Below are 141363 nucleotides of genomic sequence, written 5' to 3' on the forward strand. Positions count from 1 at the left end.
GGAGCCTGCCGGTACTCGGGGTTCTTGCACGGAATAGGGTGCCCAGGCGAGATCCTAGGTGTCTTGAAAAGCGTAGTAACGTTAAAAGAAAGGAGAACTGCAACTCATGTCTCAAGGAAACTTCTCCACGTGCCGCTTCAGCAGGGCTCTTCAAGGCTTTACCTTGAGGAAAGGACTCACGTCAAGTTTCCTTGTAGCTCTAGAGCGTCTCAGGAGGAGCTCCCACCCAGGCTATGAAAGCACCCTGTTGATTTACAGAAAACTCGTTCCCTTCCCAGAGCCCTGCCTACAGTGACTAGAAACTCGTCCAAAACACTGGTATTTAGGTAGGTTCAAGGCGGCATGAATGGAGCTTTCAAAATGGGAAAGCAAGCCTTGTGCCATCAGGTCCCCGTTTCCAGTGAACACGCAGCCTACCTCCTTGTGATTTCTACCAAGTTAATATACACTCTAGCGACACACTGGTCCCTTCCCTGAATAACGTGTTCTTGGCACGGAGTTATGCATGTAGCGAACTGCCTCTCCCAAGGAATGCTCTAGGTACGCTATAGGGGCTTAGCCTCTTCTAAAACCCTGCAGTGTAAGAGGAAGAATTGTGCTTTGGTTATAGCAGGAACGCAAGGCAACTTTCTCCTGTAAGTATGGGGTCTTAAGGTATGACTTTGTAGAAGGAATGTGAAACAGTATTGGTTTCTCAGTGCCGCTCAGCCTAGGGCATTGAGGCAGATATGCATGACATGTAGACGTGAGACAACAGATTGCCTGGAGCTGCTGGAGTGCTGAGGAAATCTAGCTCTCCCAAGGAGGCATGCAGTGTGTTGCCCTACCCTTAGCATATTGAGAGTGACTGGGAAAGGTTTCCGGGCCTGGATGTTTCTGAGCTTCCCAGTCGAGCATGCCGGTCCTCGGTGTTCTTGCAGGGAAAAGGGTGCCCACGGGAGTTACTAGGTGTCTTCATAAGCGTACTAACGTTCAAAGAAAGCAGAACTGCAACTCATGTCTCCAGGAAACTGCTCCACGCTTCGGCTTCAGCAGGGCTCTTCAAGGCTTTACCTTGAGGAAACGACTCACGTCAAGTTTCCTTTGTGCTCTAGAGCGTCTCAGGTGGAGCTCCCACCCAGGCTACGAGAGCACCCTGTTGATTTAGAGAAAACTCGTTCCCTTCCCAGAGCCCTGCCTACAGTGACTAGAGACCCGTCCAAAACACTGGTATTAGGTAGCTTCAAGGCAGCATGAATGGAGCTTTCAAAATGGGAAAGCAAGCCTTGTGCCATCAGGTCTCCGTTTCCAGTGAGCACGCAGCCTACCCCCTTGTGATGTCTACCAAGTAAATATTCCCTCAAACTACACAATGGTCCCTTCCCTGAAGAATGTTTTCTTGGCACGGAGTTCTGCATGTAGCGAACTGCCTCTCCCAAGGAACGCTTTGGTAATGCTATCGGGGCTTAGGCTCTTCTAAAACCCTGCAGTGTAAGAGGAAGAACTGTGCTTTGGTTACAGCAGGAACGCAAGGCAACTTTCTCCTGTAAGTATGGGTCTTAAGGTATGACTTTGTAGAAGGAATGTGAAAGAGTATTGGTTTCTCAGTGCCGCTCAGCCTAGGGCACTGAGGCAGATATGCATGACATGTAGACGTGAGACAACAGATTGCCTGGAGCTGTTGGAGTGCTGAGGAAATCTAGCTCTCCCAAGGAGGCGTGCAGTGTGTTGCCCTACCCTTAGCATATTGAGAGTGACTGGGAAAGGTTTCCGGGCCTGGATGTTTCTGAGCTTCCCAGTCGAGCATGCCAGTCCTCGGTGTTCGTGCAGGGAATAGGGTGCCCACGAGAGTTACTAGGTGTCTTCATAAGCGTACTAACGTTCAAAGAAAGCAGAACTACAACTCATGTCTCCAGGAAGCTGCTCCACGCTTCGGCTTCAGCAGGGCTCTTAAGGCTTTACCTTGAGGAAACGACTCACGTCAAGTTTCCTTTGAGCTCTAGAGCGTCTCAGGTGGAGCTCCCACCCAGGCTACGAAAGCACCCTGTTGATTTAGAGAAAACTCGTTCCCTTCCTAGAGCCCTGCCTACAGTGACTAGAGACCCGTCCAAAACACTGGTATTTAGGTAGCTTCAAGGCAGCATGAATGGAGATTTCAAAATGGGAAAGCAAGCCTTGTGCCATCAGGTCTCCGTTTCCAGTGAGCACGCAGCCTACCCCCTTGTGATGTCTACCAAGTAAATATTCCCTCAAACTACACAATGGTCCCTTCCCTGAAGAATGTTTTCTTGGCACGGAGTTCTGCATGTAGCGAACTGCCTCTCCCAAGGAACGCTTTGGTAACGCTATCGGGGCTTAGGCTCTTCTAAAACCCTGCAGTGTAAGAGGAAGAACTGTGCTTTGGTTACAGGAGGAACGCAAGCCGAGTTTCTCCTGTAAGTATGGGGTCTTAAGGTATGACTTTGTAGAAGGAATGCGAAGCAGTTTTGATTTCTCAGTGCCGCTCATCCTAGGGCATTGAGGCAATTTGCATGACATGTAGGACATGAGAGAACAGATTACTTGGAGCTGTTGGAGTGCTGAGGAAATGTAGCTCTCCCAAGGAAGAGTGCAGTGTGTTGCCCTACACTTAGCATACACAGAGTGACTGGGAAAGGTATCCGGGCCTGGATGTTTCTTAGCAACCCAGTGGAGCCTGCCGGTACTCGGTGTTCTTGCACGGAATAGGGTGCCCAGGCGAGATCCTAGGTGTCTTGAAAAGCGTAGTAACGTTAAAAGAAAGGAGAACTGCAACTCATGTCTCAAGGAAACTTCTCCACGTGCCGCTTCAGCAGGGCTCTTCAAGGCTTTACCTTGAGGAAAGGACTCACGTCAAGTTACCTTGTAGCTCTAGAGCGTCTCAGGAGGAGCTCCCACCCAGGCTACGAAAGCACCCTGTTGATTTCGAGAAAACTCGTTCCCTTCCCAGAGCCCTGCCTACAGTGACTAGAAACTCGTCCAAAACACTGGTATTTAGGTAGGTTCAAGGCGGCATGAATGGAGCTTTCAAAATGGGAAAGCAAGCCTTGTGCCATCAGGTCCCCGTTTCCAGTGAACACGCAGCCTACCTCCCTGTGATTTCTACCAAGTTAATATACATTCTAGCGACACACTGGTCCCTTCCCTGAATAACGTGTTCTTGGCACGGAGTCCTGCATGTAGCGAACTGCCTCTCCCAAGGAACGCTTTGGTAACGCTTTCGGTGCTTAGGCTCTTCTAAAACCCTGCAGTGTAAGAGGAAGAACTGTGCTTTGGTTACAGGAGGAATGCAAGCCAACTTTCTCCTGTAAGTATGGGGTCTTAAGGTATGACATTGTAGAAGGAATGTGAAACAGTATTGGTTACTCAGTGCCGCTCAGCCTAGGGCATTGAGGCAGATATGCATGACATGTAGACGTGAGACAACAGATTGCCTGGAGCTGTTGGAGTGCTGAGGAAATCCAGCTCTCCCAAGGAGGCGTGCAGTGTGTTGCCCTACCCTTAGCATATTGAGAGTGACTGGGAAAGGTTTCCGGGCCTGGATGTTTCTGAGCTTCCCAGTCGAGCATGCCGGTCCTCGGTGTTCTTGCAGGGAATAGGGTGCCCACGAGAGTTACTAGGTGTCTTCATAAGCGTACTAACGTTCAAAGAAAGCAGAACTGCAACTCATGTCTCCAGGAAACTGCTCCACGCTTCGGCTTCAGCAGGGCCCTTCAAGGCTTTACCTTGAGGAAACGATTCACGTCAAGTTTCCTTTGAGCTCTAGAGCGTCTCAGTTGGAGCTCCCACCCAGGCTACGAAAGCACCCTGTTGATTTAGAGAAAACTCGTTCCCTTCCCACAGCCCTGCCTACAGTGACTAGAGACCCGTCCAAAACACTGGTATTTAGGTAGCTTCAAGGCAGCATGAATGGAGCTTTCAAAATGGGAAAGCAAGCCTTGTGCCATCAGGTCTCCGTTTCCAGGGAACACGCAGCCTACCCCCTTGTGATGTCTACCAAGTAAATATTCCCTCAAACTACACAATGGTCCCTTCCCTGAAGAATGTTTTCTTGGCACGGAGTTCTGCATGTAGCGAACTGCCTCTCCCAAGGAACGCTTTGGTAACGCTATCGGGGCTTAGGCTCTTCTAAAACCCTGCAGTGTAAGAGGAAGAACTGTGCTTTGGTTACAGGAGGAACGCAAGCCGAGTTTCTCCTGTAAGTATGGGGTCTTAAGGTATGACTTTGTAGAAGGAATGCAAAGCAGTTTTGATTTCTCAGTGCCGCTCAGCCTAGGGCATTGAGGCAATTTGCATGACATGTAGGACGTGAGAGAACAGATTACCTGGAGCTGTTGGAGTGCTGAGGAAATGTAGCTCTCCCAAGGAAGAGTGCAGTGTGTTGCCCTACACTTAGCATACACAGAGTGACTGGGAAAGGTATCCGGGCCTGGATGTTTCTTAGCAACCCAGTGGAGCCTGCCGGTACTCGGTGTTCTTGCACGGAATAGGGTGCCCAGGCGAGATCCTAGGTGTCTTGAAAAGCGTAGTAACGTTAAAAGAAAGGAGAACTGCAACTCCTGTCTCAAGGAAACTTCTCCACGTGCCGCTTCAGCAGGGCTCTTCAAGGCTTTACCTTGAGGAAAGGACTCACGTCAAGTTTCCTTGTAGCACTAGAGCGTCTCAGGAGGAGCTCCCACCCAGGCTATGAAAGCACCCTGTTGATTTACAGAAAACTCGTTCCCTTCCCAGTGCCCTGCCTACAGTGACTAGAAACTCGTCCAAAACACTGGTATTTAGGTAGGTTCAAGGCGGCATGAATGGAGCTTTCAAAATGGGAAAGCAAGCCTTGTGCCATCAGGTCCCCGTTTCCAGTGAACACGCAGCCTACCTCCTTGTGATTTCTACCAAGTTAATATAAACTCTAGCGACACACTGGTCCCTTCCCTGAATAACGTGTTCTTGGCACGGAGTTCTGCATGTAGCGAACTGCCTCTCCCAAGGAATGCTCTAGGTACGCTATAGGGGCTTAGCCTCTTCTAAAACCCTGCAGTGTAAGAGGAAGAACTGTGCTTTGGTTACAGCAGGAACGCAAGGCAACTTTCTCCTGTAAGTATGGGGTCTTAAGGTATGACTTTGTAGAAGGAATGTGAAAGAGTATTGGTTTCTCAGTGCGGCTCAGCCTAGGGCATTGAGGCAGATATGCATGACATGTAGACGTGAGACAACAGATTGCCTGGAGCTGTTGGAGTGCTGAGGAAATCTAGCTCTCCCAAGGAGGCGTGCAGTGTGTTGCCTTACCCTTAGCATATTGAGAGTGACTGGGAAAGGTTTCCGGGCCTGGATGTTTCTGAGCTTCCCAGTCGAGCATGCCGGTCCTCGGTGTTCTTGCAGGGAATAGGGTGCCCACGAGAGTTACTAGGTGTCTTCATAAGCGTACTAACGTTCAAAGAAAGCAGAACTGCAACTCATGTCTCCAGGAAACTGCTCCACGCTTCGGCTTCAGCAGGGCCCTTCAAGGCTTTACCTTGAGGAAACGACTCACGTCAAGTTTCCTTTGAGCTCTAGAGCGTCTCAGTTGGAGCTCCCACCCAGGCTACGAAAGAACCCTGTAGATTTAGAGAAAACTCGTTCCCTTCCCAGAGCCCTGCCTACAGTGACTAGAGACCCGTCCAAAACACTGGTATTTAGGTAGCTTCAAGGCAGCATGAATGGAGCTTTCAAAATGGGAAAGCAAGCCTTGTGCCATCAGGTCTCCGTTTCCAGGGAACACGCAGCCTACCCCCTTGTGATGTCTACCAAGTAAATATTCCCTCAAACTACACAATGGTCCCTTCCCTGAAGAATGTTTTCTTGGCACGGAGTTCTGCATGTAGCGAACTGCCTCTCCCAAGGAACGCTTTGGTAACGCTATCGGGGCTTAGGCTCTTCTAAAACCCTGCAGTGTAAGAGGAAGAACTGTGCTTTGGTTACAGGAGGAACGCAAGCCGAGTTTCTCCTGTAAGTATGGGGTCTTAAGGTATGACTTTGTAGAAGGAATGCAAAGCAGTTTAGATTTCTCAGTGCCGCTCAGCCTAGGGCATTGAGGCAATTTGCATGACATGTAGGACGTGAGAGAACAGATTACCTGGAGCTGTTGGAGTGCTGAGGAAATGTAGCTCTCCCAAGGAAGAGTGCAGTGTGTTGCCCTACACTTAGCATACACAGAGTGACTGGGAAAGGTATCCGGGCCTGGATGTTTCTTAGCAACCCAGTGGAGCCTGCCGGTACTCGGGGTTCTTGCACGGAATAGGGTGCCCAGGCGAGATCCTAGGTGTCTTGAAAAGCGTAGTAACGTTAAAAGAAAGGAGAACTGCAACTCATGTCTCAAGGAAACTTCTCCACGTGCCGCTTCAGCAGGGCTCTTCAAGGCTTTACCTTGAGGAAAGGACTCACGTCAAGTTTCCTTGTAGCTCTAGAGCGTCTCAGGAGGAGCTCCCACCCAGGCTATGAAAGCACCCTGTTGATTTACAGAAAACTCGTTCCCTTCCCAGAGCCCTGCCTACAGTGACTAGAAACTCGTCCAAAACACTGGTATTTAGGTAGGTTCAAGGCGGCATGAATGGAGCTTTCAAAATGGGAAAGCAAGCCTTGTGCCATCAGGTCCCCGTTTCCAGTGAACACGCAGCCTACCTCCTTGTGATTTCTACCAAGTTAATATACACTCTAGCGACACACTGGTCCCTTCCCTGAATAACGTGTTCTTGGCACGGAGTTATGCATGTAGCGAACTGCCTCTCCCAAGGAATGCTCTAGGTACGCTATAGGGGCTTAGCCTCTTCTAAAACCCTGCAGTGTAAGAGGAAGAATTGTGCTTTGGTTATAGCAGGAACGCAAGGCAACTTTCTCCTGTAAGTATGGGGTCTTAAGGTATGACTTTGTAGAAGGAATGTGAAACAGTATTGGTTTCTCAGTGCCGCTCAGCCTAGGGCATTGAGGCAGATATGCATGACATGTAGACGTGAGACAACAGATTGCCTGGAGCTGCTGGAGTGCTGAGGAAATCTAGCTCTCCCAAGGAGGCATGCAGTGTGTTGCCCTACCCTTAGCATATTGAGAGTGACTGGGAAAGGTTTCCGGGCCTGGATGTTTCTGAGCTTCCCAGTCGAGCATGCCGGTCCTCGGTGTTCTTGCAGGGAAAAGGGTGCCCACGGGAGTTACTAGGTGTCTTCATAAGCGTACTAACGTTCAAAGAAAGCAGAACTGCAACTCATGTCTCCAGGAAACTGCTCCACGCTTCGGCTTCAGCAGGGCTCTTCAAGGCTTTACCTTGAGGAAACGACTCACGTCAAGTTTCCTTTGTGCTCTAGAGCGTCTCAGGTGGAGCTCCCACCCAGGCTACGAGAGCACCCTGTTGATTTAGAGAAAACTCGTTCCCTTCCCAGAGCCCTGCCTACAGTGACTAGAGACCCGTCCAAACACTGGTATTAGGTAGCTTCAAGGCAGCATGAATGGAGCTTTCAAAATGGGAAAGCAAGCCTTGTGCCATCAGGTCTCCGTTTCCAGTGAGCACGCAGCCTACCCCCTTGTGATGTCTACCAAGTAAATATTCCCTCAAACTACACAATGGTCCCTTCCCTGAAGAATGTTTTCTTGGCACGGAGTTCTGCATGTAGCGAACTGCCTCTCCCAAGGAACGCTTTGGTAATGCTATCGGGGCTTAGGCTCTTCTAAAACCCTGCAGTGTAAGAGGAAGAACTGTGCTTTGGTTACAGCAGGAACGCAAGGCAACTTTCTCCTGTAAGTATGGGTCTTAAGGTATGACTTTGTAGAAGGAATGTGAAAGAGTATTGGTTTCTCAGTGCCGCTCAGCCTAGGGCACTGAGGCAGATATGCATGACATGTAGACGTGAGACAACAGATTGCCTGGAGCTGTTGGAGTGCTGAGGAAATCTAGCTCTCCCAAGGAGGCGTGCAGTGTGTTGCCCTACCCTTAGCATATTGAGAGTGACTGGGAAAGGTTTCCGGGCCTGGATGTTTCTGAGCTTCCCAGTCGAGCATGCCAGTCCTCGGTGTTCGTGCAGGGAATAGGGTGCCCACGAGAGTTACTAGGTGTCTTCATAAGCGTACTAACGTTCAAAGAAAGCAGAACTACAACTCATGTCTCCAGGAAGCTGCTCCACGCTTCGGCTTCAGCAGGGCTCTTAAGGCTTTACCTTGAGGAAACGACTCACGTCAAGTTTCCTTTGAGCTCTAGAGCGTCTCAGGTGGAGCTCCCACCCAGGCTACGAAAGCACCCTGTTGATTTAGAGAAAACTCGTTCCCTTCCTAGAGCCCTGCCTACAGTGACTAGAGACCCGTCCAAAACACTGGTATTTAGGTAGCTTCAAGGCAGCATGAATGGAGATTTCAAAATGGGAAAGCAAGCCTTGTGCCATCAGGTCTCCGTTTCCAGTGAGCACGCAGCCTACCCCCTTGTGATGTCTACCAAGTAAATATTCCCTCAAACTACACAATGGTCCCTTCCCTGAAGAATGTTTTCTTGGCACGGAGTTCTGCATGTAGCGAACTGCCTCTCCCAAGGAACGCTTTGGTAACGCTATCGGGGCTTAGGCTCTTCTAAAACCCTGCAGTGTAAGAGGAAGAACTGTGCTTTGGTTACAGGAGGAACGCAAGCCGAGTTTCTCCTGTAAGTATGGGGTCTTAAGGTATGACTTTGTAGAAGGAATGCGAAGCAGTTTTGATTTCTCAGTGCCGCTCATCCTAGGGCATTGAGGCAATTTGCATGACATGTAGGACATGAGAGAACAGATTACTTGGAGCTGTTGGAGTGCTGAGGAAATGTAGCTCTCCCAAGGAAGAGTGCAGTGTGTTGCCCTACACTTAGCATACACAGAGTGACTGGGAAAGGTATCCGGGCCTGGATGTTTCTTAGCAACCCAGTGGAGCCTGCCGGTACTCGGTGTTCTTGCACGGAATAGGGTGCCCAGGCGAGATCCTAGGTGTCTTGAAAAGCGTAGTAACGTTAAAAGAAAGGAGAACTGCAACTCATGTCTCAAGGAAACTTCTCCACGTGCCGCTTCAGCAGGGCTCTTCAAGGCTTTACCTTGAGGAAAGGACTCACGTCAAGTTACCTTGTAGCTCTAGAGCGTCTCAGGAGGAGCTCCCACCCAGGCTACGAAAGCACCCTGTTGATTTCGAGAAAACTCGTTCCCTTCCCAGAGCCCTGCCTACAGTGACTAGAAACTCGTCCAAAACACTGGTATTTAGGTAGGTTCAAGGCGGCATGAATGGAGCTTTCAAAATGGGAAAGCAAGCCTTGTGCCATCAGGTCCCCGTTTCCAGTGAACACGCAGCCTACCTCCCTGTGATTTCTACCAAGTTAATATACATTCTAGCGACACACTGGTCCCTTCCCTGAATAACGTGTTCTTGGCACGGAGTCCTGCATGTAGCGAACTGCCTCTCCCAAGGAACGCTTTGGTAACGCTTTCGGTGCTTAGGCTCTTCTAAAACCCTGCAGTGTAAGAGGAAGAACTGTGCTTTGGTTACAGGAGGAATGCAAGCCAACTTTCTCCTGTAAGTATGGGGTCTTAAGGTATGACATTGTAGAAGGAATGTGAAACAGTATTGGTTACTCAGTGCCGCTCAGCCTAGGGCATTGAGGCAGATATGCATGACATGTAGACGTGAGACAACAGATTGCCTGGAGCTGTTGGAGTGCTGAGGAAATCCAGCTCTCCCAAGGAGGCGTGCAGTGTGTTGCCCTACCCTTAGCATATTGAGAGTGACTGGGAAAGGTTTCCGGGCCTGGATGTTTCTGAGCTTCCCAGTCGAGCATGCCGGTCCTCGGTGTTCTTGCAGGGAATAGGGTGCCCACGAGAGTTACTAGGTGTCTTCATAAGCGTACTAACGTTCAAAGAAAGCAGAACTGCAACTCATGTCTCCAGGAAACTGCTCCACGCTTCGGCTTCAGCAGGGCCCTTCAAGGCTTTACCTTGAGGAAACGATTCACGTCAAGTTTCCTTTGAGCTCTAGAGCGTCTCAGTTGGAGCTCCCACCCAGGCTACGAAAGCACCCTGTTGATTTAGAGAAAACTCGTTCCCTTCCCACAGCCCTGCCTACAGTGACTAGAGACCCGTCCAAAACACTGGTATTTAGGTAGCTTCAAGGCAGCATGAATGGAGCTTTCAAAATGGGAAAGCAAGCCTTGTGCCATCAGGTCTCCGTTTCCAGGGAACACGCAGCCTACCCCCTTGTGATGTCTACCAAGTAAATATTCCCTCAAACTACACAATGGTCCCTTCCCTGAAGAATGTTTTCTTGGCACGGAGTTCTGCATGTAGCGAACTGCCTCTCCCAAGGAACGCTTTGGTAACGCTATCGGGGCTTAGGCTCTTCTAAAACCCTGCAGTGTAAGAGGAAGAACTGTGCTTTGGTTACAGGAGGAACGCAAGCCGAGTTTCTCCTGTAAGTATGGGGTCTTAAGGTATGACTTTGTAGAAGGAATGCAAAGCAGTTTTGATTTCTCAGTGCCGCTCAGCCTAGGGCATTGAGGCAATTTGCATGACATGTAGGACGTGAGAGAACAGATTACCTGGAGCTGTTGGAGTGCTGAGGAAATGTAGCTCTCCCAAGGAAGAGTGCAGTGTGTTGCCCTACACTTAGCATACACAGAGTGACTGGGAAAGGTATCCGGGCCTGGATGTTTCTTAGCAACCCAGTGGAGCCTGCCGGTACTCGGTGTTCTTGCACGGAATAGGGTGCCCAGGCGAGATCCTAGGTGTCTTGAAAAGCGTACTAACGTTAAAAGAAAGGAGAACTGCAACTCCTGTCTCAAGGAAACTTCTCCACGTGCCGCTTCAGCAGGGCTCTTCAAGGCTTTACCTTGAGGAAAGGACTCACGTCAAGTTTCCTTGTAGCACTAGAGCGTCTCAGGAGGAGCTCCCACCCAGGCTATGAAAGCACCCTGTTGATTTACAGAAAACTCGTTCCCTTCCCAGTGCCCTGCCTACAGTGACTAGAAACTCGTCCAAAACACTGGTATTTAGGTAGGTTCAAGGCGGCATGAATGGAGCTTTCAAAATGGGAAAGCAAGCCTTGTGCCATCAGGTCCCCGTTTCCAGTGAACACGCAGCCTACCTCCTTGTGATTTCTACCAAGTTAATATAAACTCTAGCGACACACTGGTCCCTTCCCTGAATAACGTGTTCTTGGCACGGAGTTCTGCATGTAGCGAACTGCCTCTCCCAAGGAATGCTCTAGGTACGCTATAGGGGCTTAGCCTCTTCTAAAACCCTGCAGTGTAAGAGGAAGAACTGTGCTTTGGTTACAGCAGGAACGCAAGGCAACTTTCTCCTGTAAGTATGGGGTCTTAAGGTATGACTTTGTAGAAGGAATGTGAAAGAGTATTGGTTTCTCAGTGCGGCTCAGCCTAGGGCATTGAGGCAGATATGCATGACATGTAGACGTGAGACAACAGATTGCCTGGAGCTGTTGGAGTGCTGAGGAAATCTAGCTCTCCCAAGGAGGCGTGCAGTGTGTTGCCTTACCCTTAGCATATTGAGAGTGACTGGGAAAGGTTTCCGGGCCTGGATGTTTCTGAGCTTCCCAGTCGAGCATGCCGGTCCTCGGTGTTCTTGCAGGGAATAGGGTGCCCACGAGAGTTACTAGGTGTCTTCATAAGCGTACTAACGTTCAAAGAAAGCAGAACTGCAACTCATGTCTCCAGGAAACTGCTCCACGCTTCGGCTTCAGCAGGGCCCTTCAAGTCTTTACCTTGAGGAAACGACTCACGTCAAGTTTCCTTTGAGCTCTAGAGCGTCTCAGTTGGAGCTCCCACCCAGGCTACGAAAGAACCCTGTAGATTTAGAGAAAACTCGTTCCCTTCCCAGAGCCCTGCCTACAGTGACTAGAGACCCGTCCAAAACACTGGTATTTAGGTAGCTTCAAGGCAGCATGAATGGAGCTTTCAAAATGGGAAAGCAAGCCTTGTGCCATCAGGTCTCCGTTTCCAGGGAACACGCAGCCTACCCCCTTGTGATGTCTACCAAGTAAATATTCCCTCAAACTACACAATGGTCCCTTCCCTGAAGAATGTTTTCTTGGCACGGAGTTCTGCATGTAGCGAACTGCCTCTCCCAAGGAACGCTTTGGTAACGCTATCGGGGCTTAGGCTCTTCTAAAACCCTGCAGTGTAAGAGGAAGAACTGTGCTTTGGTTACAGGAGGAACGCAAGCCGAGTTTCTCCTGTAAGTATGGGGTCTTAAGTTATGACTTTGTAGAAGGAATGTGAAAGAGTATTGGTTTCTCAGTGCAGCTCAGCCTAGGGCATTGAGGCAGATATGCATGACATGTAGACGTGAGACAACAGATTGCCTGGAGCTGTTGGAGTGCTGAGGAAATCCAGCTCTCCCAAGGAGGCGTGCAGTGTGTTGCCCTACCCTTAGCATATTGAGAGTGACTGGGAAAGGTTTCCGGGCCTGGATGTTTCTGAGCTTCCCAGTCGAGCATGCCGGTCCTCGGTGTTCTTGCAGGGAATAGGGTGCCCACGAGAGTTACTAGGTGTCTTCATAAGCGTACTAACGTTCAAAGAAAGCAGAACTGCAACTCGTGTCTCCAGGAAACTGCTCCACGCTTTGGCTTCAGCAGGGCCCTTCAAGGCTTTACCTTGAGGAAACGACTCACGTCAAGTTTCCTTTGAGCTCTAGAGCGTCTCAGTTGGAGCTCCCACCCAGGCTACGAAAGCACCCTGTTGATTTAGAGAAAACTCGTTCCCTTCCCAGAGCCCTGCCTACAGTGACTAGAGACCCGTCCAAAACACTGGTATTTAGGTAGCTTCAAGGCAGCATGAATGGAGCTTTCAAAATGGGAAAGCAAGCCTTGTGCCATCAGGTCTCCGTTTCCAGTGAGCACGCAGCCTACCCCCTTGTGATGTCTACCAAGTAAATATTCCCTCAAACTACACAATGGTCCCTTCCCTGAAGAATGTTTTCTTGGCACGGAGTTCTGCATGTAGCGAACTGCCTCTCTCAAGGAACTCTTTGGAAACGCTTTCGGTGCTTAGGCTCTTCTAAAACCCTGCAGTGTAAGAGGAAGAACTGTGCTTTGGTTACAGGAGGAATGCAAGCCAACTTTCTCCTGTAAGTATGGGGTCTTAAGGTATGACTTTGTAGAAGGAATGTGAAACAGTATTGGTTTCTCAGTGCCGCTCAGCCTAGGGCATTGAGGCCGATATGCATGACATGTAGACGTGAGACAACAGATTGCCTGGAGCTGTTGGAGTGCTCAGGAAATCCAGCTCTCCCAAGGAGGCGTGCAGTGTGTTGCCCTACCCTTAGCATATTGAGAGTGACTGGGAAAGGTTTCCGGGCCTGGATGTTTCTGAGCTTCCCAGTCGAGCATGCCGGTCCTCGGTGTTCGTGCAGGGAATAGGGTGCCCACGAGAGTTACTAGGTGTCTTCATAAGCGTACTAACGTTCAAAGAAAGCAGAACTGCAACTCGTGTCTCCAGGAAACTGCTCCACGCTTTGGCTTCAACAGGGCTCTTCAAGGCTTTACCTTGAGGAAACGACTCACGTCAAGTTTCCTTTCAGCTCTAGAGCGTCTCAGGTGGAGCTCCCACCCAGTTTACGAAAGCACCCTGTTGATTTAGAGAAAACTCGTTCCCTTCCCAGAGCCCTGCCTACAGTGACTAGAGACCCGTCCAGAACACTGGTATTTAGGTAGCTTCAAGGCAGCATGAATGGAGCTTTCAAAATGGGAAAGCAAGCCTTGTGCCATCAGGTCTCCGTTTCCAGGGAACACGCAGCCTACCCCCTTGTGATGTCTACCAAGTAAATATTCCCTCAAACTACACAATGGTCCCTTCCCTGAAGAATGTTTTCTTGGCACGGAGTTCTGCATGTAGCGAACTGCCTCTCCCAAGGAACGCTTTGGTAACGCTATCGGGGCTTAGGCTCTTCTAAAACCCTGCAGTGTAAGAGGAAGAACTGTGCTTTGGTTACAGGAGGAACGCAAGCCGAGTTTCTCCTGTAAGTATGGGGTCTTAAGGTATGACTTTGTAGAAGGAATGCAAAGCAGTTTAGATTTCTCAGTGCCGCTCAGCCTAGGGCATTGAGGCAATTTGCATGACATGTAGGACGTGAGAGAACAGATTACCTGGAGCTGTTGGAGTGCTGAGGAAATGTAGCTCTCCCAAGGAAGAGTGCAGTGTGTTGCCCTACACTTAGCATACACAGAGTGACTGGGAAAGGTATCCGGGCCTGGATGTTTCTTAGCAACCCAGTGGAGCCTGCCGGTACTCGGGGTTCTTGCACGGAATAGGGTGCCCAGGCGAGATCCTAGGTGTCTTGAAAAGCGTAGTAACGTTAAAAGAAAGGAGAACTGCAACTCATGTCTCAAGGAAACTTCTCCACGTGCCGCTTCAGCAGGGCTCTTCAAGGCTTTACCTTGAGGAAAGGACTCACGTCAAGTTTCCTTGTAGCTCTAGAGCGTCTCAGGAGGAGCTCCCACCCAGGCTATGAAAGCACCCTGTTGATTTACAGAAAACTCGTTCCCTTCCCAGAGCCCTGCCTACAGTGACTAGAAACTCGTCCAAAACACTGGTATTTAGGTAGGTTCAAGGCGGCATGAATGGAGCTTTCAAAATGGGAAAGCAAGCCTTGTGCCATCAGGTCCCCGTTTCCAGTGAACACGCAGCCTACCTCCTTGTGATTTCTACCAAGTTAATATACACTCTAGCGACACACTGGTCCCTTCCCTGAATAACGTGTTCTTGGCACGGAGTTATGCATGTAGCGAACTGCCTCTCCCAAGGAATGCTCTAGGTACGCTATAGGGGCTTAGCCTCTTCTAAAACCCTGCAGTGTAAGAGGAAGAATTGTGCTTTGGTTATAGCAGGAACGCAAGGCAACTTTCTCCTGTAAGTATGGGGTCTTAAGGTATGACTTTGTAGAAGGAATGTGAAACAGTATTGGTTTCTCAGTGCCGCTCAGCCTAGGGCATTGAGGCAGATATGCATGACATGTAGACGTGAGACAACAGATTGCCTGGAGCTGCTGGAGTGCTGAGGAAATCTAGCTCTCCCAAGGAGGCGTGCAGTGTGTTGCCCTACCCTTAGCATATTGAGAGTGACTGGGAAAGGTTTCCGGGCCTGGATGTTTCTGAGCTTCCCAGTCGAGCATGCCGGTCCTCGGTGTTCTTGCAGGGAATAGGGTGCCCACGAGATTTACTAGGTGTCTTCATAAGCGTACTAACGTTCAAAGAAAGCAGAACTGCAACTCGTGTCTCCAGGAAACTGCTCCACGCTTTGGCTTCAGCAGGGCCCTTCAAGGCTTTACCTTGAGGAAACGACTCACGTCAAGTTTCCTTTGAGCTCTAGAGCGTCTCAGTTGGAGCTCCCACCCAGGCTACGAAAGCACCCTGTTGATTTAGAGAAAACTCGTTCCCTTCCCAGAGCCCTGCCTACAGTGACTAGAGACCCGTCCAAAACACTGGTATTTAGGTAGCTTCAAGGCAGCATGAATGGAGCTTTCAAAATGGGAAAGCAAGCCTTGTGCCATCAGGTCTCCGTTTCCAGTGAGCACGCAGCCTACCCCCTTGTGATGTCTACCAAGTAAATATTCCCTCAAACTACACAATGGTCCCTTCCCTGAAGAATGTTTTCTTGGCACGGAGTTCTGCATGTAGCGAACTGCCTCTCTCAAGGAACTCTTTGGAAACGCTTTCGGTGCTTAGGCTCTTCTAAAACCCTGCAGTGTAAGAGGAAGAACTGTGCTTTGGTTACAGGAGGAATGCAAGCCAACTTTCTCCTGTAAGTATGGGGTCTTAAGGTATGACTTTGTAGAAGGAATGTGAAACAGTATTGGTTTCTCAGTGCCGCTCAGCCTAGGGCATTGAGGCCGATATGCATGACATGTAGACGTGAGACAACAGATTGCCTGGAGCTGTTGGAGTGCTCAGGAAATCCAGCTCTCCCAAGGAGGCGTGCAGTGTGTTGCCCTACCCTTAGCATATTGAGAGTGACTGGGAAAGGTTTCCGGGCCTGGATGTTTCTGAGCTTCCCAGTCGAGCATGCCGGTCCTCGGTGTTCGTGCAGGGAATAGGGTGCCCACGAGAGTTACTAGGTGTCTTCATAAGCGTACTAACGTTCAAAGAAAGCAGAACTGCAACTCGTGTCTCCAGGAAACTGCTCCACGCTTTGGCTTCAACAGGGCTCTTCAAGGCTTTACCTTGAGGAAACGACTCACGTCAAGTTTCCTTTCAGCTCTAGAGCGTCTCAGGTGGAGCTCCCACCCAGTTTACGAAAGCACCCTGTTGATTTAGAGAAAACTCGTTCCCTTCCCAGAGCCCTGCCTACAGTGACTAGAGACCCGTCCAGAACACTGGTATTTAGGTAGCTTCAAGGCAGCATGAATGGAGCTTTCAAAATGGGAAAGCAAGCCTTGTGCCATCAGGTCTCCGTTTCCAGGGAACACGCAGCCTACCCCCTTGTGATGTCTACCAAGTAAATATTCCCTCAAACTACACAATGGTCCCTTCCCTGAAGAATGTTTTCTTGGCACGGAGTTCTGCATGTAGCGAACTGCCTCTCCCAAGGAACGCTTTGGTAACGCTATCGGGGCTTAGGCTCTTCTAAAACCCTGCAGTGTAAGAGGAAGAACTGTGCTTTGGTTACAGGAGGAACGCAAGCCGAGTTTCTCCTGTAAGTATGGGGTCTTAAGGTATGACTTTGTAGAAGGAATGCAAAGCAGTTTAGATTTCTCAGTGCCGCTCAGCCTAGGGCATTGAGGCAATTTGCATGACATGTAGGACGTGAGAGAACAGATTACCTGGAGCTGTTGGAGTGCTGAGGAAATGTAGCTCTCCCAAGGAAGAGTGCAGTGTGTTGCCCTACACTTAGCATACACAGAGTGACTGGGAAAGGTATCCGGGCCTGGATGTTTCTTAGCAACCCAGTGGAGCCTGCCGGTACTCGGGGTTCTTGCACGGAATAGGGTGCCCAGGCGAGATCCTAGGTGTCTTGAAAAGCGTAGTAACGTTAAAAGAAAGGAGAACTGCAACTCATGTCTCAAGGAAACTTCTCCACGTGCCGCTTCAGCAGGGCTCTTCAAGGCTTTACCTTGAGGAAAGGACTCACGTCAAGTTTCCTTGTAGCTCTAGAGCGTCTCAGGAGGAGCTCCCACCCAGGCTATGAAAGCACCCTGTTGATTTACAGAAAACTCGTTCCCTTCCCAGAGCCCTGCCTACAGTGACTAGAAACTCGTCCAAAACACTGGTATTTAGGTAGGTTCAAGGCGGCATGAATGGAGCTTTCAAAATGGGAAAGCAAGCCTTGTGCCATCAGGTCCCCGTTTCCAGTGAACACGCAGCCTACCTCCTTGTGATTTCTACCAAGTTAATATACACTCTAGCGACACACTGGTCCCTTCCCTGAATAACGTGTTCTTGGCACGGAGTTATGCATGTAGCGAACTGCCTCTCCCAAGGAATGCTCTAGGTACGCTATAGGGGCTTAGCCTCTTCTAAAACCCTGCAGTGTAAGAGGAAGAATTGTGCTTTGGTTATAGCAGGAACGCAAGGCAACTTTCTCCTGTAAGTATGGGGTCTTAAGGTATGACTTTGTAGAAGGAATGTGAAACAGTATTGGTTTCTCAGTGCCGCTCAGCCTAGGGCATTGAGGCAGATATGCATGACATGTAGACGTGAGACAACAGATTGCCTGGAGCTGCTGGAGTGCTGAGGAAATCTAGCTCTCCCAAGGAGGCATGCAGTGTGTTGCCCTACCCTTAGCATATTGAGAGTGACTGGGAAAGGTTTCCGGGCCTGGATGTTTCTGAGCTTCCCAGTCGAGCATGCCGGTCCTCGGTGTTCTTGCAGGGAAAAGGGTGCCCACGGGAGTTACTAGGTGTCTTCATAAGCGTACTAACGTTCAAAGAAAGCAGAACTGCAACTCATGTCTCCAGGAAACTGCTCCACGCTTCGGCTTCAGCAGGGCTCTTCAAGGCTTTACCTTGAGGAAACGACTCACGTCAAGTTTCCTTTGTGCTCTAGAGCGTCTCAGGTGGAGCTCCCACCCAGGCTACGAGAGCACCCTGTTGATTTAGAGAAAACTCGTTCCCTTCCCAGAGCCCTGCCTACAGTGACTAGAGACCCGTCCAAAACACTGGTATTAGGTAGCTTCAAGGCAGCATGAATGGAGCTTTCAAAATGGGAAAGCAAGCCTTGTGCCATCAGTTCTCCGTTTCCAGTGAGCACGCAGCCTACCCCCTTGTGATGTCTACCAAGTAAATATTCCCTCAAACTACACAATGGTCCCTTCCCTGAAGAATGTTTTCTTGGCACGGAGTTCTGCATGTAGCGAACTGCCTCTCCCAAGGAACGCTTTGGTAATGCTATCGGGGCTTAGGCTCTTCTAAAACCCTGCAGTGTAAGAGGAAGAACTGTGCTTTGGTTACAGCAGGAACGCAAGGCAACTTTCTCCTGTAAGTATGGGTCTTAAGGTATGACTTTGTAGAAGGAATGTGAAAGAGTATTGGTTTCTCAGTGCCGCTCAGCCTAGGGCACTGAGGCAGATATGCATGACATGTAGACGTGAGACAACAGATTGCCTGGAGCTGTTGGAGTGCTGAGGAAATCTAGCTCTCCCAAGGAGGCGTGCAGTGTGTTGCCTTACACTTAGCATATTGAGAGTGACTGGGAAAGGTTTCCGGGCCTGGATGTTTCTGAGCTTCCCAGTCGAGCATGCCAGTCCTCGGTGTTCGTGCAGGGAATAGGGTGCCCACGAGAGTTACTAGGTGTCTTCATAAGCGTACTAACGTTCAAAGAAAGCAGAACTACAACTCATGTCTCCAGGAAGCTGCTCCACGCTTCGGCTTCAGCAGGGCTCTTAAGGCTTTACCTTGAGGAAACGACTCACGTCAAGTTTCCTTTGAGCTCTAGAGCGTCTCAGGTGGAGCTCCCACCCAGGCTACGAAAGCACCCTGTTGATTTAGAGAAAACTCGTTCCCTTCCTAGAGCCCTGCCTACAGTGACTAGAGACCCGTCCAAAACACTGGTATTTAGGTAGCTTCAAGGCAGCATGAATGGAGATTTCAAAATGGGAAAGCAAGCCTTGTGCCATCAGGTCTCCGTTTCCAGTGAGCACGCAGCCTACCCCCTTGTGATGTCTACCAAGTAAATATTCCCTCAAACTACACAATGGTCCCTTCCCTGAAGAATGTTTTCTTGGCACGGAGTTCTGCATGTAGCGAACTGCCTCTCCCAAGGAACGCTTTGGTAACGCTATCGGGGCTTAGGCTCTTCTAAAACCCTGCAGTGTAAGAGGAAGAACTGTGCTTTGGTTACAGGAGGAACGCAAGCCGAGTTTCTCCTGTAAGTATGGGGTCTTAAGGTATGACTTTGTAGAAGGAATGCGAAGCAGTTTTGATTTCTCAGTGCCGCTCATCCTAGGGCATTGAGGCAATTTGCATGACATGTAGGACATGAGAGAACAGATTACTTGGAGCTGTTGGAGTGCTGAGGAAATGTAGCTCTCCCAAGGAAGAGTGCAGTGTGTTGCCCTACACTTAGCATACACAGAGTGACTGGGAAAGGTATCCGGGCCTGGATGTTTCTTAGCAACCCAGTGGAGCCTGCCGGTACTCGGTGTTCTTGCACGGAATAGGGTGCCCAGGCGAGATCCTAGGTGTCTTGAAAAGCGTAGTAACGTTAAAAGAAAGGAGAACTGCAACTCATGTCTCAAGGAAACTTCTCCACGTGCCGCTTCAGCAGGGCTCTTCAAGGCTTTACCTTGAGGAAAGGACTCACGTCAAGTTACCTTGTAGCTCTAGAGCGTCTCAGGAGGAGCTCCCACCCAGGCTACGAAAGCACCCTGTTGATTTAGAGAAAACTCGTTCCCTTCCCAGAGCCCTGCCTACAGTGACTAGAAACTCGTCCAAAACACTGGTATTTAGGTAGGTTCAAGGCGGCATGAATGGAGCTTTCAAAATGGGAAAGCAAGCCTTGTGCCATCAGGTCCCCGTTTCCAGTGAACACGCAGCCTACCTCCTTGTGATTTCTACCAAGTTAATATACATTCTAGCAACACACTGGTCCCTTCCCTGAATAACGTGTTCTTGGCACGGAGTTCTGCATGTAGCGAACTGCCTCTCCCAAGGAATGCTCTAGGTACGCTATAGGGGCTTAGCCTCTTCTAAAACCCTGCAGTGTAAGAGGAAGAACTGTGCTTTGGTTACAGGAGGAACGCAAGCCGAGTTTCTCCTGTAAGTATGGGGTCTTAAGGTATGACTTTGTAGAAGGAATGAGAAGCAGTTTTGATTTTTCAGTGCCGCTCAGCCTAGGGCGCTGAGGCAATTTGCATGACATGTAGGACGTGAGAGAACAGATTACCTGGAGCTGTTGGAGTGCTGAGGAAATGTAGCTCTCCCAAGGAAGAGTGCAGTGTGTTGCCCTACACTTAGCATACACAGAGTGACTGGGAAAGGTATCCGGGCCTGGATGTTTCTTAGCAACCCAGTGGAGCCTGCCGGTACTCGGTGTTCTTGCACGGAATAGGGTGCCCAGGCGAGATCCTAGGTGTCTTGAAAAGTATAGTAACGTTAAAAGAAAGGAGAACTGCAACTCATGTCTCAAGGAAACTTCTCCACGTGCCGCTTCAGCAGGGCTCTTCAAGGCTTTACCTTGAGGAAAGGACTCACGTCAAGTTTCCTTGTAGCTCTAGAGCGTCTCAGGAGGAGCTCCCACCCAGGCTACGAAAGCACCCTGTTGATTTAGAGTAAACTCGTTCCCTTCCCAGAGCCCTGCCTACAGTGACTAGAAACTCGTCCAAAACACTGGTATTTAGGTAGGTTCAAGGCGGCATGAATGGAGCTTTCAAAATGGGAAAGCAAGCCTTGTGCCATCAGGTCCCCGTTTCCAGTGAACACGCAGCCTACCTCCTTGTGATTTCTACCAAGTTAATATACACTCTAGTGACACACTGGTCCCTTCCCTGAATAACGTGTTCTTGGCACGGAGTTCTGCATGTAGCGAACTGCCTCTCCCAAGGAATGCTCTAGGTACGCTATAGGGGCTTAGCCTCTTCTAAAACCCTGCAGTGTAAGAGGAAGAACTGTGCTTTGGTTACAGCAGGAACGCAAGCCAACTTTCTCCTGTAAGTATGGGGTCGTAAGGTATGACTTTGTAGAAGGAATGTGAAACAGTATTGGTTACTCAGTGCCGCTCAGCCTAGGGCATTGAGGCCGATATGCAAGACATATAGACGTGAGACAACAGATTGCCTGGAGCTGTTGGAGTGCTCAGGAAATCCAGCTCTCCCAAGGAGGCGTGCAGTGTGTTGCCCTACCTTTAGCATATTGAGAGTGACTGGGAAAGGTTTCCGGGCCTGGATGTTTCTGAGCTTCCCAGTCGAGCATGCCGGTCCTCGGTGTTCGTGCAGGGAATAGGGTGCCCACGAGAGTTACTAGGTGTCTTCATAAGCATACTAACGTTCAAAGAAAGCAGAACTGCAACTCGTGTCTCCAGGAAACTGCTCCACGCTTTGGCTTCAGCAGGGCTCTTCAAGGCTTTACCTTGAGGAAACGACTCAGGTCAAGTTTCCTTTCAGCTCTAGAGCGTCTCAGGTGGAGCTCCCACCCAGTTTACGAAAGCACCCTGTTGATTTAGAGAAAACTCGTTCCCTTCCCAGAGCCCTGCCTACAGTGACTAGAGACCCGTCCAGAACACTGGTATTTAGGTAGCTTCAAGGCAGCATGAATGGAGCTTTCAAAATGGGAAAGCAAGCCTTGTGCCATCAGGTCTCCGTTTCCAGGGAACACGCAGCCTACCCCCTTGTGATTTCTACCAAGTAAATATTCCCTCAAACTACACAATGGTCCCTTCCCTGAAGAATGTTTTCTTGGCACGGAGTTCTGCATGTAGCGAACTGCCTCTCCCAAGGAACGCTGTGGTAACGCTATCGGGGCTTAGGCTCTTCTAAAACCCTGCAGTGTAAGAGGAAGAACTGTGCTTTGGTTACAGGAGGAACGCAAGCCGAGTTTCTCCTGTAAGTATGGGGTCTTAAGGTATGATTTGTAGAAGGAATGCAAAGCAGTTTTGATTTCTCAGTGCCGCTCAGCCTAGGTCATTGAGGCAATTTGCATGACATGTAGGACGTGAGAGAACAGATTACCTGGAGCTGTTGGAGTGCTGAGGAAATGTAGCTCTCCCAAGGAAGAGTGCAGTGTGTTGCCCTACACTTAGCATACACAGAGTGACTGGGAAAGGTATCCGGGCCTGGATGTTTCTTAGCAACCCAGTGGAGCCTGCCGGTACTCGGTGTTCTTGCACGGAATAGGGTGCCCAGGCGAGATCCTAGGTGTCTTGAAAAGCGTAGTAACGTTAAAAGAAAGGAGAACTGCAACTCCTGTCTCAAGGAAACTTCTCCCCGTGCCGCTTCAGCAGGGCTCTTCAAGGCTTTACCTTGAGGAAAGGACTCACGTCAAGTTTCCTTGTAGCTCTAGAGCGTCTCAGGAGGAGCTCCCACCCAGGCTATGAAAGCACCCTGTTGATTTAGAGAAAACTCGTTCCCTTCCCAGAGCCCTGCCTACAGTGACTAGAAACTCGTCCAAAACACTGGTATTTAGGTATGTTCAAGGCGGCATGAATGAAGCTTTCAAAATGGGAAAGCAAGCCTTGTGCCATCAGGTCCCCGTTTCCAGTGAACACGCAGCCTACCTCCTTGTGATTTCTACCAAGTTAATATACACTCTAGTGACACACTGGTCCCTTCCCTGAATAACGTGTTCTTGGCACGGAGTTCTGCATGTAGCGAACTGCCTCTCCCAAGGAATGCTCTAGGTACGCTATAGGGGCTTAGCCTCTTCTAAAACCCTGCAGTGTAAGAGGAAGAACTGTGCTTTGGTTACAGCAGGAACGCAAGGCAACTTTCTCCTGTAAGTATGGGGTCTTAAGGTATGACTTTGTAGAAGGAATGTGAAACAGTATTGGTTTCTCAGTGCCGCTCAGCCTAGGGCATTGAGGCAGATATGCATGACATGTAGACGTGAGACAACAGATTGCCTGGAGCTGTTGGAGTGCTGAGGAAATCTAGCTCTCCCAAGGAGGCGTGCAGTGTGTTGCCCTACCCTTAGCATATTGAGAGTGACTGGGAAAGGTTTCCGGGCCTGGATGTTTCTGAGCTTCCCAGTCGAGCATGCCGGTCCTCGGTGTTCTTGCAGGGAATAGTTTGCCCACGAGAGTTACTAGGTGTCTTCATAAGCGTACTAACGTTCAAAGAAAGCAGAACTGCAACTCATGTCTCCAGGAAACTGCTCCACGCTTCGGCTTCAGCAGGGCTCTTCAAGGCTTTACCTTGAGGAAACGACTCACGTCAAGTTTCCTTTGAGCTCTAGAGCGTCTCAGGTGGAGCTCCCACCCAGGCTACGAGAGCACCCTGTTGATTTAGAGAAAACTCGTTCCCTTCCCAGAGCCCTGCCTACAGTGACTAGAGACCCGTCCAAAACACTGGTATTAGGTAGCTTCAAGGCAGCATGAATGGAGCTTTCAAAATGGGAAAGCAAGCCTTGTGCCATCAGGTCTCCGTTTCCAGGGAACACGCAGCCTACCCCCTTGTGATGTCTACCAAGTAAATATTCCCTCAAACTACACAATGGTCCCCTCCCTGAAGAATGTTTTCTTGGCACGGAGTTCTGCATATAGCGAACTGCCTCTCCCAAGGAACGCTTTGGTAACGCTATCGGGGCGTAGGCTCTGCTAAAACCCTGCAGTGTAAGAGGAAGAACTGTGCTTTGGTTACAGGAGGAACGCAAGCCGAGTTTCTCCTGTAAGTATGGGGTCTTAAGGTAAGACTTTGTAGAAGGAATGCGAAGCAGTTTTGATTTCTCAGTGCCGCTCAGCCTAGGGCATTGAGGCAATTTGCATGAAATGTAGGACATGAGAGAACAGATTACTTGGAGCTGTTGGAGTGCTGAGGAAATGTAGCTCTCCCAAGGAAGAGTGCAGTGTGTTGCCCTACACTTAGCATACACAGAGTGACTGGGAAAGGTATCCGGGCCTGGATGTTTCTTAGCAACCCAGTGGAGCCTGCCGGTACTCGGTGTTCTTGCACGGAATAGGGTGCCCAGGCGAGATCCTAGGTGTCTTGAAAAGCGTAGTAACGTTAAAAGAAAGGAGAACTGCAACTCCTGTCTCAAGGAAACTTCTCCACGTGCCGCTTCAGCAGGGCTCTTCAAGGCTTTACCTTGAGGAAAGGACTCACGTCAAGTTTCCTTGTAGCTCTAGAGCGTCTCAGGAGGAGCTCCCACCCAGGCTATGAAAGCACCCTGTTGATTTAGAGAAAACTCGTTCCCTTCCCAGAGCCCTGCCTACAGTGACTAGAAACTCGTCCAAAACACTGGTATTTAGGTAGGTTCAAGGCGGCATGAATGGAGCTTTCAAAATGGGAAAGCAAGCCTTGTGCCATCAGGTCCCCGTTTCCAGTGAACACGCAGCCTAGCTACTTGTGATTTCTACCAAGTTAATATACACTCTAGCGACACACTGGTCCCTTCCCTGAATAACTTGTTCTTGGCACGGAGTTCTGCATGTAGCGAACTGCCTCTCCCAAGGAATGCTCTAGGTACGCTATAGGGGCTTAGCCTCTTCTAAAACCCTGCAGTGTAAGAGGAAGAACTGTGCTTTGGTTACAGCAGGAACGCAAGGCAACTTTCTCCTGTAAGTATGGGGTCTTAAGGTATGACTTTGTAGAAGGAATGTGAAACAGTATTGGTTTCTCAGTGCCGCTCAGCCTAGGGCATTGAGGCAGATATGCATGACATGTAGACGTGAGACAACAGATTGCCTGGAGCTGTTGGAGTGCTCAGGAAATCCAGCTCTCCCAGGGAGGCGTGCAGTGTGTTGCCCTACCCTTAGCATATTGAGAGTGACTGGGAAAGGTTTCCGGGCCTGGATGTTTCTGAGCTTCCCAGTCGAGCATGCCGGTCCTCGGTGTTCGTGCAGGGAATAGGGTGCCCACGAGAGTTACTAGGTGTCTTCATAAGCGTACTAACGTTCAAAGAAAGCAGAACTGCAACTCGTGTCTCCAGGAAACTGCTCCACGCTTTGGCTTCAACAGGGCTCTTCAAGGCTTTACCTTGAGGAAACGACTCACGTCAAGTTTCCTTTGAGCTCTAGAGCGTCTCAGTTGGAGCTCCCACCCAGGCTACGAAAGCACCCTGTTGATTTAGAGAAAACTCGTTCCCTTCCCAGAGCCCTGCCTACAGTGACTAGAGACCCGTACAAAACACTGGTATTTAGGTAGCTTCAAGGCAGCATGAATGGAGCTTTCAAAATGGGAAAGCAAGCCTTGTGCCATCAGGTCTCCGTTTCCAGTGAGCACGCAGCCTACCCCCTTGTGATGTCTACCAAGTAAATATTCCCTCAAACTACACAATGGTCCCTTCCCTGAAGAATGTTTTCTTGGCACGGAGTTCTGCATGTAGCGAACTGCCTCTCTCAAGGAACGCTTTGGAAACGCTTTCGGTGCTTAGGCTCTTCTAAAACCCTGCAGTGTAAGAGGAAGAACTGTGCTTTGGTTACAACAGGAATGCAAGCCAACTTTCTCCTGTAAGTATGGGGTCTTAAGGTATGACTTTGTAGAAGGAATGTGAAACAGTATTGGTTTCTCAGTGCCGCTCAGCCTAGGGCATTGAGGCAGATATGCATGACATGTAGACGTGAGACAACAGATTGCCTGGAGCTGTTGGAGTGCTCAGGAAATCCAGCTCTCCCAAGGAGGCGTGCAGTGTGTTGCCCTACCCTTAGCATATTGAGAGTGACTGGGAAAGGTTTCCGGGCCTGGATGTTTCTGAGCTTCCCAGTCGAGCATGCCGGTCCTCGGTGTTCGTGCAGGGAATAGGGTGCCCACGAGAGTTACTAGGTGTCTTCATAAGCGTACTAACGTTCAAAGAAAGCAGAACTGCAACTCGTGTCTCCAGGAAACTGCTCCACGCTTTGGCTTCAACAGGGCTCTTCAAGGCTTTACCTTGAGGAAACGACTCACGTCAAGTTTCCTTTGAGCTCTAGAGCGTCTCAGGTGGAGCTCCCACCCAGTTTACGAAAGCACCCTGTTGATTTAGAGAAAACTCGTTCCCTTCCCAGAGCCCTGCCTATAGTGACTAGAGACCGTCCAGAACACTGGTATTTAGGTAGCTTCAAGGCAGCGTGAATGGAGCTTTCAAAATGGGAAAGCAAGCCTTGTGCCATCAGGTCTCCGTTTCCAGAGAACACGCAGCCTACCCCCTTGTGATGTCTACCAAGTAAATATTCCCTCAAACTACACAATGGTCCCTTCCCTGAAGAATGTTTTCTTGGCACGGAGTTCTGCATGTAGCGAACTGCCTGTCCCAAGGAACGCTTTGGTAACGCTATCGGGGCTTAGGCTCTTCTAAAACCCTGCAGTGTAAGAGGAAGAATTGTGCTTTGGTTACAGCAGGAACGCAAGGCAACTTTCCCCTGTAAGTATGGGGTCTTAAGGTAAGACTTTGTAGAAGGAATGTGAAACAGTATTGGTTTCTCAGTGCGGCTCAGCCTAGGGCATTGAGGCAGATATGCATGACATGTAGACGTGAGACAACAGATTGCCTGGAGCTGCTGGAGTGCTGAGGAAATCTAGCTCTCCCAAGGAGGCGTGCAGTGTGTTGCCCTACACTTAACATATTGAGAGTGACTGGGAAAGGTTTCCGGGCCTAGATGTTTCTGAGCTTCCCAGTCGAGCATGCCGGTCCTCGGTGTTCTTGCAGGAAATAGTTTGCCCACGAAAGTTACTAGGTGTCTTCATAAGCGTACTAACGTTCAAAGAAAGCAGAACTGCAACTCATGTCTCCAGGAAACTGCTCCACGCTTCGGCTTCAGCAGGGCTCTTCAAGGCTTTACCTTGAGGAAACGACTCACGTCAAGTTTCCTTTGAGCTCTAGAGCGTCTCAGGTGGAGCTCCCACCCAGGCTACGAGAGCACCCTGTTGATTTAGAGAAAACTCGTTCCCTTCCCAGAGCCCTGCCTACAGTGACTAGAGACCCGTCCAAAACACTGGTATTAGGTAGCTTCAAGGCAGCATGAATGGAGCTTTCAAAATGGGAAAGCAAGCCTTGTGCCATCAGGTCTCCGTTTCCAGTGAGCACGCAGCCTACCCCCTTGTGATGTCTACCAAGTAAATATTCCCTCAAACTACACAATGGTCCCTTCCCTGAAGAATGTTTTCTTGGCACGGAGTTCTGCATGTAGCGAACTGCCTCTCCCAAGGAACGCTTTGGTAACGCTATCGGGGCTTAGGCTCTTCTAAAACCCTGCAGTGTAAGAGGAAGAACTGTGCTTTGGTTACAGCAGGAACGCAAGGCAACTTTCTCCTGTAAGTATGGGGTCTTAAGGTATGACTTTGTAGAAGGAATGTGAAAGAGTATTGGTTTCTCAGTGCCGCTCAGCCTAGGGCATTGAGGCAATTTGCATGACATGTAGGACGTGAGAGAACAGATTACCTGGAGCTGTTGGAGTGCAGAGGAAATGTAGCTCTCCCAAGGAAGAGTGCAGTGTGTTGCCCTACACTTAGCATACACAGAGTGACTGGGAAAGGTATCCGGGCCTGGATGTTTCTTAGCAACCCAGTGGAGCCTGCCGGTACTCGGGGTTCTTGCACGGAATAGGGTGCCCAGGCGAGATCCTAGGTGTCTTGAAAAGCGTAGTAACGTTAAAAGAAAGGAGAACTGCAACTCATGTCTCAAGGAAACTTCTCCACGTGCCGCTTCAGCAGGGCTCTTCAAGGCTTTACCTTGAGGAAAGGACTCACGTCAAGTTTCCTTGTAGCTCTAGAGCGTCTCAGGAGGAGCTCCCACCCAGGCTATGAAAGCACCCTGTTGATTTAGAGAAAACTCGTTCCCTTCCCAGAGCCCTGCCTACAGTGACTAGAAACTCGTCCAAAACACTGGTATTTAGGTAGGTTCAAGGCGGCATGAATGGAGCTTTCAAAATGGGAAAGCAAGCCTTGTGCCATCAGGTCCCCGTTTCCAGTGAACACGCAGCCTACCTCCTTGTGATTTCTACCAAGTTAATATACACTCTAGCGACACACTGGTCCCTTCCCTGAATAACGTGTTCTTGGCACGGAGTTATGCATGTAGCGAACTGCCTCTCCCAAGGAATGCTCTAGGTACGCTATAGGGGCTTAGCCTCTTCTAAAACCCTGCAGTGTAAGAGGAAGAACTGTGCTTTGGTTACAGCAGGAACGCAAGGCAACTTTCTCCTGTAAGTATGGGGTCTTAAGGTATGACTTTGTAGAAGCAATGTGAAACAGTATTGGTTTCTCAGTGCCGCTCAGCCTAGGGCATTGAGGCAGATATGCATGACATGTAGACGTGAGACAACAGATTGCCTGGAGCTGCTGGAGTGCTGAGGAAATCTAGCTCTCCCAAGGAGGCGTGCAGTGTGTTGCCCTACCCTTAGCATATTGAGAGTGACTGGGAAAGGTTTCCGGGCCTGGATGTTTCTGAGCTTCCCAGTCGAGCATGCCGGTCCTCGGTGTTCTTGCAGGGAATAGTTTGCCCACGAGAGTTACTAGGTGTCTTCATAAGCGTACTAACGTTCAAAGAAAGCAGAACTGCAACTCATGTCTCCAGGAAACTGCTCCACGCTTCGGCTTCAGCAGGGCTCTTCAAGGCTTTACCTTGAGGAAACGACTCACGTCAAGTTTCCTTTGTGCTCTAGAGCATCTCAGGTGGAGCTCCCACCCAGGCTACGAGAGCACCCTGTTGATTTAGAGAAAACTCGTTCCCTTCCCAGAGCCCTGCCTACAGTGACTAGAGACCCGTCCAAAACACTGGTATTAGGTAGCTTCAAGGCAGCATGAATGGAGCTTTCAAAATGGGAAAGCAAGCCTTGTGCCATCAGGTCTCCGTTTCCAGTGAGCACGCAGCCTACCCCCTTGTGATGTCTACCAAGTAAATATTCCCTCAAACTACACAATGGTCCCTTCCCTGAAGAATGTTTGCTTGGCACGGAGTTCTGCATGTAGCGAACTGCCTCTCCCAAGGAACGCTTTGGTAACGCTATCGGGGCTTAGGCTCTTCTAAAACCCTGCAGTGTAAGAGGAAGAACTGTGCTTTGGTTACAGCAGGAACGCAAGCCAACTTTCTCCTGTAAGTATGGGGTCTTAAGGTATGACTTTGTAGAAAGAATGTGAAAGAGTATTGGTTTCTCAGTGCCGCTCAGCCTAGGGCACTGAGGCAGATATGCATGACATGTAGACGTGAGACAACAGATTGCCTGGAGCTGTTGGAGTGCTGAGGAAATCTAGCTCTCCCAAGGAGGCGTGCAGTGTGTTGCCTTACACTTAGCATATTGAGAGTGACTGGGAAAGGTTTCCGGGCCTGGATGTTTCTGAGCTTCCCAGTTGAGCATGCCAGTCCTCGGTGTTCGTGCAGGGAATAGGGTGCCCACGAGAGTTACTAGGTGTCTTCATAAGCGTACTAACGTTCAAAGAAAGCAGAACTACAACTCATGTCTCCAGGAAGCTGCTCCACGCTTCGGCTTCAGCAGGGCTCTTAAGGCTTTACCTTGAGGAAACGACTCACGTCAAGTTTCCTTTGAGCTCTAGAGCGTCTCAGGTGGAGCTCCCACCCAGGCTACGAAAGCACCCTGTTGATTTAGAGAAAACTCGTTCCCTTCCTAGAGCCCTGCCTACAGTGACTAGAGACCCGTCCAAAACACTGGTATTTAGGTAGCTTCAAGGCAGCATGAATGGAGCTTTCAAAATGGGAAAGCAAGCCTTGTGCCATCAGGTCTCCGTTTCCAGTGAGCACGCAGCCTACCCCCTTGTGATGTCTACCAAGTAAATATTCCCTCAAACTACACAATGGTCCCTTCCCTGAAGAATGTTTTCTTGGCACGGAGTTCTGCATGTAGCGAACTGCCTCTCCCAAGGAACGCTTTGGTAACGCTATCGGGGCTTAGGCTCTTCTAAAACCCTGCAGTGTAAGAGGAAGAACTGTGCTTTGGTTACAGCAGGAACGCAAGGCAACTTTCTCCTGTAAGTATGGGGTCTTAAGGTATGACTTTGTAGAAGGAATGTGAAAGAGTATTGGTTTCTCAGTGCCGCTCAGCCTAGGGCACTGAGGCAGATATGCATGACATGTAGACGTGAGACAACAGATTGCCTGGAGCTGTTGGAGTGCTGAGGAAATCTAGCTCTCCCAAGGAGGCGTGCAGTGTGTTGCCTTACACTTAGCATATTGAGAGTGACTGGGAAAGGTTTCCGGGCCTGGATGTTTCTGAGATTCCCAGTCGAGCATGCCAGTCCTCGGTGTTCGTGCAGGGAATAGGGTGCCCACGAGAGTTACTAGGTGTCTTCATAAGCGTACTAACGTTCAAAGAAAGCAGAACTACAACTCATGTCTCCAGGAAGCTGCTCCACGCTTCGGCTTCAGCAGGGCTCTTAAGGCTTTACCTTGAGGAAACGACTCACGTCAAGTTTCCTTTGAGCTCTAGAGCGTCTCAGGTGGAGCTCCCACCCAGGCTACGAAAGCACCCTGTTGATTTAAAGAAAACTCGTTCCCTTCCTAGAGCCCTGCTTACAGTGACTAGAGACCCGTCCAAAACACTGGTATTTAGGTAGCTTCAAGGCAGCATGAATGGAGCTTTCAAAATGGGAAAGCAAGCCTTGTGCCATCAGGTCTCCGTTTCCAGTGAGCACGCAGCCTACCCCCTTGTGATGTCTACCAAGTAAATATTCCCTCAAACTACACAATGGTCCCTTCCCTGAAGAATGTTTCTTGGCACGGAGTTCTGCATGTAGCGAACTGCCTCTCCCAAGGAACGCTTTGGTAACGCTATCGGGGCTTAGGCTCTTCTAAAACCCTGCAGTGTAAGAGGAAGAACTGTGCTTTGGTTACAGCAGGAACGCAAGGCAACTTTCTCCTGTAAGTATGGGGTCTTAAGGTATGACTTTGTAGAAGGAATGTGAAAGAGTATTGGTTTCTCAGTGCCGCTCAGCCTAGGGCACTGAGGCAGATATGCATGACATGTAGACGTGAGACAACAGATTGCCTGGAGCTGTTGGAGTGCTGAGGAAATCTAGCTCTCCCAAGGAGGCGTGCAGTGTGTTGCCTTACACTTAGCATATTGAGAGTGACTGGGAAAGGTTTCCGGGCCTGGATGTTTCTGAGCTTCCCAGTCGAGCATGCCAGTCCTCGGTGTTCGTGCAGGGAATAGGGTGCCCACGAGAGTTACTAGGTGTCTTCATAAGCGTACTAACGTTCAAAGAAAGCAGAACTACAACTCATGTCTCCAGGAAGCTGCTCCACGCTTCGGCTTCAGCAGGGCTCTTAAGGCTTTACCTTGAGGAAACGACTCACGTCAAGTTTCCTTTGAGCTCCAGAGCGTCTCAGGTGGAGCTCCCACCCAGGCTACGAAAGCACCCTGTTGATTTAGAGAAAACTCGTTCCCTTCCTAGAGCCCTGCCTACAGTGACTAGAGACCCGTCCAAAACACTGGTATTTAGGTAGCTTCAAGGCAGCATGAATGGAGCTTTCAAAATGGGAAAGCAAGCCTTGTGCCATCAGGTCTCCGTTTCCAGTGAGCACGCAGCCTACCCCCTTGTGATATCTACCAAGTAAATATTCCCTCAAACTACACAATGGTCCCTTCCCTGAAGAATGTTTTCTTGGCACGGAGTTCTGCATGTAGCGAACTGCCTCTCCCAAGGAACGCTTTGGTAACGCTATCGGGGCTTAGGCTCTTCTAAAACCCTGCAGTGTAAGAGGAAGAACTGTGCTTTGGTTACAGGAGGAACGCAAGCCGAGTTTCTCCTGTAAGTATGGGGTCTTAAGGTATGACTTTGTAGAAGGAATGCGAAGCAGTTTTGATTTCTCAGTGCCGCTCAGCCTAGGGCATTGAGGCAATTTGCATGACATGTAGGACATGAGAGAACAGATTACTTGGAGCTGTTGGAGTGCTGAGGAAATGTAGCTCTCTCAAGGAAGAGTGCAGTGTGTTGCCCTACACTTAGCATACACAGAGTGACTGGGAAAGGTATCCGGGCCTGGATGTTTCTTAGCAACCCAGTGGAGCCTGCCGGTACTCGGTGTTCTTGCACGGAATAGGGTGCCCAGGCGAGATCCTAGGTGTCTTGAAAAGCGTAGTAACGTTAAAAGAAAGGAGAACTGCAACTCATGTCTCAAGGAAACTTCTCCACGTTCCGCTTCAGCAGGGCTCTTCAAGGCTTTACCTTGAGGAAAGGACTCACGTCAAGTTTCCTTGTAGCTCTAGAGCATCTCAGGAGGAGCTCCCACCCAGGCTACGAAAGCACCCTGTTGATTTAGAGAAAACTCGTTCCCTTCCCAGAGCCCTGCCTACAGTAACTAGAAACTCATCCAAAACACTGGTATTTAGGTAGGTTCAAGGCGGCATGAATGGAGCTTTCAAAATGGGAAAGCAAGCCTTGTGCCATCAGGTCCCCGTTTCCAGTGAACACGCAGCCTACCTCCTTGTGATTTCTACCAAGTTAATATACATTCTAGCAACACACTGGTCCCTCCCCTGAATAACGTGTTCTTTTCACGGAGTTCTGCATGTAGCGAACTGCCTCTCCCAAGGAATGCTCTAGGTACGCTATAGGGGCTTAGCCTCTTCTAAAACCCTGCAGTGTAAGAGGAAGAACTGTGCTTTGGTTACAGGAGGAACGCAAGCCGAGTTTCTCCTCTAAGTATGGGGTCTTAAGGTATGACTTTGTAGAAGGAATGAGAAGCAGTTTTGATTTCTCAGTGCCGCTCAGCCTAGGGCGCTGAGGCAATTTGCATGACATGTAGGACGTGAGAGAACAGATTTCCTGGAGCTGTTGGAGTGCTGAGGAAATGTAGCTCTCCCAAGGAAGAGTGCAGTGTGTTGCCCTACACTTAGCATACACAGAGTGACTGGGAAAGGTATCCGGGCCTGGATGTTTCTTAGCAACCCAGTGGAGCCTGCCGGTACTCGGTGTTCTTGCACGGAATAGGGTGCCCAGGCGAGATCCTAGGTGTCTTGAAAAGCGTAGTAACGTTAAAAGAAAGGAGAACTGCAACTCATGTCTCAAGGAAACTTCTCCACGTGCTGCTTCAGCAGGGCTCTTCAAGGCTTTACCTTGAGGAAAGGACTCACGTCAAGTTTCCTTGAGGCTCTAGAGCGTCTCAGGAGGAGCTCCCACCCAGGCTACGAAAGCACCCTGTTGATTTAGAGTAAACTCGTTCCCTTCCCAGAGCCCTGCCTACAGTGACTAGAAACTCGTCCAAAACACTGGTATTTAGGTAGGTTCAAGGCGGCATGAATGGAGCTTTCAAAATGGGAAAGCAAGCCTTGTGCCATCAGGTCCCCGTTTCCAGTGAACACGCAGCCTACCTCCTTGTGATTTCTACCAAGTTAATATACACTCTAGTGACACACTGGTCCCTTCCCTGAATAACGTGTTCTTGGCACGGAGTTCTGCATGTAGCGAACTGCCTCTCCCAAGGAATGCTCTAGGTACGCTATAGGGGCTTAGCCTCTTCTAAAACCCTGCAGTGTAAGAGGAAGAACTGTGCTTTCGTTACAGCAGGAACGCAAGCCAACTTTCTCCTGTAAGTATGGGGTCGTAAGGTATGACTTTGTAGAAGGAATGTGAAACAGTATTGGTTACTCAGTGCCGCTCAGCCTAGGGCATTGTGGCCGATATGCAAGACATATAGACGTGAGACAACAGATTGCCTGGAGCTGTTGGAGTGCTCAGGAAATCCAGCTCTCCCAAGGAGGCGTGCAGTGTGTTCCCCTACCTTTAGCATATTGAGAGTGACTGGGAAAGGTTTCCGGGCCTGGATGTTTCTGAGCTTCCCAGTCGAGCATGCCGGTCCTCGGTGTTCGTGCAGGGAATAGGGTGCCCACGAGAGTTACTAGGTGTATTCATAAGCATACTAACGTTCAAAGAAAGCAGAACTGCAACTCGTGTCTACAGGAAACTGCTCCACGCTTTGGCTTCAACAGGGCTCTTCAAGGCTTTACCTTGAGGAAACGACTCACGTCAAGTTTCCTTTCAGCTCTAGAGCGTCTCAGGTGGAGCTCCCACCCAGTTTACGAAAGCACCCTGTTGATTTAGAGAAAACTCGTTCCCTTCCCAGAGCCCTGCCTACAGTGACTAGAGACCCGTCCAGAACACTGGTATTTAGGTAGCTTCAAGGCAGCATGAATGGAGCTTTCAAAATGGGAAAGCAAGCCTTGTGCCATCAGGTTTCCGTTTCCAGGGAACACGCAGCCTACCCCCTTGTGATGTCTACCAAGTAAATATTCCCTCAAACTACACAATGGTCCCTTCCCTGAAGAATGTTTTCTTGGCACGGAGTTCTGCATGTAGCGAACTGCCTCTCTCAAGGAACGCTTTGGTAACGCTATCGGGGCTTAGGCTCTTCTAAAACCCTGCAGTGTAAGAGGAAGAACTGTGTTTTGGTTACAGGAGGAACGCAAGCCGAGTTTCTCCTGTAAGTATGGGGTCTTAAGGTATGATTTGTAGAAGGAATGCAAAGCAGTTTTGATTTCTCAGTGCCGCTCAGCCTAGGTCATTGAGGCAATTTGCATGACATGTAGGACGTGAGAGAACAGATTACCTGGAACTGTTGGAGTGCTGAGGAAATGTAGCTCTCCCAAGGAAGAGTGCAGTGTGTTGCCCTACACTTAGCATACACAGAGTGACTGGGAAAGGTATCCGGGCCTGGATGTTTCTTAGCAACCCAGTGGAGCCTGCCGGTACTCGGTGTTCTTGCACGGAATAGGGTGCCCAGGCGAGATCCTAGGTGTCTTGAAAAGCGTAGTAACGTTAAAAGAAAGGAGAACTGCAACTCATGTCTCAAGGAACCTTCTCCACGTGCCGCTTCAGCAGGGCTCTTCAAGGCTTTACCTTGAGGAAAGGACTCACGTCAAGTTTCCTTGTAGCTCTAGAGCGTCTCAGGAGGAGCTCCCACCCAGGCTATGAAAGCACCCTGTTGATTTAGAGAAAACTCGTTCCCTTCCCAGAGCCCTGCCTACAGTGACTACAAACTCGTCCAAAACACTGGTATTTAGGTATGTTCAAGGCGGCATGAATGGAGCTTTCAAAATGGGAAAGCAAGCCTTGTGCCATCAGGTCCCCGTTTCCAGTGAACACGCAGCCTACCTCCTTGTGATTTCTACCAAGTTAATATACACTCTAGCGACACACTGGTCCCTTCCCTGAATAACGTGTTCTTGGCACGGAGTTCTGCATGTAGCGAACTGCCTCTCCCAAGGAATGCTCTAGGTACGCTATAGGGGCTTAGCCTCTTCTAAAACCCTGCAGTGTAAGAGGAAGAACTGTGCTTTGGTTACAGCAGGAACGCAAGGCAACTTTCTCCTGTAAGTATGGGGTCTTAAGGTATGACTTTGTAGAAGGAATGTGAAACAGTATTGGTTTCTCAGTGCTGCTCAGCCTAGGGCATTGAGGCAGATATGCATGACATGTAGACGTGAGACAACAGATTGCCTGGAGCTGCTGCAGTGCTGAGGAAATCTAGCTCTCCCAAGGAGGCGTGCAGTGTGTTGCCCTACACTTAGCATATTGAGAGTGACTGGGAAAGGTTTCCGGGCCTGGATGTTTCTGAGCTTCCCAGTCGAGCATGCCGGTCCTCGGTGTTCTTGCAGGGAATAGTTTGCCCACGAGAGTTACTAGGTGTCTTCATAAGCGTACTAACGTTCAAAGAAAGCAGAACTGCAACTCATGTCTCCAGGAAACTGCTCCACGCTTCGGCTTCAGCAGGGCTCTTCAAGGCTTTACCTTGAGGAAACGACTCACGTCAAGTTTCCTTTGAGCTCTAGAGCGTCTCAGGTGGAGCTCCCACCCAGGCTACGAAAGCACCCTGTTGATTTAGAGAAAACTCGTTCCCTTCCCAGAGCCCTGCCTACAGTGACTAGAGACCCGTCCAAAACACTGGTATTAGGTAGCTTCAAGGCAGCATGAATGGAGCTTTCAAAATGGGAAAGCAAGCCTTGTGCCATCAGGTCTCCGTTTCCAGGGAACACGCAGCCTACCCCCTTGTGATGTCTACCAAGTAAATATTCCCTCAAACTACACAATGGTCCCCTCCCTGAAGAATGTTTTCTTGGCACGGAGTTCTGCATGTAGCGAACTGCCTCTCCCAAGGAACGCTTTGGTAACGCTATCGGGGTTTAGGCTCTGCTAAAACCCTGCAGTGTAAGAGGAAGAACTGTGCTTTGGTTACAGGAGGAACGCAAGCCGAGTTTCTCCTGTAAGTATGGGGTCTTAAGGTAAGACTTTGTAGAAGGAATGCGAAGCAGTTTTGATTTCTCAGTGCCGCTCAGCCTAGGGCATTGAGGCAGATATGCATGACATGTAGACGTGAGACAACAGATTGCCTGGAGCTGTTGGAGTGCTGAGGAAATGTAGCTCTCCCAAGGAAGAGTGCAGTGTGTTGCCCTACACTTAGCATACACAGAGTGACTGGGAAAGGTATCCGGGCCTGGATGTTTCTTAGCAACCCAGTGGAGCCTGCCGGTACTCGGTGTTCTTGCACGGAATAGGGTGCCCAGGCGAGATCCTAGGTGTCTTGAAAAGCGTAGTAACGTTAAAAGAAAGGAGAACTGCAACTCCTGTCTCAAGGAAACTTCTCCACGTGCCGCTTCAGCAGGGCTCTTCAAGGCTTTACCTTGAGGAAAGGACTCAGGTCAAGTTTCCTTGTAGCTCTAGAGCGTCTCAGGAGGAGCTCCCACCCAGGCTACGAAAGCACCCTGTTGATTTAGAGAAAACTCGTTCCCTTCCCAGAGCCCTGCCTACAGTGACTAGAGACCCGTACAAAACACTGGTATTTAGGTAGCTTCAAGGCAGCATGAATGGAGCTTTCAAAATGGGAAAGCAAGCCTTGTGCAATCAGGTCTCCGTTTCCAGTGAGCACGCAGCCTACCCCCTTGTGATGTCTACCAAGTAAATATTCCCTCAAACTACACAATGGTCCCTTCCCTGAAGAATGTTTTCTTGGCACGGAGTTCTGCATGTAGCGAACTGCCTCTCTCAAGGAACGCTTTGGAAACGCTTTCGGTGCTTAGGCTCTTCTAAAACCCTGCAGTGTAAGAGGAAGAACTGTGCTTTGGTTACAACAGGAATGCAAGCCAACTTTCTCCTGTAAGTATGGGGTCTTAAGGTATGACTTTGTAGAAGGAATGTGAAACAGTATTGGTTTCTCAGTGCCGCTCAGCCTAGGGCATTGAGGCAGATATGCATGACATGTAGACGTGAGACAACAGATTGCCTGGAGCTGTTGGAGTGCTCAGGAAATCCAGCTCTCCCAAGAAGGCGTGCAGTGTGTTGCCCTACCCTTAGCATATTGAGAGTGACTGGGAAAGGTTTCCGGGCCTGGATGTTTCTGAGCTTCCCAGTCGAGCATGCCGGTCCTCGGTGTTCGTGCAGGGAATAGGGTGCCCACGAGAGTTACTAGGTGTCTTCATAAGCGTACTAACGTTCAAAGAAAGCAGTACTGCAACTCGTGTCTCCAGGAAACTGCTCCACGCTTTGGCTTCAACAGGGCTCTTCAAGGCTTTACCTTGAGGAAACGACTCACGTCAAGTTTCCTTTCAGCTCTAGAGCGTCTCAGGTGGAGCTCCCACCCAGTTTACGAAAGCACCCTGTTGATTTAGAGAAAACTCGTTCCCTTCCCAGAGCCCTGCCTACAGTGACTAGAGACCGTCCAGAACACTGGTATTTAGGTAGCTTCAAGGCAGCATGAATGGAGCTTTCAAAATGGGAAAGCAAGCCTTGTGCCATCAGGTCTCCGTTTCCAGAGAACACGCAGCCTACCCCCTTGTGATGTCTACCAAGTAAATATTCCCTCAAACTACACAATGGTCCCTTCCCTGAAGAATGTTTTCTTGGCACGGAGTTCTGCATGTAGCGAACTGCCTGTCCCAAGGAACGCTTTGGTAACGCTATCGGGGCTTAGGCTCTTCTAAAACCCTGCAGTGTAAGAGGAAGAACTGTGCTTTGGTTACAGCAGGAACGCAAGGCAACTTTCCCCTGTAAGTATGGGGTCTTAAGGTATGACTTTGTAGAAGGAATGTGAAACAGTATTGGTTTCTCAGTGCGGCTCAGCCTAGGGCATTGAGGCAGATATGCATGACATGTAGACGTGAGACAACAGATTGCCTGGAGCTGCTGGAGTGCTGAGGAAATCTAGCTCTCCCAAGGAGGCGTGCAGTGTGTTGCCCTACACTTAACATATTGAGAGTGACTGGGAAAGGTTTCCGGGCCTGGATGTTTCTGAGCTTCCCAGTCGAGCATGCCGGTCCTCGGTGTTCTTGCAGGAAATAGTTTGCCCACGAAAGTTACTAGGTGTCTTCATAAGCGTACTAACGTTCAAAGAAAGCAGAACTGCAACTCATGTCTCCAGGAAACTGCTCCACGCTTCGGATTCAGCAGGGCTCTTCAAGGCTTTACCTTGAGGAAACGACTCACGTCAAGTTTCCTTTGAGCTCTAGAGCGTCTCAGGTGGAGCTCCCACCCAGGCTACGAGAGCACCCTGTTGATTTAGAGAAAACTCGTTCCCTTCCCAGAGCCCTGCCTACAGTGACTAGAGACCCGTCCAAAACACTGGTATTAGGTAGCTTCAAGGCAGCATGAATGGAGCTTTCAAAACGGGAAAGCAAGCCTTGTGCCATCAGGTCTCCGTTTCCAGTGAGCACGCAGCCTACCCCCTTGTGATGTCTACCAAGTAAATATTCCCTCAAACTACACAATGGTCCCTTCCCTGAATAACGTGTTCTTGGCACGGAGTTCTGCATGTAGCGAACTGCCTCTCCCAAGGAACGCTTTGGTAACGCTATCGGGGCTTAGGCTCTTCTAAAACCCTGCAGTGTAAGAGGAAGAACTGTGCTTTGGTTACAGGAGGAACGAAAGCCGAGTTTCTCCTGTAAGTATGGGGTCTTAAGGTATGACTTTGTAGAAGGAATGCGAAGCAGTTTTGATTTCTCAGTGCCGCTCATCCTAGGGCATTGAGGCAATTTGCATGACATGTAGGACATGAGAGAACAGATTACTTGGAGCTGTTGGAGTGCTGAGGAAATGTAGCTCTCCCAAGGAAGAGTGCAGTGTGTTGCCCTACACTTAGCATACACAGAGTGACTGGGAAAGGTATCCGGGCCTGGATGTTTCTTAGCAACCCAGTGGAGCCTGCCGGTACTCGGTGTTCTTGCACGGAATAGGGTGCCCAGGCGAGATGCTAGGTGTCTTGAAAAGCGTAGTAACGTTAAAAGAAAGGAGAACTGCAACTCCTGTCTCAAGGAAACTTCTCCACGTGCCGCTTCAGCAGGGCTCTTCAAGGCTTTACCTTGAGGAAAGGACTCACGTCAAGTTTCCTTGTAGCTCTAGAGCGTCTCAGGAGGAGCTCCCACCCAGGCTATGAAATCACCCTGTTGATTTAGAGAAAACTCGTTCCCTTCCCAGAGCCCTGCCTACAGTGACTAGAGACCCGTCCAAAACACTGGTATTTAGGTAGGTTCAAGGCGGCATGAATGGAGCTTTCAAAATGGGAAAGCAAGCCTTGTGCCATCAGGTCTCCATTTCCAGGGAACACGCAGCCTACCCCCTTGTGATGTCTACCAAGTAAATATTCCCTCAAACTACACAATGGTCCCTTCCCTGAAGAATGTTTTCTTGGCACGGAGTTCTGCATGTAGCGAACTGCCTCTCCCAAGGAACGCTTTGGTAACGCTTTCGGTGCTTAGGCTCTTCTAAAACCCTGCAGTGTAAGAGGAAGAACTGTGCTTTGGTTATAGGAGGAATGCAAGCCGAGTTTCTCCTGTAAGTATGGGGTCTTAAGGTATGACTTTGTAGAAGGAATGTGAAACAGTATTGGTTACTCAGTGCCGCTCAGCCTAGGGCATTGAGGCCGATATGCATGACATGTAGACGTGAGACAACAGATTGCCTGGAGCTGTTGGAGTGCTCAGGAAATCCAGCTCTCCCAGGGAGGCGTGCAGTGTGTTGCCCTACCCTTAGCATATTGAGAGTGACTGGGAAAGGTTTCCGGGCCTGGATGTTTCTGAGCTTCCCAGTCGAGCATGCCGGTCCTCGGTGTTCGTGCAGGGAATAGGGTGCCCACGAGAGTTACTAGGTGTCTAAATAAGCCTACTAACGTTCAAAGAAAGCAGAACTGCAACTCGTGTCTCCAGGAAACTGCTCCACGCTTTGGCTTCAACAGGGCTCTTCAAGGCTTTACCTTGAGGAAACGACTCACGTCAAGTTTCCTTTCAGCTCTAGAGCGTCTCAGGTGGAGCTCCCACCCAGTTTACGAAAGCACCCTGTTGATTTAGAGAAAACTCGTTCCCTTCCCAGAGCCCTGCCTACAGTGACTAGAGACCCGTCCAGAACACTGGTATTTAGGTAGCTTCAAGGCAGCATGAATGGAGCTTTCAAAATGGGAAAGCAAGCCTTGTGCCATCAGGTCTCCGTTTCCAGGGAACACGCAGCCTACCCCCTTGTGATGTCTACCAAGTAAATATTCCCTCAAACTACACAATGGTCCCTTCCCTGAAGAATGTTTTCTTGGCACGGAGTTCTGCATGTAGCGAACTGCCTCTCCCAAGGAATGCTTTGGTAACGCTATCGGGGCTTAGGCTCTTCTAAAACCCTGCAGTGTAAGAGGAAGAACTGTGCTTTGGTTACAGCAGGAACGCAAGGCAACTTTCTCCTGTAAGTATGGGGTCTTAAGGTATGACTTTGTAGAAGGAATGTGAAAGAGTATTGGTTTCTCAGTGCGGCTCAGCCTAGGGCATTGAGGCAGATATGCATGACATGTAGACGTGAGACAACAGATTGCCTGGAGCTGTTGGAGTGCTGAGGAAATCTAGCTCTCCCAAGGAGGCGTGCAGTGTGTTGCCCTACCCTTAGCATATTGAGAGTGACTGGGAAAGGTTTCCGGGCCTGGATGTTTCTGAGCTTCCCAGTCGAGCATGCCGGTCCTCGGTGTTCGTGCAGGGAATAGGGTGCCCACGAGAGTTACTAGGTGTCTAAATAAGCGTACTAACGTTCAAAGAAAGCAGAACTGCAACTCATGTCTCCAGGAAACTGCTCCACGCTTCGGCTTCAGCAGGGCTCTTCAAGGCTTTACCTTGAGGAAACGACTCACGTCAAGTTTCCTTTGAGCTCTAGAGCGTCTCAGGTGGAGCTCCCACCCAGGCTACGAGAGCACCCTGTTGATTTAGAGAAAACTCATTCCCTTCCCAGAGCCCTGCCTACAGTGACTAGAGACCCATCCAAAACACTGGTATTAGGTAGCTTCAAGGCAGCATGAATGGAGCTTTCAAAATGGGAAAGCAAGCCTTGTGCCATCAGGTCTCCGTTTCCAGTGAGCACGCAGCCTACCCCCTTGTGATGTCTACCAAGTAAATATTCCCTCAAACTACACAATGGTCCCTTCCCTGAAGAATGTTTTCTTGGCACGGAGTTCTGCATGTAGCGAACTGCCTCTCCCAAGGAACGCTTTGGTAACGCTATCGGGGCTTAGGCTCTTCTAAAACCCTGCAGTGTAAGAGGAAGAACTGTGCTTTGGTTACAGGAGGAACGCAAGCCGAGTTTCTCCTGTAAGTATGGGGTCTTAAGGTATGACTTTGTAGAAGGAATGCAAAGCAGTTTTGATTTCTCAGTGCCGCTCAGCCTAGGGCATTGAGGCAATTTGCATGACATGTAGGACGTGAGAGAACAGATTACCTGGAGCTGTTGGAGTGCTGAGGAAATGTAGCTCTCCCAAGGAAGAGTGCAGTGTGTTGCCCTACACTTAGCATACACAGAGTGACTGGGAAAGGTATCCGGGCCTGGATGTTTCTTAGCAACCCAGTGGAGCCTGCCGGTACTCGGTGTTCTTGCACGGAATAGGGTGCCCAGGCGAGATCCTAGGTGTCTTGAAAAGCGTAGTAACGTTAAAAGGAAGGAGAACTGCAACTCCTGTCTCAAGGAAACTTCTCCACGTGCCGCTTCAGCAGGGCTCTTCAAGGCTTTACCTTGAGGAAAGGACTCACGTCAAGTTTCCTTGTAGCTCTAGAGTGTCTCAGGAGGAGCTCCCACCCAGGCTTTGAAAGCACCCTGTTGATTTAGAGAAAACTCGTTCCCTTCCCAGAGCCCTGCCTACAGTGACTAGAAACTCGTCCAAAACACTGGTATTTAGGTAGGTTCAAGGCGGCATGAATGGAGCTTTCAAAATGGGAAAGCAAGCCTTGTGCCATCAGGTCCCCGTTTCCAGTGAACACGCAGCCTACCTCCTTGTGATTTCTACCAAGTTAATATACACTCTAGCGACACACTGGTCCCTTCCCTGAATAACGTGTTCTTGGCACGGAGTTCTGCATGTAGCGAACTGCCTCTCCCAAGGAATGCTCTAGGTACGCTATAGGGGCTTAGCCTCTTCTAAAACCCTGCAGTGTAAGAGGAAGGACTGTGCTTTGGTTACAGCGGGAACGCAAGGCAACTTTCTCCTGTAAGTATGGGGTCTTAAGGTATGACTTTGTAGAAGGAATGTGAAACAGTATTGGTTACTCAGTGCCGCTCAGCCTAGGGCATTGAGGCCGATATGCATGACATGTAGACGTGAGACAACAGATTGCCTGGAGCTGTTGGAGTGCTCAGGAAATCCAGCTCTCCCAGGGAGGCGTGCAGTGTGTTGCCCTACCCTTAGCATATTGAGAGTGACTGGGAAAGGTTTCTGGTCCTGGATGTTTCTGAGCTTCCCAGTCGAGCATGCCGGTCCTCGGTGTTCGTGCAGGGAATAGGGTGCCCACGAGAGTTACTAGGTGTCTAAATAAGCCTACTAACGTTCAAAGAAAGCAGAACTGCAACTCGTGTCTCCAGGAAACTGCTCCACGCTTTGGCTTCAACAGGGCTCTTCAAGGCTTTACCTTGAGGAAACGACTCACGTCAAGTTTCCTTTCAGCTCTAGAGCGTCTCAGGTGGAGCTCCCACCCAGTTTACGAAAGCACCCTGTTGATTTAGAGAAAACTCGTTCCCTTCCCAGAGCCCTGCCTACAGTGACTAGAGACCCGTCCAGAACACTGGTATTTAGGTAGCTTCAAGGCAGCATGAATGGAGCTTTCAAAATGGGAAAGCAAGCCTTGTGCCATCAGGTCTCCGTTTCCAGGGAACACGCAGCCTACCCCCTTGTGATGTCTACCAAGTAAATATTCCCTCAAACTACACAATGGTCCCTTCCCTGAAGAATGTTTTCTTGGCACGGAGTTCTGCATGTAGCGAACTGCCTCTCCCAAGGAATGCTTTGGTAACGCTATCGGGGCTTAGGCTCTTCTAAAACCCTGCAGTGTAAGAGGAAGAACTGTGCTTTGGTTACAGCAGGAACGCAAGGCAACTTTCTCCTGTAAGTATGGGGTCTTAAGGTATGACTTTGTAGAAGGAATGTGAAAGAGTATTGGTTTCTCAGTGCGGCTCAGCCTAGGGCATTGAGGCAGATATGCATGACATGTAGACGTGAGACAACAGATTGCCTGGAGCTGTTGGAGTGCTGAGGAAATCTAGCTCTCCCAAGGAGGCGTGCAGTGTGTTGCCCTACCCTTAGCATATTGAGAGTGACTGGGAAAGGTTTCCGGGCCTGGATGTTTCTGAGCTTCCCAGTCGAGCATGCCGGTCCTCGGTGTTCGTGCAGGGAATAGGGTGCCCACGAGAGTTACTAGGTGTCTAAATAAGCGTACTAACGTTCAAAGAAAGCAGAACTGCAACTCATGTCTCCAGGAAACTGCTCCACGCTTCGGCTTCAGCAGGGCTCTTCAAGGCTTTACCTTGAGGAAACGACTCACGTCAAGTTTCCTTTGAGCTCTAGAGCGTCTCAGGTGGAGCTCCCACCCAGGCTACGAGAGCACCCTGTTGATTTAGAGAAAACTCATTCCCTTCCCAGAGCCCTGCCTACAGTGACTAGAGACCCATCCAAAACACTGGTATTAGGTAGCTTCAAGGCAGCATGAATGGAGCTTTCAAAATGGGAAAGCAAGCCTTGTGCCATCAGGTCTCCGTTTCCAGTGAGCACGCAGCCTACCCCCTTGTGATGTCTACCAAGTAAATATTCCCTCAAACTACACAATGGTCCCTTCCCTGAAGAATGTTTTCTTGGCACGGAGTTCTGCATGTAGCGAACTGCCTCTCCCAAGGAACGCTTTGGTAACGCTATCGGGGCTTAGGCTCTTCTAAAACCCTGCAGTGTAAGAGGAAGAACTGTGCTTTGGTTACAGGAGGAACGCAAGCCGAGTTTCTCCTGTAAGTATGGGGTCTTAAGGTATGACTTTGTAGAAGGAATGCAAAGCAGTTTTGATTTCTCAGTGCCGCTCAGCCTAGGGCATTGAGGCAATTTGCATGACATGTAGGACGTGAGAGAACAGATTACCTGGAGCTGTTGGAGTGCTGAGGAAATGTAGCTCTCCCAAGGAAGAGTGCAGTGTGTTGCCCTACACTTAGCATACACAGAGTGACTGGGAAAGGTATCCGGGCCTGGATGTTTCTTAGCAACCCAGTGGAGCCTGCCGGTACTCGGTGTTCTTGCACGGAATAGGGTGCCCAGGCGAGATCCTAGGTGTCTTGAAAAGCGTAGTAACGTTAAAAGAAAGGAGAACTGCAACTCCTGTCTCAAGGAAACTTCTCCACGTGCCGCTTCAGCAGGGCTCTTCAAGGCTTTACCTTGAGGAAAGGACTCACGTCAAGTTTCCTTGTAGCTCTAGAGTGTCTCAGGAGGAGCTCCCACCCAGGCTTTGAAAGCACCCTGTTGATTTAGAGAAAACTCGTTCCCTTCCCAGAGCCCTGCCTACAGTGACTAGAAACTCGTCCAAAACACTGGTATTTAGGTAGGTTCAAGGCGGCATGAATGGAGCTTTCAAAATGGGAAAGCAAGCCTTGTGCCATCAGGTCCCCGTTTCCAGTGAACACGCAGCCTACCTCCTTGTGATTTCTACCAAGTTAATATACACTCTAGCGACACACTGGTCCCTTCCCTGAATAACGTGTTCTTGGCACGGAGTTCTGCATGTAGCGAACTGCCTCTCCCAAGGAATGCTCTAGGTACGCTATAGGGGCTTAGCCTCTTCTAAAACCCTGCAGTGTAAGAGGAAGGACTGTGCTTTGGTTACAGCGGGAACGCAAGGCAACTTTCTCCTGTAAGTATGGGGTCTTAAGGTATGACTTTGTAGAAGGAATGTGAAAGAGTATTGGTTTCTCAGTGCCGCTCAGCCTAGGGCATTGAGGCAGATATGCATGACATGTAGACGTGAGACAACAGATTGCCTGGAGCTGTTGGAGTGCTGAGGAAATCTAGCTCTCCCAAGGAGGCGTGCAGTGTGTTGCCCTACCCTTAGCATATTGAGAGTGACTGGGAAAGGTTTCCGGGCCTGGATGTTTCTGAGCTTCCCAGTCGAGCATGCCGGTCCTCGGTGTTCTTGCAGGGAATAGGGTGCCCACGAGAGTTACTAGGTGTCTTCATAAGCGTACTAACGTTCAAAGAAAGCAGAACTGCAACTCGTGTCTCCAGGAAACTGCTCCACGCTTTGGCTTCAACAGGGCTCTTCAAGGCTTTACCTTGAGGAAACGACTCACGTCAAGTTTCCTTTCAGCTCTAGAGCGTCTCAGGTGGAGCTCCCACCCAGGCTACGAAAGCACCCTGTTGATTTAGAGAAAACTCGTTCCCTTCCCACAGCCCTGCCTACAGTGACTAGAGACCGGTCCAAATCACTGGTATTTAGGTAGCTTCAAGGCAGCATGAATGGAGCTTTCAAAATGGGAAAGCAAGCCTTGTGCCATCAGGTCTCCGTTTCCAGGGAACATGCAGCCTACCCCCTTGTGTTGTCTACCAAGTAAATATTCCCTCAAACTACACAATGGTCCCTTCCCTGAAGAATGTTTTCTTGGCACGGAGTTCTGCATGTAGCGAACTGCCTCTCCCAAGGAACGCTTTGGTAACGCTATCGGGGCTTAGGCTCTTCTAAAACCCTGCAGTGTAAGAGGAAGAACTGTGCTTTGGTTACAGGAGGAACGCAAGCCGAGTTTCTCCTCTAAGTATGGGGTCTTAAGGTATGACTTTGTAGAAGGAATGCGAAGCAGTTTTGATTTCTCAGTGCCGCTCAGCCTAGGGCATTGAGGCAATTTGCATGACATGTAGGACATGAGAGAACAGATTACTTGGAGCTGTTGGAGTGCTGAGGAAATGTAGCTCTCCCAAGGAAGAGTGCAGTGTGTTGCCCTACACTTAGCATACACAGAGTGACTGGGAAAGGTATCCGGGCCTGGATGTTTCTTAGCAACCCAGTGGAGCCTGCCGGTACTCGGTGTTCTTGCACGGAATAGGGTGCCCAGGCGAGATCCTAGGTGTCTTGAAAAGCGAAGTAACGTTAAAAGAAAGGAGAACTGCAACTCATGTCTCAAGGAAACTTCTCCACGTGCCGCTTCAGCAGGGCTCTTCAAGGCTTTACCTTGAGGAAAGGACTCACGTCAAGTTTCCTTGTAGCTCTAGAGCGTCTCAGGAGGAGCTCCCACCCAGGCTATGAAAGCACCCTGTTGATTTAGAGAAAACTCGTTCCCTTCCCAGAGCCCTGCCTACAGTGACTAGAAACTCGTCCAAAACACTGGTATTTAGGTAGGTTCAAGGCGGCATGAATGGAGCTTTCAAAATGGGAAAGCAAGCCTTGTGCCATCAGGTCCCCGTTTCCAGTGAACACGCAGCCTACCTCCCTGTGATTTCTACCAAGTTAATATACATTCTAGCGACACACTGGTCCCTTCCCTGAATAACGTGTTCTTGGCACGGAGTTCTGCATGTAGCGAACTGCCTCTCCCAAGGAATGCTCTAGGTACGCTATAGGGGCTTAGCCTCTTCTAAAACCCTGCAGTGTAAGAGGAAGAACTGTGCTTTGGTTACAGCAGGAACGCAAGCCAACTTTCTCCTGTAAGTATGGGGTCTTAAGGTATGACTTTGTAGAAGGAATGTGAAAGAGTATTGGTTTCTCAGTGCCGCTCAGCCTAGGGCATTGAGGCAGATATGCATGACATGTAGACGTGAGACAACAGATTGCCTGGAGCTGTTGGAGTGCTGAGGAAATCTAGCTCTCCCAAGGAGGCGTGCAGTGTGTTGCCCTACCCTTAGCATATTGAGAGTGACTGGGAAAGGTTTCCGGGCCTGGATGTTTCTGAGCTTCCCAGTCGAGCATGCCGGTCCTCGGTGTTCGTGCAGGGAATAGGGTGCCCACGAGAGTTACTAGGTGTCTAAATAAGCCTACTAACGTTCAAAGAAAGCAGAACTGCAACTCGTGTCTCCAGGAAACTGCTCCACGCTTTGGCTTCAACAGGGCTCTTCAAGGCTTTACCTTGAGGAAACGACTCACGTCAAGTTTCCTTTCAGCTCTAGAGCGTCTCAGGTGGAGCTCCCACCCAGTTTACGAAAGCACCCTGTTGATTTAGAGAAAACTCGTTCCCTTCCCAGAGCCCTGCCTACAGTGACTAGAGACCCGTCCAGAACACTGGTATTTAGGTAGCTTCAAGGCAGCATGAATGGAGCTTTCAAAATGGGAAAGCAAGCCTTGTGCCATCAGGTCTCCGTTTCCAGGGAACACGCAGCCTACCCCCTTGTGATGTCTACCAAGTAAATATTCCCTCAAACTACACAATGGTCCCTTCCCTGAAGAATGTTTTCTTGGCACGGAGTTCTGCATGTAGCGAACTGCCTCTCCCAAGGAATGCTTTGGTAACGCTATCGGGGCTTAGGCTCTTCTAAAACCCTGCAGTGTAAGAGGAAGAACTGTGCTTTGGTTACAGCAGGAACGCAAGGCAACTTTCTCCTGTAAGTATGGGGTCTTAAGGTATGACTTTGTAGAAGGAATGTGAAAGAGTATTGGTTTCTCAGTGCGGCTCAGCCTAGGGCATTGAGGCAGATATGCATGACATGTAGACGTGAGACAACAGATTGCCTGGAGCTGTTGGAGTGCTGAGGAAATCTAGCTCTCCCAAGGAGGCGTGCAGTGTGTTGCCCTACCCTTAGCATATTGAGAGTGACTGGGAAAGGTTTCCGGGCCTGGATGTTTCTGAGCTTCCCAGTCGAGCATGCCGGTCCTCGGTGTTCGTGCAGGGAATAGGGTGCCCACGAGAGTTACTAGGTGTCTAAATAAGCGTACTAACGTTCAAAGAAAGCAGAACTGCAACTCATGTCTCCAGGAAACTGCTCCACGCTTCGGCTTCAGCAGGGCTCTTCAAGGCTTTACCTTGAGGAAACGACTCACGTCAAGTTTCCTTTGAGCTCTAGAGCGTCTCAGGTGGAGCTCCCACCCAGGCTACGAGAGCACCCTGTTGATTTAGAGAAAACTCATTCCCTTCCCAGAGCCCTGCCTACAGTGACTAGAGACCCATCCAAAACACTGGTATTAGGTAGCTTCAAGGCAGCATGAATGGAGCTTTCAAAATGGGAAAGCAAGTCTTGTGCCATCAGGTCTCCGTTTCCAGTGAGCACGCAGCCTACCCCCTTGTGATGTCTACCAAGTAAATATTCCCTCAAACTACACAATGGTCCCTTCCCTGAAGAATGTTTTCTTGGCACGGAGTTCTGCATGTAGCGAACTGCCTCTCCCAAGGAACGCTTTGGTAACGCTATCGGGGCTTAGGCTCTTCTAAAACCCTGCAGTGTAAGAGGAAGAACTGTGCTTTGGTTACAGGAGGAACGCAAGCCGAGTTTCTCCTGTAAGTATGGGGTCTTAAGGTATGACTTTGTAGAAGGAATGCAAAGCAGTTTTGATTTCTCAGTGCCGCTCAGCCTAGGGCATTGAGGCAATTTGCATGACATGTAGGACGTGAGAGAACAGATTACCTGGAGCTGTTGGAGTGCTGAGGAAATGTAGCTCTCCCAAGGAAGAGTGCAGTGTGTTGCCCTACACTTAGCATACACAGAGTGACTGGGAAAGGTATCCGGGCCTGGATGTTTCTTAGCAACCCAGTGGAGCCTGCCGGTACTCGGTGTTCTTGCACGGAATAGGGTGCCCAGGCGAGATCCTAGGTGTCTTGAAAAGCGTAGTAACGTTAAAAGAAAGGAGAACTGCAACTCCTGTCTCAAGGAAACTTCTCCACGTGCCGCTTCAGCAGGGCTCTTCAAGGCTTTACCTTGAGGAAAGGACTCACGTCAAGTTTCCTTGTAGCTCTAGAGTGTCTCAGGAGGAGCTCCCACCCAGGCTTTGAAAGCACCCTGTTGATTTAGAGAAAACTCGTTCCCTTCCCAGAGCCCTGCCTACAGTGACTAGAGACCCGTCCAGAACACTGGTATTTAGGTAGCTTCAAGGCAGCATGAATGGAGCTTTCAAAATGGGAAAGCAAGCCTTGTGCCATCAGGTCTCCGTTTCCAGGGAACACGCAGCCTACCCCCTTGTGATGTCTACCAAGTAAATATTCCCTCAAACTACACAATGGTCCCTTCCCTGAAGAATGTTTTCTTGGCACGGAGTTCTGCATGTAGCGAACTGCCTCTCCCAAGGAATGCTTTGGTAACGCTATCGGGGCTTAGGCTCTTCTAAAACCCTGCAGTGTAAGAGGAAGAACTGTGCTTTGGTTACAGCAGGAACGCAAGGCAACTTTCTCCTGTAAGTATGGGGTCTTAAGGTATGACTTTGTAGAAGGAATGTGAAAGAGTATTGGTTTCTCAGTGCGGCTCAGCCTAGGGCATTGAGGCAGATATGCATGACATGTAGACGTGAGACAACAGATTGCCTGGAGCTGTTGGAGTGCTGAGGAAATCTAGCTCTCCCAAGGAGGCGTGCAGTGTGTTGCCCTACCCTTAGCATATTGAGAGTGACTGGGAAAGGTTTCCGGGCCTGGATGTTTCTGAGCTTCCCAGTCGAGCATGCCGGTCCTCGGTGTTCGTGCAGGGAATAGGGTGCCCACGAGAGTTACTAGGTGTCTAAATAAGCGTACTAACGTTCAAAGAAAGCAGAACTGCAACTCATGTCTCCAGGAAACTGCTCCACGCTTCGGCTTCAGCAGGGCTCTTCAAGGCTTTACCTTGAGGAAACGACTCACGTCAAGTTTCCTTTGAGCTCTAGAGTGTCTCAGGTGGAGCTCCCACCCAGGCTACGAGAGCACCCTGTTGATTTAGAGAAAACTCATTCCCTTCCCAGAGCCCTGCCTACAGTGACTAGAGACCCATCCAAAACACTGGTATTAGGTAGCTTCAAGGCAGCATGAATGGAGCTTTCAAAATGGGAAAGCAAGCCTTGTGCCATCAGGTCTCCGTTTCCAGTGAGCACGCAGCCTACCCCCTTGTGATGTCTACCAAGTAAATATTCCCTCAAACTACACAATGGTCCCTTCCCTGAAGAATGTTTTCTTGGCACGGAGTTCTGCATGTAGCGAACTGCCTCTCCCAAGGAACGCTTTGGTAACGCTATCGGGGCTTAGGCTCTTCTAAAACCCTGCAGTGTAAGAGGAAGAACTGTGCTTTGGTTACAGGAGGAACGCAAGCCGAGTTTCTCCTGTAAGTATGGGGTCTTAAGGTATGACTTTGTAGAAGGAATGCAAAGCAGTTTTGATTTCTCAGTGCCGCTCAGCCTAGGGCATTGAGGCAATTTGCATGACATGTAGGACGTGAGAGAACAGATTACCTGGAGCTGTTGGAGTGCTGAGGAAATGTAGCTCTCCCAAGGAAGAGTGCAGTGTGTTGCCCTACACTTAGCATACACAGAGTGACTGGGAAAGGTATCCGGGCCTGGATGTTTCTTAGCAACCCAGTGGAGCCTGCCGGTACTCGGTGTTCTTGCACGGAATAGGGTGCCCAGGCGAGATCCTAGGTGTCTTGAAAAGCGTAGTAACGTTAAAAGAAAGGAGAACTGCAACTCCTGTCTCAAGGAAACTTCTCCACGTGCCGCTTCAGCAGGGCTCTTCAAGGCTTTACCTTGAGGAAAGGACTCACGTCAAGTTTCCTTGTAGCTCTAGAGTGTCTCAGGAGGAGCTCCCACCCAGGCTTTGAAAGCACCCTGTTGATTTAGAGAAAACTCGTTCCCTTCCCAGAGCCCTGCCTACAGTGACTAGAAACTCGTCCAAAACACTGGTATTTAGGTAGGTTCAAGGCGGCATGAATGGAGCTTTCAAAATGGGAAAGCAAGCCTTGTGCCATCAGGTCCCCGTTTCCAGTGAACACGCAGCCTACCTCCTTGTGATTTCTACCAAGTTAATATACACTCTAGCGACACACTGGTCCCTTCCCTGAATAACGTGTTCTTGGCACGGAGTTCTGCATGTAGCGAACTGCCTCTCCCAAGGAATGCTCTAGGTACGCTATAGGGGCTTAGCCTCTTCTAAAACCCTGCAGTGTAAGAGGAAGGACTGTGCTTTGGTTACAGCGGGAACGCAAGGCAACTTTCTCCTGTAAGTATGGGGTCTTAAGGTATGACTTTGTAGAAGGAATGTGAAACAGTATTGGTTACTCAGTGCCGCTCAGCCTAGGGCATTGAGGCCGATATGCATGACATGTAGACGTGAGACAACAGATTGCCTGGAGCTGTTGGAGTGCTCAGGAAATCCAGCTCTCCCAGGGAGGCGTGCAGTGTGTTGCCCTACCCTTAGCATATTGAGAGTGACTGGGAAAGGTTTCCGGGCCTGGATGTTTCTGAGCTTCCCAGTCGAGCATGCCGGTCCTCGGTGTTCGTGCAGGGAATAGGGTGCCCACGAGAGTTACTAGGTGTCTTCATAAGCGTACTAACGTTCAAAGAAAGCAGAACTGCAACTCGTGTCTCCAGGAAACTGCTCCACGCTTTGGCTTCAGCAGGGCTCTTCAAGGCTTTACCTTGAGGAAACGACTCACGTCAAGTTTCCTTTCAGCTCTAGAGCGTCTCAGGAGGAGCTCCCACCCAGGCTACGAAAGCACCCTGTTGATTTAGAGAAAACTCGTTCCCTTCCCACAGCCCTGCCTACAGTGACAAGAGACCGGTCCAAATCACTGGTATTTAGGTAGCTTCAAGGCAGCATGAATGGAGCTTTCAAAATGGGAAAGCAAGCCTTGTGCCATCAGGTCTCCGTTTCCAGGGAACACGCAGCCTACCCCCTTGTGTTGTCTACCAAGTAAATATTCCCTCAAACTACACAATGGTCCCTTCCCTGAAGAATGTTTTCTTGGCACGGAGTTCTGCATGTAGCGAACTGCCTCTCCCAAGGAACGCTTTGGTAACGCTATCGGGGCTTAGGCTCTTCTAAAACCCTGCAGTGTAAGAGGAAGAACTGTGCTTTGGTTACAGGAGGAACGCAAGCCGAGTTTCTCCTCTAAGTATGGGGTCTTAAGGTATGACTTTGTAGAAGGAATGCGAAGCAGTTTTGATTTCTCAGTGCCGCTCAGCCTAGGGCATTGAGGCAATTTGCATGACATGTAGGACATGAGAGAACAGATTACTTGGAGCTGTTGGAGTGCTGAGGAAATGTAGCTCTCCCAAGGAAGAGTGCAGTGTGTTGCCCTACACTTAGCATACACAGAGTGACTGGGAAAGGTATCCGGGCCTGGATGTTTCTTAGCAACCCAGTGGAGCCTGCCGGTACTCGGTGTTCTTGCACGGAATAGGGTGCCCAGGCGAGATCCTAGGTGTCTTGAAAAGCGTAGTAACGTTAAAAGAAAGGAGAACTGCAACTCATGTCTCAAGGAAACTTCTCCACGTGCCGCTTCAGCAGGGCTCTTCAAGGCTTTACCTTGAGGAAAGGACTCACGTCAAGTTTCCTTGTAGCTCTAGAGCGTCTCAGGAGGAGCTCCCACCCAGGCTATGAAAGCACCCTGTTGATTTCGAGAAAACTCGTTCCCTTCCCAGAGCCCTGCCTACAGTGACTAGAAACTCGTCCAAAACACTGGTATTTAGGTAGGTTCAAGGCGGCATGAATGGAGCTTTCAAAATGGGAAAGCAAGCCTTGTGCCATCAGGTCCCCGTTTCCAGTGAACACGCAGCCTACCTCCCTGTGATTTCTACCAAGTTAATATACATTCTAGCGACACACTGGTCCCTTCCCTGAATAACGTGTTCTTGGCACGGAGTTCTGCATGTAGCGAACTGCCTCTCCCAAGGAATGCTCTAGGTACGCTATAGGGGCTTAGCCTCTTCTAAAACCCTGCAGTGTAAGAGGAAGAACTGTGCTTTGGTTACAGCAGGAACGCAAGCCAACTTTCTCCTGTAAGTATGGGGTCTTAAGGTATGACTTTGTAGAAGGAATGTGAAAGAGTATTGGTTTCTCAGTGCCGCTCAGCCTAGGGCATTGAGGCAGATATGCATGACATGTAGACGTGAGACAACAGATTGCCTGGAGCTGTTGGAGTGCTGAGGAAATCTAGCTCTCCCAAGGAGGCGTGCAGTGTGTTGCCCTACCCTTAGCATATTGAGAGTGACTGGGAAAGGTTTCCGGGCCTGGATGTTTCTGAGCTTCCCAGTCGAGCATGCCGGTCCTCGGTGTTCGTGCAGGGAATAGGGTGCCCACGAGAGTTACTAGGTGTCTAAATAAGCGTACTAACGTTCAAAGAAAGCAGAACTGCAACTCATGTCTCCAGGAAACTGCTCCACGCTTCGGCTTCAGCAGGGCTCTTCAAGGCTTTACCTTGAGGAAACGACTCACGTCAAGTTTCCTTTGAGCTCTAGAGCGTCTCAGGTGGAGCTCCCACCCAGGCTACGAGAGCACCCTGTTGATTTAGAGAAAACTCGTTCCCTTCCCAGAGCCCTGCCTACAGTGACTAGAGACCCGTCCAAAACACTGGTATTAGGTAGCTTCAAGGCAGCATGAATGGAGCTTTCAAAATGGGAAAGCAAGCCTTGTGCCATCAGGTCTCCGTTTCCAGTGAGCACGCAGCCTACCCCCTTGTGATGTCTACCAAGTAAATATTCCCTCAAACTACACAATGGTCCCTTCCCTGAAGAATGTTTTCTTGGCACGGAGTTCTGCATGTAGCGAACTGCCTCTCCCAAGGAACGCTTTGGTAACGCTATCGGGGCTTAGGCTCTTCTAAAACCCTGCAGTGTAAGAGGAAGAACTGTGCTTTGGTTACAGGAGGAACGCAAGCCGAGTTTCTCCTGTAAGTATGGGGTCTTAAGGTATGACTTTGTAGAAGGAATGCAAAGCAGTTTTGATTTCTCAGTGCCGCTCAGCCTAGGGCATTGAGGCAATTTGCATGACATGTAGGACATGAGAGAACAGATTACCTGGAGCTGTTGGAGTGCTGAGGAAATGTAGCTCTCCCAAGGAAGAGTGCAGTGTGTTGCCCTACACTTAGCATACACAGAGTGACTGGGAAAGGTATCCGGGCCTGGATGTTTCTTAGCAACCCAGTGGAGCCTGCCGGTACTCGGTGTTCTTGCACGGAATAGGGTGCCCAGGCGAGATCCTAGGTGTCTTGAAAAGCGTAGTAACGTTAAAAGAAAGGAGAACTGCAACTCCTGTCTCAAGGAAACTTCTCCACGTGCCGCTTTAGCAGGGCTCTTCAAGGCTTTACCTTGAGGAAAGGACTCACGTCAAGTTTCCTTGTAGCTCTAGAGTGTCTCAGGAGGAGCTCCCACCCAGGCTATGAAAGCACCCTGTTGATTTAGAGAAAACTCGTTCCCTTCCCAGAGCCCTGCCTACAGTGACTAGAAACTCGTCCAAAACACTGGTATTTAGGTAGGTTCAAGGCGGCATGAATGCAGCTTTCAAAATGGGAAAGCAAGCCTTGTGCCATCAGGTCCCCGTTTCCAGTGAACACGCAGCCTACCTCCTTGTGATTTCTACCAAGTTAATATACACTCTAGCGACACACTGGTCCCTTCCCTGAATAACGTGTTCTTGGCACGGAGTTCTGCATGTAGCGAACTGCCTCTCCCAAGGAATGCTCTAGGTACGCTATAGGGGCTTAGCCTCTTCTAAAACCCTGCAGTGTAAGAGGAAGAACTGTGCTTTGGTTACAGCAGGAACGCAAGGCAACTTTCTCCTGTAAGTATGGGGTCTTAAGGTATTACTTTGTAGAAGGAATGTGAAACAGTATTGGTTTCTCAGTGCCGCTCAGCCTAGGGCATTGAGGCAGATATGCATGACATGTAGACGTGAGACAACAGATTGCCTGGAGCTGTTGGAGTGCTGAGGAAATCTAGCTCTCCCAAGGAGGCGTGCAGTGTGTTGCCCTACCCTTAGCATATTGAGAGTGACTGGGAAAGGTTTCCGGGCCTGGATGTTTCTGAGCTTCCCAGTCGAGCATGCCGGTCCTCGGTGTTCGTGCAGGGAATAGGGTGCCCACGAGAGTTACTAGGTGTCTAAATAAGCGTACTAACGTTCAAAGAAAGCAGAACTGCAACTCATGTCTCCAGGAAACTGCTCCACGCTTCGGCTTCAGCAGGGCTCTTCAAGGCTTTACCTTGAGGAAACGACTCACGTCAAGTTTCCTTTGAGCTCTAGAGCGTCTCAGGTGGAGCTCCCACCCAGGCTACGAGAGCACCCTGTTGATTTAGAGAAAACTCGTTCCCTTCCCAGAGCCCTGCCTACAGTGACTAGAGACCCGTCCAAAACACTGGTATTAGGTAGCTTCAAGGCAGCATGAATGGAGCTTTCAAAATGGGAAAGCAAGCCTTGTGCCATCAGGTCTCCGTTTCCAGTGAGCACGCAGCCTACCCCCTTGTGATGTCTACCAAGTAAATATTCCCTCAAACTACACAATGGTCCCTTCCCTGAAGAATGTTTTCTTGGCACGGAGTTCTGCATGTAGCGAACTGCCTCTCCCAAGGAACGCTTTAGTAACGCTATCGGGGCTTAGGCTCTTCTAAAACCCTGCAGTGTAAGAGGAAGAACTGTGCTTTGGTTACAGGAGGAACGCAAGCCGAGTTTCTCCTGTAAGTTTGGGGTCTTAAGGTATGACTTTGTAGAAGGAATGCGAAGCAGTTTTGATTTCTCAGTGCGGCTCAGCCTAGGGCATTGAGGCAATTTGCATGACATGTAGGACATGAGAGAACAGATTACTTGGAGCTGTTGGAGTGCTGAGGAAATGTAGCTCTCCCAAGGAAGAGTGCAGTGTGTTGCCCTACACTTAGCATACACAGAGTGACTGGGAAAGGTATCCGGGCCTGGATGTTTCTTAGCAACCCAGTGGAGCCTGCCGGTACTCGGTGTTCTTGCACGGAATAGGGTGCCCAGGCGAGATCCTAGGTGTCTTGAAAAGCGTAGTAACGTTAAAAGAAAGGAGAACTGCAACTCATGTCTCAAGGAAACTTCTCCACGTGCCGCTTCAGCAGGGCTCTTCAAGGCTTTACCTTGAGGAAAGGACTCACGTCAAGTTTCCTTGTAGCTCTAGAGCGTCTCAGGAGGAGCTCCCACCCAGGCTATGAAAGCACCCTGTTGATTTCGAGAAAACTCGTTCCCTTCCCAGAGCCCTGCCTACAGTGACTAGAAACTCGTCCAAAACACTGGTATTTAGGTAGGTTCAAGGCGGCATGAATGGAGCTTTCAAAATGGGAAAGCAAGCCTTGTGCCATCAGGTCCCCGTTTCCAGTGAACACACAGCCTACCTCCCTGTGATTTCTACCAAGTTAATATACATTCTAGCGACACACTGGTCCCTTCCCTGAATAACGTGTTCTTGGCACGGAGTTCTGCATGTAGCGAACTGCCTCTCCCAAGGAATGCTCTAGGTACGCTATAGGGGCTTAGCCTCTTCTAAAACCCTGCAGTGTAAGAGGAAGAACTGTGCTTTGGTTACAGCAGGAACGCAAGCCAACTTTCTCCTGTAAGTATGGGGTCTTAAGGTATGACTTTGTAGAAGGAATGTGAAAGAGTATTGGTTTCTCAGTGCCGCTCAGCCTAGGGCATTGAGGCAGATATGCATGACATGTAGACGTGAGACAACAGATTGCCTGGAGCTGTTGGAGTGCTGAGGAAATCTAGCTCTCCCAAGGAGGCGTGCAGTGTGTTGCCCTACCCTTAGCATATTGAGAGTGACTGGGAAAGGTTTCCGGTCCTGGATGTTTCTGAGCTTCCCAGTCGAGCATGCCGGTCCTCGGTGTTCGTGCAGGGAATAGGGTGCCCACGAGAGTTACTAGGTGTCTAAATAAGCGTACTAACGTTCAAAGAAAGCAGAACTGCAACTCGTGTCTCCAGGAAACTGCTCCACGCTTTGGCTTCAACAGGGCTCTTCAAGGCTTTACCTTGAGGAAACGACTCACGTCAAGTTTCCTTTGAGCTCTAGAGCGTCTCAGGTGGAGCTCCCACCCAGGCTACGAGAGCACCCTGTTGATTTAGAGAAAACTCGTTCCCTTCCCAGAGCCCTGCCTACAGTGACTAGAGACCCGTCCAAAACACTGGTATTAGGTAGCTTCAAGGCAGCATGAATGGAGCTTTCAAAATGGGAAAGCAAGCCTTGTGCCATCAGGTCTCCGTTTCCAGGGAGCACGCAGCCTACCCCCTTGTGATGTCTACCAAGTAAATATTCCCTCAAACTACACAATGGTCCCTTCCCTGAAGAATGTTTTCTTGGCACGGAGTTCTGCATGTAGCGAACTGCCTCTCCCAAGGAACGCTTTGGTAACGCTATCGGGGCTTAGGCTCTTCTAAAACCCTGCAGTGTAAGAGGAAGAACTGTGCTTTGGTTACAGGAGGAACGCAAGCCGAGTTTCTCCTGTAAGTATGGGGTCTTAAGGTATGACTTTGTAGAAGGAATGCGAAGCAGTTTTGATTTCTCAGTGCCGCTCAGCCTAGGGCATTGAGGCAATTTGCATGACATGTAGGACATGAGAGAACAGATTACTTGGAGCTGTTGGAGTGCTGAGGAAATGTAGCTCTCCCAAGGAAGAGTGCAGTGTGTTGCCCTACACTTAGCATACACAGAGTTACTGGGAAAGGTATCCGGGCCTGGATGTTTCTTAGCAACCCAGTGGAGCCTGCCGGTACTCGGTGTTCTTGCACGGAATAGGGTGCCCAGGCGAGATCCTAGGTGTCTTGAAAAGCGTAGTAACGTTAAAAGAAAGGAGAACTGCAACTCCTGTCTCAAGGAAACTTCTCCACGTGCCGCTTCAGCAGGGCTCTTCAAGGCTTTACCTTGAGGAAAGGACTCACGTCAAGTTTCCTTGTAGCTCTAGAGCGTCTCAGGAGGAGCTCCCACCCAGGCTATGAAAGCACCCTGTTGATTTCGAGAAAACTCGTTCCCTTCCCAGAGCCCTGCCTACAGTGACTAGAAACTCGTCCAAAACACTGGTATTTAGGTAGGTTCAAGGCGGCATGAATGGAGCTTTCAAAATTGGAAAGCAAGCCTTGTGCCATCAGGTCCCCGTTTCCAGTGAACACGCAGCCTACCTCCCTGTGATTTCTACCAAGTTAATATACATTCTAGCGACACACTGGTCCCTTCCCTGAATAACGTGTTCTTGGCACGGAGTTCTGCATGTAGCGAACTGCCTCTCCCAAGGAATGCTCTAGGTACGCTATAGGGGCTTAGCCTCTTCTAAAACCCTGCAGTGTAAGAGGAAGAACTGTGCTTTGGTTACAGCAGGAACGCAAGCCAACTTTCTCCTGTAAGTATGGGGTCTTAAGGTATGACTTTGTAGAAGGAATGTGAAAGAGTATTGGTTTCTCAGTGCCGCTCAGCCTAGGGCATTGAGGCAGATATGCATGACATGTAGACGTGAGACAACAGATTGCCTGGAGCTGTTGGAGTGCTGAGGAAATCTAGCTCTCCCAAGGAGGCGTGCAGTGTGTTGCCCTACCCTTAGCATATTGAGAGTGACTGGGAAAGGTTTCCGGGCCTGGATGTTTCTGAGCTTCCCAGTCGAGCATGCCGGTCCTCGGTGTTCGTGCAGGGAATAGGGTGCCCACGAGAGTTACTAGGTGTCTAAATAAGCGTACTAACGTTCAAAGAAAGCAGAACTGCAACTCATGTCTCCAGGAAACTGCTCCACGCTTCGGCTTCAGCAGGGCTCTTCAAGGCTTTACCTTGAGGAAACGACTCACGTCAAGTTTCCTTTGAGCTCTAGAGCGTCTCAGGTGGAGCTCCCACCCAGGCTACGAGAGCACCCTGTTGATTTAGAGAAAACTCGTTCCCTTCCCAGAGCCCTGCCTACAGTGACTAGAGACCCGTCCAAAACACTGGTATTAGGTAGCTTCAAGGCAGCATGAATGGAGCTTTCAAAATGGGAAAGCAAGCCTTGTGCCATCAGGTCTCCGTTTCCAGTGAGCACGCAGCCTACCCCCTTGTGATGTCTACCAAGTAAATATTCCCTCAAACTACACAATGGTCCCTTCCCTGAAGAATGTTTTCTTGGCACGGAGTTCTGCATGTAGCGAACTGCCTCTCCCAAGGAACGCTTTGGTAACGCTATCGGGGCTTAGGCTCTTCTAAAACCCTGCAGTGTAAGAGGAAGAACTGTGCTTTGGTTACAGGAGGAACGCAAGCCGAGTTTCTCCTGTAAGTATGGGGTCTTAAGGTATGACTTTGTAGAAGGAATGCGAAGCAGTTTTGATTTCTCAGTGCCGCTCAGCCTAGGGCATTGAGGCAATTTGCATGACATGTAGGACATGAGAGAACAGATTACTTGGAGCTGTTGGAGTGCTGAGGAAATGTAGCTCTCCCAAGGAAGAGTGCAGTGTGTTGCCCTACACTTAGCATACACAGAGTGACTGGGAAAGGTATCCGGGCCTGGATGTTTCTTAGCAACCCAGTGGAGCCTGCCGGTACTCGGTGTTCTTGCACGGAATAGGGTGCCCAGGCGAGATCCTAGGTGTCTTGAAAAGCGTAGTAACGTTAAAAGAAAGGAGAACTGCAACTCCTGTCTCAAGGAAACTTCTCCACGTGCCGCTTCAGCAGGGCTCTTCAAGGCTTTACCTTGAGGAAAGGACTCACGTCAAGTTTCCTTGTAGCTCTAGAGCGTCTCAGGAGGAGCTCCCACCCAGGCTATGAAAGCACCCTGTTGATTTCGAGAAAACTCGTTCCCTTCCCAGAGCCCTGCCTACAGTGACTAGAAACTCGTCCAAAACACTGGTATTTAGGTAGGTTCAAGGCGGCATGAATGGAGCTTTCAAAATGGGAAAGCAAGCCTTGTGCCATCAGGTCCCCGTTTCCAGTGAACACGCAGCCTACCTCCCTGTGATTTCTACCAAGTTAATATACATTCTAGCGACACACTGGTCCCTTCCCTGAATAACGTGTTCTTGGCACGGAGTTCTGCATGTAGCGAACTGCCTCTCCCAAGGAATGCTCTAGGTACGCTATAGGGGCTTAGCCTCTTCTAAAACCCTGCAGTGTAAGAGGAAGAACTGTGCTTTGGTTACAGCAGGAACGCAAGCCAACTTTCTCCTGTAAGTATGGGGTCTTAAGGTATGACTTTGTAGAAGGAATGTGAAAGAGTATTGGTTTCTCAGTGCCGCTCAGCCTAGGGCATTGAGGCAGATATGCATGACATGTAGACGTGAGACAACAGATTGCCTGGAGCTGTTGGAGTGCTGAGGAAATCTAGCTCTCCCAAGGAGGCGTGCAGTGTGTTGCCCTACCCTTAGCATATTGAGAGTGACTGGGAAAGGTTTCCGGGCCTGGATGTTTCTGAGCTTCCCAGTCGAGCATGCCGGTCCTCGGTGTTCGTGCAGGGAATAGGGTGCCCACGAGAGTTACTAGGTGTCTAAATAAGCGTACTAACGTTCAAAGAAAGCAGAACTGCAACTCATGTCTCCAGGAAACTGCTCCACGCTTCGGCTTCAGCAGGGCTCTTCAAGGCTTTACCTTGAGGAAACGACTCACGTCAAGTTTCCTTTGAGCTCTACAGCGTCTCAGGTGGAGCTCCCACCCAGGCTACGAGAGCACCCTGTTGATTTAGAGAAAACTCGTTCCCTTCCCACAGCCCTGCCTACAGTGACTAGAGACCCGTCCAAAACACTGGTATTAGGTAGCTTCAAGGCAGCATGAATGGAGCTTTCAAAATGGGAAAGCAAGCCTTGTGCCATCAGGTCTCCGTTTCCAGTGAGCACGCAGCCTACCCCCTTGTGATGTCTACCAAGTAAATATTCCCTCAAACTACACAATGGTCCCTTCCCTGAAGAATGTTTTCTTGGCACGGAGTTCTGCATGTAGCGAACTGCCTCTCCCAAGGAACGCTTTGGTAACGCTATCGGGGCTTAGGCTCTTCTAAAACCCTGCAGTGTAAGAGGAAGAACTGTGCTTTGGTTACAGGAGGAACGCAAGCCGAGTTTCTCCTGTAAGTATGGGGTCTTAAGGTATGACTTTGTAGAAGGAATGCGAAGCAGTTTTGATTTCTCAGTGCCGCTCAGCCTAGGGCATTGAGGCAATTTGCATGACATGTAGGACATGAGAGAACAGATTACTTGGAGCTGTTGGAGTGCTGAGGAAATGTAGCTCTCCCAAGGAAGAGTGCAGTGTGTTGCCCTACACTTAGCATACACAGAGTGACTGGGAAAGGTATCCGGGCCTGGATGTTTCTTAGCAACCCAGTGGAGCCTGCCGGTACTCGGTGTTCTTGCACGGAATAGGGTGCCCAGGCGAGATCCTAGGTGTCTTGAAAAGCGTAGTAACGTTAAAAGAAAGGAGAACTGCAACTCCTGTCTCAAGGAAACTTCTCCACGTGCCGCTTCAGCAGGGCTCTTCAAGGCTTTACCTTGAGGAAAGGACTCACGTCAAGTTTCCTTGTAGCTCTAGAGCGTCTCAGGAGGAGCTCCCACCCAGGCTATGAAAGCACCCTGTTGATTTCGAGAAAACTCGTTCCCTTCCCAGAGCCCTGCCTACAGTGACTAGAAACTCGTCCAAAACACTGGTATTTAGGTAGGTTCAAGGCGGCATGAATGGAGCTTTCAAAATGGGAAAGCAAGCCTTGTGCCATCAGGTCCCCGTTTCCAGTGAACACGCAGCCTACCTCCCTGTGATTTCTACCAAGTTAATATACATTCTAGCGACACACTGGACCCTTCCCTGAATAACGTGTTCTTGGCACGGAATTCTGCATGTAGCGAACTGCCTCTCCCAAGGAATGCTCTAGGTACGCTATAGGGGCTTAGCCTCTTCTAAAACCCTGCAGTGTAAGAGGAAGAACTGTGCTTTGGTTACAGCAGGAACGCAAGGCAACTTTCTCCTGTAAGTATGGGGTCTTAAGGTATGACTTTGTAGAAGGAATGTGAAAGAGTATTGGTTTCTCAGTGCGGCTCAGCCTAGGGCATTGGGGCAGATATGCATGACATGTAGACGTGAGACAACAGATTGCCTGGAGCTGTTGGAGTGCTGAGGAAATCTAGCTCTCCCAAGGAGGCGTGCAGTGTGTTGCCCTACCCTTAGCATATTGAGAGTGACTGGGAAAGGTTTCCGGGCCTGGATGTTTCTGAGCTTCCCAGTCGAGCATGCCGGTCCTCGGTGTTCGTGCAGGGAATAGGGTGCCCACGAGAGTTACTAGGTGTCTAAATAAGCGTACTAACGTTCAAAGAAAGCAGAACTGCAACTCATGTCTCCAGGAAACTGCTCCACGCTTCGGCTTCAGCAGGGCCCTTCAAGGCTTTACCTTGAGGAAACGACTCACGTCAAGTTTCCTTTGAGCTCTAGAGCGTCTCAGTTGGAGCTCCCACCCAGGCTACGAAAGCACCCTGTTGATTTAGAGAAAACTCGTTCCCTTCCCACAGCCCTGCCTACAGTGACTAGAGACCCGTCCAAAACACTGGTATTTAGGTAGCTTCAAGGCAGCATGAATGGAGCTTTCAAAATGGGAAAGCAAGCCTTGTGCCATCAGGTCTCCGTTTCCAGGGAACACGCAGCCTACCCCCTTGTGATGTCTACCAAGTAAATATTCCCTCAAACTACACAATGGTCCCTTCCCTGAAGAATGTTTTCTTGGCACGGAGTTCTGCATGTAGCGAACTGCCTCTCCCAAGGAACGCTTTGGTAACGCTATCAGGGCTTAGGCTCTTCTAAAACCCTGCAGTGTAAGAGGAAGAACTGTGCTTTGGTTACAGGAGGAACGCAAGCCGAGTTTCTCCTGTAAGTATGGGGTCTTAAGGTATGACTTTGTAGAAGGAATGCAAAGCAGTTTTGATTTCTCAGTGCCGCTCAGCCTAGGGCATTGAGGCAATTTGCATGACATGTAGGACGTGAGAGAAGAGATTACCTGGAGCTGTTGGAGTGCTGAGGAAATGTAGCTCTCCCAAGGAAGAGTGCAGTGTGTTGCCCTACACTTAGCATACACAGAGTGACTGGGAAAGGTATCCGGGACTGGATGTTTCTTAGCAACCCAGTGGAGCCTGCCGGTACTCGGTGTTCTTGCACGGAATAGGGTGCCCAGGCGAGATCCTAGGTGTCTTGAAAAGCGTAGTAACGTTAAAAGAAAGGAGAACTGCAACTCCTGTCTCAAGGAAACTTCTCCACGTGCCGCTTCAGCAGGGCTCTTCAAGGCTTTACCTTGAGGAAAGGACTCACGTCAAGTTTCCTTGTAGCTCTAGAGCGTCTCAGGAGGAGCTCCCACCCAGGCTATGAAAGCACCCTGTTGATTTAGAGAAAACTCATTCCATTCCCAGAGCCCTGCCTACAGTGACTAGAAACTCGTCCAAAACACTGGTATTTAGGTAGGTTCAAGGCGGCATGAATGGAGCTTTCAAAATGGGAAAGCAAGCCTTGTGCCATCAGGTCTCCGTTTCCAGTGAGCACGCAGCCTACCCCCTTGTGATGTCTACCAAGTAAATATTCCCTCAAACTACACAATGGTCCCTTCCCTGAAGAATGTTTTCTTGGCACGGAGTTCTGCATGTAGCGAACTGCCTCTCTCAAGGAACGCTTTGGAAACGCTTTCGGTGCTTAGGCTCTTCTAAAACCCTGCAGTGTAAGAGGAAGAACTGTGCTTTGGTTACAGGAGGAATGCAAGCCAACTTTCTCCTGTAAGTATGGGGTCTTAAGGTATGACTTTGTAGAAGGAATGTGAAACAGTATTGGTTTCTCATTGCCGCTCAGCCTAGGGCATTGAGGCAGATATGCATGACATGTAGACGTGAGACAACAGATTGCCTGGAGCTGTTGGAGTGCTCAGGAAATCCAGCTCTCCCAAGGAGGCGTGCAGTGTGTTGCCCTACCCTTAGCATATTGAGAGTGACTGGGAAAGGTTTCCGGGCCTGGATGTTTCTGAGCTTCCCAGTCGAGCATGCCGGTCCTCGGTGTTCGTGCAGGGAATAGGGTGCCCACGAGAGTTACTAGGTGTCTTCATAAGCGTACTAATGTTCAAAGAAAGCAGAACTGCAACTCGTGTCTCCAGGAAACTGCTCCACGCTTTGGTTTCAACAGGGCTCTTCAAGGCTTTACCTTGAGGAAACGACTCACGTCAAGTTTCCTTTCAGCTCTAGAGCGTCTCAGGTGGAGCTCCCACCCAGTTTACGAAAGCACCCTGTTGATTTAGAGAAAACTCGTTCCCTTCCCAGAGCCCTGCCTACAGTGACTAGAGACCCGTCCAGAACACTGGTATTTAGGTAGCTTCAAGGCAGTATGAATGGAGCTTTCAAAATGGGAAAGCAAGCCTTTTGCCATCAGGTCTCCGTTTCCAGGGAACACGCAGCCTACCCCCTTGTGATGTCTACCAAGTAAATATTCCCTCAAACTACACAATGGTCCCTTCCCTGAAGAATGTTTTCTTGGCACGGAGTTCTGCATGTAGCGAACTGCCTCTCCCAAGGAACGCTTTGGTAACGCTATCGGGGCTTAGGCTCTTCTAAAACCCTGCAGTGTAAGAGGAAGAACCGTGCTTTGGTTACAGGAGGAACGCAAGCCGAGTTTCTCCTGTAAGTATGGGGTCTTAAGGTATGACTTTGTAGAAGGAATGCAAAGCAGTTTTGATTTCTCAGTGCCGCTCAGCCTAGGGCATTGAGGCAATTTGCATGACATGTAGGACGTGAGAGAACAGATTACCTGGAGCTGTTGGAGTGCTGAGGAAATGTAGCTCTCCCAAGGAAGAGTGCAGTGTGTTGCCCTACACTTAGCATACACAGAGTGACTGGGAAAGGTATCCGGGCCTGGATGTTTCTTAGCAACCCAGTGGAGCCTGCCGGTACTCGGTGTTCTTGCACGGAATAGGGTGCCCAGGCGAGATCCTAGGTGTCTGGAAAAGCGTAGTAACGTTAAAAGAAAGGAGAACTGCAACTCATGTCTGAAGGAAACTTCTCCACGTGCCGCTTCAGCAGGGCTCTTCAAGGCTTTACCTTGAGGAAAGGACTCACGTCAAGTTTCCTTGTAGCTCTAGAGCGTCTCAGGAGGAGCTCCCACCCAGGCTATGAAAGCACCCTGTTGATTTAGAGAAAACTCGTTCCCTTCCCAGAGCCCTGCCTACAGTGACTAGAAACTCGTCCAAAACACTGGTATTTAGGTAGTTTCAAGGCGGCATGAATGGAGCTTTCAAAATGGGAAAGCAAGCCTTGTGCCATCAGGTCCCCGTTTCCAGTGAACACGCAGCCTACGTCCTTGTGATTTCTACCAAGTTAATATACACTCTAGCGACACACTGGTCCCTTCCCTGAATAACGTGTTCTTGGCACGGAGTTCTACATGTAGCGAACTGCCTCTCCCAAGGAATGCTCTAGGTACGCTATAGGGGCTTAGCCTCTTCTAAAACCCTGCAGTGTAAGAGGAAGAACTGTGCTTTGGTTACAGCAGGAACGCAAGGCAACTTTCTCCTGTAAGTATGGGGTCTTAAGGTATGACTTTGTAGAAGGAATGTGAAACAGTATTGGTTTCTCAGTGCCGCTCAGCCTAGGGCATTGAGGCAGATATGCATGACATGTAGACGTGAGACAACAGATTGCCTGGAGCTGTTGGAGTGCTGAGGAAATCTAGCTCTCCCAAGGAGGCGTGCAGTGTGTTGCCCTACCCTTAGCATATTGAGAGTGACTGGGAAAGGTTTCCGGGCCTGGATGTTTCTGAGCTTCCCAGTCGAGCATGCCGGTCCTCGGTGTTCGTGCAGGGAATAGGGTGCCCACGAGAGTTACTAGGTGTCTAAATAAGCGTACTAACGTTCAAAGAAAGCAGAACTGCAACTCATGTCTCCAGGAAACTGCTCCACGCTTCGGCTTCAGCAGGGCTCTTCAAGGCTTTACCTTGAGGAAACGACTCACGTCAAGTTTCCTTTGAGCTCTAGAGCGTCTCAGGTGGAGCTCCCACCCAGGCTACGAGAGCACCCTGTTGATTTAGAGAAAACTCGTTCCCTTCCCACAGCCCTGCCTACAGTGACTAGAGACCCGTCCAAAACACTGGTATTAGGTAGCTTCAAGGCAGCATGAATGGAGCTTTCAAAATGGGAAAGCAAGCCTTGTGCCATCAGGTCTCCGTTTCCAGTGAGCACGCAGCCTACCCCCTTGTGATGTCTACCAAGTAAATATTCCCTCAAACTACACAATGGTCCCTTCCCTGAAGAATGTTTTCTTGGCACGGAGTTCTGCATGTAGCGAACTGCCTCTCCCAAGGAACGCTTTGGTAACGCTATCGGGGCTTAGGCTCTTCTAAAACCCTGCAGTGTAAGAGGAAGAACTGTGCTTTGGTTACAGGAGGAACGCAAGCCGAGTTTCTCCTGTAAGTATGGGGTCTTAAGGTATGACTTTGTAGAAGGAATGCGAAGCAGTTTTGATTTCTCAGTGCCGCTCAGCCTAGGGCATTGAGGCAATTTGCATGACATGTAGGACATGAGAGAACAGATTACTTGGAGCTGTTTGAGTGCTGAGGAAATGTAGCTCTCCCAAGGAAGAGTGCAGTGTGTTGCCCTACACTTAGCATACACAGAGTGACTGGGAAAGGTATCCGGGCCTGGATGTTTCTTAGCAACCCAGTGGAGCCTGCCGGTACTCGGTGTTCTTGCACGGAATAGGGTGCCCAGGCGAGATCCTAGGTGTCTTGAAAAGCGTAGTAACGTTAAAAGAAAGGAGAACTGCAACTCATGTCTCAAGGAAACTTCTCCACGTGCCGCTTCAGCAGGGCTCTTCAAGGCTTTACCTTGAGGAAAGGACTCACGTCAAGTTTCCTTGTAGCTCTAGAGCGTCTCAGGAGGAGCTCCCACCCAGGCTATGAAAGCACCCTGTTGATTTAGAGAAAACTCGTTCCCTTCCCAGAGCCCTGCCTACAGTGACTAGAAACTCGTCCAAAACACTGGTATTTAGGTAGGTTCAAGGCGGCATGAATGGAGCTTTCAAAATGGGAAAGCAAGCCTTGTGCCATCAGGTCCCCGTTTCCAGTGAACACGCAGCCTACCTCCCTGTGATTTCTAGCAAGTTAATATACATTCTAGCGACACACTGGTCCCTTCCCTGAATAACGTGTTCTTGGCACGGAGTTCTGCATGTAGCGAACTGCCTCTCCCAAGGAATGCTCTAGGTACGCTATAGGGGCTTAGCCTCTTCTAAAACCCTGCAGTGTAAGAGGAAGAACTGTGCTTTGGTTACAGCAGGAACGCAAGCCAACTTTCTCCTGTAAGTATGGGGTCTTAAGGTATGACTTTGTAGAAGGAATGTGAAAGAGTATTGGTTTCTCAGTGCCGCTCAGCCTAGGGCATTGAGGCAGATATGCATGACATGTAGACGTGAGACAACAGATTGCCTGGAGCTGTTGGAGTGCTGAGGAAATCTAGCTCTCCCAAGGAGGCGTGCAGTGTGTTGCCCTACCCTTAGCATATTGAGAGTGACTGGGAAAGGTTTCCGGGCCTGGATGTTTCTGAGCTTCCCAGTCGAGCATGCCGGTCCTCGGTGTTCGTGCAGGGAATAGGGTGCCCACGAGAGTTACTAGGTGTCTAAATAAGCGTACTAACGTTCAAAGAAAGCAGAACTGCAAATCATGTCTCCAGGAAACTGCTCCACGCTTCGGCTTCAGCAGGGCTCTTCAAGGCTTTACCTTGAGGAAACGACTCACGTCAAGTTTCCTTTGAGCTCTAGAGCGTCTCAGGTGGAGCTCCCACCCAGGCTACGAGAGCACCCTGTTGATTTAGAGAAAACTCGTTCCCTTCCCAGAGCCCTGCCTACAGTGACTAGAGACCCGTCCAAAACACTGGTATTAGGTAGCTTCAAGGCAGCATGAATGGAGCTTTCAAAATGGGAAAGCAAGCCTTGTGCCATCAGGTCTCCGTTTCCAGTGAGCACGCAGCCTACCCCCTTGTGATGTCTACCAAGTAAATATTCCCTCAAACTACACAATGGTCCCTTCCCTGAAGAATGTTTTCTTGGCACGGAGTTCTGCATGTAGCGAACTGCCTCTCCCAAGGAACGCTTTGGTAACGCTATCGGGGCTTAGGCTCTTCTAAAACCCTGCAGTGTAAGAGGAAGAACTGTGCTTTGGTTACAGGAGGAAAGCAAGCCGAGTTTCTCCTGTAAGTATGGGGTCTTAAGGTATGACTTTGTAGAAGGAATGCAAAGCAGTTTTGATTTCTCAGTGCCGCTCAGCCTAGGGCATTGAGGCAATTTGCATGACATGTAGGACGTGAGAGAACAGATTACCTGGAGCTGTTGGAGTGCTGAGGAAATGTAGCTCTCCCAAGGAAGAGTGCAGTGTGTTGCCCTACACTTAGCATACACAGAGTGACTGGGAAAGGTATCCGGGCCTGGATGTTTCTTAGCAACCCAGTGGAGCCTGCCGGTACTCGGTGTTCTTGCACGGAATAGGGTGCCCAGGCGAGATCCTAGGTGTCTTGAAAAGCGTAGTAACGTTAAAAGAAAGGAGAACTGCAACTCCTGTCTCAAGGAAACTTCTCCACGTGCCGCTTCAGCAGGGCTCTTCAAGGCTTTACCTTGAGGAAAGGACTCACGTCAAGTTTCCTTGTAGCTCTAGAGCGTCTCAGGAGGAGCTCCCACCCAGGCTATGAAAGCACCCTGTTGATTTAGAGAAAACTCGTTCCCTTCCCAGAGCCCTGCCTACAGTGACTAGAGACCCGTCCAGAACACTGGTATTTAGGTAGCTTCAAGGCAGCATGAATGGAGCTTTCAAAATGGGAAAGCAAGCCTTGTGCCATCAGGTCTCCGTTTCCAGTGAGCACGCAGCCTACCCCCTTGTGATGTCTACCAAGTAAATATTCCCTCAAACTACACAATGGTCCCTTCCCTGAAGAATGTTTTCTTGGCACGGAGTTCTGCATGTAGCGAACTGCCTCTCCCAAGGAACGCTTTGGTAACGCTTTCGGTGCTTAGGCTCTTCTAAAACCCTGCAGTGTAAGAGGAAGAACTGTGCTTTGGTTACAGGAGGAACGCAAGCCGAGTTTCTCCTGTAAGTATGGGGTCTTAAGGTATGACTTTGTAGAAGGAATGCGAAGCAGTTTTGATTTCTCAGTGCCGCTCAGCCTAGGGCATTGAGGCAATTTGCATGACATGTAGGACGTGAGAGAAGAGATTACCTGGAGCTGTTGGAGTGCTGAGGAAATGTAGCTCTCCCAAGGAAGAGTGCAGTGTGTTGCCCTACACTTAGCATACACAGAGTGACTGGGAAAGGTATCCGGGCCTGGATGTTTCTTAGCAACCCAGTGGAGCCTGCCGGTACTCGGTGTTCTTGCACGGAATAGGGTGCCCAGGGGAGATCCTAGGTGTCTTGAAAAGCGTAGTAACCTTAAAAGAAAGGAGAACTGCAACTCATGTCTCAAGGAAACTTCTCCACGTGCCGCTTCAGCAGGGCTCTTCAAGGCTTTACCTTGAGGAAAGGACTCACGTCAAGTTTCCTTGTAGCTCTAGAGCGTCTCAGGAGGAGCTCCCACCCAGGCTATGAAAGCACCCTGTTGATTTAGAGAAAACTCGTTCCCTTCCCAGAGCCCTGCCTACAGTGACTAGAAACTCGTCCAAAACACTGGTATTTAGGTAGGTTCAAGGCGGCATGAATGGAGCTTTCAAAATGGGAAAGCAAGCCTTGTGCCATCAGGTCCCCGTTTCCAGTGAACACGCAGCCTACCTCCTTGTGATTTCTACCAAGTTAATATACACTCTAGCGACACACTGGTCCCTTCCCTGAATAACGTGTTCTTGGCACGGAGTTCTGCATGTAGCGAACTGCCTCTCCCAAGGAATGCTCTAGGTACGCTATAGGGGCTTAGCCTCTTCTAAAACCCTGCAGTGTAAGAGGAAGAACTGTGCTTTGGTTACAGCAGGAACGCAAGGCAACTTTCTCCTGTAAGTATGGGGTCTTAAGGTATGACTTTGTAGAAGGAATGTGAAAGAGTATTGGTTTCTCAGTGCCGCTCAGCCTAGGGCATTGAGGCAGATATGCATGACATGTAGACGTGAGACAACAGATTGCCTGGAGCTGTTGGAGTGCTGAGGAAATCTAGCTCTCCCAAGGAGGCGTGCAGTGTGTTGCCCTACCCTTAGCATATTGAGAGTGACTGGGAAAGGTTTCCGGGCCTGGATGTTTCTGAGCTTCCCAGTCGAGCATGCCGGTCCTCGGTGTTCTTGCAGGGAATAGGGTGCCCACGGGAGTTACTAGGTGTCTTCATAAGCGTACTAACGTTCAAAGAAAGCAGAACTGCAACTCATGTCTCCAGGAAACTGCTCCACGCTTCGGCTTCAGCAGGGCTCTTCAAGGCTTTACCTTGAGGAAACGACTCACGTCAAGTTTCCTTTGAGCTCTAGAGCGTCTCAGGTGGAGCTCCCACCCAGGCTACGAAAGCACCCTGTTGATTTAGAGAAAACTCGTTCCCTTCCCAGAGCCCTGCCTACAGTGACTAGAGACCCGTCCAAAACACTGGTATTTAGGTAGCTTCAAGGCAGCATGAATGGAGCTTTCAAAATGGGAAAGCAAGCCTTGTGCCATCAGGTCTCCGTTTCCAGTGAGCACGCAGCCTACCCCCTTGTGATGTCTACCAAGTAAATATTCCCTCAAACTACACAATGGTCCCTTCCCTGAAGAATGTTTTCTTGGCACGGAGTTCTGCATGTAGCGAACTGCCTCTCCCAAGGAACGCTTTGGTAACGCTATCGGGGCTTAGGCTCTTCTAAAACCCTGCAGTGTAAGAGGAAGAACTGTGCTTTGGTTACAGCAGGAACGCAAGGCAACTTTCTCCTGTAAGTATGGGGTCTTAAGGTATGACTTTGTAGAAGGAATGTGAAAGAGTATTGGTTTCTCAGTGCCGCTCAGCCTAGGGCATTGAGGCAGATATGCATGACATGTAGACGTGAGACAACAGATTGCCTGGAGCTGTTGGAGTGCTGAGGAAATCTAGCTCTTTCAAGGAGGCGTGCAGTGTGTTGCCTTACACTTAGGATATTGAGAGTGACTGGGAAAGGTTTCCGGGCCTAGATGTTTCTGAGCTTCCCAGTCGAGCATGCCGGTCCTCGGTGTTCTTGCAGGGAATAGGGTGCCCACGAGAGTTACTAGGTGTCTTCATAAGCGTACTAACAATCAAAGAAAGCAGAACTGCAACTCATGTCTCCAGCAAACTGCTCCACGCTTCGGCTTCAGCAGGGCCCTTCAAGGCTTTACCTTGAGGAAACGACTCACGTCAAGTTTCCTTTGAGCTCTAGAGCTTCTAGGTGGAGCTCCCACCAGGCTACGAAAGCACCCTGTTGATTTAGAGAAAACTCGTTCCCTTCCCACAGCCCTGCCTACAGTGACTAGAGACTCGTCCAAAATACTGGTATTTAGGTAGCTTCAAGGCAGCATGAATGGAGCTTTCAAAATGGGAAAGCAAGCCTTGTGCCATCAGGTCTCCATTTCCAGGGAACACGCAGCCTACCCCCTTGTGATGTCTACCAAGTAAATATTCCCTCAAACTACACAATGGTCCCTTCCCTGAAGAATGTTTTCTTGGCACGGAGTTCTGCATGTAGCGAACTGCCTCTCCCAAGGAACGCTTTGGTAACGCTATCGGGGCTTAGGCTCTTCTAAAACCCTGCAGTGTAAGAGGAAGAACTGTGCTTTGGTTACAGGAGGAACGCAAGCCGAGTTTCTCCTCTAACTATGCGGTCTTAAGGTATGACTTTGTAGAAGGAATGCGAAGCAGTTTTGATTTCTCAGTGCCGCTCAGCCTAGGGCATTGAGGCAATTTGCATGACATGTAGGACGTGAGAGAACAGATTACCTGGAGCTGTTGGAGTGCTGAGGAAATGTAGCTCTCCCAAGGAAGAGTGCAGTGTGTTGCCCTACACTTAGCATACACAGAGTGACTGGGAAAGGTATCCGGGCCTGGATGTTTCTTAGCAACCCAGTGGAGCCTGCCGGTACTCGGTGTTCTTGCACGGAATAGGGTGCCCAGGCGAGATCCTAGGTGTCTTGAAAAGCGTAGTAACGTTAAAAGAAAGGAGAACTGCAACTCCTGTCTCAAGGAAACTTCTCCACGTGCCGCTTCAGCAGGGCTCTTCAAGGCTTTACCTTGAGGAAAGGACTCACGTCAAGTTTCCTTGTAGCTCTAGAGCGTCTCAGGAGGAGCTCCCACCCAGGCTATGAAAGCACCCTGTTGATTTCGAGAAAACTCGTTCCCTTCCCAGAGCCCTGCCTACAGTGACTAGAAACTCGTCCAAAACACTGGTATTTAGGTAGGTTCAAGGCGGCATGAATGGAGCTTTCAAAATGGGAAAGCAAGCCTTGTGCCATCAGGTCCCCGTTTCCAGTGAACACGCAGCCTACCTCCTTGTGATTTCTACCAAGTTAATATACACTCTAGCGACACACTGGTCCCTTCCCTGAATAACGTGTTCTTGGCACGGAGTTCTGCATGTAGCGAACTGCCTCTCCAAAGGAATGCTCTAGGTACGCTATAGGGGCTTAGCCTCTTCTAAAACCCTGCAGTGTAAGAGGAAGAACTGTGCTTTGGTTACAGCAGGAACGCAAGGCAACTTTCTCCTGTAAGTATGGGGTCTTAAGGTATGACTTTGTAGAAGGAATGTGAAAGAGTATTGGTTACTCAGTGCCACTCAGCCTAGGGCATTGAGGCAGATATGCATGACATGTAGACGTGAGACAACAGATTGCCTGCAGCTGTTGGAGTGTTGAGGAAATCTAGCTCTCCCAAGGAGGCGTGCAGTGTGTTGCCCTACACTTAGCATATTGAGAGTGACTGGGAAAGGTTTCCGGGCCTGGATGTTTCTGAGCTTCCCAGTCGAGCATGCCGGTCCTCGGTGTTCTTGCAGGGAATAGGGTGCCCACGAGAGTTACTAGGTGTCTTCATAAGCGTACTAACGTTCAAAGAAAGCAGAACTGCAACTCATGTCTCCAGGAAACTGCTCCACGCTTCGGCTTCAGCAGGGCTCTTCAAGGCTTTACCTTGAGGAAACGACTCACGTCAAGTTTCCTTTGAGCTCTAGAGCTTCTAGGTGGAGCTCCCACCCAGGCTACGAAAGCACCCTGTTGATTTAGAGAAAACTCGTTCCCTTCCCAGAGCCCTGCCTACAGTGACTAGAGACCCGTCCAAAACACTGGTATTTAGGTAGCTTCAAGGCAGCATGAATGGCGCTTTCAAAATGGGAAAGCAAGCCTTGTGCCATCAGGTCTCCGTTTCCAGGGAACACGCAGCCTACCCCCTTGTGATGTCTACCAAGTAAATATTCCCTCAAACTACACAATGGTCCCTTCCCTGAAGAATGTTTTCTTGGCACGGAGTTCTGCATGTAGCGAACTGCCTCTCCCAAGGAACGCTTTGGTAACGCTATCGGGGCTTAGGCTCTTCTAAAACCCTGCAGTGTAAGAGGAAGAACTGTGCTTTGGTTACAGGAGGAACGCAAGCCGAGTTTCTCCTGTAAGTATGGGGTCTTAAGGTATGACTTTGTAGAAGGAATGCGAAGCAGTTTTGATTTCTCAGTGCCGCTCAGCCTAGGGCATTGAGGCAATTTGCATGACATGTAGGACGTGAGAGAACAGATTACCTGGAGCTGTTGGAGTGCTGAGGAAATGTAGCTCTCCCAAGGAAGAGTGCAGTGTGTTGCCCTACACTTAGCATACACAGAGTGACTGGGAAAGGTATCCGGGCCTGGATGTTTCTTAGCAACCCAGTGGAGCCTGCCGGTACTCGGTGTTCTTGCACGGAATAGGGTGCCCAGGCGAGATCCTAGGTGTCTTGAAAAGCGTAGTAACGTTAAAAGAAAGGAAAACTGCAACTCCTGTCTCAAGGAAACTTCTCCACGTGCCGCTTCAGCAGGGCTCTTCAAGGCTTTACCTTGAGGAAAGGACTCACGTCAAGTTTCCTTGTAGCTCTAGAGCGTCTCAGGAGGAGCTCCCACCCAGGCTACGAAAGCACCCTGTTGATTTCGAGAAAACTCGTTCCCTTCCCAGAGCCCTGCCTACAGTGACTAGAAACTCGTCCAAAACACTGGTATTTAGGTAGGTTCAAGGCGGCATGAATGGAGCTTTCAAAATGGGAAAGCAAGCCTTGTGCCATCAGGTCCCCGTTTCCAGTGAACACGCAGCCTACCTCCTTGTGATTTCTACCAAGTTAATATACACTCTAGAGACACACTGGTCCCTTCCCTGAATAACGTGTTCTTGGCACGGAGTTCTGCATGTAGCGAACTGCCTCTCTCAAGGAATGCTCTAGGTACGCTATAGGGGCTTAGCCTCTTCTAAAACCCTGCAGTGTAAGAGGAAGAACTGTGCTTTGGTTACAGCAGGAACGCAAGGCAACTTTCTCCTGTAAGTATGGGGTCTTAAGGTATGACTTTGTAGAAGGAATGTGAAAGAGTATTGGTTACTCAGTGCCACTCAGCCTAGGGCATTGAGGCAGATATGCATGACATGTAGACGTGAGACAACAGATTGCCTGGAGCTGTTGGAGTGCTGAGGAAATCTAGCTCTCCCAAGGAGGCGTGCAGTGTGTTGCCCTACCTTTAGCATATTGAGAGTCACTGGGAAAGGTTTCCGGGCCTGGATGTTTCTGAGCTTCCCAGTCGAGCATGCCGGTCCTCGGTGTTCTTGCAGGGAATAGGGTGCCCAGGAGAGTTACTAGGTGTCTTCATAAGCGTACTAACGTTCAAAGAAAGCAGAACTGCAACTCATGTCTCCAGGAAACTGCTCCACGCTTCGGCTTCAGCAGGGCTCTTCAAGGCTTTACCTTGAGGAAACGACTCACGTCAAGTTTCCTTTGAGCTCTAGAGCGTCTCAGGTGGAGCTCCCACCCAGGCTACGAAAGCACCCTGTTGATTTAGAGAAAACTCGTTCCCTTCCCAGAGCCCTGCCTACAGTGACTAGAGACCCGTCCAAAACACTGGTATTTAGGTAGCTTCAAGGCAGCATGAATGGCGCTTTCAAAATGGGAAAGCAAGCCTTGTGCCATCAGGTCTCCGTTTCCAGGGAACACGCAGCCTACCCCCTTGTGATGTCTACCAAGTAAATATTCCCTCAAACTACACAATGGTCCCTTCCCTGAAGAATGTTTTCTTGGCACGGAGTTCTGCATGTAGCGAACTGCCTCTCCCAAGGAACGCTTTGGTAACGCTATCGGGGCTTAGGCTCTTCTAAAACCCTGCAGTGTAAGAGGAAGAACTGTGCTTTGGTTACAGGAGGAACGCAAGCCGAGTTTCTCCTCTAACTATGCGGTCTTAAGGTATGACTTTGTAGAAGGAATGCGAAGCAGTTTTGATTTCTCAGTGCCGCTCAGCCTAGGGCATTGAGGCAATTTGCATGGCATGTAGGACGTGAGAGAACAGATTACCTGGAGCTGTTGGAGTGCTGAGGAAATGTAGCTCTCCCAAGGAAGAGTGCAGTGTGTTGCCCTACACTTAGCATACACAGAGTGACTGGGAAAGGTATCCGGGCCTGGATGTTTCTTAGCAACCCAGTGGAGCCTGCCGGTACTCTGTGTTCTTGCACGGAATAAGGTGCCCAGGCGAGATCCTAGGTGTCTTGAAAAGCGTACTAATGTTAAAAGAAAGGAGAACTGCAACTCATGTCTCAAGGAAACTTCTCCACGTTCCGCTTCAGCAGGGCTCTTCAAGGCTTTACCTTGAGGAAAGGACTCACGTCAAGTTTCCTTGAGGCTCTAGAGCGTCTCAGGAGGAGCTCCCACCCAGGCTATGAAAGCACCCTGTTGATTTAGAGAAAACTCGTTCCCTTCCCAGAGCCCTGCCTACAGTGACTAGAAACTCGTCCAAAACTCTGGTATTTAGGTAGGTTCAAGGCGGCATGAATGGAGCTTTCAAAATGGGAAAGCAAGACTTGTGCCATCAGGTCTCCGTTTCCAGTGAGCACGCAGCCTACCCCCTTGTGATGTCTACCAAGTAAATATTCCCTCAAACTACACAATGGTCCCTTCCCTGAAGAATGTTTTCTTGGCACGGAGTTCTGCATGTAGCGAACTGCCTCTCCCAAGGAACGCTTTGGTAACGCTTTCGGTGCTTAGGCTCTTCTAAAACCCTGCAGTGTAAGAGGAAGAACTGTGCTTTGGTTACAGGAGGAATGCAAGCCAACTTTCTCCTGTAAGTATGGGGTCTTAAGGTATGACTTTGTAGAAGGACTGTGAAACAGTATTGATTACTCAGTGCCGCTCAGCCTAGGGCATTGAGGCAGATATGCATGACATGTAGACGTGAGACAACAGATTGCCTGGAGCTGTTGGAGTGCTGAGGAAATCTAGCTCTCCCAAGGAGGCGTGCAGTGTGTTGCCCTACACTTAGCATACACAGAGTGACTGGGAAAGGTTTCCGGGCCTTGATGTTTCTGAGCTTCCCAGTCGAGCATGCCGGTCCTCGGTGTTCTTGCAGGGAATAGGGTGCCCACGGGAGTTACTAGGTGTCTTCATAAGCGTACTAACGTTCAAAGAAAGCAGAACTGCAACTCGTGTCTCCAGGAAACTGCTCCACGCTTTGGCTTCAGCAGGGCTCTTCAAGGCTTTACCTTGAGGAAACGACTCACGTCAAGTTTCCTTTGAGCTCTAGAGCTTCTAGGTGGAGCTCCCACCAGGCTACGAAAGAACCCTGTTGATTTAGAGAAAACTCGTTCCCTTCCCACAGCTCTGCCTACAGTAACTAGAGACCCGTCCAAAACACTGGTATTTAGGTAGCTTCAAGGCAGCATGAATGGAGCTTTCAAAATGGGAAAGCAAGCCTTGTGCCATCAGGTCTCCGTTTCCAGGTAACACGCAGCCTACCCCCTTGTGATGTCTACCAAGTAAATATTCCCTCAAACTACACAATGGTCCCTTCCCTGAAGAATGTTTTCTTGGCACGGAGTTCTGCATGTAGCGAACTGCCTCTCCCAAGGAACGCTTTGGTAACGCTATCGGGGCTTAGGCTCTTCTACAACCCTGCAGTGTAAGAGGAAGAACTGTGCTTTGGTTACAGGAGGAACGCAAGCCGAGTTTCTCCTCTAAGTATGGGGTCTTAAGGTATGACTTTGTAGAAGGAATGCAAAGCAGTTTTGATTTCTCAGTGCCGCTCAGCCTAGGGCATTGAGGCAATTTGCATGACATGTAGGACGTGAGAGAACAGATTACCTGGAGCTGTTGGAGTGCTGAGGAAATGTAGCTCTCCCAAGGAAGAGTGCAGTGTGTTGCCCTACACTTAGCATACACAGAGTGACTGGGAAAGGTATCCGGGCCTGGATGTTTCTTAGCAACCCAGTGGAGCCTGCCGGTACTCGGTGTTCTTGCACGGAATAGGGTGCCCAGGCGAGATCCTAGGTGTCTTGAAAAGCGTAGTAACGTTAAAAGAAAGGAAAACTGCAACTCATGTCTCAAGGAAACTTCTCCACGTGCCGCTTCAGCAGGGCTCTTCAAGGCTTTACCTTGAGGAAAGGACTCACGTCAAGTTTCCTTGTAGCTCTAGAGCGTCTCAGGAGGAGCTCCCACCCAGGCTACGAAAGCACCCTGTTGATTTCGAGAAAACTCGTTCCCTTCCCAGAGGCCTGCCTACAGTGACTAGAAACTCGTCCAAAACACTGGTATTTAGGTAGGTTCAAGGCGGCATGAATGGAGCTTTCAAAATGGGAAAGCAAGCCTTGTGCCATCAGGTCCCCGTTTCCAGTGAACACGCAGCCTACCTCCTTGTGATTTCTACCAAGTTAATATACACTCTAGAGACACACTGGTCCCTTCCCTGAATAACGTGTTCTTGGCACGGAGTTCTGCATGTAGCGAACTGCCTCTCCCAAGGAACGCTTTGGTAACGCTATCGGGGCTTAGGCTCTTCTAAAACCCTGCAGTGTAAGAGGAAGAACTGTGCTTTGGTTACAGGAGGAACGCAAGCCGAGTTTCTCCTGTAAGTATGGGGTCTTAAGGTATGACTTTGTAGAAGGAATGCGAAGCAGTTTTGATTTCTCAGTGCCGCTCAGCCTAGGGCATTGAGGCAATTTGCATGACATGTAGGACGTGAGAGAACAGATTACCTGGAGCTGTTGGAGTGCTGAGGAAATGTAGCTCTCCCAAGGAAGAGTGCAGTGTGTTGCCCTACACTTAGAATACCCAGAGTGACTGGGAAAGGTATCCGGGCCTGGATGTTTCTTAGCAACCCAGTGGAGCCTGCCGGTACTCGGTGTTCTTGCACGGAATAGGGTGCCTAGGCGAGATCCTAGGTGTCTTGAAAAGCGTAGTAACGTTAAAAGAAAGGAGAACTGCAAATCCTGTCTCAAGGAAACTTCTCCACGTGCCGCTTCAGCAGGGCTCTTCAAGGCTTTACCTTGAGGAAAGGACTCACGTCAAGTTTCCTTGTAGCTCTAGAGCATCTCAGGAGGAGCTCCCACCCAGGCTACGAAAGCACCCTGTTGATTTCGAGAAAACTCGTTCCCTTCCCAGAGCCCTGCCTACAGTGACTAGAAACTCGTCCAAAACACTGGTATTTAGGTAGGTTCAAGGCGGCATGAATGGAGCTTTCAAAATGGGAAAGCAAGCCTTGTGCCATCAGGTCCCCGTTTCCAGTGAACACGCAGCCTACCTCCTTGTGATTTCTACCAAGTTAATATACACTCTAGTGACACACTGGTCCCTTCCCTGAATAACGTGTTCTTGGCACGGAGTTCTGCATGTAGCGAACTGCCTCTCCCAAGGAATGCTCTAGGTACGCTATAGGGGCTTAGCCTCTTCTAAAACCCTGCAGTGTAAGAGGAAGAACTGTGCTTTGGTTACAGCAGGAACGCAAGCCAACTTTCTCCTGTAAGTATGGGGTCGTAAGGTATGACTTTGTAGAAGGAATGTGAAAGAGTATTGGTTTCTCAGTGCCGCTCAGCCTAGGGCACTGAGGCAGATATGCATGACATGTAGATGTGAGACAACAGATTGCCTTGAGCTGTTGGAGTGCTGAGGAAATCTAGCTCTCCCAAGGAGGCGTGCAGTGTGTTGCCCTACCTTTAGCATATTGAGAGTCACTGGGAAAGGTTTCCGGGCCTGGATGTTTCTGAGCTTCCCAGTCGAGCATGCCGGTCCTCGGTGTTCTTGCAGGGAATAGGGTGCCCAGGAGAGTTACTAGGTGTCTTCATAAGCGTACTAACGTTCAAAGAAAGCAGAACTGCAACTCATGTCTCCAGGAAACTGCTCCACGCTTCGGCTTCAGCAGGGCTCTTCAAGGCTTTACCTTGAGGAAACGACTCACGTCAAGTTTCCTTTGAGCTCTAGAGCGTCTCAGGTGGAGCTCCCACCCAGGCTACGAAAGCACCCTGTTGATTTAGAGAAAACTCGTTCCCTTCCCAGAGCCCTGCCTACAGTGACTAGAGACCCGTCCAAAACACTGGTATTTAGGTAGCTTCAAGGCAGCATGAATGGAGCTTTCAGAATGGGAAAGCAAGCCTTGTGCCATCAGGTCTCCGTTTCCAGGGAACACGCAGCCTACCCCCTTGTGATGTCTACCAAGTAAATATTCCCTCAAACTACACAATGGTCCCTTCCCTGAAGAATGTTTTCTTGGCACGGAGTTCTGCATGTAGCGAACTGCCTCTCCCAAGGAACGCTTTGGTAACGCTATCGGGGCTTAGGCTCTTCTAAAACCCTGCAGTGTAAGAGGAAGAACTGTGCTTTGGTTACAGGAGGAACGCAAGCCGAGTTTCTCCTCTAACTATGCGGTCTTAAGGTATGACTTTGTAGAAGGAATGCGAAGCAGTTTTGATTTCTCAGTGCCGCTCTGCCTAAGGCATTGAGGCAATTTGCATGGCATGTAGGACGTGAGAGAACAGATTACCTGGAGCTGTTGGAGTGCTGAGGAAATGTAGCTCTCCCAAGGAAGAGTGCAGTCTGTTGCCCTACACTTAGCATACACAGAGTGACTGGGAAAGGTATCCGGGCCTGGATGTTTCTTAGCAACCCAGTGGAGCCTGCCGGTACTCTGTGTTCTTGCACGGAATAAGGTGCCCAGGCGAGATCCTAGGTGTCTTGAAAAGCGTACTAATGTTAAAAGAAAGGAGAACTGCAACTCATGTCTCAAGGAAACTTCTCCACGTTCCGCTTCAGCAGGGCTCTTCAAGGCTTTACCTTGAGGAAAGGACTCACGTCAAGTTTCCTTGAGGCTCTAGAGCGTCTCAGGAGGAGCTCCCACCCAGGCTATGAAAGCACCCTGTTGATTTAGAGAAAACTCGTTCCCTTCCCAGAGCCCTGCCTACAGTGACTAGAAACTCGTCCAAAACTCTGGTATTTAGGTAGGTTCAAGGCGGCATGAATGGAGCTTTCAAAATGGGAAAGCAAGACTTGTGCCATCAGGTCTCCGTTTCCAGTGAGCACGCAGCCTACCCCCTTGTGATGTCTACCAAGTAAATATTCCCTCAAACTACACAATGGTCCCTTCCCTGAAGAATGTTTTCTTGGCACGGAGTTCTGCATGTAGCGAACTGCCTCTCCCAAGGAACGCTTTGGTAACGCTTTCGGTGCTTAGGCTCTTCTAAAACCCTGCAGTGTAAGAGGAAGAACTGTGCTTTGGTTACAGGAGGAATGCAAGCCAACTTTCTCCTGTAAGTATGGGGTCTTAAGGTATGACTTTGTAGAAGGACTGTGAAACAGTATTGATTACTCAGTGCCGCTCAGCCTAGGGCATTGAGGCAGATATGCATGACATGTAGACGTGAGACAACAGATTGCCTGGAGCTGTTGGAGTGCTGAGGAAATCTAGCTCTCCCAAGGAGGCGTGCAGTGTGTTGCCCTACACTTAGCATACACAGAGTGACTGGGAAAGGTTTCCGGGCCTTGATGTTTCTGAGCTTCCCAGTCGAGCATGCCGGTCCTCGGTGTTCTTGCAGGGAATAGGGTGCCCACGGGAGTTACTAGGTGTCTTCATAAGCGTACTAACGTTCAAAGAAAGCAGAACTGCAACTCGTGTCTCCAGGAAACTGCTCCACGCTTTGGCTTCAGCAGGGCTCTTCAAGGCTTTACCTTGAGGAAACGACTCACGTCAAGTTTCCTTTGAGCTCTAGAGCTTCTAGGTGGAGCTCCCACCAGGCTACGAAAGCACCCTGTTGATTTAGAGAAAACTCGTTCCCTTCCCACAGCTCTGCCTACAGTAACTAGAGACCCGTCCAAAACACTGGTATTTAGGTAGCTTCAAGGCAGCATGAATGGAGCTTTCAAAATGGGAAAGCAAGCCTTGTGCCATCAGGTCTCTGTTTCCAGGTAACATGCAGCCTACCCCCTTGTGATGTCTACCAAGTAAATATTCCCTCAAACTACACAATGGTCCCTTCCCTGAAGAATGTTTTCTTGGCACGGAGTTCTGCATGTAGCGAACTGCCTCTCCCAAGGAACGCTTTGGTAACGCTATCGGGGCTTAGGCTCTTCTAAAACCCTGCAGTGTAAGAGGAAGAACTGTGCTTTGGTTACAGGAGGAACGCAAGCCGAGTTTCTCCTCTAACTATGCGGTCTTAAAGTATGACTTTGTAGAAGGAATGCGAAGCAGTTTTGATTTCTCAGTGCCGCTCAGCCTAAGGCATTGAGGCAATTTGCATGGCATGTAGGATGTGAGAGAACAGATTACCTGGAGCTGTTGGAGTGCTGAGGAAATGTAGCTCTCCCAAGGAAGAGTGCAGTGTGTTGCCCTACACTTAGCATACACAGAGTGACTGGGAAAGGTATCCGGGCCTGGATGTTTCTTAGCAACCCAGTGGAGCCTGCCGGTACTCTGTGTTCTTGCACGGAATAAGGTGCCCAGGCGAGATCCTAGGTGTCTTGAAAAGCGTACTAATGTTAAAAGAAAGGAGAACTGCAACTCATGTCTCAAGGAAACTTCTCCACGTTCCGCTTCAGCAGGGCTCTTCAAGGCTTTACCTTGAGGAAAGGACTCACGTCAAGTTTCCTTGAGGCTCTAGAGCGTCTCAGGAGGAGCTCCCACCCAGGCTATGAAAGCACCCTGTTGATTTAGAGAAAACTCGTTCCCTTCCCAGAGCCCTGCCTACAGTGACTAGAAACTCGTCCAAAACTCTGGTATTTAGGTAGGTTCAAGGCGGCATGAATGGAGCTTTCAAAATGGGAAAGCAAGACTTGTGCCATCAGGTCTCCGTTTCCAGTGAGCACGCAGCCTACCCCCTTGTGATGTCTACCAAGTAAATATTCCCTCAAACTACACAATGGTCCCTTCCCTGAAGAATGTTTTCTTGGCACGGAGTTCTGCATGTAGCGAACTGCCTCTCCCAAGGAACGCTTTGGTAACGCTTTCGGTGCTTAGGCTCTTCTAAAACCCTGCAGTGTAAGAGGAAGAACTGTGCTTTGGTTACAGGAGGAATGCAAGCCAACTTTCTCCTGTAAGTATGGGGTCTTAAGGTATGACTTTGTAGAAGGACTGTGAAACAGTATTGATTACTCAGTGCCGCTCAGCCTAGGGCATTGAGGCAGATATGCATGACATGTAGACGTGAGACAACAGATTGCCTGGAGCTGTTGGAGTGCTGAGGAAATCTAGCTCTCCCAAGGAGGCGTGCAGTGTGTTGCCCTACACTTAGCATATTGAGAGTGACTGGGAAAGGTTTCCGGGCCTTGATGTTTCTGAGCTTCCCAGTCGAGCATGCCGGTCCTCGGTGTTCTTGCAGGGAATAGGGTGCCCACGGGAGTTACTAGGTGTCTTCATAAGCGTACTAACGTTCAAAGAAAGCAGAACTGCAACTCGTGTCTCCAGGAAACTGCTCCACGCTTTGGCTTCAGCAGGGCTCTTCAAGGCTTTACCTTGAGGAAACGACTCACGTCAAGTTTCCTTTGAGCTCTAGAGCTTCTAGGTGGAGCTCCCACCAGGCTACGAAAGCACCCTGTTGATTTAGAGAAAACTCGTTCCCTTCCCACAGCTCTGCCTACAGTAACTAGAGACCCGTCCAAAACACTGGTATTTAGGTAGCTTCAAGGCAGCATGAATGGAGCTTTCAAAATGGGAAAGCAAGCCTTGTGCCATCAGGTCTCCGTTTCCAGGTAACATGCAGCCTACCCCCTTGTGATGTCTACCAAGTAAATATTCCCTCAAACTACACAATGGTCCCTTCCCTGAAGAATGTTTTCTTGGCACGGAGTTCTGCATGTAGCGAACTGCCTCTCCCAAGGAACGCTTTGGTAACGCTATCGGGGCTTAGGCTCTTCTAAAACCCTGCAGTGTAAGAGGAAGAACTGTGCTTTGGTTACAGGAGGAATGCAAGCCAACTTTCTCCTGTAAGTATGGGGTCTTAAGGTATGACTTTGTAGAAGGACTGTGAAACAGTATTGATTACTCAGTGCCGCTCAGCCTAGGGCATTGAGGCAGATATGCATGACATGTAGACGTGAGACAACAGATTGCCTGGAGCTGTTGGAGTGCTGAGGAAATGTAGCTCTCCCAAGGAAGAGTGCAGTGTGTTGCCCTACACTTAGCATACACAGAGTGACTGGGAAAGGTATCCGGGCCTGGATGTTTCTTAGCAACCCAGTGGAGCCTGCCGGTACTCGGTGTTCTTGCACGGAATAGGGTGCCCAGGCGAGATCCTAGGTGTCTTGAAAAGCGTAGTAACGTTAAAAGAAAGGAAAACTGCAACTCCTGTCTCAAGGAAACTTCTCCACGTGCCGCTTCAGCAGGGCTCTTCAAGGCTTTACCTTGAGGAAAGGACTCACGTCAAGTTTCCTTGTAGCTCTAGAGCGTCTCAGGAGGAGCTCCCACCCAGGCTACGAAAGCACCCTGTTGATTTCGAGAAAACTCGTTCCCTTCCCAGAGCCCTGCCTACAGTGACTAGAAACTCGTCCAAAACACTGGTATTTAGGTAGGTTCAAGGCGGCATGAATGGAGCTTTCAAAATGGGAAAGCAAGCCTTGTGCCATCAGGTCCCCGTTTCCAGTGAACACGCAGCCTACCTCCTTGTGATTTCTACCAAGTTAATATACACTCTAGAGACACACTGGTCCCTTCCCTGAATAACGTGTTCTTGGCACGGAGTTCTGCATGTAGCGAACTGCCTCTCTCAAGGAATGCTCTAGGTACGCTATAGGGGCTTAGCCTCTTCTAAAACCCTGCAGTGTAAGAGGAAGAACTGTGCTTTGGTTACAGCAGGAACACAAGGCAACTTTCTCCTGTAAGTATGGGGTCTTAAGGTATGACTTTGTAGAAGGAATGTGAAAGAGTATTGGTTACTCAGTGCCACTCAGCCTAGGGCATTGAGGCAGATATGCATGACATGTAGACGTGAGACAACAGATTGCCTGGAGCTGTTGGAGTGCTGAGGAAATCTAGCTCTCCCAAGGAGGCGTGCAGTGTGTTGCCCTACCTTTAGCATATTGAGAGTCACTGGGAAAGGTTTCCGGGCCTGGATGTTTCTGAGCTTCCCAGTCGAGCATGCCGGTCCTCGGTGTTCTTGCAGGGAATAGGGTGCCCAGGAGAGTTACTAGGTGTCTTCATAAGCGTACTAACGTTCAAAGAAAGCAGAACTGCAACTCATGTCTCCAGGAAACTGCTCCACGCTTCGGCTTCAGCAGGGCTCTTCAAGGCTTTACCTTGAGGAAACGACTCACGTCAAGTTTCCTTTGAGCTCTAGAGCGTCTCAGGTGGAGCTCCCACCCAGGCTACGAAAGCACCCTGTTGATTTAGAGAAAACTCGTTCCCTTCCCAGAGCCCTGCCTACAGTGACTAGAGACCCGTCCAAAACACTGGTATTTAGGTAGCTTCAAGGCAGCATGAATGGAGCTTTCAAAATGGGAAAGCAAGCCTTGTGCCATCAGGTCTCCGTTTCCAGGGAACACGCAGCCTACCCCCTTGTGATGTCTACCAAGTAAATATTCCCTCAAACTACACAATGGTCCCTTCCCTGAAGAATGTTTTCTTGGCACGGAGTTCTGCATGTAGCGAACTGCCTCTCCCAAGGAACGCTTTGGTAACGCTATCGGGGCTTAGGCTCTTCTAAAACCCTGCAGTGTAAGAGGAAGAACTGTGCTTTGGTTACAGGAGGAACGCAAGCCGAGTTTCTCCTCTAACTATGCGGTCTTAATGTATGACTTTGTAGAAGGAATGCGAAGCAGTTTTGATTTCTCAGTGCCGCTCAGCCTAGGGCATTGAGGCAATTTGCATGGCATGTAGGACGTGAGAGAACAGATTACCTGGAGCTGTTGGAGTGCTGAGGAAATGTAGCTCTCCCAAGGAAGAGTGCAGTGTGTTGCCCTACACTTAGCATACACAGAGTGACTGGGAAAGGTATCCGGGCCTGGATGTTTCTTAGCAACCCAGTGGAGCCTGCCGGTTCTCTGTGTTCTTGCACGGAATAAGGTGCCCAGGCGAGATCCTAGGTGTCTTGAAAAGCGTACTAATGTTAAAAGAAAGGAGAACTGCAACTCATGTCTCAAGGAAACTTCTCCACGTTCCGCTTCAGCAGGGCTCTTCAAGGCTTTACCTTGAGGAAAGGACTCACGTCAAGTTTCCTTGAGGCTCTAGAGCGTCTCAGGAGGAGCTCCCACCCAGGCTATGAAAGCACCCTGTTGATTTAGAGAAAACTCGTTCCCTTCCCAGAGCCCTGCCTACAGTGACTAGAAACTCGTCCAAAACTCTGGTATTTAGGTAGGTTCAAGGCGGCATGAATGGAGCTTTCAAAATGGGAAAGCAAGACTTGTGCCATCAGGTCTCCGTTTCCAGTGAGCACGCAGCCTACCCCCTTGTGATGTCTACCAAGTAAATATTCCCTCAAACTACACAATGGTCCCTTCCCTGAAGAATGTTTTCTTGGCACGGAGTTCTGCATGTAGCGAACTGCCTCTCCCAAGGAACGCTTTGGTAACGCTTTCGGTGCTTAGGCTCTTCTAAAACCCTGCAGTGTAAGAGGAAGAACTGTGCTTTGGTTACAGGAGGAATGCAAGCCAACTTTCTCCTGTAAGTATGGGGTCTTAAGGTATGACTTTGTAGAAGGACTGTGAAACAGTATTGATTACTCAGTGCCGCTCAGCCTAGGGCATTGAGGCAGATATGCATGACATGTAGACGTGAGACAACAGATTGCCTGGAGCTGTTGGAGTGCTGAGGAAATCTAGCTCTCCCAAGGAGGCGTGCAGTGTGTTGCCCTACACTTAGCATACACAGAGTGACTGGGAAAGGTTTCCGGGCCTTGATGTTTCTGAGCTTCCCAGTCGAGCATGCCGGTCCTCGGTGTTCTTGCAGGGAATAGGGTGCCCACGGGAGTTACTAGGTGTCTTCATAAGCGTACTAACGTTCAAAGAAAGCAGAACTGCAACTCGTGTCTCCAGGAAACTGCTCCACGCTTTGGCTTCAGCAGGGCTCTTCAAGGCTTTACCTTGAGGAAACGACTCACGTCAAGTTTCCTTTGAGCTCTAGAGCTTCTAGGTGGAGCTCCCACCAGGCTACGAAAGCACCCTGTTGATTTAGAGAAAACTCGTTCCCTTCCCACAGCTCTGCCTACAGTAACTAGAGACCCGTCCAAAACACTGGTATTTAGGTAGCTTCAAGGCAGCATGAATGGAGCTTTCAAAATGGGAAAGCAAGCCTTGTGCCATCAGGTCTCCGTTTCCAGGTAACACGCAGCCTACCCCCTTGTGATGTCTACCAAGTAAATATTCCCTCAAACTACACAATGGTCCCTTCCCTGAAGAATGTTTTCTTGGCACGGAGTTCTGCATGTAGCGAACTGCCTCTCCCAAGGAACGCTTTGGTAACGCTATCGGGGCTTAGGCTCTTCTACAACCCTGCAGTGTAAGAGGAAGAACTGTGCTTTGGTTACAGGAGGAACGCAAGCCGAGTTTCTCCTCTAAGTATGGGGTCTTAAGGTATGACTTTGTAGAAGGAATGCAAAGCAGTTTTGATTTCTCAGTGCCGCTCAGCCTAGGGCATTGAGGCAATTTGCATGACATGTAGGACGTGAGAGAACAGATTACCTGGAGCTGTTGGAGTGCTGAGGAAATGTAGCTCTCCCAAGGAAGAGTGCAGTGTGTTGCCCTACACTTAGCATACACAGAGTGACTGGGAAAGGTATCCGGGCCTGGATGTTTCTTAGCAACCCAGTGGAGCCTGCCGGTACTCGGTGTTCTTGCACGGAATAGGGTGCCCAGGCGAGATCCTAGGTGTCTTGAAAAGCGTAGTAACGTTAAAAGAAAGGAGAACTGCAACTCATGTCTCAAGGAAACTTCTCCACGTGCCGCTTCAGCAGGGCTCTTCAAGGCTTTACCTTGAGGAAAGGACTCACGTCAAGTTTCCTTGTAGCTCTAGAGCGTCTCAGGAGGAGCTCCCACCCAGGCTACGAAAGCACCCTGTTGATTTCGAGAAAACTCGTTCCCTTCCCAGAGGCCTGCCTACAGTGACTAGAAACTCGTCCAAAACACTGGTATTTAGGTAGGTTCAAGGCGGCATGAATGGAGCTTTCAAAATGGGAAAGCAAGCCTTGTGCCATCAGGTCCCCGTTTCCAGTGAACACGCAGCCTACCTCCTTGTGATTTCTACCAAGTTAATATACACTCTAGAGACACACTGGTCCCTTCCCTGAATAACGTGTTCTTGGCACGGAGTTCTGCATGTAGCGAACTGCCTCTCCCAAGGAACGCTTTGGTAACGCTATCGGGGCTTAGGCTCTTCTAAAACCCTGCAGTGTAAGAGGAAGAACTGTGCTTTGGTTACAGGAGGAACGCAAGCCGAGTTTCTCCTGTAAGTATGGGGTCTTAAGGTATGACTTTGTAGAAGGAATGCGAAGCAGTTTTGATTTCTCAGTGCCGCTCAGCCTAGGGCATTGAGGCAATTTGCATGACATGTAGGACGTGAGAGAACAGATTACCTGGAGCTGTTGGAGTGCTGAGGAAATGTAGCTCTCCCAAGGAAGAGTGCAGTGTGTTGCCCTACACTTAGAATACCCAGAGTGACTGGGAAAGGTATCCGGGCCTGGATGTTTCTTAGCAACCCAGTGGAGCCTGCCGGTACTCGGTGTTCTTGCACGGAATAGGGTGCCCAGGCGAGATCCTAGGTGTCTTGAAAAGCGTAGTAACGTTAAAAGAAAGGAGAACTGCAACTCCTGTCTCAAGGAAACTTCTCCACGTGCCGCTTCAGCAGGGCTCTTCAAGGCTTTACCTTGAGGAAAGGACTCACGTCAAGTTTCCTTGTAGCTCTAGAGCATCTCAGGAGGAGCTCCCACCCAGGCTACGAAAGCACCCTGTTGATTTCGAGATAACTCGTTCCCTTCCCAGAGCCCTGCCTACAGTGACTAGAAACTCGTCCAAAACACTGGTATTTAGGTAGGTTCAAGGCGGCATGAATGGAGCTTTCAAAATGGGAAAGCAAGCCTTGTGCCATCAGGTCCCCGTTTCCAGTGAACACGCAGCCTACCTCCTTGTGATTTCTACCAAGTTAATATACACTCTAGTGACACACTGGTCCCTTCCCTGAATAACGTGTTCTTGGCACGGAGTTCTGCATGTAGCGAACTGCCTCTCCCAAGGAATGCTCTAGGTACGCTATAGGGGCTTAGCCTCTTCTAAAACCCTGCAGTGTAAGAGGAAGAACTGTGCTTTGGTTACAGCAGGAACGCAAGCCAACTTTCTCCTGTAAGTATGGGGTCGTAAGGTATGACTTTGTAGAAGGAATGTGAAAGAGTATTGGTTTCTCAGTGCCGCTCAGCCTAGGGCACTGAGGCAGATATGCATGACATGTAGATGTGAGACAACAGATTGCCTTGAGCTGTTGGAGTGCTGAGGAAATCTAGCTCTCCCAAGGAGGCGTGCAGTGTGTTGCCCTACACTTAGCATATTGAGAGTGACTGGGAAAGGTTTCCGGGCCTGGATGTTTCTGAGCTTCCCAGTCGAGCATGCCGGTCCTCGGTGTTCTTGCAGGGAATAGGGTGCCCACGGGAGTTACTAGGTGTCTTCAAAAGCGTACTAACGTTCAAAGAAAGCAGAACTGCAACTCGTGTCTCCAGGAAACTGCTCCACGCTTCGGCTTCAGCAGGGCTCTTCAAGGCTTTACCTTGAGGAAACGACTCACGTCAAGTTTCCTTTGAGCTCTAGAGCGTCTCAGGTGGAGCTCCCACCCAGGCTACGAAAGCACCCTGTTGATTTAGAGAAAACTCGTTCCCTTCCCAGAGCCCTGCCTACAGTGACTAGAGACCCGTCCAAAACACTGGTATTTAGGTAGCTTCAAGGCAGCATGAATGGAGCTTTCAAAATGGGAAAGCAAGCCTTGTGCCATCAGGTCTCCGTTTCCAGGGAACACGCAGCCTACCCCCTTGTGATGTGTACCAAGTAAATATTCCCTCAAACTACACAATGGTTCCTTCCCTGAAGAATGTTTTCTTGGCACGGAGTTCTGCATGTAGCGAACTGCCTCTCCCAAGGAACGCTTTGGTAACGCTATCGGGGCTTAGGCTCTTCTAAAACCCTGCAGTGTAAGAGGAAGAACTGTGCTTTGGTTACAGGAGGAACGCAAGCCGAGTTTCTCCTCTAACTATGCGGTCTTAAGGTATGACTTTGTAGAAGGAATGCGAAGCAGTTTTGATTTCTCAGTGCCGCTCAGCCTAGGGCATTGAGGCAATTTGCATGACATGTAGGACGTGAGAGAACAGATTACCTGGAGCTGTTGGAGTGCTGAGGAAATGTAGCTCTCCCAAGGAAGAGTGCAGTGTGTTGCCCTACACTTAGCATACACAGAGTGACTGGGAAAGGTATCCGGGCATGGATGTTTCTTAGCAACCCAGTGGAGCCTGCCGGTACTCGGTGTTCTTGCACGGAATAGGGTGCCCAGGCGAGATCCTAGGTGTCTTGAAAAGCGTAGTAACGTTAAAAGAAAGGAGAACTGCAACTACTGTCTCAAGGAAACTTCTCCACGTGCCGCTTCAGCAGGGCTCTTCAAGGCTTTACCTTGAGGAAAGGACTCACGTCAAGTTTCCTTGTAGCTCTAGAGCGTCTCAGGAGGAGCTCCCACCCAGGCTATGAAAGCACCCTGTTGATTTCGAGAAAACTCGTTCCCTTCCCAGAGCCCTGCCTACAGTGACTAGAAACTCGTCCAAAACACTGGTATTTAGGTAGGTTCAAGGCGGCATGAATGGAGCTTTCAAAATGGGAAAGCAAGCCTTGTGCCATCAGGTCCCCGTTTCCAGTGAACACGCAGCCTACCTCCTTGTGATTTCTACCAAGTTAATATACACTCTAGCGACACACTGGTCCCTTCCCTGAATAACGTGTTCTTGGCACGGAGTTCTGCATGTAGCGAACTGCCTCTCCCAAGGAACGCTTTGGTAACGCTTTCGGTGCTTAGGCTCTTCTAAAACCCTGCAGTGTAAGAGGAAGAACTGTGCTTTGGTTACAGGAGGAATGCAAGCCAACTTTCTCCTGTAAGTATGGGGTCTTAAGGTATGACTTCGTAGAAGGACTGTGAAACAGTATTGGTTACTCAGTGCCGCTCAGCCTAGGGCACTGAGGCAGATATGCATGACATGTAGATGTGAGACAACAGATTGCCTTGAGCTGTTGGAGTGCTGAGGAAATCTAGCTCTCCCAAGGAGGCGTGCAGTGTGTTGCCCTACACTTAGCATATTGAGAGTGACTGGGAAAGGTTTCCGGGCCTTGATGTTTCTGAGCTTCCCAGTCGAGCATGCCGGTCCTCGGTGTTCTTGCAGGGAATAGGGTGCCCACGGGAGTTACTAGGTGTCTTCATAAGCGTACTAACGTTCAAAGAAAGCAGAACTGCAACTCGTGTCTCCAGGAAACTGCTCCACGCTTCGGCTTCAGCAGGGCTCTTCAAGGCTTTACCTTGAGGAAACGACTCACGTCAAGTTTCCTTTGAGCTCTAGAGCTTCTAGGTGGAGCTCCCACCAGGCTACGAAAGCACCCTGTTGATTTAGAGAAAACTCGTTCCCTTCCCACAGCTCTGCCTACAGTAACTAGAGACCCGTCCAAAACACTGGTATTTAGGTAGCTTCAAGGCAGCATGAATGGAGCTTTCAAAATGGGAAAGCAAGCCTTGTGCCATCAGGTCTCCGTTTCCAGGTAACACGCAGCCTACCCCCTTGTGATGTCTACCAAGTAAATATTCCCTCAAACTACACAATGGTCCCTTCCCTGAAGAATGTTTTCTTGGCACGGAGTTCTGCATGTAGCGAACTGCCTCTCCCAAGGAACGCTTTGGTAACGCTATCGGGGCTTAGGCTCTTCTACAACCCTGCAGTGTAAGAGGAAGAACTGTGCTTTGGTTACAGGAGGAACGCAAGCCGAGTTTCTCCTCTAAGTATGGGGTCTTAAGGTATGACTTTGTAGAAGGAATGCAAAGCAGTTTTGATTTCTCAGTGCCGCTCAGCCTAGGGCATTGAGGCAATTTGCATGACATGTAGGACGTGAGAGAACAGATTACCTGGAGCTGTTGGAGTGCTGAGGAAATGTAGCTCTCCCAAGGAAGAGTGCAGTGTGTTGCCCTACACTTAGCATACACAGAGTGACTGGGAAAGGTATCCGGGCCTGGATGTTTCTTAGCAACCCAGTGGAGCCTGCCGGTACTCGGTGTTCTTGCACGGAATAGGGTGCCCAGGCGAGATCCTAGGTGTCTTGAAAAGCGTAGTAACGTTAAAAGAAAGGAGAACTGCAACTCATGTCTCAAGGAAACTTCTCCACGTGCCGCTTCAGCAGGGCTCTTCAAGGCTTTACCTTGAGGAAAGGACTCACGTCAAGTTTCCTTGTAGCTCTAGAGCGTCTCAGGAGGAGCTCCCACCCAGGCTACGAAAGCACCCTGTTGATTTCGAGAAAACTCGTTCCCTTCCCAGAGGCCTGCCTACAGTGACTAGAAACTCGTCCAAAACACTGGTATTTAGGTAGGTTCAAGGCGGCATGAATGGAGCTTTCAAAATGGGAAAGCAAGCCTTGTGCCATCAGGTCCCCGTTTCCAGTGAACACGCAGCCTACCTCCTTGTGATTTCTACCAAGTTAATATACACTCTAGAGACACACTGGTCCCTTCCCTGAATAACGTGTTCTTGGCACGGAGTTCTGCATGTAGCGAACTGCCTCTCCCAAGGAACGCTTTGGTAACGCTATCGGGGCTTAGGCTCTTCTAAAACCCTGCAGTGTAAGAGGAAGAACTGTGCTTTGGTTACAGGAGGAACGCAAGCCGAGTTTCTCCTGTAAGTATGGGGTCTTAAGGTATGACTTTGTAGAAGGAATGCGAAGCAGTTTTGATTTCTCAGTGCCGCTCAGCCTAGGGCATTGAGGCAATTTGCATGACATGTAGGACGTGAGAGAACAGATTACCTGGAGCTGTTGGAGTGCTGAGGAAATGTAGCTCTCCCAAGGAAGAGTGCAGTGTGTTGCCCTACACTTAGAATACCCAGAGTGACTGGGAAAGGTATCCGGGCCTGGATGTTTCTTAGCAACCCAGTGGAGCCTGCCGGTACTCGGTGTTCTTGCACGGAATAGGGTGCCCAGGCGAGATCCTAGGTGTCTTGAAAAGCGTAGTAACGTTAAAAGAAAGGAGAACTGCAACTCCTGTCTCAAGGAAACTTCTCCACGTGCCGCTTCAGCAGGGCTCTTCAAGGCTTTACCTTGAGGAAAGGACTCACGTCAAGTTTCCTTGTAGCTCTAGAGCATCTCAGGAGGAGCTCCCACCCAGGCTACGAAAGCACCCTGTTGATTTCGAGATAACTCGTTCCCTTCCCAGAGCCCTGCCTACAGTGACTAGAAACTCGTCCAAAACACTGGTATTTAGGTAGGTTCAAGGCGGCATGAATGGAGCTTTCAAAATGGGAAAGCAAGCCTTGTGCCATCAGGTCCCCGTTTCCAGTGAACACGCAGCCTACCTCCTTGTGATTTCTACCAAGTTAATATACACTCTAGTGACACACTGGTCCCTTCCCTGAATAACGTGTTCTTGGCACGGAGTTCTGCATGTAGCGAACTGCCTCTCCCAAGGAATGCTCTAGGTACGCTATAGGGGCTTAGCCTCTTCTAAAACCCTGCAGTGTAAAGGAAGAACTGTGCTTTGGTTACAGCAGGAACGCAAGCCAACTTTCTCCTGTAAGTATGGGGTCGTAAGGTATGACTTTGTAGAAGGAATGTGAAAGAGTATTGGTTTCTCAGTGCCGCTCAGCCTAGGGCACTGAGGCAGATATGCATGACATGTAGATGTGAGACAACAGATTGCCTTGAGCTGTTGGAGTGCTGAGGAAATCTAGCTCTCCCAAGGAGGCGTGCAGTGTGTTGCCCTACACTTAGCATATTGAGAGTGACTGGGAAAGGTTTCCGGGCCTGGATGTTTCTGAGCTTCCCAGTCGAGCATGCCGGTCCTCGGTGTTCTTGCAGGGAATAGGGTGCCCACGGGAGTTACTAGGTGTCTTCAAAAGCGTACTAACGTTCAAAGAAAGCAGAACTGCAACTCGTGTCTCCAGGAAACTGCTCCACGCTTCGGCTTCAGCAGGGCTCTTCAAGGCTTTACCTTGAGGAAACGACTCACGTCAAGTTTCCTTTGAGCTCTAGAGCGTCTCAGGTGGAGCTCCCACCCAGGCTACGAAAGCACCCTGTTGATTTAGAGAAAACTCGTTCCCTTCCCAGAGCCCTGCCTACAGTGACTAGAGACCCGTCCAAAACACTGGTATTTAGGTAGCTTCAAGGCAGCATGAATGGAGCTTTCAAAATGGGAAAGCAAGCCTTGTGCCATCAGGTCTCCGTTTCCAGGGAACACGCAGCCTACCCCCTTGTGATGTGTACCAAGTAAATATTCCCTCAAACTACACAATGGTTCCTTCCCTGAAGAATGTTTTCTTGGCACGGAGTTCTGCATGTAGCGAACTGCCTCTCCCAAGGAACGCTTTGGTAACGCTATCGGGGCTTAGGCTCTTCTAAAACCCTGCAGTGTAAGAGGAAGAACTGTGCTTTGGTTACAGGAGGAACGCAAGCCGAGTTTCTCCTCTAACTATGCGGTCTTAAGGTATGACTTTGTAGAAGGAATGCGAAGCAGTTTTGATTTCTCAGTGCCGCTCAGCCTAGGGCATTGAGGCAATTTGCATGACATGTAGGACGTGAGAGAACAGATTACCTGGAGCTGTTGGAGTGCTGAGGAAATGTAGCTCTCCCAAGGAAGAGTGCAGTGTGTTGCCCTACACTTAGCATACACAGAGTGACTGGGAAAGGTATCCGGGCATGGATGTTTCTTAGCAACCCAGTGGAGCCTGCCGGTACTCGGTGTTCTTGCACGGAATAGGGTGCCCAGGCGAGATCCTAGGTGTCTTGAAAAGCGTAGTAACGTTAAAAGAAAGGAGAACTGCAACTCCTGTCTCAAGGAAACTTCTCCACGTGCCGCTTCAGCAGGGCTCTTCAAGGCTTTACCTTGAGGAAAGGACTCACGTCAAGTTTCCTTGTAGCTCTAGAGCGTCTCAGGAGGAGCTCCCACCCAGGCTATGAAAGCACCCTGTTGATTTCGAGAAAACTCGTTCCCTTCCCAGAGCCCTGCCTACAGTGACTAGAAACTCGTCCAAAACACTGGTATTTAGGTAGGTTCAAGGCGGCATGAATGGAGCTTTCAAAATGGGAAAGCAAGCCTTGTGCCATCAGGTCCCCGTTTCCAGTGAACACGCAGCCTACCTCCTTGTGATTTCTACCAAGTTAATATACACTCTAGCGACACACTGGTCCCTTCCCTGAATAACGTGTTCTTGGCACGGAGTTCTGCATGTAGCGAACTGCCTCTCCCAAGGAATGCTCTAGGTACGCTATAGGGGCTTAGCCTCTTCTAAAACCCTGCAGTGTAAGAGGAAGAACTGTGCTTTGGTTACAGCAGGAACGCAAGCCAACTTTCTCCTGTAAGTATGGGGTCGTAAGGTATGACTTTGTAGAAGGAATGTGAAAGAGTATTGGTTTCTCAGTGCCGCTCAGCCTATGGCACTGAGGCAGATATGCATGACATGTCGATGTGAGACAACAGATTGCCTTGAGCTGTTGGAGTGCTGAGGAAATCTAGCTCTCCCAAGGAGGCGTGCAGTGTGTTGCCCTACACTTAGCATATTGAGAGTGACTGGGAAAGGTTTCCGGGCCTTGATGTTTCTGAGCTTCCCAGTCGAGCATGCCGGTCCTCGGTGTTCTTGCAGGGAATAGGGTGCCCACGGGAGTTACTAGGTGTCTTCATAAGCGTACTAACGTTCAAAGAAAGCAGAACTGCAACTCGTGTCTCCAGGAAACTGCTCCACGCTTCGGCTTCAGCAGGGCTCTTCAAGGCTTTACCTTGAGGAAACGACTCACGTCAAGTTTCCTTTGAGCTCTAGAGCGTCTCAGGTGGAGCTCCCACCCAGGCTACGAAAGCACCCTGTTGATTTAGAGAAAACTCGTTCCCTTCCCAGAGCCCTGCCTACAGTTACTAGAGACCCGTCCAAAACACTGGTATTTAGGTAGCTTCAAGGCAGCATGAATGGAGCTTTCAAAATGGGAAAGCAAGCCTTGTGCCATCAGGTCTCCGTTTCCAGTGAGCACGCAGCCTACCCCCTTGTGATGTGTACCAAGTAAATATTCCCTCAAACTACACAATGGTTCCTTCCCTGAAGAATGTTTTCTTGGCACGGAGTTCTGCATGTAGCGAACTGCCTCTCCCAAGGAACGCTTTGGTAACGCTATCGGGGCTTAGGCTCTTCTAAAACCCTGCAGTGTAAGAGGAAGAACTGTGCTTTGGTTACAGGAGGAACGCAAGCCGAGTTTCTCCTGTAAGTATGGGGTCTTAAGGTATGACTTTGTAGAAGGAATGCAAAGCAGTTTTGATTTCTCAGTGCCGCTCAGCCTAGGGCATTGAGGCAATTTGCATGACATGTAGGACGTGAGAGAACAGATTACCTGGAGCTGTTGGAGTGCTGAGGAAATGTAGCTCTCCCAAGGAAGAGTGCAGTGTGTTGCCCTACACTTAGCATACACAGAGTGACTGGGAAAGGTATCCGGGCCTGGATGTTTCTTAGCAACCCAGTGGAGCCTGCCGGTACTCGGTGTTCTTGCACGGAATAGGGTGCCCAGGCGAGATCCTAGGTGTCTTGAAAAGCGTACTAATGTTAAAAGAAAGGAGAACTGCAACTCATGTCTCAAGGAAACTTCTCCACGTTCCGCTTCAGCAGGGCTCTTCAAGGCTTTACCTTGAGGAAAGGACTCACGTCAAGTTTCCTTGAGGCTCTAGAGCGTCTCAGGAGGAGCTCCCACCCAGGCTATGAAAGCACCCTGTTGATTTAGAGAAAACTCGATCCCTTCCCAGAGCCCTGCCTACAGTGACTAGAAACTCGTCCAAAACTCTGGTATTTAGGTAGGTTCAAGGCGGCATGAATGGAGCTTTCAAAATGGGAAAGCAAGACTTGTGCCATCAGGTCTCCGTTTCCAGTGAGCACGCAGCCTACCCCCTTGTGATGTCTACCAAGTAAATATTCCCTCAAACTACACAATGGTCCCTTCCCTGAAGAATGTTTTCTTGGCACGGAGTTCTGCATGTAGCGAACTGCCTCTCCCAAGGAACGCTTTGGTAACGCTTTCGGTGCTTAGGCTCTTCTAAAACCCTGCAGTGTAAGAGGAAGAACTGTGCTTTGGTTACAGGAGGAATGCAAGCCAACTTTCTCCTGTAAGTATGGGGTCTTAAGGTATGACTTTGTAGAAGGACTGTGAAACAGTATTGGTTACTCAGTGCCGCTCAGCCTAGGGCATTGAGGCAGATATGCATGACATGTAGACGTGAGACAACAGATTGCCTGGAGCTGTTGGAGTGCTGAGGAAATCTAGCTCTCCCAAGGAGGCGTGCAGTGTGTTGCCCTACACTTAGCATACACAGAGTGACTGGGAAAGGTTTCCGGGCCTTGATGTTTCTGAGCTTCCCATTCGAGCATGCCGGTCCTCGGTGTTCTTGCAGGGAATAGGGTGCCCACGGGAGTTACTAGGTGTCTTCATAAGCGTACTAACGTTCAAAGAAAGCAGAACTGCAACTCATGTCTCCAGGAAACTGCTCCACGCTTTGGCTTTAGCAGGGCTCTTCAAGGCTTTACCTTGAGGAAACGACTCACGTCAAGTTTCCTTTGAGCTCTAGAGCTTCTAGGTGGAGCTCCCACCAGGCTACGAAAGCACCCTGTTGATTTAGAGAAAACTCGTTCCCTTCCCACAGCCCTGCCTACAGTGACTAGAGACCCGTCCAAAATACTGGTATTTAGGTAGCTTCAAGGCAGCATGAATGGCGCTTTCAAAATGGGAAAGCAAGCCTTGTGCCATCAGGTCTCCGTTTCCAGGTAACACGCAGCCTACCCCCTTGTGATGTCTACCAAGTAAATATTCCCTCAAACTACACAATGGTCCCTTCCCTGAAGAATGTTTTCTTGGCACGGAGTTCTGCATGTAGCGAACTGCCTCTCCCAAGGAACGCTTTGGTAACGCTATCGGGGCTTAGGCTCTTCTAAAACCCTGCAGTGTAAGAGGAAGAACTGTGCTTTGGTTACAGGAGGAACGCAAGCCGAGTTTCTCCTGTAAGTATGGGGTCTTAAGGTATGACTTTGTAGAAGGAATGCGAAGCAGTTTTGATTTCTCAGTGCCGCTCAGCCTAGGGCATTGAGGCAATTTGCATGACATGTAGGACGTGAGAGAACAGATTACCTGGAGCTGTTGGAGTGCTGAGGAAATGTAGCTCTCCCAAGGAAGAGTGCAGTGTGTTGCCCTACACTTAGCATACACAGAGTGACTGGGAAAATTATCCGGGCCTGGATGTTTCTTAGCAACCCAGTGGAGCCTGCCGGTACTCGGTGTTCTTGCACGGAATAGGGTGCCCAGGCGAGATCCTAGGTGTCTTGAAAAGCGTAGTAACGTTAAAAGAAAGGAAAACTGCAACTCCTGTCTCAAGGAAACTTCTCCACGTGCCGCTTCAGCAGGGCTCTTCAAGGCTTTACCTTGAGGAAAGGACTCACGTCAAGTTTCCTTGTAGCTCTAGAGCGTCTCAGGAGGAGCTCCCACCCAGGCTACGAAAGCACCCTGTTGATTTCGAGAAAACTCGTTCCCTTCCCAGAGCCCTGCCTACAGTGACTAGAAACTCGTCCAAAACACTGGTATTTAGGTAGGTTCAAGGCGGCATGAATGGAGCTTTCAAAATGGGAAAGCAAGCCTTGTGCCATCAGGTCCCCGTTTCCAGTGAACACGCAGCCTACCTCCTTGTGATTTCTACCAAGTTAATATACACTCTAGAGACACACTGGTCCCTTCCCTGAATAACGTGTTCTTGGCACGGAGTTCTGCATGTAGCGAACTGCCTCTCTCAAGGAATGCTCTAGGTACGCTATAGGGGCTTAGCCTCTTCTAAAACCCTGCAGTGTAAGAGGAAGAACTGTGCTTTGGTTACAGCAGGAACGCAAGGCAACTTTCTCCTGTAAGTATGGGGTCTTAAGGTATGACTTTGTAGAAGGAATGTGAAAGAGTATTGGTTACTCAGTGCCACTCAGCCTAGGGCATTGAGGCAGATATGCATGACATGTAGACGTGAGACAACAGATTGCCTGGAGCTGTTGGAGTGCTGAGGAAATCTAGCTCTCCCAAGGAGGCGTGCAGTGTGTTGCCCTACCTTTAGCATATTGAGAGTCACTGGGAAAGGTTTCCGGGCCTGGATGTTTCTGAGCTTCCCAGTCGAGCATGCCGGTCCTCGGTGTTCTTGCAGGGAATAGGGTGCCCAGGAGAGTTACTAGGTGTCTTCATAAGCGTACTAACGTTCAAAGAAAGCAGAACTGCAACTCATGTCTCCAGGAAACTGCTCCACGCTTCGGCTTCAGCAGGGCTCTTCAAGGCTTTACCTTGAGGAAACGACTCACGTCAAGTTTCCTTTGAGCTCTAGAGCGTCTCAGGTGGAGCTCCCACCCAGGCTACGAAAGCACCCTGTTGATTTAGAGAAAACTCGTTCCCTTCCCAGAGCCCTGCCTACAGTGACTAGAGACCCGTCCAAAACACTGGTATTTAGGTAGCTTCAAGGCAGCATGAATGGAGCTTTCAAAATGGGAAAGCAAGCCTTGTGCCATCAGGTCTCCGTTTCCAGGGAACACGCAGCCTACCCCCTTGTGATGTCTACCAAGTAAATATTCCCTCAAACTACACAATGGTCCCTTCCCTGAAGAATGTTTTCTTGGCACGGAGTTCTGCATGTAGCGAACTGCCTCTCCCAAGGAACGCTTTGGTAACGCTATCGGGGCTTAGGCTCTTCTAAAACCCTGCAGTGTAAGAGGAAGAACTGTGCTTTGGTTACAGGAGGAACGCAAGCCGAGTTTCTCCTCTAACTATGCGGTCTTAAGGTATGACTTTGTAGAAGGAATGCGAAGCAGTTTTGATTTCTCAGTGCCGCTCAGCCTAGGGCATTGAGGCAATTTGCATGACATGTAGGACGTGAGAGAACAGATTACCTGGAGCTGTTGGAGTGCTGAGGAAATGTAGCTCTCCCAAGGAAGAGTGCAGTGTGTTGCCCTACACTTAGCATACACAGAGTGACTGGGAAAGGTATCCGGGCCTGGATGTTTCTTAGCAACCCAGTGGAGCCTGCCGGTACTCGGTGTTCTTGCACGGAATAGGGTGCCCAGGCGAGATCCTAGGTGTCTTGAAAAGCGTACTAATGTTAAAAGAAAGGAGAACTGCAACTCATGTCTCAAGGAAACTTCTCCACGTTCCGCTTCAGCAGGGCTCTTCAAGGCTTTACCTTGAGGAAAGGACTCACGTCAAGTTTCCTTGAGGCTCTAGAGCGTCTCAGGAGGAGCTCCCACCCAGGCTATGAAAGCACCCTGTTGATTTAGAGAAAACTCGATCCCTTCCCAGAGCCCTGCCTACAGTGACTAGAAACTCGTCCAAAACTCTGGTATTTAGGTAGGTTCAAGGCGGCATGAATGGAGCTTTCAAAATGGGAAAGCAAGACTTGTGCCATCAGGTCTCCGTTTCCAGTGAGCACGCAGCCTACCCCCTTGTGATGTCTACCAAGTAAATATTCCCTCAAACTACACAATGGTCCCTTCCCTGAAGAATGTTTTCTTGGCACGGAGTTCTGCATGTAGCGAACTGCCTCTCCCAAGGAACGCTTTGGTAACGCTTTCGGTGCTTAGGCTCTTCTAAAACCCTGCAGTGTAAGAGGAAGAACTGTGCTTTGGTTACAGGAGGAATGCAAGCCAACTTTCTCCTGTAAGTATGGGGTCTTAAGGTATGACTTTGTAGAAGGACTGTGAAACAGTATTGGTTACTCAGTGCCGCTCAGCCTAGGGCATTGAGGCAGATATGCATGACATGTAGACGTGAGACAACAGATTGCCTGGAGCTGTTGGAGTGCTGAGGAAATCTAGCTCTCCCAAGGAGGCGTGCAGTGTGTTGCCCTACACTTAGCATACACAGAGTGACTGGGAAAGGTTTCCGGGCCTTGATGTTTTTGAGCTTCCCATTCGAGCATGCCGGTCCTCGGTGTTCTTGCAGGGAATAGGGTGCCCACGGGAGTTACTAGGTGTCTTCATAAGCGTACTAACGTTCAAAGAAAGCAGAACTGCAACTCATGTCTCCAGGAAACTGCTCCACGCTTTGGCTTCAGCAGGGCTCTTCAAGGCTTTACCTTGAGGAAACGACTCACGTCAAGTTTCCTTTGAGCTCTAGAGCTTCTAGGTGGAGCTCCCACCAGGCTACGAAAGCACCCTGTTGATTTAGAGAAAACTCGTTCCCTTCCCACAGCCCTGCCTACAGTGACTAGAGACCCGTCCAAAATACTGGTATTTAGGTAGCTTCAAGGCAGCATGAATGGCGCTTTCAAAATGGGAAAGCAAGCCTTGTGCCATCAGGTCTCCGTTTCCAGGTAACACGCAGCCTACCCCCTTGTGATGTCTACCAAGTAAATATTCCCTCAAACTACACAATGGTCCCTTCCCTGAAGAATGTTTTCTTGGCACGGAGTTCTGCATGTAGCGAACTGCCTCTCCCAAGGAACGCTTTGGTAACGCTATCGGGGCTTAGGCTCTTCTAAAACCCTGCAGTGTAAGAGGAAGAACTGTGCTTTGGTTACAGGAGGAACGCAAGCCGAGTTTCTCCTGTAAGTATGGGGTCTTAAGGTATGACTTTGTAGAAGGAATGCGAAGCAGTTTTGATTTCTCAGTGCCGCTCAGCCTAGGGCATTGAGGCAATTTGCATGACATGTAGGACGTGAGAGAACAGATTACCTGGAGCTGTTGGAGTGCTGAGGAAATGTAGCTCTCCCAAGGAAGAGTGCAGTGTGTTGCCCTACACTTAGCATACACAGAGTGACTGGGAAAATTATCCGGGCCTGGATGTTTCTTAGCAACCCAGTGGAGCCTGCCGGTACTCGGTGTTCTTGCACGGAATAGGGTGCCCAGGCGAGATCCTAGGTGTCTTGAAAAGCGTAGTAACGTTAAAAGAAAGGAAAACTGCAACTCCTGTCTCAAGGAAACTTCTCCACGTGCCGCTTCAGCAGGGCTCTTCAAGGCTTTACCTTGAGGAAAGGACTCACGTCAAGTTTCCTTGTAGCTCTAGAGCGTCTCAGGAGGAGCTCCCACCCAGGCTACGAAAGCACCCTGTTGATTTCGAGAAAACTCGTTCCCTTCCCAGAGCCCTGCCTACAGTGACTAGAAACTCGTCCAAAACACTGGTATTTAGGTAGGTTCAAGGCGGCATGAATGGAGCTTTCAAAATGGGAAAGCAAGCCTTGTGCCATCAGGTCCCCGTTTCCAGTGAACACGCAGCCTACCTCCTTGTGATTTCTACCAAGTTAATATACACTCTAGAGACACACTGGTCCCTTCCCTGAATAACGTGTTCTTGGCACGGAGTTCTGCATGTAGCGAACTGCCTCTCTCAAGGAATGCTCTAGGTACGCTATAGGGGCTTAGCCTCTTCTAAAACCCTGCAGTGTAAGAGGAAGAACTGTGCTTTGGTTACAGCAGGAACGCAAGGCAACTTTCTCCTGTAAGTATGGGGTCTTAAGGTATGACTTTGTAGAAGGAATGTGAAAGAGTATTGGTTACTCAGTGCCACTCAGCCTAGGGCATTGAGGCAGATATGCATGACATGTAGACGTGAGACAACAGATTGCCTGGAGCTGTTGGAGTGCTGAGGAAATCTAGCTCTCCCAAGGAGGCGTGCAGTGTGTTGCCCTACCTTTAGCATATTGAGAGTCACTGGGAAAGGTTTCCGGGCCTGGATGTTTCTGAGCTTCCCAGTCGAGCATGCCGGTCCTCGGTGTTCTTGCAGGGAATAGGGTGCCCAGGAGAGTTACTAGGTGTCTTCATAAGCGTACTAACGTTCAAAGAAAGCAGAACTGCAACTCATGTCTCCAGGAAACTGCTCCACGCTTCGGCTTCAGCAGGGCTCTTCAAGGCTTTACCTTGAGGAAACGACTCACGTCAAGTTTCCTTTGAGCTCTAGAGCGTCTCAGGTGGAGCTCCCACCCAGGCTACGAAAGCACCCTGTTGATTTAGAGAAAACTCGTTCCCTTCCCAGAGCCCTGCCTACAGTGACTAGAGACCCGTCCAAAACACTGGTATTTAGGTAGCTTCAAGGCAGCATGAATGGAGCTTTCAAAATGGGAAAGCAAGCCTTGTGCCATCAGGTCTCCGTTTCCAGGGAACACGCAGCCTACCCCCTTGTGATGTCTACCAAGTAAATATTCCCTCAAACTACACAATGGTCCCTTCCCTGAAGAATGTTTTCTTGGCACGGAGTTCTGCATGTAGCGAACTGCCTCTCCCAAGGAACGCTTTGGTAACGCTATCGGGGCTTAGGCTCTTCTAAAACCCTGCAGTGTAAGAGGAAGAACTGTGCTTTGGTTACAGGAGGAACGCAAGCCGAGTTTCTCCTCTAACTATGCGGTCTTAAGGTATGACTTTGTAGAAGGAATGCGAAGCAGTTTTGATTTCTCAGTGCCGCTCAGCCTAGGGCATTGAGGCAATTTGCATGGCATGTAGGACGTGAGAGAACAGATTACCTGGAGCTGTTGGAGTGCTGAGGAAATGTAGCTCTCCCAAGGAAGAGTGCAGTGTGTTGCCCTACACTTAGCATACACAGAGTGACTGGGAAAGGTATCCGGGCCTGGATGTTTCTTAGCAACCCAGTGGAGCCTGCCGGTACTCTGTGTTCTTGCACGGAATAAGGTGCCCAGGCGAGATCCTAGGTGTCTTGAAAAGCGTACTAATGTTAAAAGAAAGGAGAACTGCAACTCATGTCTCAAGGAAATTTCTCCACGTTCCGCTTCAGCAGGGCTCTTCAAGGCTTTACCTTGAGGAAAGGACTCACGTCAAGTTTCCTTGAGGCTCTAGAGCGTCTCAGGAGGAGCTCCCACCCAGGCTATGAAAGCACCCTGTTGATTTAGAGAAAACTCGTTCCCTTCCCAGAGCCCTGCCTACAGTGACTAGAAACTCGTCCAAAACTCTGGTATTTAGGTAGGTTCAAGGCGGCATGAATGGAGCTTTCAAAATGGGAAAGCAAGACTTGTGCCATCAGGTCTCCGTTTCCAGTGAGCACGCAGCCTACCCCCTTGTGATGTCTACCAAGTAAATATTCCCTCAAACTACACAATGGTCCCTTCCCTGAAGAATGTTTTCTTGGCACGGAGTTCTGCATGTAGCGAACTGCCTCTCCCAAGGAACGCTTTGGTAACGCTTTCGGTGCTTAGGCTCTTCTAAAACCCTGCAGTGTAAGAGGAAGAACTGTGCTTTGGTTACAGGAGGAATGCAAGCCAACTTTCTCCTGTAAGTATGGGGTCTTAAGGTATGACTTTGTAGAAGGACTGTGAAACAGTATTGATTACTCAGTGCCGCTCAGCCTAGGGCATTGAGGCAGATATGCATGACATGTAGACGTGAGACAACAGATTGCCTGGAGCTGTTGGAGTGCTGAGGAAATCTAGCTCTCCCAAGGAGGCGTGCAGTGTGTTGCCCTACACTTAGCATACACAGAGTGACTGGGAAAGGTTTCCGGGCCTTGATGTTTCTGAGCTTCCCAGTCGAGCATGCCGGTCCTCGGTGTTCTTGCAGGGAATAGGGTGCCCACGGGAGTTACTAGGTGTCTTCATAAGCGTACTAACGTTCAAAGAAAGCAGAACTGCAACTCGTGTCTCCAGGAAACTGCTCCACGCTTTGGCTTCAGCAGGGCTCTTCAAGGCTTTACCTTGAGGAAAGGACTCACGTCAAGTTTCCTTGAGGCTCTAGAGCGTCTCAGGAGGAGCTCCCACCCAGGCTACGAAAGCACCCTGTTGATTTCGAGAAAACTCGTTCCCTTCCCAGAGGCCTGCCTACAGTGACTAGAAACTCGTCCAAAACACTGGTATTTAGGTAGGTTCAAGGCGGCATGAATGGAGCTTTCAAAATGGGAAAGCAAGCCTTGTGCCATCAGGTCCCCGTTTCCAGTGAACACGCAGCCTACCTCCTTGTGATTTCTACCAAGTTAATATACACTCTAGAGACACACTGGTCCCTTCCCTGAATAACGTGTTCTTGGCACGGAGTTCTGCATGTAGCGAACTGCCTCTCCCAAGGAACGCTTTGGTAACGCTATCGGGGCTTAGGCTCTTCTAAAACCCTGCAGTGTAAGAGGAAGAACTGTGCTTTGGTTACAGGAGGAACGCAAGCCGAGTTTCTCCTGTAAGTATGGGGTCTTAAGGTATGACTTTGTAGAAGGAATGCGAAGCAGTTTTGATTTCTCAGTGCCGCTCAGCCTAGGGCATTGAGGCAATTTGCATGACATGTAGGACGTGAGAGAACAGATTACCTGGAGCTGTTGGAGTGCTGAGGAAATGTAGCTCTCCCAAGGAAGAGTGCAGTGTGTTGCCCTACACTTAGAATACCCAGAGTGACTGGGAAAGGTATCCGGGCCTGGATGTTTCTTAGCAACCCAGTGGAGCCTGCCGGTACTCGGTGTTCTTGCACGGAATAGGGTGCCCAGGCGAGATCCTAGGTGTCTTGAAAAGCGTAGTAACGTTAAAAGAAAGGAGAACTGCAACTCCTGTCTCAAGGAAACTTCTCCACGTGCCGCTTCAGCAGGGCTCTTCAAGGCTTTACCTTGAGGAAAGGACTCACGTCAAGTTTCCTTGTAGCTCTAGAGCATCTCAGGAGGAGCTCCCACCCAGGCTACGAAAGCACCCTGTTGATTTCGAGAAAACTCGTTCCCTTCCCAGAGCCCTGCCTACAGTGACTAGAAACTCGTCCAAAACACTGGTATTTAGGTAGGTTCAAGGCGGCATGAATGGAGCTTTCAAAATGGGAAAGCAAGCCTTGTGCCATCAGGTCCCCGTTTCCAGTGAACACGCAGCCTACCTCCTTGTGATTTCTACCAAGTTAATATACACTCTAGTGACACACTGGTCCCTTCCCTGAATAACGTGTTCTTGGCACGGAGTTCTGCATGTAGCGAACTGCCTCTCCCAAGGAATGCTCTAGGTACGCTATAGGGGCTTAGCCTCTTCTAAAACCCTGCAGTGTAAGAGGAAGAACTGTGCTTTGGTTACAGCAGGAACGCAAGCCAACTTTCTCCTGTAAGTATGGGGTCGTAAGGTATGACTTTGTAGAAGGAATGTGAAAGAGTATTGGTTTCTCAGTGCGGCTCAGCCTAGGGCATTGAGGCAGATATGCATGACATGTAGACGTGAGACAACAGATTGCCTGGAGCTGTTGGAGTGCTGAGGAAATCTAGCTCTCCCAAGGAGGCGTGCAGTGTGTTGCCCTACCCTTAGCATATTGAGAGTGACTGGGAAAGGTTTCCGGGCCTGGATGTTTCTGAGCTTCCCAGTCGAGCATGCCGGTCCTCGGTGTTCTTGCAGGGAATAGGGTGCCCACGAGAGTTACTAGGTGTCTTCATAAGCGTACTAACGTTCAAAGAAAGCAGAACTGCAACTCATGTCTCCAGGAAACTGCTCCACGCTTCGGCTTCAGCAGGGCCCTTCAAGGCTTTACCTTGAGGAAACGACTCACGTCAAGTTTCCTTTGAGCTCTAGAGCGTCTCAGTTGGAGCTCCCACCCAGGCTACGAAAGCACCCTGTTGATTTAGAGAAAACTCGTTCCCTTCCCACAGCCCTGCCTACAGTGACTAGAGACCCGTCCAAAACACTGGTATTTAGGTAGCTTCAAGGCAGCATGAATGGAGCTTTCAAAATGGGAAAGCAAGCCTTGTGCCATCAGGTCTCCGTTTCCAGGGAACACGCAGCCTACCCCCTTGTGATGTCTACCAAGTAAATATTCCCTCAAACTACACAATGGTCCCTTCCCTGAAGAATGTTTTCTTGGCACGGAGTTCTGCATGTAGCGAACTGCCTCTCCCAAGGAACGCTTTGGTAACGCTATCGGGGCTTAGGCTCTTCTAAAACCCTGCAGTGTAAGAGGAAGAACTGTGCTTTGGTTACAGCAGGAACGCAAGGCAACTTTCTCCTGTAAGTATGGGGTCTTAAGGTATGACTTTGTAGAAGGAATGTGAAAGAGTATTGGTTTCTCAGTGCCGCTCAGCCTAGGGCATTGAGGCAGATATGCATGACATGTAGACGTGAGACAACAGATTGCCTGGAGCTGTTGGAGTGCTGAGGAAATCTAGCTCTTCCAAGGAGGCGTGCAGTGTGTTGCCTTACACTTAGCATATTGAGAGTGACTGGGAAAGGTTTCCGGGCCTGGATGTTTCTGAGCTTCCCAGTCGAGCATGCCGGTCCTCGGTGTTCGTGCAGGGAATAGGGTGCCCACGAGAGTTACTAGGTGTCTTCATAAGCGTACTAACAATCAAAGAAAGCAGAACTGCAACTCATGTCTCCAGCAAACTGCTCCACGCTTCGGCTTCAGCAGGGCCCTTCAAGGCTTTACCTTGAGGAAACGACTCACGTCAAGTTTCCTTTCAGCTCTAGAGCGTCTCAGTTGGAGCTCCCACCCAGGCTACGAAAGCACCCTGTTGATTTAGAGAAAACTCGTTCCCTTCCCAGAGCCCTGCCTACAGTGACTAGAGACCCGTCCAAAACACTGGTATTTAGGTAGCTTCAAGGCAGCATGAATGGAGCTTTCAAAATGGGAAAGCAAGCCTTGTGCCATCAGGTCTCCGTTTCCAGGGAACACGCAGCCTACCCCCTTGTGATGTCTACCAAGTAAATATTCCCTCAAACTACACAATGGTCCCTTCCCTGAAGAATGTTTTCTTGGCACGGAGTTCTGCATGTAGCGAACTGCCTCTCCCAAGGAACGCTTTGGTAACGCTATCGGGGCTTAGGCTCTTCTAAAACCCTGCAGTGTAAGAGGAAGAACTGTGCTTTGGTTACAGGAGGAACGCAAGCCGAGTTTCTCCTCTAACTATGCGGTATTAAGGTATGACTTTGTAGAAGGAATGCGAAGCAGTTTTGATTTCTCAGTGCCGCTCAGCCTAGGGCATTGAGGCAATTTGCATGACATGTAGGACGTGAGAGAACAGATTACCTGGAGCTGTTGGAGTGCTGAGGAAATGTAGCTCTCCCAAGGAAGAGTGCAGTGTGTTGCCCTACACTTAGCATACACAGAGTGACTGGGAAAGGTATCCGGGCCTGGATGTTTCTTAGCAACCCAGTGGAGCCTGCCGGTACTCGGTGTTCTTGCACGGAATAGGGTGCCCAGGCGAGATCCTAGGTGTCTTGAAAAGCGTAGTAACGTTAAAAGAAAGGAGAACTGCAACTCCTGTCTCAAGGAAACTTCTCCACGTGCCGCTTCAGCAGGGCTCTTCAAGGCTTTACCTTGAGGAAAGGACTCACGTCAAGTTTCCTTGAGGCTCTAGAGCGTCTCAGGAGGAGCTCCCACCCAGGCTACGAAAGCACCCTGTTGATTTCGAGAAAACTCGTTCCCTTCCCAGAGCCCTGCCTACAGTGGCTAGAAACTCGTCCAAAACACTGGTATTTAGGTAGGTTCAAGGCGGCATGAATGGAGCTTTCAAAATGGGAAAGCAAGCCTTGTGCCATCAGGTCCCCGTTTCCAGTGAACACGCAGCCTACCTCCTTGTGATTTCTACCAAGTTAATATACACTCTAGTGACACACTGGTCCCTTCCCTGAATAACGTGTTCTTGGCACGGAGTTCTGCATGTAGCGAACTGCCTCTCCCAAGGAATGCTCTAGGTACGCTATAGGGGCTTAGCCTCTTCTAAAACCCTGCAGTGTAAGAGGAAGAACTGTGCTTTGGTTACAGCAGGAACGCAAGCCAACTTTCTCCTGTAAGTATGGGGTCGTAAGGTATGACTTTGTAGAAGGAATGTGAAAGAGTATTGGTTTCTCAGTGCCGCTCAGCCTATGGCACTGAGGCAGATATGCATGACATGTCGATGTGAGACAACAGATTGCCTTGAGCTGTTGGAGTGCTGAGGAAATCTAGCTCTCCCAAGGAGGCGTGCAGTGTGTTGCCCTACACTTAGCATATTGAGAGTGACTGGGAAAGGTTTCCGGGCCTGGATGTTTCTGAGCTTCCCAGTCGAGCATGCCGGTCCTCGGTGTTCTTGCAGGGAATAGGGTGCCCACGGGAGTTACTAGGTGTCTTCATAAGCGTACTAACGTTCAAAGAAAGCAGAACTGCAACTCATGTCTCCAGGAAACTGCTCCACGCTTCGGCTTCAGCAGGGCTCTTCAAGGCTTTACCTTGAGGAAACGACTCACGTCAAGTTTCCTTTGAGCTCTAGAGCGTCTCAGGTGGAGTTCCCACCCAGGCTACGAAAGCACCCTGTTGATTTAGAGAAAACTCGTTCCCTTCCCACAGCCCTGCCTACAGTGACTAGAGACCCGTCCAAAACACTGGTATTTAGGTAGCTTCAAGGCAGCATGAATGGAGCTTTCAAAATGGGAAAGCAAGCCTTGTGCCATCAGGTCTCCGTTTCCAGGGAACACAAAGCCTACCCCCTTGTGATGTCTACCAAGTAAATATTCCCTCAAACTACACAATGGTCCCTTCCCTGAAGAATGTTTTCTTGGCACGGAGTTCTGCATGTAGCGAACTGCCTCTCCCAAGGAACGCTTTGGTAACGCTATCGGGGCTTAGGCTCTTCTAAAACCCTGCAGTGTAAGAGGAAGAACTGTGCTTTGGTTACAGGAGGAACGCAAGCCGAGTTTCTCCTCTAAGTATGGGGTCTTAAGGTATGACTTTGTAGAAGGAATGCAAAGCAGTTTTGATTTGTCAGTGCCGCTCAGCCTAGGGCATTGAGGCAATTTGCATGACATGTAGGACGTGAGAGAACAGATTACCTGGAGCTGTTGGAGTGCTGAGGAAATGTAGCTCTCCCAAGGAAGAGTGCAGTGTGTTGCCCTACACTTAGCATACACAGAGTGACTGGGAAAGGTATCTGGGCCTGGATGTTTCTTAGCAACCCAGTGGAGCCTGCCGGTACTCAGTGTTCTTGCACGGAATAGGGTGCCCAGGCGAGAACCTAGGTGTCTTGAAAAGCGTACTAATGTTAAAAGAAAGGAGAACTGCAACTCATGTCTCAAGGAAACTTCTCCACGTTCCGCTTCAGCAGGGCTCTTCAAGGCTTTACCTTGAGGAAAGGACTCACGTCAAGTTTCCTTGAGGCTCTAGAGCGTCTCAGGAGGAGCTCCCACCCAGGCTATGAAAGCACCCTGTTGATTTAGAGAAAACTCGTTCCCTTCCCAGAGCCCTGCCTACAGTGACAAGAAACTCGTCCAAAACTCTGGTATTTAGGTAGGTTCAAGGCGGCATGAATGGAGCTTTCAAAATGGGAAAGCAAGACTTGTGCCATCAGGTCTCCGTTTCCAGTGAGCACGCAGCCTACCCCCTTGTGATGTCTACCAAGTAAATATTCCCTCAAACTACACAATGGTCCCTTCCCTGAAGAATGTTTTCTTGGCACGGAGTTCTGCATGTAGCGAACTGCCTCTCCCAAGGAACGCTTTGGTAACGCTTTCGGTGCTTAGGCTCTTCTAAAACCCTGCACTGTAAGAGGAAGAACTGTGCTTTGGTTACAGGAGGAATGCAAGCCAACTTTCTCCTGTAAGTATGGGGTCTTAAGGTATGAACTTGTAGAAGGACTGTGAAACAGTATTGGTTACTCAGTGCCGCTCAGCCTAGGGCACTGAGGCAGATATGCATGACATGTAGATGTGAGACAACAGATTGCCTTGAGCTGTTGGAGTGCTGAGGAAATCTAGCTCTCCCAAGGAGGCGTGCAGTGTGTTGCCCTACACTTAGCATATTGAGAGTGACTGGGAAAGGTTTCCGGGCCTTGATGTTTCTGAGCTTCCCAGTCGAGCATGCCGGTCCTCGGTGTTCTTGCAGGGAATAGGGTGCCCACGGGAGTTACTAGGTGTCTTCATAAGCGTACTAACGTTCAAAGAAAGCAGAACTGCAACTCGTGTCTCCAGGAAACTGCTCCACGCTTCGGCTTCAGCAGGGCTCTTCAAGGCTTTACCTTGAGGAAACGACTCACGTCAAGTTTCCTTTGAGCTCTAGAGCGTCTCAGTTGGAGCTCCCACCCAGGCTAGGAAAGCACCCTGTTGATTTAGAGAAAACTCGTTCCCTTCCCAGAGCCCTGCCTACAGTGACTAGAGACCCGTCCAAAACACTGGTATTTAGGTAGCTTCAAGGCAGCATGAATGGAGCTTTCAAAATGGGAAAGCAAGCCTTGTGCCATCAGGTCTCCGTTTCCAGTGAGCACGCAGCCTACCCCCTTGTGATGTGTACCAAGTAAATATTCCCTCAAACTACACAATGGTTCCTTCCCTGAAGAATGTTTTCTTGGCACGGAGTTCTGCATGTAGCGAACTGCCTCTCCCAAGGAACGCTTTGGTAACGCTATCGGGGCTTAGGCTCTTCTAAAACCCTGCAGTGTAAGAGGAAGAACTGTGCTTTGGTTACAGGAGGAACGCAAGCCGAGTTTCTCCTGTACGTATGGGGTCTTAAGGTATGACTTTGTAGAAGGAATGCAAAGCAGTTTTGATTTCTCAGTGCCGCTCAGCCTAGGGCATTGAGGCAATTTGCATGACATGTAGGACGTGAGAGAACAGATTACCTGGAGCTGTTGGAGTGCTGAGGAAATGTAGCTCTCCCAAGGAAGAGTGCAGTGTGTTGCCCTACACTTAGCATACACAGAGTGACTGGGAAAGGTATCCGGGCCTGGATGTTTCTTAGCAACCCAGTGGAGCCTGCCGGTACTCGGTGTTCTTGCACGGAATAGGGTGCCCAGGCGAGATCCTAGGTGTCTTGAAAAGCGTACTAATGTTAAAAGAAAGGAGAACTGCAACTCATGTCTCAAGGAAACTTCTCCACGTTCCGCTTCAGCAGGGCTCTTCAAGGCTTTACCTTGAGGAAAGGACTCACGTCAAGTTTCCTTGAGGCTCTAGAGCGTCTCAGGAGGAGCTCCCACCCAGGCTATGAAAGCACCCTGTTGATTTAGAGAAAACTCGTTCCCTTCCCAGAGCCCTGCCTACAGTGACTAGAAACTCGTCCAAAACTCTGGTATTTAGGTAGGTTCAAGGCGGCATGAATGGAGCTTTCAAAATGGGAAAGCAAGACTTGTGCCATCAGGTCTCCGTTTCCAGTGAGCACGCAGCCTACCCCCTTGTGATGTCTACCAAGTAAATATTCCCTCAAACTACACAATGGTCCCTTCCCTGAAGAATGTTTTCTTGGCACGGAGTTCTGCATGTAGTGAACTGCCTCTCCCAAGGAACGCTTTGGTAACGCTTTCGGTGCTTAGGCTCTTCTAAAACCCTGCAGTGTAAGAGGAAGAACTGTGCTTTGGTTACAGGAGGAATGCAAGCCAACTTTCTCCTGTAAGTATGGGGTCTTAAGGTATGACTTTGTAGAAGGACTGTGAAACAGTATTGGTTACTCAGTGCCGCTCAGCCTAGGGCTTTGAGGCAGATATGCATGACATGTAGACGTGAGACAACAGATTGCCTGGAGCTGTTGGAGTGCTGAGGAAATCTAGCTCTCCCAAGGAGGCGTGCAGTGTGTTGCCCTACACTTAGCATACACAGAGTGACTGGGAAAGGTTTCCGGGCCTTGATGTTTCTGAGCTTCCCATTCGAGCATGCCGGTCCTCGGTGTTCTTGCAGGGAATAGGGTGCCCACGGGAGTTACTAGGTGACTTCATAAGCGTACTAACGTTCAAAGAAAGCAGAACTGCAACTCATGTCTCCAGGAAACTGCTCCACGCTTTGGCTTCAGCAGGGCTCTTCAAGGCTTTACCTTGAGGAAACGACTCACGTCAAGTTTCCTTTGAGCTCTAGAGCTTCTAGGTGGAGCTCCCACCAGGCTACGAAAGCACCCTGTTGATTTAGAGAAAACTCGTTCCCTTCCCACAGCCCTGCCTACAGTGACTAGAGACCCGTCCAAAATACTGGTATTTAGGTAGCTTCAAGGCAGCATGAATGGCGCTTTCAAAATGGGAAAGCATGCCTTGTGCCATCAGGTCTCCGTTTCCAGGTAACACGCAGCCTACCCCCTTGTGATGTCTACCAAGTAAATATTCCCTCAAACTACACAATGGTCCCTTCCCTGAAGAATGTTTTCTTGGCACGGAGTTCTGCATGTAGCGAACTGCCTCTCCCAAGGAACGCTTTGGTAACGCTATCGGGGCTTAGGCTCTTCTAAAACCCTGCAGTGTAAGAGGAAGAACTGTGCTTTGGTTACAGGAGGAACGCAAGCCGAGTTTCTCCTGTAAGTATGGGGTCTTAAGGTATGACTTTGTAGAAGGAATGCGAAGCAGTTTTGATTTCTCAGTGCCGCTCAGCCTAGGGCATTGAGGCAATTTGCATGACATGTAGGACGTGAGAGAACAGATTACCTGGAGCTGTTGGAGTGCTGAGGAAATGTAGCTCTCCCAAGGAAGAGTGCAGTGTGTTGCCCTACACTTAGCATACACAGAGTGACTGGGAAAGGTATCCGGGCCTGGATGTTTCTTAGCAACCCAGTGGAGCCTGCCGGTACTCGGTGTTCTTGCACGGAATAGGGTGCCCAGGCGAGATCCTAGGTGTCTTGAAAAGCGTAGTAACGTTAAAAGAAAGGAGAACTGCAACTCCTGTCTCAAGGAAACTTCTCCACGTTCCGCTTCAGCAGGGCTCTTCAAGGCTTTACCTTGAGGAAAGGACTCACGTCAAGTTTCCTTGTAGCTCTAGAGCGTCTCAGGAGGAGCTCCCACCCAGGCTAGGAAAGCACCCTGTTGATTTCGAGAAAACTCGTTCCCTTCCCAGAGCCCTGCCTACAGTGACTAGAAACTCGTCCAAAACACTGGTATTTAGGTAGGTTCAAGGCGGCATGAATGGAGCTTTGAAAATGGGAAAGCAAGCCTTGTGCCATCAGGTCCCCGTTTCCAGTGAACACGCAGCCTACCTCCTTGTGATTTCTACCAAGTTAATATACACTCTAGTGACACACTGGTCCCTTCCCTGAATAACGTGTTCTTGGCACGGAGTTCTGCATGTAGCGAACTGCCTCTCTCAAGGAATGCTCTAGGTACGCTATAGGGGCTTAGCCTCTTCTAAAACCCTGCAGTGTAAGAGGAAGAACTGTGCTTTGGTTACAGCAGGAACGCAAGGCAACTTTCTCCTGTAAGTATGGGGTCTTAAGGTATGACTTTGTAGAAGGAATGTGAAAGAGTATTGGTTACTCAGTGCCACTCAGCCTAGGGCATTGAGGCAGATATGCATGACATGTAGACGTGAGACAACAGATTGCCTGGAGCTGTTGGAGTGCTGAGGAAATCTAGCTCTCCCAAGGAGGCGTGCAGTGTGTTGCCCTACACTTAGCATATTGAGAGTGACTGGGAAAGGTTTCCGGGCCTGGATGTTTCTGAGCTTCCCAGTCGAGCATGCCGGTCCTCGGTGTTCTTGCAGGGAATAGGGTGCCCAGGAGAGTTACTAGGTGTCTTCATAAGCGTACTAACGTTCAAAGAAAGCAGAACTGCAACTCATGTCTCCAGGAAACTGCTCCACGCTTCGGCTTCAGCAGGGCTCTTCAAGGCTTTACCTTGAGGAAAGGACTCACGTCAAGTTTCCTTTGAGCTCTAGAGCGTCTCAGGTGGAGCTCCCACCCAGGCTACGAAAGCACCCTGTTGATTTAGAGAAAACTCGTTCCCTTCCCAGAGCCCTGCCTACAGTGACTAGAGACCCGTCCAAAACACTGGTATTTAGGTAGCTTCAAGGCAGCATGAATGGAGCTTTCAAAATGGGAAAGCAAGCCTTGTGCCATCAGGTCTCCGTTTCCAGGGAACACGCAGCCTACCCCCTTGTGATGTCTACCAAGTAAATATTCCCTCAAACTACACAATGGTCCCTTCCCTGAAGAATGTTTTCTTGGCACGGAGTTCTGCATGTAGCGAACTGCCTCTCCCAAGGAACGCTTTGGTAACGCTATCGGGGCTTAGGCTCTTCTAAAACCCTGCAGTGTAAGAGGAAGAACTGTGCTTTGGTTACAGGAGGAACGCAAGCCGAGTTTCTCCTCTAAGTATGGGGTCTTAAGGTATGACTTTGTAGAAGGAATGCGAAGCAGTTTTGATTTCTCAGTGCCGCTCAGCCTAGGGCATTGAGGCAATTTGCATGACATGTAGGACGTGAGAGAACAGATTACCTGGAGCTGTTGGAGTGCTGAGGAAATGTAGCTCTCCCAAGGAAGAGTGCAGTGTGTTGCCCTACACTTAGCATACACAGAGTGACTGGGAAAGGTATCCGGGCCTGGATGTTTCTTAGCAACCCAGTGGAGCCTGCCGGTACTCGGTGTTCTTGCACGGAATAGGGTGCCCAGGCGAGATCCTAGGTGTCTTGAAAAGCGTACTAATGTTAAAAGAAAGGAGAACTGCAACTCATGTCTCAAGGAAACTTCTCCACGTTCCGCTTCAGCAGGGCTCTTCAAGGCTTTACCTTGAGGAAAGGACTCACGTCAAGTTTCCTTGAGGCTCTAGAGCGTCTCAGGAGGAGCTCCCACCCAGGCTATGAAAGCACCCTGTTGATTTAGAGAAAACTCGTTCCCTTCCCAGAGCCCTGCCTACAGTGACTAGAAACTCGTCCAAAACTCTGGTATTTAGGTAGGTTCAAGGCGGCATGAATGGAGCTTTCAAAATGGGAAAGCAAGACTTGTGCCATCAGGTCTCCGTTTCCAGTGAGCACGCAGCCTACCCCCTTGTGATGTCTACCAAGTAAATATTCCCTCAAACTACACAATGGTCCCTTCCCTGAAGAATGTTTTCTTGGCACGGAGTTCTGCATGTAGCGAACTGCCTCTCCCAAGGAACGCTTTGGTAACGCTTTCGGTGCTTAGGCTCTTCTAAAACCCTGCAGTGTAAGAGGAAGAACTGTGCTTTGGTTACAGGAGGAATGCAAGCCAACTTTCTCCTGTAAGTATGGGGTCTTAAGGTATGACTTTGTAGAAGGACTGTGAAACAGTATTGGTTACTCAGTGCCGCTCAGCCTAGGGCATTGAGGCAGATATGCATGACATGTAGACGTGAGACAACAGATTGCCTGGAGCTGTTGGAGTGCTGAGGAAATCTAGCTCTCCCAAGGAGGCGTGCAGTGTGTTGCCCTACACTTAGCATACACAGAGTGACTGGGAAAGGTTTCCGGGCCTTGATGTTTCTGAGCTTCCCAGTCGAGCATGCCGGTCCTCGGTGTTCTTGCAGGGAATAGGGTGCCCACGGGAGTTACTAGGTGTCTTCATAAGCGTACTAACGTTCAAAGAAAGCAGAACTGCAACTCGTGTCTCCAGGAAACTGCTCCACGCTTTGGCTTCAGCAGGGCTCTTCAAGGCTTTACGTTGAGGAAACGACTCACGTCAAGTTTCCTTTGAGCTCTAGAGCTTCTAGGTGGAGCTCCCACCAGGCTACGAAAGCACCCTGTTGATTTAGAGAAAACTCGTTCCCTTCCCACAGCTCTGCCTACAGTGACTAGAGACCCGTCCAAAACACTGGTATTTAGGTAGCTTCAAGGCAGCATGAATGGAGCTTTCAAAATGGGAAAGCAAGCCTTGTGCCATCAGGCCTCCGTTTCCAGGTAACACGCAGCCTACCCCCTTGTGATGTCTACCAAGTAAATATTCCCTCAAACTACACAATGGTCCCTTCCCTGAAGAATGTTTTCTTGGCACGGAGTTCTGCATGTAGCGAACTGCCTCTCCCAAGGAACGCTTTGGTAACGCTATCGGGGCTTAGGCTCTTCTACAACCCTGCAGTGTAAGAGGAAGAACTGTGCTTTGGTTACAGGAGGAACGCAAGCCGAGTTTCTCCTCTAAGTATGGGGTCTTAAGGTATGACTTTGTAGAAGGAATGCAAAGCAGTTTTGATTTCTCAGTGCCGCTCAGCCTAGGGCATTGAGGCAATTTGCATGACATGTAGGACGTGAGAGAACAGATTACCTGGAGCTGTTGGAGTGCTGAGGAAATGTAGCTCTCCCAAGGAAGAGTGCAGTGTGTTGCCCTACACTTAGCATACACAGAGTGACTGGGAAAGGTATCCGGGCCTGGATGTTTCTTAGCAACCCAGTGGAGCCTGCCGGTACTCGGTGTTCTTGCACGGAATAGGGTGCCCAGGCGAGATCCTAGGTGTCTTGAAAAGCGTAGTAACGTTAAAAGAAAGGAGAACTGCAACTCATGTCTCAAGGAAACTTCTCCACGTGCCGCTTCAGCAGGGCTCTTCAAGGCTTTACCTTGAGGAAAGGACTCACGTCAAGTTTCCTTGTAGCTCTAGAGCGTCTCAGGAGGAGCTCCCACCCAGGCTACGAAAGCACCCTGTTGATTTAGAGAAAACTCGTTCCCTTCCCAGAGCCCTGCCTACAGTGACTAGAAACTCGTCCAAAACACTGGTATTTAGGTAGGTTCAAGGCGGCATGAATGGAGCTTTCAAAATGGGAAAGCAAGCCTTGTGCCATCAGGTCCCCGTTTCCAGTGAACACGCAGCCTACCTCCTTGTGATTTCTACCAAGTTAATATACACTCTAGAGACACACTGGTCCCTTCCCTGAATAACGTGTTCTTGGCACGGAGTTCTGCATGTAGCGAACTGCCTCTCCCAAGGAACGCTTTGGTAACGCTATCGGGGCTTAGGCTCTTCTATAACCCTGCAGTGTAAGAGGAAGAACTGTGCTTTGGTTACAGGAGGAACGCAAGCCGAGTTTCTCCTGTAAGTATGGGGTCTTAAGGTATGACTTTGTAGAAGGAATGCGAAGCAGTTTTGATTTCTCAGTGCCGCTCAGCCTAGGGCATTGAGGCAATTTGCATGACATGTAGGACGTGAGAGAACAGATTACCTGGAGCTGTTGGAGTGCTGAGGAAATGTAGCTCTCCCAAGGAAGAGTGCAGTGTGTTGCCCTACACTTAGAATACACAGAGTGACTGGGAAAGGTATCCGGGCCTGGATGTTTCTTAGCAACCCAGTGGAGCCTGCCGGTACTCGGTGTTCTTGCACGGAATAGGGTGCCCAGGCGAGATCCTAGGTGTCTTGAAAAGCGTAGTAACGTTAAAAGAAAGGAGAACTGCAACTCCTGTCTCAAGGAAACTTCTCCACGTGCCGCTTCAGCAGGGCTCTTCAAGGCTTTACCTTGAGGAAAGGACTCACGTCAAGTTTCCTTGTAGCTCTAGAGCATCTCAGGAGGAGCTCCCACCCAGGCTACGAAAGCACCCTGTTGATTTCGAGAAAACTCGTTCCCTTCCCAGAGCCCTGCCTACAGTGACTAGAAACTCGTCCAAAACACTGGTATTTAGGTAGGTTCAAGGCGGCATGAATGGAGCTTTCAAAATGGGAAAGCAAGCCTTGTGCCATCAGGTCCCCGTTTCCAGTGAACACGCAGCCTACCTCCTTGTGATTTCTACCAAGTTAATATACACTCTAGTGACACACTGGTCCCTTCCCTGAATAACGTGTTCTTGGCACGGAGTTCTGCATGTAGCGAACTGCCTCTCCCAAGGAATGCTCTAGGTACGCTATAGGGGCTTAGCCTCTTCTAAAACCCTGCAGTGTAAGAGGAAGAACTGTGCTTTGGTTACAGCAGGAACGCAAGCCAACTTTCTCCTGTAAGTATGGGGTCGTAAGGTATGACTTTGTAGAAGGAATGTGAAAGAGTATTGGTTTCTCAGTGCCGCTCAGCCTAGGGCACTGAGGCAGATATGCATGACATGTAGATGTGAGACAACAGATTGCCTTGAGCTGTTGGAGTGCTGAGGAAATCTAGCTCTCCCAAGGAGGCGTGCAGTGTGTTGCCCTACACTTAGCATATTGAGAGTGACTGGGAAAGGTTTCCGGGCCTGGATGTTTCTGAGCTTCCCAGTCGAGCATGCCGGTCCTCGGTGTTCGTGCAGGGAATAGGGTGCCCACGGGAGTTACTAGGTGTCTTCATAAGCGTACTAACGTTCAAAGAAAGCAGAACTGCAACTCATGTCTCCAGGAAACTGCTCCACGCTTCGGCTTCAGCAGGGCTCTTCAAGGCTTTACCTTGAGGAAACGACTCACGTCAAGTTTCCTTTGAGCTCTAGAGCGTCTCAGGTGGAGCTCCCACCCAGGCTACGAAAGCACCCTGTTGATTTAGAGAAAACTCGTTCCCTTCCCAGAGCCCTGCCTACAGTGACTAGAGACCCGTCCAAAACACTGGTATTTAGGTAGCTTCAAGGCAGCATGAATGGAGCTTTCAAAATGGGAAAGCAAGCCTTGTGCCATCAGGTCTCCGTTTCCAGGGAACACGCAGCCTACCCCCTTGTGATGTCTACCAAGTAAATATTCCCTCAAACTACACAATGGTCCCTTCCCTGAAGAATGTTTTCTTGGCACGGAGTTCTGCATGTAGCGAACTGCCTCTCCCAAGGAACGCTTTGGTAACGCTATCGGGGCTTAGGCTCTTCTAAAACCCTGCAGTGTAAGAGGAAGAACTGTGCTTTGGTTACAGCAGGAACGCAAGGCAACTTTCTCCTGTAAGTATGGGGTCTTAAGGTATGACTTTGTAGAAGGAATGTGAAAGAGTATTGGTTTCTCAGTGCCGCACAGCCTAGGGCACTGAGGCAGATATGCATGACATGTAGACGTGAGACAACAGATTGCCTGGAGCTGTTGGAGTGCTGAGGAAATGTAGCTCTCCCAAGGAGGCGTGCACTGTGTTGCCTTACACTTAGCATATTGAGAGTGACTGGGAAAGGTATCCGGGCCTGGATGTTTCTGAGCTTCCCAGTCGAGCATGCCGGTCCTCGGTGTTCGTGCAGGGAATAGGGTGCCCACGAGAGTTACTAGGTGTCTTCATAAGCATACTAACGTTCAAAGAAAGCAGAACTGCAACTCATGTCTCCAGGAAGCTGCTCCACCCTTCGGATTCAGCAGGGCTCTTCAAGGCTTTACCTTGAGGAAACGACTCACGTCAAGTTTCCTTTGAGCTCTAGAGCGTCTCAGGTGGAGCTCCCACCCAGGCTACGAAAGCACCCTGTTGATTTAGAGAAAACTCCTTCCCTTCCCAGAGCCCTGCCTACAGTGACTAGAGACCCGTCCAAAATACTGGTATTTAGGTAGCTTCAAGGCAGCATGAATGGAGCTTTCAAAATGGGAAAGCAAGCCTTGTGCCATCAGGTCTCCGTTTCCAGTGAGCACGCAGCCTACCCCCTTGTGATTTCTACCAAGTAAATATTCCCTCAAACTACACAATGGTCCCTTCCCTGAAGAATGTTTTCTTGGCACGGAGTTCTGCATGTAGCGAACTGCCTCTCCCAAGGAACGCTTTTGTAACGCTATCGGGGCTTAGGCTCTTCTAAAACCCTGCAGTGTAAGAGGAAGAACTGTGCTTTGGTTACAGGAGGAACGCAAGCCGAGTTTCTCCTGTAAGTATGGGGTCTTAAGGTATGACTTTGTAGAAGGAATGCGAAGCAGTTTTGATTTCTCAGTGCCGCTCAGCCTAGGGCATTGAGGCAATTTGCATGACATGTAGGACGTGAGAGAACAGATTACCTGGAGCTGTTGGAGTGCTGAGGAAATGTAGCTCTCCCAAGGAAGAGTGCAGTGTGTTGCCCTACACTTAGAATACCCAGAGTGACTGGGAAAGGTATCCGGGCCTGGATGTTTCTTAGCAACCCAGTGGAGCCTGCCGGTACTCGGTGTTCTTGCATGGAATAGGGTGCCCAGGCGAGACCCTAGGTGTCTTGAAAAGCGTAGTAACGTTAAAAGAAAGGAGAACTGCAACTCCTGTCTCAAGGAAACTTCTCCACGTGCCGCTTCAGCAGGGCTCTTCAAGGCTTTACCTTGAGGAAAGGACTCACGTCAAGTTTCCTTGTAGCTCTAGAGCATCTCAGGAGGAGCTCCCACCCAGGCTACGAAAGCACCCTGTTGATTTCGAGAAAACTCGTTCCCTTCCCAGAGCCCTGCCTACAGTGACTAGAAACTCGTCCAAAACACTGGTATTTAGGTAGGTTCAAGGCGGCATGAATGGAGCTTTCAAAATGGGAAAGCAAGCCTTGTGCCATCAGGTCCCCGTTTCCAGTGAACACGCAGCCTACCTCCTTGTGATTTCTACCAAGTTAATATACACTCTAGTGACACACTGGTCCCTTCCCTGAATAACGTGTTCTTGGCACGGAGTTCTGCATGTAGCGAACTGCCTCTCCCAAGGAATGCTCTAGGTACGCTATAGGGGCTTAGCCTCTTCTAAAACCCTGCAGTGTAAGAGGAAGAACTGTGCTTTGGTTACAGCAGGAACGCAAGCCAACTTTCTCCTGTAAGTATGGGGTCTTAAGGTATGACTTTGTAGAAGGAATGTGAAAGAGTATTGGTTTCTCAGTGCCGCTCAGCCTAGGGCACTGAGGCAGATATGCATGACATGTAGACGTGAGACAACAGATTGCCTGGAGCTGTTGGAGTGCTGAGGAAATCTAGCTCTTCCAAGGAGGCGTGCAGTGTGTTGCCTTACACTTAGCATATTGAGAGTGACTGGGAAAGGTATCCGGGCCTGGATGTTTCTGAGCTTCCCAGTCGAGCATGCCGGTCCTCGGTGTTCGTGCAGGGAATAGGGTGCCCACGAGAGTTACTAGGTGTCTTCATAAGCGTACTAACGTTCAAAGAAAGCAGAACTGCAACTCATGTCTCCAGGAAGCTGCTCCACCCTTCGGATTCAGCAGGGCTCTTCAAGGCTTTACCTTGAGGAAACGACTCACGTCAAGTTTCCTTTGAGCTCTAGAGCGTCTCAGGTGGAGCTCCCACCCAGGCTACGAAAGCACCCTGTTGATTTAGAGAAAACTCGTTCCCTTCCCAGAGCCCTGCCTACAGTGACTAGAGACCCGTCCAAAACACTGGTATTTAGGTAGCTTCAAGGCAGCATGAATGGAGCTTTCAAAATGGGAAAGCAAGCCTTGTGCCATCAGGTCTCCGTTTCCAGGGAACACGCAGCCTACCCCCTTGTGATGTCTACCAAGTAAATATTCCCTCAAACTACACAATGGTCCCTTCCCTGAAGAATGTTTTCTTGGCACGGAGTTCTGCATGTAGCGAACTGCCTCTCCCAAGGAACGCTTTGGTAACGCTATCGGGGCTTAGGCTCTTCTAAAACCCTGCAGTGTAAGAGGAAGAACTGTGCTTTGGTTACAGGAGGAACGCAAGCCGAGTTTCTCCTGTAAGTATGGGGTCTTAAGGTATGACTTTGTAGAAGGAATGCGAAGCAGTTTTGATTTCTCAGTGCCGCTCAGCCTAGGGCATTGAGGGAATTTGCATGACATGTAGGACATGAGAGAACAGATTACTTGGAGCTGTTGGAGTGCTGAGGAAATGTAGCTCTCCCAAGGAAGAGTGCAGTGTGTTGCCCTAAACTTAGCATACACAGAGTGACTGGGAAAGGTATCCGGGCCTGGATGTTTCTTAGCAACACAGTGGAGCCTGCCGGTACTCGGTGTTCTTGCACGGAATAGGGTGCCCAGGCGAGATCCTAGGTGTCTTGAAAAGCGTAGTAACGTTAAAATAAAGGAGAACTGCAACTCATGTCTCAAGGAAACTTCTCCACGTGCCGCTTCAGCAGGGCTCTTCAAGGCTTTACCTTGAGGAAAGGACTCACGTCAAGTTTCCTTGTAGCTCTAGAGCGTCTCAGGAGGAGCTCCCACCCAGGCTATGAAATCACCCTGTTGATTTAGAGAAAACTCGTTCCCTTCCCAGAGCCCTACCTACAGTGATTAGAAACTCGTCCAAAACACTGGTATTTAGGTAGGTTCAAGGCGGCATGAATGGAGCTTTCAAAATGGGAAAGCAAGCCTTGTGCCATCAGGTCCCCGTTTCCAGTGAACACGCAGCCTACCTCCCTGTGATTTCTACCAAGTTAATATACATTCTAGCGACACACTGGTCCCTTCCCTGAATAACGTGTTCTTGGCACGGAGTTCTGCATGTAGCGAACTGCCTCTCCCAAGGAATGCTCTAGGTACGCTATAGGGGCTTAGCCTCTTCTAAAACCCTGCAGTGTAAGAGGAAGAACTGTGCTTTGGTTACAGCAGGAACGCAAGCCAACTTTCTCCTGTAAGTATGGGGTCTTAAGGTATGACTTTGTAGAAGGAATGTGAAAGAGTATTGGTTTCTCAGTGCGGCTCAGCCTAGGGCATTGAGACAGATATGCATGACATGTAGACGTGAGACAACAGATTGCCTGGAGCTGTTGGAGTGCTGAGGAAATCTAGCTCTCCCAAGGAGGCGTGCAGTGTGTTGCCCTACCCTTAGCATATTGAGAGTGACTGGGAAAGGTTTCCGGGCCTGGATGTTTCTGAGCTTCCCAGTCGAGCATGCCGGTCCTCGGTGTTCTTGCAGGGAATAGGGTGCCCACGAGAGTTACTAGGTGTCTTCATAAGCGTACTAACGTTCAAAGAAAGCAGAACTGCAACTCATGTCTCTAGGAAACTGCTCCACGCTTCGGCTTCAGCAGGGCCCTTCAAGGCTTTACCTTGAGGAAACGACTCACGTCAAGTTTCCTTTGAGCTCTAGAGCGTCTCAGTTGGAGCTCCCACCCAGGCTACGAAAGCACCCTGTTGATTTAGAGAAAACTCGTTCCCTTCCCACAGCCCTGCCTACAGTGACTAGAGACCCGTCCAAAACACTGGTATTTACGTAGCTTCAAGCCAGCATGAATGGAGCTTTCAAAATGGGAAAGCAAGCCTTGTGCCATCAGGTCTCCGTTTCCAGGGAACACGCAGCCTACCCCCTTGTGATGTCTACCAAGTAAATATTCCCTCAAACTACACAATGGTCCCTTCCCTGAAGAATGTTTTCTTGGCACGGAGTTCTGCATGTAGCGAACTGCCTCTCCCAAGGAACGCTTTGGTAACGCTATCGGGGCTTAGGCTCTTCTAAAACCCTGCAGTGTAAGAGGAAAAACTGTGCTTTGGTTACAGGAGGAACGCAAGCCAACTTTCTCCTGTAAGTATGGGGTCGTAAGGTATGACTTTGTAGAAGGAATGTGAAAGTGTATTGGTTTCTCAGTGCTGCTCAGCCTAGGGCACTGAGGCAGATATGCATGACATGTAGATGTGAGACAACAGATTGCCTTGAGCTGTTGGAGTGCTGAGGAAATGTAGCTCTCCCAAGGAAGAGTGCAGTGTGTTGCCCTACACTTAGCATACACAGAGTGACTGGGAAAGGTATCCGGGCCTGGATGTTTCTTAGCAACCCAGTGGAGCCTGCCGGTACTCGGTGTTCTTGCACGGAATAGGGTGCCCAGGCGAGATCCTAGGTGTCTTGAAAAGCGTAGTAACGTTAAAAAAAGGAGAACTGCAACTCATGTCTCAAGGAAACTTCTCCACGTGCCGCTTCAGCAGGGCTCTTCAAGGCTTTACCTTGAGGAAAGGACTCACGTCAAGCTTCCTTGTAGCTCTAGAGCGTCTCAGGAGGAGCTCCCACCCAGGCTACGAAAGCACCCTGTTGATTTAGAGAAAACTCGTTCCCTTCCCAGAGCCCTGCCTACAGTGACTACAAACTCGTCCAAAACACTGGTATTTAGGTAGGTTCAAGGCGGCATGAATGGAGCTTTCAAAATGGGAAAGCAAGCCTTGTGCCATCAGGTCCCCGTTTCCAGTGAACACGCAGCCTACCTCCTTGTGATTTCTACCAAGTTAATATACACTCTAGAGACACACTGGTCCCTTCCCTGAATAACGTGTTCTTGTCACGGAGTTCAGCATGTAGCGAACTGCCTCTCCCAAGGAATGCTCTAGGTACGCTATAGGGGCTTAGCCTCTTCTAAAACCCTGCAGTGTAAGAGGAAGAACTGTGCTTTGGTTACAGCAGGAACGCAAGCCAACATTCTCCTGTAAGTATGGGGTCGTAAGGTATGACTTTGTAGAAGGAATGTGAAAGAGTATTGGTTTCTCAGTGCCGCTCAGCCTAGGGCACTGAGGCAGATATGCATGACATGTAGATGTGAGACAACAGATTGCCTGGAGCTGTTGGAGTGCTGAGGAAATCTAGGTCTCCCCAGGAGGCGTGCAGTGTATTGCCCTACACTTAGCATATTGAGAGTGACTGGGAAAGGTTTTCGGGCGTGGATGTTTCTGAGCTTCCCAGTCGAGCATGCCGGTCCTCGGTGTTCTTGCAGGGAATAGGGTGCCCACGAGAGTTACTAGGTGTCTTCATAAGCGTACTAACAATCAAAGAAAGCAGAACTGCAACTCATGTCTCCAGGAAACTGCTCCACGCTTCGGCTTCAGCAGGGCCCTTCAAGGCTTTACCTTGAGGAAACGACTCACGTCAAGTTTCCTTTGAGCTCTAGAGCGTCTCAGTTGGAGCTCCCACCCAGGCTACGAAAGCACCCTGTTGATTTAGAGAAAACTCGTTCCCTTCCCACAGCCCTGCCTACAGTGACTAGAGACCCGTCCAAAACACTGGTATTTAGGTAGCTTCAAGGCAGCATGAATGGAGCTTTCAAAATGGGAAAGCAAGCCTTGTGCCATCAGGTCTCCGTTTCCAGGGAACACGCAGCCTACCCCCTTGTGATGTCTACCAAGTAAATATTCCCTCAAACTACACAATGGTCCCTTCCCTGAAGAATGTTTTCTTGGCACGGAGTTCTGCATGTAGCGAACTGCCTCTCCCAAGGAACGCTTTGGTAACGCTATCGGGGCTTAGGCTCTTCTAAAACCCTGCAGTGTAAGAGGAAGAACTGTGCTTTGGTTACAGGAGGAACGCAAGCCGAGTTTCTCCTCTAACTATGCGGTATTAAGGTATGACTTTGTAGAAGGAATGCGAAGCAGTTTTGATTTCTCAGTGCCGCTCAGCCTAGGGCATTGAGGCAATTTGCATGACATGTAGGACGTGAGAGAACAGATTACCTGGAGCTGTTGGAGTGCTGAGGAAATGTAGCTCTCCCAAGGAAGAGTGCAGTGTGTTGCCCTACACTTAGCATACACAGAGTGACTGGGAAAGGTATCCGGGCCTGGATGTTTCTTAGCAACCCAGTGGAGCCTGCCGGTACTCGGTGTTCTTGCACGGAATAGGGTGCCCAGGCGAGATCCTAGGTGTCTTGAAAAGCGTAGTAACGTTAAAAGAAAGGAGAACTGCAACTCCTGTCTCAAGGAAACTTCTCCACGTGCCGCTTCAGCAGGGCTCTTCAAGGCTTTACCTTGAGGAAAGGACTCACGTCAAGTTTCCTTGAGGCTCTAGAGCGTCTCAGGAGGAGCTCCCACCCAGGCTACGAAAGCACCCTGTTGATTTCGAGAAAACTCGTTCCCTTCCCAGAGCCCTGCCTACAGTGGCTAGAAACTCGTCCAAAACACTGGTATTTAGGTAGGTTCAAGGCGGCATGAATGGAGCTTTCAAAATGGGAAAGCAAGCCTTGTGCCATCAGGTCCCCGTTTCCAGTGAACACGCAGCCTACCTCCTTGTGATTTCTACCAAGTTAATATACACTCTAGTGACACACTGGTCCCTTCCCTGAATAACGTGTTCTTGGCACGGAGTTCTGCATGTAGCGAACTGCCTCTCCCAAGGAATGCTCTAGGTACGCTATAGGGGCTTAGCCTCTTCTAAAACCCTGCAGTGTAAGAGGAAGAACTGTGCTTTGGTTACAGCAGGAACGCAAGCCAACTTTCTCCTGTAAGTATGGGGTCGTAAGGTATGACTTTGTAGAAGGAATGTGAAAGAGTATTGGTTTCTCAGTGCCGCTCAGCCTATGGCACTGAGGCAGATATGCATGACATGTCGATGTGAGACAACAGATTGCCTTGAGCTGTTGGAGTGCTGAGGAAATCTAGCTCTCCCAAGGAGGCGTGCAGTGTGTTGCCCTACACTTAGCATATTGAGAGTGACTGGGAAAGGTTTCCGGGCCTGGATGTTTCTGAGCTTCCCAGTCGAGCATGCCGGTCCTCGGTGTTCTTGCAGGGAATAGGGTGCCCACGGGAGTTACTAGGTGTCTTCATAAGCGTACTAACGTTCAAAGAAAGCAGAACTGCAACTCATGTCTCCAGGAAACTGCTCCACGCTTCGGCTTCAGCAGGGCTCTTCAAGGCTTTACCTTGAGGAAACGACTCACGTCAAGTTTCCTTTGAGCTCTAGAGCGTCTCAGGTGGAGTTCCCACCCAGGCTACGAAAGCACCCTGTTGATTTAGAGAAAACTCGTTCCCTTCCCACAGCCCTGCCTACAGTGACTAGAGACCCGTCCAAAACACTGGTATTTAGGTAGCTTCAAGGCAGCATGAATGGAGCTTTCAAAATGGGAAAGCAAGCCTTGTGCCATCAGGTCTCCGTTTCCAGGGAACACAAAGCCTACCCCCTTGTGATGTCTACCAAGTAAATATTCCCTCAAACTACACAATGGTCCCTTCCCTGAAGAATGTTTTCTTGGCACGGAGTTCTGCATGTAGCGAACTGCCTCTCCCAAGGAACGCTTTGGTAACGCTATCGGGGCTTAGGCTCTTCTAAAACCCTGCAGTGTAAGAGGAAGAACTGTGCTTTGGTTACAGGAGGAACGCAAGCCGAGTTTCTCCTCTAAGTATGGGGTCTTAAGGTATGACTTTGTAGAAGGAATGCAAAGCAGTTTTGATTTGTCAGTGCCGCTCAGCCTAGGGCATTGAGGCAATTTGCATGACATGTAGGACGTGAGAGAACAGATTACCTGGAGCTGTTGGAGTGCTGAGGAAATGTAGCTCTCCCAAGGAAGAGTGCAGTGTGTTGCCCTACACTTAGCATACACAGAGTGACTGGGAAAGGTATCTGGGCCTGGATGTTTCTTAGCAACCCAGTGGAGCCTGCCGGTACTCAGTGTTCTTGCACGGAATAGGGTGCCCAGGCGAGAACCTAGGTGTCTTGAAAAGCGTACTAATGTTAAAAGAAAGGAGAACTGCAACTCATGTCTCAAGGAAACTTCTCCACGTTCCGCTTCAGCAGGGCTCTTCAAGGCTTTACCTTGAGGAAAGGACTCACGTCAAGTTTCCTTGAGGCTCTAGAGCGTCTCAGGAGGAGCTCCCACCCAGGCTATGAAAGCACCCTGTTGATTTAGAGAAAACTCGTTCCCTTCCCAGAGCCCTGCCTACAGTGACTAGAAACTCGTCCAAAACTCTGGTATTTAGGTAGGTTCAAGGCGGCATGAATGGAGCTTTCAAAATGGGAAAGCAAGACTTGTGCCATCAGGTCTCCGTTTCCAGTGAGCACGCAGCCTACCCCCTTGTGATGTCTACCAAGTAAATATTCCCTCAAACTACACAATGGTCCCTTCCCTGAAGAATGTTTTCTTGGCACGGAGTTCTGCATGTAGCGAACTGCCTCTCCCAAGGAACGCTTTGGTAACGCTTTCGGTGCTTAGGCTCTTCTAAAACCCTGCACTGTAAGAGGAAGAACTGTGCTTTGGTTACAGGAGGAATGCAAGCCAACTTTCTCCTGTAAGTATGGGGTCTTAAGGTATGAACTTGTAGAAGGACTGTGAAACAGTATTGGTTACTCAGTGCCGCTCAGCCTAGGGCACTGAGGCAGATATGCATGACATGTAGATGTGAGACAACAGATTGCCTTGAGCTGTTGGAGTGCTGAGGAAATCTAGCTCTCCCAAGGAGGCGTGCAGTGTGTTGCCCTACACTTAGCATATTGAGAGTGACTGGGAAAGGTTTCCGGGCCTTGATGTTTCTGAGCTTCCCAGTCGAGCATGCCGGTCCTCGGTGTTCTTGCAGGGAATAGGGTGCCCACGGGAGTTACTAGGTGTCTTCATAAGCGTACTAACGTTCAAAGAAAGCAGAACTGCAACTCGTGTCTCCAGGAAACTGCTCCACGCTTCGGCTTCAGCAGGGCTCTTCAAGGCTTTACCTTGAGGAAACGACTCACGTCAAGTTTCCTTTGAGCTCTAGAGCGTCTCAGTTGGAGCTCCCACCCAGGCTAGGAAAGCACCCTGTTGATTTAGAGAAAACTCGTTCCCTTCCCAGAGCCCTGCCTACAGTGACTAGAGACCCGTCCAAAACACTGGTATTTAGGTAGCTTCAAGGCAGCATGAATGGAGCTTTCAAAATGGGAAAGCAAGCCTTGTGCCATCAGGTCTCCGTTTCCAGTGAGCACGCAGCCTACCCCCTTGTGATGTGTACCAAGTAAATATTCCCTCAAACTACACAATGGTTCCTTCCCTGAAGAATGTTTTCTTGGCACGGAGTTCTGCATGTAGCGAACTGCCTCTCCCAAGGAACGCTTTGGTAACGCTATCGGGGCTTAGGCTCTTCTAAAACCCTGCAGTGTAAGAGGAAGAACTGTGCTTTGGTTACAGGAGGAACGCAAGCCGAGTTTCTCCTGTACGTATGGGGTCTTAAGGTATGACTTTGTAGAAGGAATGCAAAGCAGTTTTGATTTCTCAGTGCCGCTCAGCCTAGGGCATTGAGGCAATTTGCATGACATGTAGGACGTGAGAGAACAGATTACCTGGAGCTGTTGGAGTGCTGAGGAAATGTAGCTCTCCCAAGGAAGAGTGCAGTGTGTTGCCCTACACTTAGCATACACAGAGTGACTGGGAAAGGTATCCGGGCCTGGATGTTTCTTAGCAACCCAGTGGAGCCTGCCGGTACTCGGTGTTCTTGCACGGAATAGGGTGCCCAGGCGAGATCCTAGGTGTCTTGAAAAGCGTACTAATGTTAAAAGAAAGGAGAACTGCAACTCATGTCTCAAGGAAACTTCTCCACGTTCCGCTTCAGCAGGGCTCTTCAAGGCTTTACCTTGAGGAAAGGACTCACGTCAAGTTTCCTTGAGGCTCTAGAGCGTCTCAGGAGGAGCTCCCACCCAGGCTATGAAAGCACCCTGTTGATTTAGAGAAAACTCGTTCCCTTCCCAGAGCCCTGCCTACAGTGACTAGAAACTCGTCCAAAACTCTGGTATTTAGGTAGGTTCAAGGCGGCATGAATGGAGCTTTCAAAATGGGAAAGCAAGACTTGTGCCATCAGGTCTCCGTTTCCAGTGAGCACGCAGCCTACCCCCTTGTGATGTCTACCAAGTAAATATTCCCTCAAACTACACAATGGTCCCTTCCCTGAAGAATGTTTTCTTGGCACGGAGTTCTGCATGTAGTGAACTGCCTCTCCCAAGGAACGCTTTGGTAACGCTTTCGGTGCTTAGGCTCTTCTAAAACCCTGCAGTGTAAGAGGAAGAACTGTGCTTTGGTTACAGGAGGAATGCAAGCCAACTTTCTCCTGTAAGTATGGGGTCTTAAGGTATGACTTTGTAGAAGGACTGTGAAACAGTATTGGTTACTCAGTGCCGCTCAGCCTAGGGCTTTGAGGCAGATATGCATGACATGTAGACGTGAGACAACAGATTGCCTGGAGCTGTTGGAGTGCTGAGGAAATCTAGCTCTCCCAAGGAGGCGTGCAGTGTGTTGCCCTACACTTAGCATACACAGAGTGACTGGGAAAGGTTTCCGGGCCTTGATGTTTCTGAGCTTCCCATTCGAGCATGCCGGTCCTCGGTGTTCTTGCAGGGAATAGGGTGCCCACGGGAGTTACTAGGTGACTTCATAAGCGTACTAACGTTCAAAGAAAGCAGAACTGCAACTCATGTCTCCAGGAAACTGCTCCACGCTTTGGCTTCAGCAGGGCTCTTCAAGGCTTTACCTTGAGGAAACGACTCACGTCAAGTTTCCTTTGAGCTCTAGAGCTTCTAGGTGGAGCTCCCACCAGGCTACGAAAGCACCCTGTTGATTTAGAGAAAACTCGTTCCCTTCCCACAGCCCTGCCTACAGTGACTAGAGACCCGTCCAAAATACTGGTATTTAGGTAGCTTCAAGGCAGCATGAATGGCGCTTTCAAAATGGGAAAGCATGCCTTGTGCCATCAGGTCTCCGTTTCCAGGTAACACGCAGCCTACCCCCTTGTGATGTCTACCAAGTAAATATTCCCTCAAACTACACAATGGTCCCTTCCCTGAAGAATGTTTTCTTGGCACGGAGTTCTGCATGTAGCGAACTGCCTCTCCCAAGGAACGCTTTGGTAACGCTATCGGGGCTTAGGCTCTTCTAAAACCCTGCAGTGTAAGAGGAAGAACTGTGCTTTGGTTACAGGAGGAACGCAAGCCGAGTTTCTCCTGTAAGTATGGGGTCTTAAGGTATGACTTTGTAGAAGGAATGCGAAGCAGTTTTGATTTCTCAGTGCCGCTCAGCCTAGGGCATTGAGGCAATTTGCATGACATGTAGGACGTGAGAGAACAGATTACCTGGAGCTGTTGGAGTGCTGAGGAAATGTAGCTCTCCCAAGGAAGAGTGCAGTGTGTTGCCCTACACTTAGCATACACAGAGTGACTGGGAAAGGTATCCGGGCCTGGATGTTTCTTAGCAACCCAGTGGAGCCTGCCGGTACTCGGTGTTCTTGCACGGAATAGGGTGCCCAGGCGAGATCCTAGGTGTCTTGAAAAGCGTAGTAACGTTAAAAGAAAGGAGAACTGCAACTCCTGTCTCAAGGAAACTTCTCCACGTTCCGCTTCAGCAGGGCTCTTCAAGGCTTTACCTTGAGGAAAGGACTCACGTCAAGTTTCCTTGTAGCTCTAGAGCGTCTCAGGAGGAGCTCCCACCCAGGCTAGGAAAGCACCCTGTTGATTTCGAGAAAACTCGTTCCCTTCCCAGAGCCCTGCCTACAGTGACTAGAAACTCGTCCAAAACACTGGTATTTAGGTAGGTTCAAGGCGGCATGAATGGAGCTTTGAAAATGGGAAAGCAAGCCTTGTGCCATCAGGTCCCCGTTTCCAGTGAACACGCAGCCTACCTCCTTGTGATTTCTACCAAGTTAATATACACTCTAGTGACACACTGGTCCCTTCCCTGAATAACGTGTTCTTGGCACGGAGTTCTGCATGTAGCGAACTGCCTCTCTCAAGGAATGCTCTAGGTACGCTATAGGGGCTTAGCCTCTTCTAAAACCCTGCAGTGTAAGAGGAAGAACTGTGCTTTGGTTACAGCAGGAATGCAAGGCAACTTTCTCCTGTAAGTATGGGGTCTTAAGGTATGACTTTGTAGAAGGAATGTGAAAGAGTATTGGTTACTCAGTGCCACTCAGCCTAGGGCATTGAGGCAGATATGCATGACATGTAGACGTGAGACAACAGATTGCCTGGAGCTGTTGGAGTGCTGAGGAAATCTAGCTCTCCCAAGGAGGCGTGCAGTGTGTTGCCCTACACTTAGCATATTGAGAGTGACTGGGAAAGGTTTCCGGGCCTGGATGTTTCTGAGCTTCCCAGTCGAGCATGCCGGTCCTCGGTGTTCTTGCAGGGAATAGGGTGCCCAGGAGAGTTACTAGGTGTCTTCATAAGCGTACTAACGTTCAAAGAAAGCAGAACTGCAACTCATGTCTCCAGGAAACTGCTCCACGCTTCGGCTTCAGCAGGGCTCTTCAAGGCTTTACCTTGAGGAAAGGACTCACGTCAAGTTTCCTTTGAGCTCTAGAGCGTCTCAGGTGGAGCTCCCACCCAGGCTACGAAAGCACCCTGTTGATTTAGAGAAAACTCGTTCCCTTCCCAGAGCCCTGCCTACAGTGACTAGAGACCCGTCCAAAACACTGGTATTTAGGTAGCTTCAAGGCAGCATGAATGGAGCTTTCAAAATGGGAAAGCAAGCCTTGTGCCATCAGGTCTCCGTTTCCAGGGAACACGCAGCCTACCCCCTTGTGATGTCTACCAAGTAAATATTCCCTCAAACTACACAATGGTCCCTTCCCTGAAGAATGTTTTCTTGGCACGGAGTTCTGCATGTAGCGAACTGCCTCTCCCAAGGAACGCTTTGGTAACGCTATCGGGGCTTAGGCTCTTCTAAAACCCTGCAGTGTAAGAGGAAGAACTGTGCTTTGGTTACAGGAGGAACGCAAGCCGAGTTTCTCCTCTAAGTATGGGGTCTTAAGGTATGACTTTGTAGAAGGAATGCGAAGCAGTTTTGATTTCTCAGTGCCGCTCAGCCTAGGGCATTGAGGCAATTTGCATGACATGTAGGACGTGAGAGAACAGATTACCTGGAGCTGTTGGAGTGCTGAGGAAATGTAGCTCTCCCAAGGAAGAGTGCAGTGTGTTGCCCTACACTTAGCATACACAGAGTGACTGGGAAAGGTATCCGGGCCTGGATGTTTCTTAGCAACCCAGTGGAGCCTGCCGGTACTCGGTGTTCTTGCACGGAATAGGGTGCCCAGGCGAGATCCTAGGTGTCTTGAAAAGCGTACTAATGTTAAAAGAAAGGAGAACTGCAACTCATGTCTCAAGGAAACTTCTCCACGTTCCGCTTCAGCAGGGCTCTTCAAGGCTTTACCTTGAGGAAAGGACTCACGTCAAGTTTCCTTGAGGCTCTAGAGCGTCTCAGGAGGAGCTCCCACCCAGGCTATGAAAGCACCCTGTTGATTTAGAGAAAACTCGTTCCCTTCCCAGAGCCCTGCCTACAGTGACTAGAAACTCGTCCAAAACTCTGGTATTTAGGTAGGTTCAAGGCGGCATGAATGGAGCTTTCAAAATGGGAAAGCAAGACTTGTGCCATCAGGTCTCCGTTTCCAGTGAGCACGCAGCCTACCCCCTTGTGATGTCTACCAAGTAAATATTCCCTCAAACTACACAATGGTCCCTTCCCTGAAGAATGTTTTCTTGGCACGGAGTTCTGCATGTAGCGAACTGCCTCTCCCAAGGAACGCTTTGGTAACGCTTTCGGTGCTTAGGCTCTTCTAAAACCCTGCAGTGTAAGAGGAAGAACTGTGCTTTGGTTACAGGAGGAATGCAAGCCAACTTTCTCCTGTAAGTATGGGGTCTTAAGGTATGACTTTGTAGAAGGACTGTGAAACAGTATTGGTTACTCAGTGCCGCTCAGCCTAGGGCATTGAGGCAGATATGCATGACATGTAGACGTGAGACAACAGATTGCCTGGAGCTGTTGGAGTGCTGAGGAAATCTAGCTCTCCCAAGGAGGCGTGCAGTGTGTTGCCCTACACTTAGCATACACAGAGTGACTGGGAAAGGTTTCCGGGCCTTGATGTTTCTGAGCTTCCCAGTCGAGCATGCCGGTCCTCGGTGTTCTTGCAGGGAATAGGGTGCCCACGGGAGTTACTAGGTGTCTTCATAAGCGTACTAACGTTCAAAGAAAGCAGAACTGCAACTCGTGTCTCCAGGAAACTGCTCCACGCTTTGGCTTCAGCAGGGCTCTTCAAGGCTTTACGTTGAGGAAACGACTCACGTCAAGTTTCCTTTGAGCTCTAGAGCTTCTAGGTGGAGCTCCCACCAGGCTACGAAAGCACCCTGTTGATTTAGAGAAAACTCGTTCCCTTCCCACAGCTCTGCCTACAGTGACTAGAGACCCGTCCAAAACACTGGTATTTAGGTAGCTTCAAGGCAGCATGAATGGAGCTTTCAAAATGGGAAAGCAAGCCTTGTGCCATCAGGCCTCCGTTTCCAGGTAACACGCAGCCTACCCCCTTGTGATGTCTACCAAGTAAATATTCCCTCAAACTACACAATGGTCCCTTCCCTGAAGAATGTTTTCTTGGCACGGAGTTCTGCATGTAGCGAACTGCCTCTCCCAAGGAACGCTTTGGTAACGCTATCGGGGCTTAGGCTCTTCTACAACCCTGCAGTGTAAGAGGAAGAACTGTGCTTTGGTTACAGGAGGAACGCAAGCCGAGTTTCTCCTCTAAGTATGGGGTCTTAAGGTATGACTTTGTAGAAGGAATGCAAAGCAGTTTTGATTTCTCAGTGCCGCTCAGCCTAGGGCATTGAGGCAATTTGCATGACATGTAGGACGTGAGAGAACAGATTACCTGGAGCTGTTGGAGTGCTGAGGAAATGTAGCTCTCCCAAGGAAGAGTGCAGTGTGTTGCCCTACACTTAGCATACACAGAGTGACTGGGAAAGGTATCCGGGCCTGGATGTTTCTTAGCAACCCAGTGGAGCCTGCCGGTACTCGGTGTTCTTGCACGGAATAGGGTGCCCAGGCGAGATCCTAGGTGTCTTGAAAAGCGTAGTAACGTTAAAAGAAAGGAGAACTGCAACTCATGTCTCAAGGAAACTTCTCCACGTGCCGCTTCAGCAGGGCTCTTCAAGGCTTTACCTTGAGGAAAGGACTCACGTCAAGTTTCCTTGTAGCTCTAGAGCGTCTCAGGAGGAGCTCCCACCCAGGCTACGAAAGCACCCTGTTGATTTAGAGAAAACTCGTTCCCTTCCCAGAGCCCTGCCTACAGTGACTAGAAACTCGTCCAAAACACTGGTATTTAGGTAGGTTCAAGGCGGCATGAATGGAGCTTTCAAAATGGGAAAGCAAGCCTTGTGCCATCAGGTCCCCGTTTCCAGTGAACACGCAGCCTACCTCCTTGTGATTTCTACCAAGTTAATATACACTCTAGAGACACACTGGTCCCTTCCCTGAATAACGTGTTCTTGGCACGGAGTTCTGCATGTAGCGAACTGCCTCTCCCAAGGAACGCTTTGGTAACGCTATCGGGGCTTAGGCTCTTCTATAACCCTGCAGTGTAAGAGGAAGAACTGTGCTTTGGTTACAGGAGGAACGCAAGCCGAGTTTCTCCTGTAAGTATGGGGTCTTAAGGTATGACTTTGTAGAAGGAATGCGAAGCAGTTTTGATTTCTCAGTGCCGCTCAGCCTAGGGCATTGAGGCAATTTGCATGACATGTAGGACGTGAGAGAACAGATTACCTGGAGCTGTTGGAGTGCTGAGGAAATGTAGCTCTCCCAAGGAAGAGTGCAGTGTGTTGCCCTACACTTAGAATACACAGAGTGACTGGGAAAGGTATCCGGGCCTGGATGTTTCTTAGCAACCCAGTGGAGCCTGCCGGTACTCGGTGTTCTTGCACGGAATAGGGTGCCCAGGCGAGATCCTAGGTGTCTTGAAAAGCGTAGTAACGTTAAAAGAAAGGAGAACTGCAACTCCTGTCTCAAGGAAACTTCTCCACGTGCCGCTTCAGCAGGGCTCTTCAAGGCTTTACCTTGAGGAAAGGACTCACGTCAAGTTTCCTTGTAGCTCTAGAGCATCTCAGGAGGAGCTCCCACCCAGGCTACGAAAGCACCCTGTTGATTTCGAGAAAACTCGTTCCCTTCCCAGAGCCCTGCCTACAGTGACTAGAAACTCGTCCAAAACACTGGTATTTAGGTAGGTTCAAGGCGGCATGAATGGAGCTTTCAAAATGGGAAAGCAAGCCTTGTGCCATCAGGTCCCCGTTTCCAGTGAACACGCAGCCTACCTCCTTGTGATTTCTACCAAGTTAATATACACTCTAGTGACACACTGGTCCCTTCCCTGAATAACGTGTTCTTGGCACGGAGTTCTGCATGTAGCGAACTGCCTCTCCCAAGGAATGCTCTAGGTACGCTATAGGGGCTTAGCCTCTTCTAAAACCCTGCAGTGTAAGAGGAAGAACTGTGCTTTGGTTACAGCAGGAACGCAAGCCAACTTTCTCCTGTAAGTATGGGGTCGTAAGGTATGACTTTGTAGAAGGAATGTGAAAGAGTATTGGTTTCTCAGTGCCGCTCAGCCTAGGGCACTGAGGCAGATATGCATGACATGTAGATGTGAGACAACAGATTGCCTTGAGCTGTTGGAGTGCTGAGGAAATCTAGCTCTCCCAAGGAGGCGTGCAGTGTGTTGCCCTACACTTAGCATATTGAGAGTGACTGGGAAAGGTTTCCGGGCCTGGATGTTTCTGAGCTTCCCAGTCGAGCATGCCGGTCCTCGGTGTTCGTGCAGGGAATAGGGTGCCCACGGGAGTTACTAGGTGTCTTCATAAGCGTACTAACGTTCAAAGAAAGCAGAACTGCAACTCATGTCTCCAGGAAACTGCTCCACGCTTCGGCTTCAGCAGGGCTCTTCAAGGCTTTACCTTGAGGAAACGACTCACGTCAAGTTTCCTTTGAGCTCTAGAGCGTCTCAGGTGGAGCTCCCACCCAGGCTACGAAAGCACCCTGTTGATTTAGAGAAAACTCGTTCCCTTCCCAGAGCCCTGCCTACAGTGACTAGAGACCCGTCCAAAACACTGGTATTTAGGTAGCTTCAAGGCAGCATGAATGGAGCTTTCAAAATGGGAAAGCAAGCCTTGTGCCATCAGGTCTCCGTTTCCAGGGAACACGCAGCCTACCCCCTTGTGATGTCTACCAAGTAAATATTCCCTCAAACTACACAATGGTCCCTTCCCTGAAGAATGTTTTCTTGGCACGGAGTTCTGCATGTAGCGAACTGCCTCTCCCAAGGAACGCTTTGGTAACGCTATCGGGGCTTAGGCTCTTCTAAAACCCTGCAGTGTAAGAGGAAGAACTGTGCTTTGGTTACAGCAGGAACGCAAGGCAACTTTCTCCTGTAAGTATGGGGTCTTAAGGTATGACTTTGTAGAAGGAATGTGAAAGAGTATTGGTTTCTCAGTGCCGCACAGCCTAGGGCACTGAGGCAGATATGCATGACATGTAGACGTGAGACAACAGATTGCCTGGAGCTGTTGGAGTGCTGAGGAAATGTAGCTCTCCCAAGGAGGCGTGCAGTGTGTTGCCTTACACTTAGCATATTGAGAGTGACTGGGAAAGGTATCCGGGCCTGGATGTTTCTGAGCTTCCCAGTCGAGCATGCCGGTCCTCGGTGTTCGTGCAGGGAATAGGGTGCCCACGAGAGTTACTAGGTGTCTTCATAAGCATACTAACGTTCAAAGAAAGCAGAACTGCAACTCATGTCTCCAGGAAGCTGCTCCACCCTTCGGATTCAGCAGGGCTCTTCAAGGCTTTACCTTGAGGAAACGACTCACGTCAAGTTTCCTTTGAGCTCTAGAGCGTCTCAGGTGGAGCTCCCACCCAGGCTACGAAAGCACCCTGTTGATTTAGAGAAAACTCCTTCCCTTCCCAGAGCCCTGCCTACAGTGACTAGAGACCCGTCCAAAATACTGGTATTTAGGTAGCTTCAAGGCAGCATGAATGGAGCTTTCAAAATGGGAAAGCAAGCCTTGTGCCATCAGGTCTCCGTTTCCAGTGAGCACGCAGCCTACCCCCTTGTGATTTCTACCAAGTAAATATTCCCTCAAACTACACAATGGTCCCTTCCCTGAAGAATGTTTTCTTGGCACGGAGTTCTGCATGTAGCGAACTGCCTCTCCCAAGGAACGCTTTTGTAACGCTATCGGGGCTTAGGCTCTTCTAAAACCCTGCAGTGTAAGAGGAAGAACTGTGCTTTGGTTACAGGAGGAACGCAAGCCGAGTTTCTCCTGTAAGTATGGGGTCTTAAGGTATGACTTTGTAGAAGGAATGCGAAGCAGTTTTGATTTCTCAGTGCCGCTCAGCCTAGGGCATTGAGGCAATTTGCATGACATGTAGGACGTGAGAGAACAGATTACCTGGAGCTGTTGGAGTGCTGAGGAAATGTAGCTCTCCCAAGGAAGAGTGCAGTGTGTTGCCCTACACTTAGAATACCCAGAGTGACTGGGAAAGGTATCCGGGCCTGGATGTTTCTTAGCAACCCAGTGGAGCCTGCCGGTACTCGGTGTTCTTGCATGGAATAGGGTGCCCAGGCGAGACCCTAGGTGTCTTGAAAAGCGTAGTAACGTTAAAAGAAAGGAGAACTGCAACTCCTGTCTCAAGGAAACTTCTCCACGTGCCGCTTCAGCAGGGCTCTTCAAGGCTTTACCTTGAGGAAAGGACTCACGTCAAGTTTCCTTGTAGCTCTAGAGCATCTCAGGAGGAGCTCCCACCCAGGCTACGAAAGCACCCTGTTGATTTCGAGAAAACTCGTTCCCTTCCCAGAGCCCTGCCTACAGTGACTAGAAACTCGTCCAAAACACTGGTATTTAGGTAGGTTCAAGGCGGCATGAATGGAGCTTTCAAAATGGGAAAGCAAGCCTTGTGCCATCAGGTCCCCGTTTCCAGTGAACACGCAGCCTACCTCCTTGTGATTTCTACCAAGTTAATATACACTCTAGTGACACACTGGTCCCTTCCCTGAATAACGTGTTCTTGGCACGGAGTTCTGCATGTAGCGAACTGCCTCTCCCAAGGAATGCTCTAGGTACGCTATAGGGGCTTAGCCTCTTCTAAAACCCTGCAGTGTAAGAGGAAGAACTGTGCTTTGGTTACAGCAGGAACGCAAGCCAACTTTCTCCTGTAAGTATGGGGTCTTAAGGTATGACTTTGTAGAAGGAATGTGAAAGAGTATTGGTTTCTCAGTGCCGCTCAGCCTAGGGCACTGAGGCAGATATGCATGACATGTAGACGTGAGACAACAGATTGCCTGGAGCTGTTGGAGTGCTGAGGAAATCTAGCTCTTCCAAGGAGGCGTGCAGTGTGTTGCCTTACACTTAGCATATTGAGAGTGACTGGGAAAGGTATCCGGGCCTGGATGTTTCTGAGCTTCCCAGTCGAGCATGCCGGTCCTCGGTGTTCGTGCAGGGAATAGGGTGCCCACGAGAGTTACTAGGTGTCTTCATAAGCGTACTAACGTTCAAAGAAAGCAGAACTGCAACTCATGTCTCCAGGAAGCTGCTCCACCCTTCGGATTCAGCAGGGCTCTTCAAGGCTTTACCTTGAGGAAACGACTCACGTCAAGTTTCCTTTGAGCTCTAGAGCGTCTCAGGTGGAGCTCCCACCCAGGCTACGAAAGCACCCTGTTGATTTAGAGAAAACTCGTTCCCTTCCCAGAGCCCTGCCTACAGTGACTAGAGACCCGTCCAAAACACTGGTATTTAGGTAGCTTCAAGGCAGCATGAATGGAGCTTTCAAAATGGGAAAGCAAGCCTTGTGCCATCAGGTCTCCGTTTCCAGGGAACACGCAGCCTACCCCCTTGTGATGTCTACCAAGTAAATATTCCCTCAAACTACACAATGGTCCCTTCCCTGAAGAATGTTTTCTTGGCACGGAGTTCTGCATGTAGCGAACTGCCTCTCCCAAGGAACGCTTTGGTAACGCTATCGGGGCTTAGGCTCTTCTAAAACCCTGCAGTGTAAGAGGAAGAACTGTGCTTTGGTTACAGGAGGAACGCAAGCCGAGTTTCTCCTGTAAGTATGGGGTCTTAAGGTATGACTTTGTAGAAGGAATGCGAAGCAGTTTTGATTTCTCAGTGCCGCTCAGCCTAGGGCATTGAGGGAATTTGCATGACATGTAGGACATGAGAGAACAGATTACTTGGAGCTGTTGGAGTGCTGAGGAAATGTAGCTCTCCCAAGGAAGAGTGCAGTGTGTTGCCCTAAACTTAGCATACACAGAGTGACTGGGAAAGGTATCCGGGCCTGGATGTTTCTTAGCAACACAGTGGAGCCTGCCGGTACTCGGTGTTCTTGCACGGAATAGGGTGCCCAGGCGAGATCCTAGGTGTCTTGAAAAGCGTAGTAACGTTAAAATAAAGGAGAACTGCAACTCATGTCTCAAGGAAACTTCTCCACGTGCCGCTTCAGCAGGGCTCTTCAAGGCTTTACCTTGAGGAAAGGACTCACGTCAAGTTTCCTTGTAGCTCTAGAGCGTCTCAGGAGGAGCTCCCACCCAGGCTATGAAATCACCCTGTTGATTTAGAGAAAACTCGTTCCCTTCCCAGAGCCCTACCTACAGTGATTAGAAACTCGTCCAAAACACTGGTATTTAGGTAGGTTCAAGGCGGCATGAATGGAGCTTTCAAAATGGGAAAGCAAGCCTTGTGCCATCAGGTCCCCGTTTCCAGTGAACACGCAGCCTACCTCCCTGTGATTTCTACCAAGTTAATATACATTCTAGCGACACACTGGTCCCTTCCCTGAATAACGTGTTCTTGGCACGGAGTTCTGCATGTAGCGAACTGCCTCTCCCAAGGAATGCTCTAGGTACGCTATAGGGGCTTAGCCTCTTCTAAAACCCTGCAGTGTAAGAGGAAGAACTGTGCTTTGGTTACAGCAGGAACGCAAGCCAACTTTCTCCTGTAAGTATGGGGTCTTAAGGTATGACTTTGTAGAAGGAATGTGAAAGAGTATTGGTTTCTCAGTGCGGCTCAGCCTAGGGCATTGAGACAGATATGCATGACATGTAGACGTGAGACAACAGATTGCCTGGAGCTGTTGGAGTGCTGAGGAAATCTAGCTCTCCCAAGGAGGCGTGCAGTGTGTTGCCCTACCCTTAGCATATTGAGAGTGACTGGGAAAGGTTTCCGGGCCTGGATGTTTCTGAGCTTCCCAGTCGAGCATGCCGGTCCTCGGTGTTCTTGCAGGGAATAGGGTGCCCACGAGAGTTACTAGGTGTCTTCATAAGCGTACTAACGTTCAAAGAAAGCAGAACTGCAACTCATGTCTCTAGGAAACTGCTCGACGCTTCGGCTTCAGCAGGGCCCTTCAAGGCTTTACCTTGAGGAAACGACTCACGTCAAGTTTCCTTTGAGCTCTAGAGCGTCTCAGTTGGAGCTCCCACCCAGGCTACGAAAGCACCCTGTTGATTTAGAGAAAACTCGTTCCCTTCCCACAGCCCTGCCTACAGTGACTAGAGACCCGTCCAAAACACTGGTATTTACGTAGCTTCAAGCCAGCATGAATGGAGCTTTCAAAATGGGAAAGCAAGCCTTGTGCCATCAGGTCTCCGTTTCCAGGGAACACGCAGCCTACCCCCTTGTGATGTCTACCAAGTAAATATTCCCTCAAACTACACAATGGTCCCTTCCCTGAAGAATGTTTTCTTGGCACGGAGTTCTGCATGTAGCGAACTGCCTCTCCCAAGGAACGCTTTGGTAACGCTATCGGGGCTTAGGCTCTTCTAAAACCCTGCAGTGTAAGAGGAAAAACTGTGCTTTGGTTACAGGAGGAACGCAAGCCAACTTTCTCCTGTAAGTATGGGGTCGTAAGGTATGACTTTGTAGAAGGAATGTGAAAGTGTATTGGTTTCTCAGTGCTGCTCAGCCTAGGGCACT

The sequence above is a fragment of the Eubalaena glacialis genome, chromosome 4 (genome assembly GCF_028564815.1).
Source record: "Eubalaena glacialis isolate mEubGla1 chromosome 4, mEubGla1.1.hap2.+ XY, whole genome shotgun sequence".
NCBI lineage: Eukaryota > Metazoa > Chordata > Mammalia > Artiodactyla > Balaenidae > Eubalaena > Eubalaena glacialis.